Genomic DNA, 144,179 nt, shown 5'->3' with positions numbered 1-144,179 from the left:
AGTAGGGTTCCCAGAGATTGAGGCCTTGGGCTGGAGTGCAGGACCTTGGGAGGAGATAGTGACAGTCCACAGATCTTGAGATCAAGGGTTTAAGAGATTAAGGCTCAGGTGCAGGGGATTTGTCATCATGGAGATATGGTGAGCAATGCCCAGGGCATGAGGAGAGGTATTCAGGGATTGGGGCCTTGAGAAGATGCATGCCTGAATATTGAGATTTGGGTCCTGGATATCCAGGCCTTGGAGGGGGTGGCAGGATTATGAACTGGGAGTGTTGAGGGGGAGCTTGAGAATATAACATAAGAACATAAATAGGAGGAGTAGACTATCTGGCCTGTCAAGCCTGCTCCACCATTCAATGAGATCATGGCTGATCTGGCCATGGATTCAGATCCACCTACCTTCCTTTTCTCCATAACCCTCAATTCCTCTACTATGCAAAAATCTAACTGTCTTAAATATATTTAATGAGGTAGCCTCCACTGCTTCCCTGGGCTGAGAATTCCACAGATTTACTACTCTCTGGGAAAAGCAGTTTCTCCTCAGCTCTATCCTAAATCTATTCTCCAAATCTTGAGGCTATGTCCCCTAGTTCTTGTCTTACCTACCAGTGGAAACAACCTCCCTGCCAATCTGATCTATCCCTTTCAGAATTATGTTTCTATAAGATCCCCTCTTATTCTTCTGAATTCCAGCAAGTATAGTCCCAGGTGACTCAATCTCTCATAGGCTAACCTCTTCATCTCTGGAATCAACCTGGTGAACCTCCACTGCACTGCCTCTAAAGCCAGTACATCTTTCCTCAAGTAAGGAGACCAGAACTGCATGCAGTACTCTAGGTGCAGCCTCACCAGTACCTTGTACAGTTGCAGCATAACCTCCCTGCTCTCAAGTTCAATCCCTCTAGCAGTGAAGGCCAGCATTCCATTTGCCTCCTGATAACCTGTTGCACCTTTCTCTATTGATGCACATGCACTCCCAAGCCCCTCCACACAACAGCATGCTGCAATCTTTCACCATTTAAATAATAATCTGATCTTCTATTTTTCCTTCCAAAGTGGATGACCTTGCATTTACCAACACTGTACTCCATCTTCCAGACCCTTGCCCACTCACTCAAATTATCCACATCTCCTTGCAGACTCTCCACATCCTCTAGACGATTTGCTTTTCCACTCAATTTAGTATCAGCAAACTTAGATATGCTTGGTCCCCTCTTCCAAATCATTAATGTATATCATGAACAGTTGCAGGCCCAGCACCGACCCTGACAGCACCCCACTCACCACTGATTGCCAACTGGAGAAACATTTATCCCAACTCTGCCTTCTATTGGTTAACCAATCCTCTATCCATGCTAATACATAACCCCCAACTCCATGCATCCTATCTTATGGATGTCTTTTATGCAGAACCTTTTCAAGTGCCTTCTGGAAATCCAAGTATACAACTGCACTCATTATGTCCTTAAAGAACTCCAATAAGTTTGTCAAACAGGACCTGCACTTCTGAATCCATGCTGCATCTGCCTGATGGAACCATTTCTATCCAAATGTCTCACTATTTCTTCCTTAATGATGCTCCAAGCATTTTCCCATCTACAGATGTTAAGCTAACTGGCCTATAGTTATCCACCTTTTGCCTGCATCCTTTTTTTTTTAAAAAAGGACTGGTGTGACATTCACTGTCTTCCAATCCACTGGGACCTGCCCAGACAATTTTGGTAAATTATCACAAGTGCATCTATAACTTCCACCATTTCTTTCCGTACCCTGGGATGCATCATTTCAGGACTACTGGACTTGTCTACCTTTAGGCCCACTAGTTTGCTCATCACTACATCTTTAGTGACAGCGATTGTATTGAGGTCCTCACCTCCCATCGCATCCATAACATCTCTATTTGGCATGTTAGACATGTCCTCCATCATGAAGACTGACCAAATGGTCATTAAAGGCTTTGGCCATTCCCACATTACCCAATATTAATTCCCCCTTCTCATCTTCCAAGGGATCTACATTCACTTTAGCTACCCTTTTCTGCTTTATATAATCAAAAACTTTTACCATCTTTCCTTATATTTTGTGCTAGTTTACTTTCATAATCTTTCCTTGCAAATTAAAGTTTTCCCAATTTTCCAGTTTCTCCACTACACTTGGTGACTTTGTATGCATGAGTTTTTAATCCTGATGCCTTTTTATTTCCTTAGTTACCCAAGGCTGGCTCTCTCCACCCTTCCTGTCCTTGCTTTTAACTGGACTATACTTTTGTTGAGCACCATGAATAATCTCTTTGAAAGTCTTCCACTGTTCCTCAGCTGCCCCACCATATAGCCTGTGTTCCCAGCCTACGCTAGCCAACTCCTCCCTTATCCCATTGTAGTCTCCCTTGTTTGGACATAATACACTGGCTTTAGATCAAACTAATGCACCTTCCATTTGTATGAGAAATTCAATCATACTAGTTGCTCTTTCCAAGAGGATCCCTAGCTACAAGATCATTAATTTTACCTCTCATTGCACGGATCTTATATTGTGTCTCACTATCACCCTGATCTCATTCTTAATTAAGAGTACTACCCCATCTCCCTTACCTTCCTGCCTATCCTTTTGTATTACCTGATACCATTGAATATTTAATTCCCACTCATCTATACCCTGCAACCACATTTCTGTAATAGCCACTAAATCATTCCTTTGTACTGATTCATGCCACAAGATCCCTGGCCTTGTTTCAAATACTATGGGCATTCAGATAAAGTGCCCTTACATTCATTGTCCTTTTAGAATCTAGTAACCTTTGTCTCCTTTGCATTTGACTTCTGTACTCCACTCTTACTTCTCTTTTCTAACTTTTGCTCTGGTCTCTGCTTTGCTTCTGTCTTTCTGCATGGATTCCCATCCCCCTGCCATATTAGTTTAAACCCTCCCAACAGCACTCGCAAACAATCCCCCTAGGACATTGATCCCAGTCCTGCCCAGGTGTAGACTATCCTGTTTGTACTGGTCCCACCTCCCCCAATAATCAGAAACACTCCCTCCTGCACCTCTGCTCAAGCCACATATTCATCTTAACTATGCTGCTATTCCTACTCTGACTAGCACATAGCACAGCTAGTAATCCTAAAATTATCTTACTTTTTAATCTATCCCCTAGCTCCCTAAATTCAGCTTGTAGGACCTCATCCTGTTTTTTTCCTATATTGTTGGCACCTACATGCATCATGATAACTGGCTGTTCATGCTCCCCTTCCAGAATGCCCTGCAGCCACTGAGACATCCCTGACCCTTGCACCCAAGAGGCAACACACCAGTCAGGAGTCCTGTTTGCAGCCAGAGCCTCCTGTCTATTCCCCTTACCATGGGGTCCCCTACCACTATAGCTCTGCTACTCTTTTTTCCTGCCCTCCTGTACAGGAGAGCCACTCACAGTTCCATAATCCTGGCTACTGCTGCCTTCCCCTGATGAGCCATCTCCCCCAACAGTATCAAAAGCAGTATATCTGTTTTGAAGGGAGATGACCACAGAGGACTCCTAAACTAACTTCCTGCTACTGATCTGCCTGTTGGTCACCCGTCCCCTATCTTTCCCTAGGCCCTTAAACTGCAGTGTGACCAACTTACTAAGCATGCTATCCACAACATTCTCAGCATCACAGATGTTCCAAAGTGAATCCATGCACAGTTCCAGTGCCATCATACAGTCTGTCAGGAACTGCAGCTGGACACTTCCTGATAGTCATCAGGGACACTGACTTCCCATATTGCACAGGAGGAGCATGACACAAGTCTGAGCACACCTGCCATGACAAAAAAAAGCTTTGAGTGAAGTTAAAGAGACAAAAGAAGAATAAGAACCTACCCTCACCTTAGTGTTGCTCACCCTCCTCACTGAAGCCCAGTATTCACCAAAGCCCACACTTAGACTGCCAGCCACAATTTGACTAAACAGCAGCCCCTCTCAAAATGGCACTCCAAAATGGATATTCCACTTAACCCCAACTTCTTTTTATTAGCTGCTGATAATTATCTAATTAACCAATCACCTATTAACTAACAATTAGCTGACTTACCTCTTAAATTCTTGCAAGTGAAACTCACAAGCAAGCAACAGGATTCACCTCTTTGTCAATTCTCCCCCTCTTGCTCTGAGTCCCGAACTCCTGCAAGTGAAACAAACAAAAAAAAAGCAGATGTGTTGCAAAAATATTAAAGTTGAATGACCTGGAACAGCTTCCTAGCACTGGCTGGGACCTGCTCTGGAGGCCTTCCATAAATGGTATTGCTGCAGTGGCAGTTGTGCTGTGAGAACTTGGTTGTTCTGGAGTGCTTAGCAATGAACACAACTTGGAACAATATGGAGACATAAGAGACTGCAGATGCTGGAATCTGGAGCAACAATCACTGAGTTCCTCCAGCAAATTTTTTTTGGAACAATATGGCCTAATTTCCTTGGCAAAGCTTTGAAAGTCTTGGCATGGGGATTCATGTCATCCATGCACAAATGAGGTAAAAATAATGCCAGATGAAGGATGATTTATGATCAGAAGGGTCCATTTGAAGTTCTGATATGGCCAGAAAGTTACAATCACTTTCCACTCCAAATGATTCTCAGATGTTTTTGAATTTTTATTTTAATTACATTTATGGACACTTGTATTCCTCTTCAAATAGGGGTTAATGATTTATATATTCAACCTAGGTACCAGCTTAATGTCTATTGAAAATACAGCACCTCGAACTGAGCAGTACTGATGTGTCCACCCAGATCATTGAAGAGGACTTAAATCTGTAACCGACATTTTATCACTGGAGCAAGAGAGCAATTCACTGAGTCAAGACTGATACCCTTTATTTGAATTTTTTGTGGGCTTGTAAAATGACGTTTTGCTGTGCAGAGTTAAAAGTGTCAACAAAACTACTTTGCTAAACCTTATAGGAAGCGTCCAATCTCTGGGCAACCCACTTCCCTCTCTATATACTGTCCTCCATGCACTCCATCACTTCCAAGGCCCCAGTTTCTGGACACTGCTTCACTCCTCAGTCTCTGGACAACTTATCCCACTAGCCTTCACACACATAATGATGTACTGTTTCTTTCATATCTAGTAATGAGTAGGATTAAAGGTTATAATGATAGGGATGCTGGATACCAGCAAGAGGACGTGGCTTATTACATCTTAAATCTCTTTATTGTAGTCTTACATATAAGAACTTTAAGACAGAGAACGTGAAATCATTTTGCCAGATTTAGTGATTGACGTATGACTATGGCTGTCCCTAAATTGCATGATGATCTTCAAAAACATGTGCACAATACATACAAAATTGCAGAAAAGTGATTTTTATTTTCATTAATTTTGATAATTCATATTCATCTTTGGAGGGTGAAACAGTTTAAGTTACATGAAAACCTTATATACATTTAAATAACACCCTTACATCATGTCTGGGGTACCTTTTGTTTTATTTTCAATAAACCTCTTTTGGTGCACTGCAGTTCATGGCTCCAGTCTAGGTACCAGATTGTTAGTGGGTCTTATGGGGCAAACCTAAGAAGTGCGAAACCCTGGGAGTGATTAAGATGGAGGCCAACAATATCAGAAGTGGCTGAGAGGGAAGTCAGAAACCATGGGTGAAGTCAAGATCACATATTCTGTAATTTCCTTCCAGTTCCTATGTGTGTCTAATTTGTTAAAGTGTTGGGATGCCTGGACATAGGCAGTGATGTAAAAAGGTGAGTAACATACTCCACTTGCATAATATAAACTCATATATGCATAAATTGTGGATGGTACCATATGTTCTTCCCAAGACATATGGTCATTTTTTGCAAATATTTAAGGACCCAGCTGGCTTTAGACAGATTCACTTTAATTCAAAAACCTAGTTTTCATGGCTACTTTCCCTTTCGGAGCCCTCCTTACTACCTCCACTACCCCACTTAGTCACAGCCTCCAGCCTAATCATGAACTTGACAGCGATTTTAATCCCATTAATTTCTCCAATACTAATGTTCTATTGTATTTGTGTTCCTCATTCATATGATCTGTAGTTCCCCACTATTTTTGGGAAATTTTCTGTGCTTTTTTTTTGTGAAGACAAACATGAAATATTTGTTTTATTTGAATGCCATTTCCTTAAACAAAATTTTCTCCACATGTATGTAAAATTATTTTACATTCAATACATTTCTTCACAGGCTGAGAAAGGCTTGAATCAGCTTTATTCATACAATCCTGACATCCAGAAATCACTGTATTATATCAAGCCCTTGGAGCCATCTTATAACAACAGTAAGTTAACATTTTTGAAAGATTCATAAGTGCATAACCTTACTAGTGAGACTGTGTAATGGATGAAATACCATAAGATAATCACAGTTTACATTCTTGTAGGCAAGGAGGATCAGAAAGTCAAAATAAATAAAATACTACTGGATGCTCAAGAGTGCAGCTTTGCAAAATTTAGTTTATCCCTAATCAAGATAAATCAAACATTTTTTTGTTATCCATGGGAAGTCAATGCTCCTATCCCTTGCAAGTAATAAGACAGGGTGTATTTCAGCACAAAGCTGAAACAGTTTAGACATCACCTACAAGGGATGCATAGAGAATTGTTCTGTTTTTGTTTTTACTAACCTTGGGCATTAATGTTATTACACCTGTAAAATCTAAACAAGAATAATTGTACAGTAAAATGGCTTAACTTTGATTAGAGAAAACTAGTGAAATGATGGAATCTTAATGTTTTTCCCATTTCAAACAGTTTTAAAAAGTGAATGCTCAAGGAGACCCGTAAGTAACATTTGATCAATACTGTAAATAGCTGTTGTGACATACAGGTAGTTTTGCTATAATGTGTGTTTCCATAACACAAATTGGATATAACGCGATTGATGAATTAGGGAACACTTTGTATGACGTGGGCCGAATTGGTTATAATGCAGTTTTCGATCATGAACCAGACAACCACCTAAGAGTTAATTTGGAAATTGACAAACAGGAAAAGAAGCTGTCTTGGAGAAAAAAGCAGATTTGGAAAATATCTGTTTACATGTAACCTTCCTGCAGTAATCAGCCACCATTGTCTCTTAAGAACCCAGGCTGCTAGTTTCATTATGGGAGGCCAGTAGAAATTGAGAAGCAATCGCTTCTATTGATACTTGTGCAACGATACCCTATTAAACAATGCAACATACAGCCCTTAGTACTTTTAGCTTGCAGTAACAAAATAAACATAGCTATTAAAAACGTATTTGTTTATAACTTTGTTATTCTTCCTTAGCTTCATCTGTAGCTTCCAGGGTTGGGGTTTATGTGCTGATGATCATGGAATGTTAGAGTGAGCCAGATGGACATTAGACATTTGTTTATCCCATAGAGGGAGTCACTGAGATGCCAGGCTGGCTTGTTCTTGAGGGCAAACCAATCTCATGAATAAATAGTTTTCTGGTTTGACCTTTCAGGAGAAGATATACCCACCACCTTCTGAAGCTCCTAATATTTTGAGACATCAGGTTATCTGTGAAGTGCTGACTGAGAATAGTATTTTTATGGGCTCTGGAGAGTTTCAGCACCGTTCTGTTGTCACTATTGCTTTGCAGCCTGGCTGACAGAAATAACAGTATGGATTTGGTAGTGATTGGCTCAGCAGTCATTGGCACATTGTAGTGTGAGTGGGCACTGTTCTGGTATATTGCTTGTATGTTGGTTTTGTTTAATGTATATCAGTGCTTGGATCAAGGGTGTTGCTATGATGATTTACAGTTTAGGAGTATATCTCTCTTCCACTGGGGATCAGACCAGGGTTGTCTTAAGGTCACAGTAGAATTCTTCCTTGGCTTCATCTGTAGCTCAAGGACTGCACTCCAGTACTTCCAGACAAGGTTAATACAGAGAGAGAAAGAGAGGTTATTAAATAGAGACAGAGTCCATGAAGAAGATGAGGTAAAACCGAGAGGGAAAGGGAAGAGAGAACACAGCAGTCAAAGTGAAGAGGCCTGAGAGCAGGAATAGGACAATCAGTGAGGAGAGACCCATTAACAGTTGCACAATAGTCAGTGTCAAGGGAGAACGGCTTCACGAAGAGTTTGAGATAGTAGCATGGACCCCTGTACATCCCTGTATGATCAGCCAATATTCATCTTTCTGGGCAGCCTCCCCTCTGGTCCCTGGCTCTGTTTGCACTACTTTCAATGCACTTCCAGCTCAAAAATCACATCCAGCGGAACCACCACGAAAGCACCCACATTGTTTTGCATGCGATCCATACAGATCATTTCAAAATTTAAGTACACCAAGATAGTAAAAAGGGTAACAGAATGCAGAACATAGTATTACAGTTACAGAGGAAGTGCAGTGCAGGTAGACAATAGGTGCAAAAGCCATGATGAGGTAGATTGTGAGATCAAGAGTTCATCTTTTTTGTACAAGAGGTCTGTTCAAGGGTCTCATAACAATGGGATAGAAGTTGTCCTTGAGCCTGGTGGTGCGCCTTTTGAAGCTTTTGTATCTTCTGCCCAATAGAAGGGGGGAGAGAAGAGAAGGACTGGGGTGGGAGGGGTCTTTGATTATATTGGCTACTTTCCCAAAACAGCAGGTGGTGTAGACATAGTCCATGGAGAGGAGGCTGGTTTTCGTGGTGGGCTGAGCTATATCCACAGCTCTTTGCAATTTTTGCTGTCTTGGGCAAAGCAGTTGCCATACCAAGCTGTGATGCATCGGATAGGATGCTTTCAATAGTGCATCTATAAAAATTGGTGAGGGTCAATGGGAACATGCTGAATTTCCTTAACTTTCTGAGGAAGTAGAAGTGCTGGTGTGCTTTCTTGGCCATAGGGTCTACATGGTTGGATCAGGGCAAGCTATTGGTGATATTTACACCTGGAAACTTGAAGCTCTCAATTGGAATAGGTTTGTTATTGTAAATTCTGAAAATCAATGCTTCATTGCTTTTTCACGTATTGAAATAAACTTCTTTGATTTAACTAGATGCAGTTCATTGTTTGGTATAAATTGAACAACTTAGTGAGGCATCCTGTCATTAAGAAATTTGTGGATGTCAAATGGAAAATTTATGGACAGTAAGTTTTTTTATTTGTTGTTTTGGCAGTTTCTTTGAGTTTAATACTGAACCAATTTTTACCCTGAATTTATGATGTTTTTTGTAATCCATTGTCATAGAGAAAACTTAATTTGTACTTGTAATAGTATGAACTTGCATCCAAGGATATAAAGAAAACTTTATTCAGATATTTCCCTTACTATTAATTCCCCCCTTGATTTGGGAAAATTGGTATTACAGAATTGGTGGGGGGGGGGAGTGGGGGTTGTTTTATCAGAGAAGACAAATGTTTAGAACTCTTGGTGGGCCTAGAGAAATACCCATACACTTCGAGGAAACCTTCCACTTCTCCAAACCCAATCACTTCCCTTTCTCCTGCCTCCTTATCGTGGCCTCTCTTTCTCCGTCATCCCAAATGAGGACTCTCTACTACCTTCCTTGTGAATTCTTTCCCAATCATTGCTAATCTTCTTGCCTCCCAATCACAACCTCTCTCCCCACTTTTTGGATTGTAGTTTCTTTACCCCCAGCACTGCATTATTATGGCATTTCTTTCTGCTGCTATTTGCTGAGTCTCTCCCTGTTCCTAAATGTAACCTCTCTTCCTTCTCACTGAACAACCCCCACTCCCTCAACCACCCTTCAAATGGTTGTGGCCTCACTTCCCACCCACTCACTGCCTTGCTCATCCCTAGCTCAGATAGAAATCACTTTCTCTCCCCAGAGACCCTTCCTCCCCCTGTTTTATGACAATTTGTCTTTCCTACCCAGGATTATGGGCTCTTAATCTCGTTATTACAGTTTTTCTTCCCACCCCTCCCACCCCACTATCCCAATTGCAGCCTCTTTCATTGCCCCTTTCCTAATTAAGGCATTTCTTTATCCTCGCTCTCTCTCTCATGATGACTTGTCTTCTCCTTCTTTTCTAATTATGACCTTTCTTTTCAGTCTTCTGATTGTGTCTTTCCCTTTTCCTTCTTCCCTTCAAAGCATCTTTTTCTTCCCACTTAGAGCTTTTTCCCAATTGGATATTGCCTGAGTCAAAACTGGTAAATGAGTAATATCAAACAAAATTTGACACCAGACCACAGAAAGGGATATTGAATATTGTTGGTCAGAGGTTTGGTTTAAAGGATGAATCAAAGGAGGAGAGAGAACTAGAGAAATAGAAAGGTCAAGAGGAGTTATTCCATAGATCAGCAGCCAGGTGGCTGAAGGCTGGCTGTCATTAGCAAGGCTATAAAAACTGGTGATGAACAGTATGTCTGAATTAGAGGAGCACAGAGAACACAGAGGGTCATAGGACTGGATTGTCTTAGAGAGACGCCACCATTTTAAAAATTGTGAGTCTGTAGCACAGAATTATCTCTTTTGTTAGTGAAGAGGTTGAGGTCATTATGTCAGCTGAAATCTGATGCCCACTATATGTATAACAAAGCACTAATGTCATGACAGTGATTTTTATGAAGGAACATATTTCCTTATTGACTACATTTTTGAACAGAATGTCACCATTTTCAATACCATTTTCCTTAAAAGTTTCCTGTGGAGCTCAGAAACAATTGTTCTCTGAAGGAAGTGGTCTTTTATTTATATTCATTAGATTGTTAAACTGTCATTGAACCAGAAAAGTAATGTTCTTGGGGTCTCATGCAAATAGCTCATGAATATTGTTTTTCTTAAAAAACAATGACTTTACAGTGTTGAAATATTTCACATTTATATTTTATAGTATGGAAGCTTTGACTCTTCTTGCGGCAGATACTGTATTCCTTGTATCCTGGTGTTCTTTTTTGTATTTGTTCGCCACGGAAAGAAGCAGATTTACTGATTTTAGAAAGGCAAGTAATACTAACATTTGGTATAATAACATTTTTAACATTTAAAAACCTTAAAGCGTTTAAACAGTTCATGTCAAGTCCATGCCTCATTTTCAGCATTTTGATTAAACTATCATGAATTGTCTGAACACTAGGGAATAAAATCCAAATTCATGCAACTTGCCTTCATAAATTAGTTATTTTAGTCTGAGTTTTAGATTTGTGAATCTGCACTGCGCCAAATCCATTTCAAGGCCATTACATCCTTCCTGTGATGTCTATGATTGAACACAGTACTCCAGATGGGGTCTGATCAAGGGTCTATATGAGTGAGATTTAAGATCTGTTCTTTAGTAATACATATAAATGGACTTGCTCTTCTTTGTCATCTTGTCTCCCATAATTCAAATATATTCTAATTTATCTTTTTTTAGATCCAAAATGGATGATGTTACATGTTCTGATTTGGTGCTTTAATTGTTGCAATTTGGCCAATTTATTTAATCTATATATCACCTGTGTCAATGGGACAACTTGTGATGCCCCCAAAATGAGTATCGCCCACAAATTTGAGTACAATTCTCTTTTCATTCATCCAGGTCATTAATAACTATGGTGAAAAGCTGAGTCCCATTACAGATTCCTAGGGTACACTTCTTATAACATTTGAGACTGTTTTCTTTCTTCCTACTCTTTTAACACTGTTCCTACTGACTATAGAGATGTTGGGTGAGGTGCATCGCCACAGGTGCATCTGTGGTGATCTTGCTGGATGTTCTGCATGAGCTAGAGCTAAATCTCATGTGTCAGTAGTTGTGCAGATATACTCATGGACCTGAGAAGGGGAAGCTGGAGGAGCTAGTGTTCGCAGCCTGAGTATACTCAAGGAACCACCTTCCTAGATCAACCTTCCTGAGAAATGTTGTCTCCAGAAGCAAAGTTTTCAAAGTCAATGGTGTTACAGATTTGCAAACTTTTGTGACTGCAGATCCAGCTACAAATCTGTGCCAGGACCACTCTCATCTTGAACTACCTAGCCCCCAGATCATTCTAGGCAGTATATCTCACAGTAAAAGAAAATCAAAAAGACTGCAGATACTGGAAGACTGAAATAAAAACAGAAAATGCTGGAAGCATTCAGCAGGTCAGGCGACATCTGTGGAATGAGTTAGCATTTCTAGTCCAAGACCCTTCATCAGAACTGGGAAGGAGAGAAAATGTTGGTTTAAGTTGCAGAGAGGGTGGGAGAAGGGTGGACAGGGCAAAGGGCATGCCTCTGATGGCATGCTCATCACAACATTAGGGAGGTTACTAATGCTTTCAAGTCAAGGAAGAGGAATCATGTCTACCTTTCCCTCAGTAGAGACCATCAAGTTGAATGGTTGGATTTGTAAGTGTGAAGTGTTACTTAAGACACAAGGCCATTTTTTAATAAGTCGTCGAAGTCTACGGTCATTGGTCATATCAGTGGAGTGACCCAGCAGCTATTGGTAGCAAAGTGTGAGGAAGAGTACTGATGCTTGTAAAAATATCAAAGTTAATTTGAGCTGATAACATTTTTAATTAAAATGAGGTCCTCTGAATAAAGAAATTCCCTCTATATTTTGTCACCTTGAAATATGAATTAAGAGAATAACATTTAAAACCTTTGACATGAAGTAGAACTCTGATAAGAAGTTACCTATTTATAGCAATATTTACACGTCTTGAAAGTTTGCAATTGAAGTCATCATTGCATCAAACCTGATGAGGTCTTCTTTTCTTTGCACAGGAAATATGGAAATTCTTGTTTGCTTTATTTTGCTTTGTTGAACTAATATACTTGATAATTCTTGACATTTATGAATATTTGAAATGAGGTACTTATTTCGCCTGTGGCAACAACAGCAGCAAGAATCTCTGGAAGATGACTTAAAGTTTTGCAGCCCAGCTTTGCCACAGGTACAGTCTTTTTGTAACAGTACTTCATGGCATACTTTCCCATTTGTTCAGCCACCAAATGGAAATCGCCTGGGTTACCATTCCTTTTAAAACTTCTGTCTGTGTAAGCGAGATGGTCCTCATTCCTTTCATCACTGTTAGCTATTAATTTATCCAAGCCCAATTAGGTACCCAGCTGAGATTTCTTTCCTATTTATGACCTTCACTAAAAAAACAACAGAATCAAAGAGATGAACAATACTTTCAGTGAATCACCATAGAACATTGTTTTTATTCATCCTTCTCAAACTCTCCATAGTCTTCAAAGCAACTGATCAATTGATCTCCAGTGTCTTATTTCGACTGCATAGTTTCATGGGGACTTCTATTTTCCCTCTCCCACCCTCACGACCTGCCTAGCTCTTTCCTTTTATTCCTCTGCCTACTGTCTCTCCTATAAGATTCCTTCTTCAGCCCTTTGCCTCTTACACCTGTCACCTCCCAGCTTCTCACATCATTCCCTTTCACCACCACCCCACCTACCTACCTTCCCCCCTCACCTGCAATCACCTATCACCTGCCAGCTCGTGCTCCTTCCTCTCCCCCTCCCCCTACCCTTTTCTTCCTTTCCAGTCCTGATGAAGGGTCTTGACCCAAAACATCGACTGTTCATTTACCTCCACAGATGCTGCCTGATCTGCTGAGTTCCTCCAGCATTTTGTGTTCATTGCTCCAGATTTCCAACATCTGCAGTCTCTCTTGTGCCTGAGTTCTTGGCTGTCCCTGCTTCTTCAAAAATATATTGCTCCTTGATGACACCATAGAACATAAGAAACAAAAGCAAGAGTAGAATGCAGAGTCCCTAAAGCCTGTTCTGCATTCAGTAAGATCATGTGGTACAACATGATATATTGTATCTTCAAATCTACGTTCCTTCCTAATCTCCATTTCTCTGCTAGCCATCAATAAACATGGCTTACAGGTGAGCAGAAATGGCAGCTCAACAGTAGTGGTTACGGGGATTTTAGATGAGTTTAATTGGTGGGGTGGGTAAGGGTAAACTAGGAAGAGGTGTTGCAATATTAGTTAATGAAAGAGTTATAAGTGTGTGGAGGGATGATTTGCAAGGAAGACCAACAAATAATATGGGCTGAAGCAAGGAACGAGTCAGAGGTTATCACATGGCTGGGAGTGTGGGCTAAGTCCCAAACATTTAGAGAGAAATAAGAACAAAAATACAAGCACATTTCTGAGAACTGCAAAAATAACAAGGCTGGAATAGGAGGAATTTGATTTCCTGGAAATGTAACAAAGCAAAGTGTGCAGAAGGTGCAAAATTCTTGAATGACATTCAAGAGAATATTGTTTTAATTAGTATGTAACAAGCCCATCAAGAATGGGGTGGGATTGAACTTAGTTTAGGGAATAAAGCTCAATAAGTGGAACAAGTGACAATGAGAGAATATTTTGGAGGCAGCAATCATAATTCAATTAGATTTAGCATAATTATGGAAACCAGTAAAGACAGATCATGAGTAGAAGTTCTAAACCTCTCAGATGATTTGGGTGATCCTTCCATACACTGTTCCAATTGTGATAATTTACTTAAAACAGATAAATCAAAAAAGTTTTCCTTAAGAATTTGGTTAATTAGTTCTGAAAAGATTTCATGATTTGAATCCTTTATTATGGATATCATTTCTCTCCCTTAGGAGGAAGCTTTCCTAAGGAAAAGGCTAGAGCAACTGATTAAAATGAAACCGTTTTATCGCCCAACTTACTGGTCAGTTTCTTACACTTGGAGCAATTAGTATCTGATTCATTATGAATGTTGTAAATCAGACCAAATTAGTATAATGATGTAATCTGGTGATATAGCATGTTTTTAAACAAGTTTGAAAATGTGCCCTCAGCAAGGGCTGTCAAGGATAGCAGAGATTAGCCATTCTTCATGAAAAGGATATTAGTTTATGCACCTTTTGCCATCCCCACCCAGTTGACCTCATATCCTCCCCATTATCAAGACTATCTGCTCCCACCATAGTATCATCTTTCATTTTTCTATCTTAACCAGTCTGTTTTCCTGGCTAGCCTACTGTCTTTCACTCTACATGAAATTAGGCATCCAGAATTCTGCTGCTTGCACCCTATCCTATAATCTCTTTCACCATTGTACTTGGTGAATTACATTTGTTCCTTGTTTAACATTTCAAATTTAGAATCCTCATCCTTGAGTTCAAGTTCCTTCATAACTCCCCCACCAATCCCCGTGTTATCTCTTCTGGCAATCCATCCTCAAGAGACTCCTAGTTCAATCAGTTGCATTACTCACCATTGCTAGCCTTGCCTTCAGGTGCCTATGTCTCATAATCTGTAATTGCCTCACACAACCTCTCCATCCAAAAAACTTCCATAACACTCATCTCTTTGACAACTCACTCCTTTTAATATCCTCTTCCTTGGCTTGAAGCCAATGTTTGGCTGATAATTATTTTTTCCTGTTATATAATTTACTATTGTTTGTCTTTCCTGGTGGTGTAATTTTGATTCAAAGATTCAGAAGATATTCCAGTCCGCCAGTGTTCAATGCTACTATCTTTTAAATAGATGGATAATTCTTATGAAGCTGAAGTCTCAATGGAGAACTTACATATTGTAAATGCAGGTTAGATAATTATGAATGGAAAGTATTGCCCAGTTAGGATGTTTCCAATCTTTCAGTTGTATTTTTGTGATTAAAGAATGTGGAAGGCTAAGAATCAGATACAGTGGCCTCCTGGCTCAGTTCTCACTATCATAATCAAACCAAATGAGGCCCTGTACCTGGAAGCTTGATTTACAATATCTGTACTTTATAGTCCACAAATTACTAAAGGCAGCATTAGTGGAAGCAAACTTAATGTTTTCATATGACATTCCCTATGTTTGCTATTGTACAAAGGTGTTATCACTTAAATGGTTTAATATGTCAGTCCTGTTTTAATAACTAGTGTTTTTAACCAGTGTTGGCAACAGTAATTTATAGGCTAGTATTAATTATTTTTACATTGCAATTGGTCTTATTAACGCCTTAATGTAAAATGCAATCTTTCATTTTTCAGGAGATTAATCAGCTGGATATTGTATGTTATGCTGTTGGTTATTTTCTTCATCCTGACTGGCAATGTGATGCTTAGAAAGAAGGTATTACGAAACATAGATCGACAACTTGTTGCTATTATCATTATTCCCCTCTGGCTACGTGGCTTGAAGTACTTTCAAGTACTTAGGTAATTATATATACATATATATGCTTTGAATTTCCACAGATGCTCTTGGGGAATACATCACATCCTTGAGTTCAAGTTCCTTCATAACTTTTCCACCAATCCTGCCATCATCTCCTCAATCCTTAAGAGACTCCTGGTTCAGTCACTTTCTTTACTCACCATTGAGAGTCATTGGCAGACTGGAATATCATCTGATTCTTTAAATGGTAGATGGAGTTTAACCCGGATAAATGTGAGTTGTTGCATATTGGTGGGACTAATATCAAGAGGCAATACACTCTAAAGGGCAAGATCCTTAGCAGTGTTGAAGAGCAGAGAGACCTTGGGGTGCAAATCCATGGCTCACTGAAAGTGGCTACACAGGTAAATAGGGTGATAAGTAAGGCTTATCAAATGCTTGCTCTCATTAATCGAGGTACTGCGTACAGGAGTCAAGAAGTTATGATGCATCTCTATAGAACTCTGGTTAGGCTGCATTTAGAGTATTGTGTACAATTCTGGTCACCTCACTACAGGAAGGTTGTTGAGGCTTTAGGGAGGGTGCAGAGGAGGTTTACTAGGATGCTGCCTGGATTAGAGGGCATGTGCTATCAGGAGAGGCTGGACAAACTTGGGCTCTTTTCTCCGGAGTGGCAGAGGCTGAGGGTTGATCTGTTGGAAGTGTATAAAATCATGAGGGGCATAGATAGGGTGGACAAGCAATATCTTTTTCCCATTATTGAGTGATCAAATACCAGAGGGCATGCATTTAAGGTGAGAGGGGGTAGGATCAGAACAGACGTGAGGGATAAGTTTTTTACTGAGAGAGTGGTGGATGCCTGGAATGCGTGGCTTGATAGGGTGGTGGAGGCAAATTCACTGGGGGCTTTTAAGAGGGGCTTGGATGGGCACCTGAATGAGAGGAAAATGGAGGGATATGGGCATTCTGTAGGTAGGAGGGAATAGCTATGTCTGAACAACATTGTGGGCCGAAGGGCCTGTTCTGTGCTGTACTGTTCTAAGATTCGTGGACGAATGATTAAAATATGGCTATCCTTGTCATTTATTGAAGAGTTCCTGCAAAAGCTATACGAGAGTTTTTTATTAGTGCTATTATCATCTACTTTAAATCAATTGTTTCCCCATAAGTTGGAAATTTGAAAATTAGAGGAAAGGTGAAAGAGAGGCTCTGGTAAACATCTTTTGAAGCACCATAGGTATCAGACAGGTGGCAGAGGGTTGGACTAAAGACTGCTATTCTGCTATTCAACAAATACTGTATATGAAGATCAGAACAGGAGCTAATGGCCATGGGGTACCATGCTGGAAGGCATTGTGGGTTGGATAGGGAGCAATGAATATTTGTAGCCCTGTTTCCAATTTAAAGTGTCTTTGAATATAATTTGCTCATACTAAAAAAATACATTTATGATGCACCTATCACCACTTTTGGAAATCCCTGAAGCACTTTAAAACTAACAAAGTATATTTGAAGGGTAACTGCTGTTGTAGTGAAGGAAACAAAATAACCAATTTACAGACAGCAAGGAGCACAAGATCAACGTGCAGTAAAACTCCGTTAATCCAACAGGTGGTGCTGAATTGGTAGATGTTCCAGACTACTGCAATGTTATTCCAATACACTTTTAAATCATTTATCTTAATATAATAGTAAAATGTAGTGGACTAAATAATAGTATAATAATACATTGTCCAGCAAACCCTGTAGGTTTCAGGAGAGACTGGAAACAGAATGAGTTTCAAGAAGGCACAGTGTTGCCAATTAAATGCAGCACAGGATAAAACACACGAGACAATGACTTTACCTAATAACTACTTTATTAATCCCGATTAGTTCAAACAACTCAAAGATTTATTACTTGATTCAAACAATTACTTAACTCCTTAGTTTCACAATCTTAAACTCATAAACTCTTTAGTTACACAACTCATTAATTGCTTTCACAACTTCCAAAATCTACTACTTGTATTTAGATATAACCCACTCTAGATGAATCTGGCCCCTATTCGATTTGACAAGTTCTTCTCCGAGTCCCTAACTTAGGATCTTCTTTATTGGTTGGTCTCTGGAGTCACTGATGTTGGTTATCTCATAAGGCATGTTTTTATACATTTCTTCACAAACCTTCCAGACATTGCTTAATTCCTTATAGTCAACCATATAGATATGTCCAATTCTTATCCATACGTTCATGTTTCTTTAACACCTTCAAATTCCTGCCAGCACCATTTCATAGTTATTTGAATATCAGATTGTCTGTTAATGCTTTTGCAATCTATCAGACTGACCCTTCCACAAGACATAAGTTCCCAAAACATTCTCATTTATTTGTTCTGTGCCCAGGGTCAGCTCTATGTTGGCACAACTCTGTTTTCTCACATTGATACTGACGAAGTGTTGACCACATGGCTTTCCTTCACTGTGCACTTTGTTCTGGGGTTCCCAACATTTCTCTCTCTCTCCCTCTCTCCAGACAGCAGAGTGTCTGCCCAGAGCCTGTTGCAATACTTAACATCTCTGGCTGCTACACTGGTAACTGGGAAATCAGTGAGTTTAGGGAGGATTGGAACCAGGACCCCAGTTGATAGAGGGAGCACAGAACTGGGGCCCCAGTGTGTTAAAGGGAGCGTGGGAATTGGCACCTCCGGTGACCTAGATGATGATCCATTGGGATCTCTGAACCATTGGAAAGTTAAGGGTGTGGAGATAATTGGTTAATTAGCATGCTAAATTAAAGACTATTTAATGGTGAGAAGGAAATGGTAATGATAAATGAAGTCAAGTCCTGCAGTGAACCTTTCCAGTTCCTGGCAGTTCTTCCTGTTGATAAAAGACTTGGAATAGAATAGTGTAAAATAAGCTAATGTTAGTAGTTTGTCATAAACTGTGTTTAAAAAGATCTGAACAAAGATGGAGAAGTAGAAGGATTTGTCTTGTATTAATCACCGTTAAAATTTCCAGTTAATATAGCAATTAAGAGCCAGCTTTTTCTGCACTAGGGGTGGCACATGTCAGATGATGTTTGAACAAGTAGACTAGCTGGCAACAATAAAAACATGACAAGGTGTCAGTTCTTCATTCAAAACTGGAGCCACTCGAGCAGACATTCCATGGAGTGAATTACTGAGTATAAATTTCTTATGGAATTAGTTATTGAAATGGAGATATTAAATAAATGTCTTACGTTTCTGGTTGCTGTTTTGATAATTAGGTCAGAATGAGTAAAATATATCTTTTTTATTGCTACAGTTTTATTGGACCATTTATTCTAATGCTTCGTAAAATCATCATCTCTGTGTTGAAATATCTGTTTATATATTGTGAAATGTTAATCGCATTTACCATTCCCTTCTGGATTATTTTCACAGGTAACTAGTTAAAGTGAATGGATTAGTTATTGTTTTTAATGAGTCTTTCAAAAACAGGAAGCATTGATTGTGCAGAATGATTTAAAGGCTATTAGTAAGTGTATCAGATTCTGGTAACTCTATCTCTTACTTACATTAACCTGGATTTTCACATTACTAGTTTATATAATACATTCATTTACAGCAACATGTTGCCTCAAACAATGACTGAATTTCAACATTACTGGCATCAGTTATCATTATCTGTAATTAAATATATGACTTTATTGGTAGTTAACATTTTTTCTGTCATTACCCTATGACTAAATTGGGCAGTGTCACAAACCAGCAACAAAAGAAACACACTGAGCATGATTCAGTGTTAAAAACTATTTTATTAATCACTACTTATGATAATACGTAAAATAAAAGTTAAAAAAAAATGTTAGTATGTTAGAATTCAAGAATGTTAAACCTCGAACGTTAACCCCAAAACTAAACTCTTCGTGTGTGTGTGTGACAAAGTCCAAAACTCCCAGTTCCTGAATGGTTCTTAAAGTTCAGTTCCGCAAGCCATAAGGTGAAACATGAGCAAGGGCTTCTTCAACAACCACCGTTGTCTGAAGATAAGATGTAGATGTAGAAAAACATAGAGAGAGTACATACGAAATCCAAATGTTCCACGATGGAACCCAAACGACACTTCAGTGTTTACTCGGTAGTGATTTCCTCACCCCGAAAAGCATCCGAACCGTGGTCGTCCACACACAAATACCTGTTTCCTTCTACAGGTCAGCAACAAAGTGAACTCCACCGGATTACTTCCAACTTCCATACATGGATTTCAGTGGCAAACACAGTTATTGTTTCTCATCCATCGATAGAGAAAACAAGCAGGCTGGTGTCTCTCTCCCTTCTCTCTCTCTCTCCTCCTTCTTCTTCTTACTTCTTCAACAACGTCATTACGTCCTTTATCTTCTATTGACGTAAGCACGCCCCACACACACATACACACACACTCTCTATCTTAAAGGGACTTTCACTGAGTCCGTAACAGCAGAATCAACCTGGGTTTGACTTGCTTTTTGCCCACGCTTGCCTGTGCCAAATGCAGAGTGTCACGAACCAGCAACAAAAGAAACACACTGAGCATGATTCAGTGTTAAAAACTATTTTATTAATCACTACTTATGATAATACATAAAATAAAAGTAAAAATGTTAGTATGTTAGACTTCAAAAATGTTAAACCTTGAACGTTAACCCCAAAACTAAACTCTTCGTGTGTGTGGCAAAGTCCAAAACTCCCAGTTCCGGAATGGTTCTTAAAGTTCAGTTCCGCAAGCCATAAGGTGAAACATGAGCAAGGGCTTCTTCAACAACCACCGTTGTCAGAAGATAAGACGTAGATGTAGAAAAACATAGAGAGAGTACATACGAAATCCAAATGTTCCACGATGGAACCCAAACGACACTTCAGTGTTTACTCGGTAGTGACTTCCTCACCCCGAAGAGCATCCGAATCGTGGTCGTCCACACACACAAATACCTGTTTCCTTCTACAGGTCAGCAACAAAGTGAACTCCACCGGATTACTTCCAATTTCCATACATGGATTTCAGTGGCAAACACAGTTATCGTTTCTCATCCATCGATAGAGAAAACAAGCAGGCTGGTGTCTCTCTCCCTTCTCTCTCTCTCTCTCTCTCTCCTTCTTCTTCTAACTTCTTCAACAACGTCATTACGTCCTTTATCTTCTATTGACGTAAGCACACCCCACACACACATACACACACACTCTCTATCTTAAAGGGACTTTCACTGAGTCCGTAACAAGAGGACCAATCAAGCTGACCTTTTAAATGTAGGAAGCATCTGGGGATGTGTACATGGGCCATAGCACTGAATAGGCTTCAGGCAATGCATTGCTGAGGGCACACCTAGAACTCCCAAAAGCCTTTGATAGGAGCTGAAGCTGGGAAGGAGCTTTGTTTCCTGTCGAAACCAGCTGGATTGCAAAATTCTTTGCAGTCACTAAGGAAAATAATTGTCTAATGGAATATTGTGATACAGAATGATGGAAGGAATGTTGCAATCCTAGCTGAGTTCCTGAATTATACCTGCAGATCACTGCTTCTACCAGAATGTTTGGGATCATTGGGAAATCATCAGTGGGTTGGTTAATGCTGCATTACAAAAGGTATTTGCACATTCTACGTGGGAGGTTATAAAATGTGATGTTAAGAATCTAGGTTGAAGACCCACCACCTCCCCTCAGAAGACTACTTCCAAGGTTAAGAACTGATTTTCTAATCTTTTCGGAACTTCAGCCCATGAACTTCCCCTAGATGCTCAATTTCACAATTTCTTAGATTGGTATTTTGGTGCATTAGTTGACAATTAGTTGAGATGGACTACCTTGTTGTGACCTTGCACCTTATTGCACTGAACTTTCTCTGTAGCTGTGATACTTTGCTCTGTACTGTTATTGTTTTTACCTGTACTACATCAATGCACTCTGTACTCACTCAATGTAACTGCACTGTGTAATGAATTGACCTATACGATCGGTTTGTAAGACAAGCTTTTCACTGTACCTCGGTACAAGTGACAATAATAAACCAATACCAATACCAATCTCTCAGTCACATTTCCCCTGCTTGGATTAGAACCATAGAACAATATAGCACAGAAAACAGGCCATTCGACCCTTCTAGTCTGTGCCGAAACGTTATTCCGCTAGTCCCACTTCCCTGCACCCAGTCCATAACCCTCCAGACCTCTCCCGCCAATATATATATCCAATTTATTCTTAAAGCTTAAGAGTGAGCCCGCATTTACTACATCAGATGGCAGCCCGTTCCACACTCCCACCACTCTCTGAGTGAAGAAGTTCCCCCTAATGTTCCCCCTAAACCTTTCCCCTTTCACCCTAAAGCCATGTCCTCTCGTACTTATCTCTCCTAATCTAGGTGGAAAGACCCTACTCGCATTAACTCTGTCTATGCCCCTCATAATTTTGTAAACCTCTATGAAATCTCCCCTCATTCTTCTACGCTCCAAGGAATAAAGTCCTAACCTGTTCAATCCTTCCCTGTAACTCAACTCCTGAAGACCTGGCAACATCCTAGTAAATCTCCTCTGCACTCTTTCAATCTTACTGATATCCTTCCTATAGTTAGGTGACCAGAACTGCACACAATATTATGGGATCTCCTAACTGGAATCCTGCAGCCCTCTTCCTCCGTCTGTTCTGTGTTAGTGACTGGGGGTGAGGAAGGGAGGGGGATTGACACAAAGGATCAGCTGTTAAGCAAAGATCCTGGAAAATCCCAGAGAAGCTTGGGATTTGGTCTATCCAGGCCTAATTTCTGACCCTTCAACTGCATAGTACAAGATAGGTCATGAAGCTTTGGGCCCAATATATTTGTCATGTAATTATCAGGCAGAATCTGTCCCTGTTTGCTTGGCTCCTTCTCTTACAAGATATATAATGGTGATAATCATGGCTAACCTCAATATTGACATGAAATGATTTTGGAAAATGGTGTTTGCAATGTCAGGTCTTAAATATTTCTATTTCCTCAGGAATTTGTATGGTGTCTGGTACTTAATTTAGTGAAGCATTTATGTTTCAGCAGCATCTAATGCAAAACTGGCATGCAAAGCAAGCATTTTATTAGAAGTGCATAGCATAGGTTGACTTATAGCCCATGGGGAATGAAAGCTGAGAAATAAAGGACAAAATGAAAGTATATGCTGTCTTGGTCCTAAAGTGAAAATTTGAGGGTGTTAAGAGTATTGGTTGGTATTGGTTTATTATTGTCACATGTACCAAGATACAGTGAAAAGCTTTTGTCTGCGCGCCATCCAGACAGACCATGCAATATATAAGACAAACAAGGTGGTAAAAAGAAAAACAAAATGCAGAATATAGTGTTGCAGTTACAGGGAAAGTGCAGTTCAGGTAGACACATAAAGTGCAAGGGTCACGATGAGTAGATTGGGAGATCAAGGGTTCATCTTATAGCATATGAAAGGTCTGTTCAAAAGTCTGATAACCTCAGGTTAGAAAATCTCGTTGAGCCTGATGGAACGTGCTCTCAAGCTTGTGTATCTTCTGACTGATGGGAGAAGAGAGAATGACCACTTTGTGAGGGATCCTTGATTATCTTGGCTGCTTTCCCGAGGCAACAGGAAGTGTAGATGGAGTCAATGGAGGTTTGTATGATGGACTGGTCTACATTAATAATTTCTTGTGATCTTGGGAAGAGCAGTTGCCATACCAAGCTGTGATGCTTCCCGATAGGATGCTTTCTATGGTGCATCCGTGAAAACTGGTAAGGGTCATCGGGGAATTTCCTTAGCTTTCTGAGGAAGTAGAGGCCTTATTGTGCCTTCTTGGCCATAGCATCCAGGGAAAATTGTTGGTGACATTTACATCTCGGAACTTTCTCAACCAGCTCCACCTCAGCACCATTGATACAGACAGGGGCATGTACTCCACCCCACTTCCCGAAGTCAATGACCAGCTCTTTCATTTTGCTGACATTGAGGGAAACGTTGTTGTCTTGACGCCATGTCAGTAGGCTCTCTACCTCCTTCCTTTACTCCATCTCATCACCATTTGGGATCCGGCCTAATTTGGTGGTGTCATCTGCCAACTTGTAATGGAGTTAGATCAGAATTTGGCCAGCTAGTCATGAATGTATAGGGAGTATAATAAAAGGCTGAGGACACAGCCTTGCGGGGCAACTGTATTGAGGGTTATTGTGGAAGAGGTGTTGTTGCCAATCTTTAATGATTGCGGTCTGTAGGTCAGGAAGTCAAGGATCCAGAAGCAGAGGGGACACAGAATTCTGGGTCTAAGAGTTTGGAGATAAGTTTGTTTGGAATAGCAGTGAACTATTCTGTGAAAAATGCACAGGGATTGTGAGTTCTAAGTGAACAATCAAGACCTTAGAGATATAAAATTATAACAGTAACTTTATTAAGAAAAGGACTTAAATTATTGGTTCTTCTTTTGCAGAGATTTCACAGCATTTGAAGACAACTCACTCACTAATCTTTACCGTTTTGCAAGTTACTCTTGTTCATCATTATGGATATGCAGAACTTCATGATACTGATCCGCTTATGACTTACGTTCTGGTTTGCCTGTTAATATTAGGAAGTATTATTTGTAAAAACTTACTTATTGCCATGCTGACTAAAACATATTCTGGGTAAGAAATTCAGATTTCTAATATGAACTTAAATGCAAAAATTTACTTTTATTTGTAAAGTAATAATAAGTTTTTTGGGATTATACAGTGGATTATAAAATTATTACTTTATTATGAACACTATCTTTAATCAAATATTTGAATATTTTCATAAGAGAAAAATGGAAAGTGATTAAGGAATATAACATGTTAGTGATGAAAACTAAACTAAAAATATTGAACTGATGATAAAGCTATTAACTGAGATATCAAGTTGGTGATCTAAGCTATCTATAGTTCTGAATTAACTTTTTGATTCTGCTCAGTGATAATTAGGGTAGTACAATGCACTTTGTGTGCTCTGAGATACTGAAAAGAAAATGAACTAGAAATACCACTTCAGTGCAGGTAAAATTTGGACATCCACTAAAAAGTGATGGGAACATAAGCTGAGACCAGTTAAATTTAATAGAATTGATGTTACTTAACGAAAGGTTTCTTCTGATGAGGTCCATAAAAACTACACAGATTTGTTCAGCTGTGTTCATTCCAAATTCAGCCATTGACTTACTTTTTCAAAATATGCATTGTGTGCCCTGGAAGCCTATGAACTAAGTGGCTTTCTGTTTGAGATGTCAAGGATCAGGACCCGCTTGCTAGAAACATGAGCTCTTAATATTTCCCACATTGGAAACAACGTGATACAAAAGCATTGCTGCACTCTCAGATCAGACATTGGAGTGCTCTCAGATCAGACATTGGAGTGCTCACTTAGATATTGTACGATTGTTAAGATAACTTCTCAGAAGATACTTGTAGCTCCTAAGTTTCCTGTATCACTAGTCATAAATTTCCTCGATTTAATGGGGGAAACAATAATCCAGACTGTAATTCATTTAGAAAGATGAAGTCTGGTACTTGGCCACTAATGGACTGTATTGCTGCATGCAGTACTATCCAATAGAACCAGCTTAGCTCAAGGACCACTGTTATTCAGGTCAACTGAGCAGGATGTGACATCCCAACAATAGCACAATTTTTGAAAGTGGACAATCAAGGACGGACTTGTTCAAGTTTAGTCAAATGCATATCCTGGGTCTTGAAAACCTGCCCCAATATGTGGTCAGTTTTGTTATGATGACATCAATCCCTTCTCCTTTGCCTGTCATACCTACTCTTCCAAGCCCATTCTGGGGATGCAATCCTATTATTGAACTGGCGAGGGTTAGTGTCACCTGAGGGTCAATGGGCCTATTATTTTAATATGTCCAACTTCTTTATAGAATAGCAGTCAAAATTCACCATTTACTTCAAAATAAGGAGACATCAGAGGAAAGGTGTTTAATATGTTATTTAATGAAAGGTTTCTTCTGATGTTTCATCATGGAGCCGGTTGCTGAATAAGTACACATCTCATTTATCAGCCATGGCACAAGTGACTAATACAATGTATCTGATATTTTTTGGCAATTTTTAGTGTTCTTTGATCAGAGGTTGAGAGGTGCATTTTCATTTTATAGATATTTCTTCAAATCACATTTCTTTGAAATTCCAACTATACAGGCATCTGATCTAAGAACATTTAAATCTGTCAAAGATCAGTTGTATGGTGCATTAGGTGAATAATTAAGATGAAAACCTGTAAAGTGAGGGGGGAGATGAAAAGGAAGGTAAAATGAACAAACAAAACATGAAAATAGAATGACATTTAATATAAAAGGAAACCCAAAAGCCTTCTATTGGCGTGTAATTAGTAAGTAGGTAGGAAGAGGAGGGGTGGGGTTGAAAGATAATCAATGTATGAAGGCTGAGGTCAAGAATGGAGTATGGTCTTTAACCATGGAAGAGAATGTTGCCAAAACCTCCATAGAATTCGAGGTAAAATTGATGAGGATAAGGCAATTTGTGCTTAAAGTAAATAAGTCAACTGTTCCGTATGGGATGCATCCCAATGGATGAAGATCACAGAAATTGATGAATAAAATGCAGGAGAAGTCATCTGTATGGATTTTTAGATGGTATTTGTAAACTTCCATATGAAAGGCCAGTTAGACTGAGACCCATGGAATAAAGGGGTCAGAGGCAACAAGGTAAAAGAAAAAGGCTAAAGGGCAGAAAGCAAAGAGTCATGATAATTAGTTTTTAAATTGGATACACCTTGGCGGGAAGAATTGGTATGTTTGCACAGTTGTTAGGTTACTGGACAGATATCCACAGACAAGCTATTGGTCTGGGGATATGAGTTTGCAAATCACCATGGGAGATGGGGAATATAAATTCAGGTAATACAATAATACTGGAATAAAAAGCTAATGCCATAATGGTGACAATGAAACAACTGTATTGTCTTAAAATTACATCTGATTCACTAAAGTCCTCCAGAAACAAAAATCTGCCATCCTTACAATGTCTGGATGAGTCCAGACCCATTAACATGGTGTCACATATAAATATCAGCAGTAGTGATTTATAAATTACCATGGTAATATGTGTGTGCCAAAAGTAAAACACTTTCCCTCGAAAGCAGATTTTTGGCGCTTAATCTGTGACATTTATCTTGAATACCCCCAATAACCTGAGACAGTGAATGAAAAAAATCATTAAAAACATCATCTATACACATTCATCTATTTCAGTAATTGCCAGATTAATAGCAAATCCATTTTAAAATAGATTAAGTTCATGTCCTTGTACCCAGCTGCCCTGCTTCTCCCTGAGGTAATACAGGGATTTCACCCTCTCATTATTTACTACTTTGGAACATAGAACATTACAGCACAGTATAGGCCCTTCAGTCCACAATGTTGTGCTGACATGTTATCCTGCTCTAAAGTCTATCTAACCATTCCCTCCCACATAGCCCCCCATTTCTCTATCATTCATGTGTCTATCTAAGAGTCTCTTAAATATCCCTAATGTATCTGCCCCCAAAACCTCTGCACCACTCTCTGGGTAACAAAATTACCTCTAACATCCCCCTTATACCTTCCTCCAATCACCTTAAAATTATGTCCCCTCGTGTTAGCCATTGTCACCCTGGGAAAAAGTCTCTGACTGTCCACTCGATCTATGCCTCTTATCATCTTGTACACCTCTATCAAGTCAAGTTCTTCAAACTTGTTGCTATATTTTGGTGGTGGTCTTAATGTCCAGGTTTTGGAGCCAGATTGTGGCATCTGGTGTGACTGAGCATCTGTTGGCCATTTAGCCTGGAGAAAATAGGGGCAGTTTGTTACCAGTGTCTTCCATTGCTGCAGTTGTCATAAGGACTTTGGTGTCCATTGGTGTAAGAGGAGGCCACATTTTCCTTGTACTATTTGTATCTGATTCCAGATTGTCCAAGTATTGCATGGAAGGTCAAGTTAGATATGGTTGCTGAGTAGGTCTTTGTTCACTTATTGAAAATCAATAAAAACTGCAGATGCTGAAATCTGAAATAAAAATAGAAAATGCTAGAAACATTCAGTATGTTAGTCAGCATCTCTGGAAAGAGAAATAGAGTTAACGAATCAAAGTGCAGACCTGTCGTCCTATAAGGACTCCATTCCATTCTCTCCATCTCATCACATTTTCTCCAATGATAAGACTTTCCACATGAGTACCTCTGAAATGTCTTCCTTTTTCCTGAACCGTAGCTTCCCCTCTATCACAGTGGACAGAACCCTTGACTGCATCTCTTTTTTTTTCCATGTCTCTGCTCTCACTCCTTCACCTCCTGGACAGATCAAAGACAGAGTTGTCCTGATCCTTGCCTTAACCCCACCAGCCTCTGCATTCAATGAATCACCCTTTGCAATTTCTGCAAGGTTCAACAATATTCTACCAGCAGACACATATATCCTCCACCCCTTTCAGAATTTTGAAGGGACTTTTCCATTAGTGACTCCCTGGAGTGGTCTTCCCCATCAATCACTCCATACCTTATGGCATTTCCTATGTAATTGCAGGAGGCGTAACACCTGCCTATCATGTCTTCCCTTTCCACCATCCAGGGACCCAACCAATGTTTCTAGGTGAAGCAGCATTCCACAAGTACTTCTTCCAATCTATTGTATTGCATTTGGTTTTCACAACATGGCCTCCTCTACATTAGAGAAAACAAACACAGATTGGATGAACGTTTTGTGGAGCACCTGCAGTCAATCCACAGAGCTGAGCTTCCATTTGCCCGCCACTGTAATTCTCCATCCACTCCCACTCTGTCCTATTTGTCTGTGGCCTTCTGTCACAACGAGGCCTAATGCAAGCTTGAAGAACAACACTTCATCTTACGTCAGGGCATGTTGCAGTCTTCTGGACTTGAGCTCAAGTTCTTCATTTTTGAGTAACTCACTTTTTCTGTCTGTACCAGAAACTGGCCATTTCTGCTGTAAGTCATCCATCTGTGATTTTGGCTAAGATTTTCTCTCTTCATTAGTGCCTCCTGACCTGCTGGCATGCCCCACTGCTCTAGCAATGCCTAATCCAGATAAGGAAACATAATCACTCTCTAACTGTCCACTAACCCATTTGGCCTCATCTCACCTTATCTTTCCCAGCTCCTGTTCTGCCTTAAAATTATCTTCTTTTTATCTCTCTTTCCTAGTTCTGACAAAGACATTTGATCTAATATGTTAACTTTTTTTTTCTTTCCACATTTGCTGCCTGATCTGCTATGTGCTTCCATCATTTGCTGTTTTTGTTCAGGTATTGTTCCATTTAGCATTGTTGGAGTCTTTCTCAACATAGTGTTCCTGATTTGAGCCATAACCTTTGCTTGCCTTCCATTTTCCAATTAGTTCAGTGTGATGGATTTACAAAATTTCAATCTGCAAACCATGTGATAAAGGCCTCCTTTCTAAAGTCTGCAAATGTTGGAAACCAGTTGGCAGGTAGTCAGTGCTCAGGTAAGGGGTGCGCATGGCTATTTTTCTGGTTGCAATGATATTCCCCTCAAATTTATCAAGTCTTAAACTTTTTTTCCAGGTTTCTTCTGAGCTTGGATCAGCATAAGATATATTTGGGGCCTTATTTTCTGAGGGAATCTCGGCCATTTTCAGGCCTGACGGTTTCAAGAATATTTCCTAAAATTCCGAAGGGGTTTATTTTCACTGAGCTTGCAATTTGAAATTTCGCAATCATGCTTCAGAGAAATAAATAAATGCTGAACTACATGTCTAGTCAGGCTGCATCTCTCTCCATAACTGACTATTTTCCAGCATTTTTATTTTGAATTTTCAGCATCTACAGTTTTGTGCTTTACAATGAGGTGAAGATGTTTTTTTTCATCAAATGTTGCATATTAGATAAAGCTTCTAAACAGGCTGCAAAGAATTTTTGTCCAATCAATTCAGATCCACTTGATTTCCACTAAGGTTTCAGTCAGGACCGAGATGCAATTAATTGTAGATAGAAGTTTGGTAAAAAGGCAAATCAGCTGTTGATGCCTTCGGCACTGAAGCTGCAGCCACTACCCATACTTTTGTTCCTGTTGCTTTGTTTAAGTGAAGACCCAGGTCTTTGATCTGAATTGTAAATGTTCTGGCGAGAAGTGCTAAATAACTTAAAGCTCTATTTATTAAACAGATGCAAAGAATGTTTTAAAATTTGCAACAAGCAGCTCATTTTTGAACCCTGCCAAGCAATAGCCTTATTTTTGGATCATTTATCACAAGCCGCAAATATTTCTAGGAAAGTTAGGGAGAAATAGCTTGGCTTCAGCCACAACAGAATATCCATCACCTGTTCAATCTCTTGTATGCTGACTGAAATAACCTTAACTGCACTAAGGAGTTATTTATCAGGACCTGATGAAGGATCACGACGTGAAACGTCGACTGTTTATTTCCCTTCATAGTTGCTGCCTGACCTGCTGAGTTCCTCCAGCATTTTGTGTGGGTTGCTAAGGAATTATTTAGTCAAGATTTCACAATATAATTTTTCTTCTCCAATATTTGTCCTAATTTTATCTTTTAAAATTTTTTTCAGAGTACAAGATGAAATCTCAACCCAAATAACTATGGAACGACTGGCTGTTCTGGTGCAGAGGGACAACAGTTGGCTCTTTTATTTTGATCATCAGGCAGCACACTACTTTATCTATAAACTATGTATGCCTCTAACAGTTCTTGATAAGGACTATACTGCAGTTTCGTTCCTTAAAGGAGCATTCATGATAATTACAGTAAGTATTTGAATATAATACTGCAAAAAGAGTTTTTTTTACACTTTTATGAATGAAACTGCCATTGATTTTTGAGATTATTGACTCCATCCTAAAACCTGAGTCTCAACCAAGACAGGTGCTTCAGCTGCTTGGTAAGAAACTAGAGCAACACTCTGTCACTCAAATGAGGCCATGTGGGGTGGGCATCTTTTGGAAAACATGGACCCTCATAGGGTCAGAAGAGATTGCAAAGCTATGCAGAGTTCATGGCTATGCTCAGTTTGGCTTATGTTAAACAAAAATGATGACAGGATTTATTATGGTAGCCATAGAAAAGAATGTCACCAAAACCAGGGCTCATGAGTGAATGATAATCACCAATAAATCCAGGAGGGATTTCAGCAGAAACCTCATTATCCACTGGGAATGTAAAACATACTAACACCAGAATGGCTGAGCAAAACTCATTGACGCATTTAAGAAGAAGTTGTATGTTTACAAAATGGAGAAAGGGATAGATGGATATTTTGATGATGTTTGCAGAGGTAGAAGGAAACTGATATGTCTTCATGAACAAGTTGGGGCAAATATACATCCTATATAAATAGGAAATTGGGATGTAGCATTGAAGAGGTGGAAATGTCCATATCCAGGATCCATCCGAAATTCTGGGGTCCTGTGGACAATTCATGTAAATCTCATTCTAACCCAAGAAACTTCATTCTCTAAATCTACATAGAGCATAGAACAATAGATATCTTTATCTTTATTTGTCACATGTACATTGAAACACACAATGAAATGCATCTTTTTGTGTGGTATTCTGGGGGCAGCCCGCAAAGTGTCACCACGCTTCCAGCGCCAACATAGCATGCTCACAGCTTCCTAACCCGTATGTCTTTGGAATGTGGGAGGTAAATGGAGCACCCGGAGGAAACCCACGCAGACACGGGGAGAACGTACAAACTCCTTACAGAGAGTGGCCGGAATTGAACCCGGGTTGCTGGTGCTGTAAAGCGTTATGCTAACTGGTACAGTACAGCACAGTATGGGCCCTTTAGCCCACGATGTTGTGCCGAACTATATGAACATCTACTCCATGATCAAGTGAACCCTTCCCTCCTGCACAGCCCATAATCCTCCATTTTTCTTACTTCCATGTGCCTATCTAAGAGCCTTTTAAATGTCCCTATCGTATCAGCCTCTATGACCACCTGCGGCAGTCCGTTCCAGGCACCCATCACTCTCTGTGTAAAGAACCTACATCTCCCCTGAACATTCCTCCTCTGACCTTAAATGGATGTCCTCTAGTTTTGGCTATTGCCACCCTGGGGAAAAGGTGCTGGCTGTCCACTCTACCTATGCCCCTCATAATCTTATACACCTCTATAAAGTTGCCTCTCATTGTGCGTTGCTTCAAAGAGAAAAGCCCTAGCTCGCTCAACCTTTCCTCATAAGACATGTTCTTTAATCCAGACAGCATCCTGGTAAATGTCCTCTGCACCCTCTCTAAAGCTTCACATCCTTCCTATAATGAGGTGACCAGAACTGAACACAATACTCTTAAGTGTGGTCTAACCAGAGTTTTATAGAGCTGCAATATTACTTTCTGGGTCTTGAACTCAATCGCTCGACTAATGAAGGCCAGCATACAATATGTCTTCTTAACCACCCTATCAACTTGCACAGCAACTTTGAGGGATATATGGACTTGGACTCCAAGATCCCTCTGTTCCTGCACACTGCTCAGAATCCTGCCATTAACCTTGTTCTCCGCCTTCATATTCATTCTTCCAAAGTGTATTACTTCACACTTTTCCGGATTGAACTCCATCTGCAACTTCTCTGCCCAACTCTGCATCCTGTCTATATCCTGTTGTAACCTACAACAACCTTCTACACTATCCATAACCCCTCCAACCTTCATGTCATTCGCAAACTTATGAACCAATCCCCCCACTTCCTCATCAAAGTCATTTATAAAAATCACAAAGAGCAGTGGTCCCAGAACAGATCCCTGTGGAACACCACTAGGTCACTGACCTCCAGGCAGGATATTCTCCATCTACTACCACCCACTGCCTTGTGTGGGCAAACCAATTCTGAATCCATGCAGCCAAGTCTCCATGGATCCCATGCCTCATGACTTTCTGGATGAGAAACATCTAGGAACAGGGAAGCATTTTCCCCACAAAAGGGGGAATGGAATTTTGAAACTCCCCAAAAGATTTAATTTGAAAGAATTTTTAAAAACTTTAAGCATTGTCAACAATAGATTTTTTTTAAAAAAAGCACACTGAGTGTTATGGAGAAAAGATGGGCAATGAAATTGAGGTAAAGGAAAAAACCCAAAGAACTGTATCATCTATTATACTAATGCAGATAAAAAGCTGTTCAGTGGTGAGGGTTGATGCTTTTTGAAGGTTACATTTTAATTTAATTTAACTACTTCTATTTGGAGTCTATACTGCAATACTAGTGGTTTGCTCCTTAGTAATTTTAGGGATTATCTTTGCTCAAACAATTGTTGATTTGATTAAGTGGTAGTTTTATATAGCATTTGAAATAAAAATCCAAAACCTACTAATTTAAATGAACCTATAAATGTCAGAAATAATCGCCAATGAATTGTCAGATAGAGCTCCTTTGTCAGAATCTTTAATGATCTTAGCATTCCTGCTTTTTATTTACTGTATTAAGATTTCCTGACCTTCACTCATATTATTGATACTTAATAGAAGCAGCTCCATGATATTGAAGTATTTCTGAAGACAAGGGTGCTAGATTTTAAAGGAATCGGTGGTATACTTAAAAGGTGAGGCAGATGGATTATCAGTAGCTTGTTTTAATGATCCACCATTAACAGTATATACAGTATAAAAGTGCATCTGTTATTGGTAACGGCTATATATACATACATACATGATTTAGTTTGTCAATTATCTTTCAGCTCAAGATAGAAGGGTACAACTATAATATGAGCTTTATATTAATTCCTAAAGTTACATTGCCAGATATTGGATTGTAATGTCTTGGTGCACAATGAAACGTAGAAAATTCAGTCCTTCAACCCACTCTGCTATTTAATATAATTGTGGCTGATTTTCTTTCTCAATGCTGCTCTCTCTTCCTATATCCCTTGATGTCTGCTGGAAATTTTTTCTATCTCATATCAATGTATTCAGTAACTTGGCCTCCACAGACTTCTTTGCGAGAGAGTTCCACAGATCCACCACCCTGTGTGAAGAAATTTCTCCTCCTGAATGTCCTACCCATATCCCGAGACTGTTACTCCTGACAGGCTATTTGGCCCCTCGTGCCTGTTCCGCCATCCAGTAAGATCATGGCTGATCTTTTATCTCTGTACTACTTTCCTGAAAAAAATATCATTTGATTCCTTTGTTATTCAAAAAGCTATCAATCTGTCTTTACTATACTCAGTGACAGAACTTACACTGTGCTCCTGAGCAAAGATTTTGAAAGATTCACTCTCCTCTAGGTGAAGAAATTCCTTTTCATCTCTGTCTTGAATGACTGATCACTTATTTTAAGATTGTGACAATAGCAAGTAATTAAGAAAGCTAATAGAATGTGAGGGAAACTGAATACAAAAGTGGGGAGGTTATGCTTCCGTAATATAGGACATTAGTGAGATCACATTTGGAGTATTGTACATTGTATTGGTCGTCTTATTTAAGGAAGAATGTAAATTCATTGGAAGCAGCTCAGAGAAGATTTCAGCAAGGCGTTTGATAAGGTACCCCATGCGAGGCTTATGGAGAAGGTGAGGAGACATGGGATCCAAGGGGACATTGCAGAGTGGATCCAGAACTGGCTGGCCCACAGAAGGCAGAGTGGTTGTTGAGGGGTCGTATTCTGAGTGGAGGTCAGTGACCAGTGGTGTACCACAGGGATCTGTACTGGGACCCTTACTATTTGTGATTTTTATAACCTGGATGAGGAAGTGGAGGGGTGGGTTAGTAAGTTTGCGGATGACACGAAGGTTGGGGGTGTTGTGGATAGTTTGGAGGGCTGTCAGAGGTTACAGAGGGATATAGATAGGATGCAGAGATGCAGAGAAGTGGCAGATGCAGTTCAACCCAGATAAGTGTGAAGTGGTTCATTTTGGTAGGTCAAATATGTTGGCGGAATATAGTCTTAACGGTAGGACTTTTGGCAGTGTGGAGGATCAGAGGGATCTTGGGGTCCGAGTCCATAGGACGCTCAAAGTGGCGGCGCAGGTTGACTCTGTGGTTAAGGCAGCATATGGTGTATTGTCCTTCATCAATCGGGGAATTGAATTTAGGAGCCATGAGGTATTGTTGCAGCTATATAGGTCCCTGGTCAGACCCCACTTGGAGTACTGTGCTCAGTTCTGGTCACCTCACTACAGGAAAGATGTGGAAGCCATAGAGAGGGTGCAGAGGAGATTTACAAGGATGCTGCCTGGGATGCGGAGCATGCCTTACGAAAGCAGGTTGAGGGAACTCGGCCTTTTCTCCTTGGAGAGATGGAGGATGAGGGGGGACCTGATAGAGGTGTATAAGATGATGAGAGGTGTTGATAGGGTAGATAGTCAGAGGCTTTTCCCCAGGGCTGAATTGGTGGCCACAAGAGGACATAGGTTTAAGGTGCTGGGGAGTAGATATACAGGAGATGTCAGGGGTAAGTTTTTTACTCAGAGAGTGGTGAGTGTGTGGAATGCGCTACCGGAAATGGTGGTGGAGACTGATACGTTAGGGTCTTTCAAGAGACTGTTAGATCGGTATATGGAGCTGAGTAAAATAGAGGGCTATGGGTAAGCCTAGTGATTTCTAGGGTAGGGACATGTTCGGCACAGCTTTGTGGGCCGAAGGGCCTGAATTGTGCTGTAATTGTTCTATGTTCTAAGAGCTACTAGTCTGATAACTAGAATGAGCAGGTCCTCTTACGAAGAAAGATTGGACAGACTAGGGTTTAATCCGCGGGAGTTTAGATGTGCGTGAGGCGACTTGAGTGAAAGATTTAAGATCCTATTGGGCCTTAACAGGACAGATTTAGAGAGAATATTTTCTCTTGGGGAGAACCTAGAACTAGGACTTACTGATTATAAATAAGGATTATAATTCAGAGATGAGGGTAAATAAACCTCATAACCCTCAGAGATGAGGATAAATAAGGATTATAACTCTGAGTTAACTCATTTAACTCAAAGATGAGGCAATCTTTTCCTGACAGTCAATGGTATTTAAAAGTCCTTCTTAAGGGGCAATGGAAGTGCAGTCATTGAGTACATTTAGGCAGAGGTAGATAGATTCTTGATTAGCAATTATGGTAGAGAGGAAACCTCATTATTAGGATAAATGAAGTCATCTCAAAACCACTGTTTGGTGTGTTGGCCTTCATTAGTAAGGGTATTGATTTCAAGAGCCGCGAGGTAATGTTGCAGCTCTATAGAACTCTGGTTAGACCACACTTGAAGTATTGTGTTCAATTCTGGTCACCTCATTATAGGAAGGATGTGGAAGCTTTAGAGAGGGTGCAGAGGAGATCTACCAGGATGCTGCCTGGATTGGAGAGCATGTCTTATGAGGATAGGTTGAGTGAGCTAGGGCTTTTCTCTTTGGAGTGAAGGAGGATGAGAGGTGACTTGATAGAGGTGTACAAGATGATAAGCGGCATAGATCAAGTGGACAGTCAGAGACTTTTTCTCAGGGCGAAAATGGCTAATACGAGGGGGCATAATTTTAAGGTGATTGGAGGAAGATATATAGGGGATGTCAGAGGTAAGTTTTTTACAGAGAGTAGTGAGTGTGTGGAACGCACTGCCAGCTGTGGTTGTGGGGGCAGATACATTAAGAACACATTAGATAGACACATGAATGATAAAGAAATGGAGGGCTATGTGGGAGGGAAGGATTTGATAGGTATTAGAGCAGGATAAAATGTCAGCACAACATCGTGGGCCAAAGGGCCTGTACTGTGCTATAATGTTCTATGTTCTATGTTCACTAGTATAGAAAGCATTGTCAGAAAAAAATGATGGAGACAGAGAAACTGGAGCTCTTTTAGGAAGCATGGTGGGACGAAAAGATATAGTTCAAATTGCTGAGCAAGTCTGTGGGTTTGTAATGGATTTTGGTTGTTAACCTGTGCCCTGAGCTGGAGATAGAGAAGTCAAGGAGGTGAAGGGGAAAGATTGGTGTAGACCATCTAAAAATGAGAGCTGGGTTGAAATTGTCATCAAAGGTGTTGAGCTATGTGTCAATTGGGCTCTCCCCACTGAAATAATGGTATACAATGTTGGTGCTAATAATTGGAATGTGGGGAGGGTTTACTTTGAGAACTCTTCTTTTGCTTAGAGAGAAGCTTCTTCCATCAGAGAGTCCTATATTTCCCTTCTGCACAATGCCTGCCTCCTCTGCTCAGGTGCGAAAGATGGCAAGTGACATTGGACAAGCACTTTCTCCCAGTAGCCTTCATCGTCTTCCTGTCGCTCTTGTTCCTGGTGGTCTTCAGGTTCTGCTTCATGATGTTTATTGCAGGGCACTCCCCAGGCTGATTAAGCCAATGGATTCTCACCTTGAAAAGACCAACAGTGCTACTTGCTCCTATCCTGGCTCTTGCATTGCTGTTGTATCTCTGTTCATCTGGTGAGGTTAAAGTGTAAACAGGCATAAGAAGCCATGTTATTTATGGAGCTGAACATCATTGTGTTGATGGAAAGATCCATGTTCTTATTAGAGCCCCTGTAAGCACACACACACAGTGAATGGTTGCCTGTCATGGGAAACCAACAATGCTAGAAAACACCAATGACACTTTCTGCCCAATGAAATCAAAAAATATTAAATCTTTTCTTTACCAATAAAGAACCTTGGTGACCTCTCTGAAGCCACAGTAAGCAGCAAATTGCGGAATGTACCACATAACTGCTTGGAACAATGCAGTGGGCAGGAAATGGAGATTCACTATGGCCTTGACCTCCATGGAAAGAGACAGGCATGAGAGTGTAGCCAAAGGTTGTTCTGTAGACTAATCACATATCTCTGTGATTACAGACTTTGAAAACCTAAACTAACAAATACATTACTCACCAAACAGCTCCAGGTATGGTGCAGCATCTCTGAAGACTACCCATGAATTTTGCAGATGGACAATCTGCAATATTCCAGTCCCTCCTGAGTTCCCTTCTAATCCTAACCTGAAGACCCCTGTAATAGAGTACTATCAACGGCATCACTGCTAAGTAGTCAAGCAGCCATATGCTAAAAAGGCAATCACCATTAGTTTGAACATATTCTGTGGAACTTGGAGGCACTTAAACAGTCTGTCATCTGCTCTGAGGATGACTTGTTAGGTGTTCTGAGGTTGGCAGCATCTCCCTTTAAATCTTGAGTAAAGCAAGAATGTAGCACAATGTGCTCCTGGTTCTGTGACACTCATTGTGTAGAAATTTGATCTTCAATTTACGTCGGTGCATTAAATTAATGCCTAAGGAAAATATTAGGTGCACTAATGTGAATCAAGATCAAAAGTACCGTTCAGTTTTGAGATCAATGCAATTTCACCAATTTCACACTTTAAATTGAGATTAAATTGTGTAGTATTATAAGACAGCATTACATGATCCAATTTTTTGTTACAATTTGTACTTAGAAAACTAAATGAAATATTGAGATCCATTGACCCTATTCAGTGGATGACGTACTTGGGGCTTTCGTATGTTTCAAACTCATCCTGCAAGATTCCTGATGAATGCAGATTTCTGGATTATTTGTGCCAGATTACAAAAAAGCCTTTTAATTTCATTACTGCATCAGCACTGAATAAGTACAGGTGATTCAAAAACAATTTATAGTGTACTTGGACATAATGATTTAATGGGGTATTATTTTAGTGATCAATGAAATTTTAATTATCCCCAAGAAAATTTGTGCATTTTTGTTATTAATTTTGTTATAATTTAGTAAAATCACATATTTATACATGATAATATCAGAGATACATTAAAAAGGTAATGTGGAATAATACAGTATAAGAGGAGGGCATTCAGTCCACTGAGTCTCTGGTCTAGAAATTTGTTCACACATCAAAAATAGTGGTGCTGTGCCATTGAAAATTAGGTTATCCTGAAGTAGATCAATTTTGCACACATTTTCTGAAATTCTTTTGAAAAATTTACTTCATCATTTTTCATCAGGACTTTAATTCTCCCTTGTACGTTTTTGGGTGTAAAATTCCCTCAGATGATATTAATGCTCATGCAACCTCAATTTTCAACCTCACTAGACTGAAAACAACAGTTCTTAATAGTCAAAGACTAACCAGCAATTATTCAGCCTATTTCCCCCGAAATCATGCACCTTTCAGGGTTAACATTCATTCTACCTTTTCTGTCTCATTTGAGATCTGTGACATACTGCAACCTCAAGTCCTACCTCACATGGGCCTTGACCCATGGAAATGATGACCCCAGTCACTCTCATCCTCCTAGCATGACCGTTCCAGGGTTGCCGCTGCTAAGCTATGCCAGTTGGCACAATTTGCTGATTTTTGCATGAGGGAAGTCAACCAAAACTCCATATTCAAAGCAAGGGAGACTTTCATCTACATTTTCTTCAAGCCAGAGGAGCAAGAAGAGCATGCAAGGGCAATTTCCTGTTTTGCAGAGCTCCCCAAATCGTAGTCACGCAGAGACTGCACTCATAACTCTTACAGAGACCTACCTGGCAATTTCTTTCTAGGAACGCACATCTGTACCCCTGTGTCCCCTGTGCACAAAGATCATGCCTCCCGGAGGCACTGTTCTTCACTAGTCTGTTGAGTTGCCTCCAACTCCTTTGGAGCACCTGCACCCAATTACATCAGTGCAGCATCTATTCATTCATTGGCAACACTTCCCTGCAGCTGAAGAAACTTGCTCTTTATAAGAGCTACCTGCAAAGATCACACCTGCCGTGCTACATCCTGAAAACTATGAGAACTTACAACAGATCAATAGGGAATGCTGCGCTGAAACAAGTACTGAAGTGACTGCAATAACTACCATGCTCTCTCCTTACTGCAGATTACAGAAGCACTACCTGGTAGAATGGTACTGAAGATGATGGACTCTGGCTAAGCTATGTTATCCTGAGTACGTGTAGAAAGGTCAACAGTAGATATGATATTTTCCCTAAGACAGTTCCAGCAGAAATTATTAGAACAGGAAAACAAAACCATGCTTTTATCTTGCTAACAAAGACATATGAACTTCTACGTAGACGATTTCTCTTCACGATTTAAAAAAGTAAGTTGACCATCCACAGCAACACACAAGGGATGGCATAATGTAATGGATTAAAATCTTTCATGATCCAAAGAAGAGTCAAACGCATGGTTAGACAGGAGGCTACACAACTAACTCAACTAAAAGTGATCAAAATTCTATCATCTTCATCAGAGAAATATTTCATACAGATGATAAAATACTTGTAAAATTCACAAGAGACTGCAAAGCTTCCTTCTCAAAGGGATGCAACAAATGTGACCTTACAATAACTTTGAATGTAAAACTATGGGACTGAACAGTCACCTAAAATAAACTTTAGTAACTATACCAAAGTTAAAATACCTTGGCTCAGTCATCACTTCCACATAGGCTGCTTTCATTCTGTACTAAATATTACCAGATATAACTGGTACTGGTGTTCTGGAACATGTCCAGCCACACAGTGCATGTGCTATGTTGAGCCAGTGGCATCTGAGAGGTTGGACCATGTCCAAAGACATCTTCTGTGGGGAGTTGTCACCTGGCAGATCACAATTGTAATTCAAAGATGCTTACAAAGGAAACAAAAAAGTGTTCAGGATTGAATATAATACCTGGGAAGAAATAGTTGATGAAAAATACAGATCATACGAGACAGTTTGAAGGACACCAAATCAGTAAAGATAAAAATCTGCAGAAAGCACTCGAGCATGTTTTTAACAATTGTAAAAACGATCTGCATATCCCCCTTCAAACATTTTAGTTATAAATGACACTGCATGCAAAATCAACAACAGGAAAGCAAATTTCACTATCTGCTTAGATGGATGGAGATCAAAGAATCTGTCCATTACACATTTCTACAAGGCAATATCAGAGACACTTCATGAACAAACGTTTGTTCAGCACTGGAGATTATTTGGTCCATTGAGTATTAATCCCATTCCCTTATGTTATGCTTCTATCACTTATCAAGTAGTGCTTTGCAAATCCTAACCACTATTACTTATGATTTTCCTCATGTAATTTGTTTTGGACCAACTTCTTAAATCTACACCTAGTTATCAACTGCTTCGCCACTGGAACATTTGTGTTCTCTGCCTGGGATCCTTGATTCTTTATGAGAGCCCTCCCCTCCCCACCTGGTTCCATCTGCCCATCAGATCCTCCATCCCCTCATCTGGTTCCACCTAACAGCCTTTGTCTCATCACTCCCTCTCACTTCTATATACTGGCCATCTTCTCTCTACATTCTTAGTCCTGATGAAGGATCTAGAACTGAAATGTTGACCATCCCTTTATTTCCACGGATGCTGTCTGACCCACTAAGTTCTGTCAGTGGTCTGCTTCTTGCTGCAGATTCCATTATCTGCAGTCTCATGACTCCATACTACGACTCCACTGTTAATTCTTTCTGAACTTATCCCACCTTCAAAGACTTTTGCAGATACCTACAAGCTCTTGCACTCTTGGAACCTGTACCACTCTCATTCTTCCTACCAAATTGTGTGAGCTCACACTTTTCTGCATTGAATTCCATCTGCATTCTAGCAGCTTGTCCGTGTTCTCCTCCTATTTCTTAAAATGGAATGGAGAGTGAACCCGCGGAAAGCATCTGGCCGGAATGGTGTCCCCGGCCGTGTCCTCAGATGTTGTGCTGATCAGCTGGCAGGGGTATTTGCAGACATATTGAATCTCTCCCTGCATCAATCTGAGATTCCCACCTGTTTTAAGAAGACCGCTATCATCCTGGTACCTAAGAAAAACAAGGTAGCATGCCTTAACGATTACCAATCGGTGGCTCTAATATCCACCATCATGAAGTGCTTTGAGAGGCTGGTCATGGCATGTATTAACTTCAGCCTCCCAGAAAACCTTGACCCACTGCAATTCACCTACTGCTGAAACAGGTCTACAGTGGACACTACCTCCCTCACCCTACACTCATCTCTGGAGCATCTGGACAGTAAAGACACCTTCGTTAGACTATTGTTTATTGACTACAGCTCCGCCTTCAGTATTATAATTCCAAACAAACTCATCACCAAACTCCAAGACCTGGGGCTCAACACCTCTCTCTGCAACTGGATCCTTGACTTTCTGACCAACAGACCACAATCAGTGAGGATAGGCAGCAACACCTCCAGCACGATTATTCTCAACACTGGTGCCCCACAAGGCTGTGTCCTCAGCCCCCTACTCCCTATATACTCATGACTGTGTGGCCAGATTTTGCTCTAATTCCATCCACAACTTTGCAGATGATACCACCGTAGTGGGCCGTATCTCAAATAACGATGAGTTGGAGTACAGGAAAGGGATAGAGAGCTTAGTGACATGGTGTCATGACAACAACCTTTCCCTCAATGTCAGCAAAACAAAAGAGCTGGTCATTGACTTCAGGAAAGGGGATGGTGCACATGCACCTGTCTACATCAATGGTGCTGAGGTCGAGAGGGTTGAGAGCTTCAAGTTCCTAGGAGTGAACATCACCAATAGCCTATCCTGGTCCAATCTTGTAGACGCCATAGCCAAGAAAGCTCACCAGCACCTCTACTTCCTCAGGAGGCGAAAGAAATTTGGTATGTCCTCTTTGGCACTCACTAACTTTTGTTGATGCACCAATAGAAAGCATCATATCTGGATGCATCATGGCTTGGTATGGCAACTGCTCTGCCCGGGACTGCAAGAAACTGCAGAGAGTTGTGGACACAGCCCAGCAAATCACGGAAACCAGCCTCGCCTCCATGGACACTGTCTATACTTCTCACTGCCTCGGTGAAGCAGCCAGTGTAATCAAAGACCCCATCCACCTGGAACATTCTCTCTTCTCCCCTCTCCCATCAGGCAGAAGATACAGGAGCCTGAGGGCACATACCACCAGGCTCAGGAACAGCTTCTATCCTGCTGTTGTAAGACTATTGAATGGTTCCCTTATACGATGAGATGGACTCTTGACCTCACAATCTACCTTGTTATGACCTTGCACCTTATTGTCTACCTGCACTGCAGTTTCTCTGTAACTGTGACACTTTACTCTGTATTCTGTTGTTGTTTTACTGTGTAATGCACTGTGTAATGAATTGATCTGTATGTACTGTATGCAAGTCAAGTTTTTCACTGTACCTCGGTACAAGTGACAATAATAAACCAATACCAATTTTGACCTTTTCTTTTACTCCATATAGACATACCATACAGTTGTACATTGCTGTACTGAGAACTAGCAAACTAAACAAGTACATTTTACAATTTATTGCAAATTTATGGACTCCTTAGTCAGGATTTTAGTTTGGAAGTTTTAGATTTTTTATCACAGCAGCAATAACAGGGTGACAATACAGTCCCAAGTCAATGATTGATGTGGTGGAGAAATTGGAGGTGGTGCTGCTTACATGTGCTCATTGCTCTTATCCTTCCAAATATAATTTCAATTCAAACTGCCAGCCTGCTACCACCAAATTCTTCACCTCTACCTGCCAACTTTGTCATTGCTTCCAATAGCAACAGTTTGAAGGACTGTAGATAAGGTCCTGGAATTAAATCCCCAAGTCTCTTTTCAGTAGATTTTGTGTTCTGTGTTGTTAACACAGTCATTTCTGTGGTTGCAAATAAAGCACGGTCTTGTAACTCATTGATGCCTTTACAATTCCAAATTCTAAACCCAGTATAAATGCTCTTAATTCTTCCTTCATCCTCTATGTAAAACAGTCAAGGCTCACAACATATTCTCCAATTCTTTTCCAGTTCTATTTTCCATCAGTCGTTTATGGCATCACTTAATCAGTAAGGATTCACAGCAATATTAGGAGTGGACAAAGCAGCTATGTTTATAAATAAACAACTTCAAGGTTATAATAGCTAATGAGCCTTTGTTTTGTTTCAGATTATCCAAAAAACACAGTGAGACACTGAGAATCTCTGTGAAAAAGATTCTAACATTGTGCTTCCATTTTAGGAAGAAGGAGGAACAAAATTTGACAATAATTGAACATGATGTGAATGTGCTTCAGAAAAAGTTGATGAAGATGGCAAGTTTGAGAGAAAAGAAAAACCGGCTTCTCTTCCTTCAACTGCAACTTATATTCTGTTTACTGGAAAGAATGAAAACTAGCACTGAATCTGCAACTTCAAAGCAAAAAGATTAAATTCACTGCCTGTTAATTCAGTGCTATTGAGTATACTTAGCACTGGCGTAACCTTAGTGCTTCTGAGAAACTTGATGAAAACCAAGAGTTTTTGAACAAATATACATCATCACACATCTCTCGATTTGTTCCAGTATATTCTTAGTGTTGTGATATTCTACTCTTAATACCTTTATCTATGTAGCCACTTACAAAAGTTATAAACATCATAATTATACCCAATCATTAGATAGAAAAGTACAGAAAGTCACCTGGTACAACCACGCTTCATCCTTAGCACTGTCCTTGTTGCAAATGCTACAAACTGAATGTAGATTATGCACATGGGCAGAAATCTTTAATCTAATCAAACTGTATTTATTTTCAATCTGAGTAGTCTAGTTAAAAAACAAAGAGATTCATGAAAGAAACCCATTGTTGCAGTACAAGGTGAATCCTGCAAATTAATTAACCTGTGAACATAACATGGTTAACACATACACAATCTAGTGGTTGTCACAGTTTATTCTTTTTTACTGAGACTGGTGATGTGGAGTTTGCTGTGGCATTGGCCAGCAAAGTTCTCTAAATTGCAGTAGTTGTGGGAAATTAAATTTAGAATATAAATAAAAATGAATACAAGATGAAAATAAGTAACTAAAGACATTCATATCCTTTCAGTAAAGTTCCACCCTGTAGTTTCCATTTGTTCAGATTTTGCCAGTGTCACCACCAAGAGTGGGGTGAACTTGAGCTACAGTATCCCATCTGGAGTGGACCATTATTGAACAGCAGATGGCAGCCAAGACTAGAACGTTAAGCTAGTACAGAATCTGCTCTAGGCTCTGCCTTAAGAGCGATGATAACAGCCTCTCTGCCACATGTTTAAAAGAAACTCCAGCATCTGCCAGGGAGAAGGTGGTCCATCTTCTATCTTCTTACACACATGTAATGATGCAAAGCTTAGAGTGACTTAAAACTGGACATAGGGGAAAAAGACGCCCCTGCCCCACAACCCAATAAATTTAATAGCAGAACCATACAAGTGGAATGCAGAAGCCCTGGATTCCTGAACTAGAAATGCCTCAATCCCAGATTAACTTTCACCAGTCTTCCCTGGGGGGAGCCTGGTGTCAATAATCACTGCAAAAATACAATTTAAAATACAGCCGCTGTAAAAGGCCTATTACACCAAACTAGCTAAATGTGTTGAACTTATAGGAATGTTGGGATGGAAGTGGTATTGAGCAGGAGAGGGGGTTGATTCTATAGACCCCCCAATAGCAACAGACACTGAGGAACAGATCAGGAGGCAGATTTTGGAAAGGTGCAAAAGTAACAGGGCTGTTGTCATGGGTGATTTCAACTTCCCTAATATTGATCGGCACCTCCTTAGTGCAAAAGGTCTGGATGGGGCAGAACTTTTTGGGTGTGTCCAGGAAGGATTCCTGACATAATATGTAGACAGGCCAACTAGAGGAGAAGCCATTCTGGATATGGTATCAGGCAGGCGTCAGATCTCTTGGTGGCTGAGCATTTCAGAGACAGTGACCACAACTCCCTGACCTTTACCCTTGCCTTGGAGAGGGATAGGAGCAGACAGTATGGGAATGTATTTAATTGGGGGGAGGGGGATTATGATGCTACTAGGCAGGAACTTGGGAGCATAACTTGGGAGCAGATGTACTCAGGCAAACGCACAATGGAAATGTGGAGGTTGTTTAGAGATCACTTGCATGGAGTTCTGGTTAGGTTTTTGTCTGGATAGGAATGAGAGCTGATCTTACTGAAGCATGTTAAATTCTTAAGGGGTTTGACAGGGTAGATATGGAGTTGATGTTTCCTCTGTATAGGATGTCAAGAATCAGGGATAACAGCTCAACATGAAGGGTTGGCTTATCAGGATGGTGATGAGAAGATAGCTCATGAACCTTTGGAATCCTCTGCCTGTGAGAGCCATGGAGGCTCCATCGCTGAGTCTGTTCAAGACAGAGATCTATAGATTTTTAGATATTAAGGGAATCAAAGGATATGGGGTTCACTCAGGAAAGTGGTGCTGAGATAAAAGATTCGCTGTGATCTTACTGAATGGGAAAGGAGGCACATGGGGCTAATGGCCTAGCCAGCTTCTATTTTTTTATTCGTTCCAAGGATGTGGGCTACACAGGCTGAGCCAGCATTTCATTGCCCATCCTTAATTGCCCTTGAGAAGGTGGCGGTGAGCTGCCATCTTGAACCACTGCAGTCCTTGAGGTGTGGGTATACCCATGATGTGTGGGGAGGGAATTCCAGGATTTTGACCCAGCGACGGTGAAGGAACGGCGATATATTTCCAAGTCAGGATGGTGTGTGGCTTGGAGGGAAACTTGGTGTTCCAATGCTTTTGCTGCCCTTGTCCTTGGAGCTGGCAGAAGTTGTGGGTTTGGAAGTCGTCTAAGGAATCTTGGTGAGTTGCAGCATCCTGTAGATGGTATAAACTGCTGCTACTGAGCATAGGTGGTGGAGTGAGTGAATGGTTGTGGATGGGATGACTATCAAATGGGCTGCTATGTTATTTATGGTGTCGAGCTTCTTGAGTGTTGTTGAAGCTGCACTCATCCAGTAAGTGGAGAGGGTTCCATCACTCGCCTGACTTGAGCCTTGTAGATGGTGGACAGGCTTTAGTGAGTTAGCAGGTGAGTTATTCACCACAGGATACCGAGCCTCTTTCTTATAGTCACTCCATACGTTGAGATAATTAGGTTGTGAATTAATGGAGAGTTTAGCAAAACAGAAGGTTAAATCTTTCCCTCCTTTGCCACTGCTAATATTAAGCTTGTTTTCTCCTTAAATCTTTTTTCTTAACAGATGTATAATATTCTAGGAAATGCAAGGCGAAAAATTTCAATAACAAAGTTAATGTATTCATTAGTTACCTTTGAAGCAATTATTCATAGCTTCAATGAACATAAAATATTAAGTAATTAGGTGTTGATATCCATGGAATTATTAATATGCCTTGCATACATATAATGCTTTGAGAATACAGCAATCAAGGTACATCAGTGATGTTAGTGCTGGAGATTGGGCCAAGAGTCTACTTTGTGCCATGCATGGGTGGGAGCTGCTCTGCCTTCCTTCAACATAGACTATCTGGTAACCAAGTGGGTGTAAACTTAAACTACAAAAACTTACCAGTTGTCAATTTGCTCCCTCCCTTCATACCAACATCACTTTTTGAGTTCCGATATCACTGTTTCAAAGGTTTCTCATTGCCAAGTTGGTACTGCCTGATACTTCTCTGAAGTCCGTAGTTGCGTTGCTCCAGTGACCTTGCTGAGCATCACCCTATCTCATAATAGATCCTTGTTTACTAAAGCCTGCACTCTGTCCAAACTACACTGTGTTTCCTGACACTCACTTTTTTTAAACACCTCAGCCACAGTTGCATTTGATTGGCAGGTTTCCCTCAGTAATAGGCTTCCCAATTACAACAGTGGGGGTCCTCCCAAAGTTGCTTGTTCGCGCGACTTACCTGAAAGCTACAAGCTTAAGTGACACTAAAGCATCCCAAGGTGTTTTAAAAGTGAATCAACTCAAGAGGGCAGGACTTAGCAACATGGGCCTCCAGGAGATTTGGCTTGGTGCTCGTGAACCTCCCGCTCGAAAATTACAACATCCCAAGGTAAGGATGCTCTCCCTTTTTACCACTACCCTGTATCAGACAGCTCCAATGGAACAGCAAACACCGTCACCAATTGCCTTATTCAAGCACTGCCCAGTGATTTATTGCTGTGGCATATGCATCAATTAACAAAACCAAAGAATGTCAATTCTGTTTAGTCTTCAGGGCAGGCACAGTAGCAGTTAGCGTAACACTATCACAGCGCCAGCAACCTGGGTTCAATTCCAGCCGCTGTCTATAAAGAGTTTGTACGTTCTCCCTGTGTCTGCATGGGTTTCCTCTGGGTGCTCCGGTTTCCTCCCACATTCCAAAGACATATGGGTTAGGAAGTTGTGGGCGTGCTATGTTGGCGCCGGAAGCGTGGTGACACTTGCGGGCTGCCCCCAGAACACTCGACACAAAAAGATGTATTTCACTGTGTGTTTCGATGTACATGTGACTAATACAGAAATCTTATTTCATGTAAAAATCTTATCTTATTTCATGTAAAAATTTCATGTAAGGTGTGGGCAGTTTAAAAAAGCAGGTAGAGAAAAAAAAATGGCAGTTTCGTGGGTTTCACTTCGGCAGGCGTCGGGACTTAGGGACCGATAAGTTTTTCTTTTTTTTTATATAGGGTTTTTATTATAAGGTTTAGTTTTATAAAGTTCTTTTTTATAAGTTTTTATATAAGTTTTAATCGGGAGTAGTGGGGGCAGGACTGCGCAGGCACGTGATGTCAGCAGGTAAGGCGCGGGCAGTTTAAAAAGCAAACCGCCATATCCAGCGGGCAGCGTCGGAGTGGGCAGTGGAGTGAGAGGGAGCAGAGTGTTCTGGGCTTTGGCTCAAAGGGCTTTGGCGTAAGGGGGCGAGGAGAGGTAGGTGACTTGAGTTAAGGAAGGGGTATGAGTGCGGTTTCCTGTACTCAGTGTCAGATGTGGGAGTTTCCGGAGTCTTCCTGCCTCCGGGAAGGCTACGTCTGCACCCGGTGTGTCGAGCTGCAGCTCCTGAGGGACTGTATTAGGGAACTGGAGATGCAGCTTGATGACCTTTGTCTGGTCAGGGAGAGTGAGGAGGTGATAGAAAGGAGTTATAGGCAGCTGGTCACACCAGGACCACAGGAGTCAGGCAAGTGGGTCACAGTCAGGAGGGGGAAGGGGAAGAGTCAGGTACGAGAGAGTACCCCTGTGGCTGTACCCCTTGACAATCAGTACTCCTGCTTGAGTGCTGTTGGGGGAGACAGCCTACCTGGGGGAAGCAACAGTGGCAGTGTCTCTGGCACAGAGTCCAGCCCTGTGGCTCAGAAGGGTAGGGAAGGAGAGAGGAGGGCACTAGTGATAGGGGACTCTATAGTTAGGTGGGCAGACGGGCGATTCTGTGGACGCAGGAAAGAAACTCGGAAGGTAGTTTGCCTCCCAGGTGCCAGGGTCTGGGATGTTTCAGATTGCGTCCAAGATATCCTGAAGGGGGAGGGAGAACAGCCAGAGTACATATATATGGTACATATTGGTACCAACGACATAGGTAGGGAAAGGAATGAGGTCCTGTAAAAAGACTATAGAGAATTAGGAAGGAAGTTGAGAAGCAGGACCTCAAAGGTAGTAATTTCTGGATTATTGCCTGTGCTAAGTGACAGTGGGTATAGAAACAGAATGAAGAGGACGTTAAATGCATAGCTGAGGGATTGGAGTAAGGAGCAGGGATTCAGATTTCTGGATTATTGGGGTCACTTTTGGGGCAGGTATGACCTGTTCAAAGAGGATGGGTTGCACTTGAATCCCAGGGGGACCAATATCCTGGCAGGGAGGTTTGCTAAGGCTACTGGGGAGAGTTTAAACTAGAATTGTTGGGGGTGGGATCCGAACTGGAGAGACTGGGGAAGAGGTGTTTGGCTCTCAAATAGAGAAAGCTAGTAGTAGGTATGATAGGCAGGTGATAGAGAAGGGACGTGCTCAGACAGGTTTGAGATGTGTCTATTTTACCACAAGGAGTACTGTGGACAAGGCGGATGAGCTTAGAGCTTGGATCAATACTTGGAGCTATGCTGTGGTGGCCATTACGGAGACTTGGATGGCTCAGGGACTGGAATGGTTGCTGAACATATCCCTGGTCAGACCCCACTTGGAGTACTGTGCTCAGTTCTGGTCACCTCACTACAGGAAGGATATGGAAGCCATAGAAAGGGTGCAGAGGAGATTTACAAGGATGCTGCCTGGAATGCGGAGCATGCCTTATGAAAGCACGTTGAGGGAACTCGGCCTTTTCTCCTTGGAGCGACGGAGGATGAAGGGGGGAACCTGATAGAGGTATACAAGATGATGAGAGGTATTCATCAGGTAGTCAGAGGCTTTTCCCCAGGGCTGAAATGGTGGCCTCAAGAGGACATAGGTTTAAGGTGCTGGGGAGTAGGTATAGAGGAGATGTCAGGGGTAAGTTTTTTACTCAGACAGTGGTGAGTGCGTGGAATGGGCTGCCGGAAACGGTGGTGGAGGCGGATACGATAGGGTCTTTCAAGAGACCGTTGGATAGGTACATGGAGCTGAAGAAAAATAGAGGGCTATGGGTAAGCCTAGTAATTTCTAGGGTAGGGACATGTTCAGCACGGCTTTGTGGGCTGAAGGGCCTGAATTGTGCTGTAATTGTTCTATGTTCTAAGAGCTACTAGTCTGATAACTAGAATGAGCAGGTCCTCTTACGAAGAAAGATTGGACAGACTAGGGTTTCAGATCCAGACCTTCCATGATTGATTGCATCTCTCTCACAGACTGTGTAGGGGGATTAGCGCAGTCACTGGGTGGCTTACGGTAGATTTAGGCTGCCTTTGTCTCCATCCGTCACCACATCCTGTGGCTGCTGCTCACAATTGGAGGATCACAACAAAAGATTGTGAATCCAACCAATGACAAGATGCTTTGACATGGATCAGAAATCCTCAAAATGGTTAATTGATAATTGGTTTACTGTCATATGTGATACAGTGAAACGCTTTTGTGTGCCATCCACACAGATAATTCCATACACAAGTACATCGAGGCAGTAAAAAGAAAAAACAGTATGTAGAATAGTGTGACAGTTACAGAAAAAGTGCAATGTAGGCAGACAAACATAGGGCAAGGGCAGCAACGAGGTTGATTGAAAGATCAAGAATTCATCTTTAGTGTACAAGAGGTCCGTTCAAGAATCTGGTAATGGCAGGATAGAAACTGCCCTTCAGCCTGGTGGTGCACATTCTCAACCTTTTGTATCTTCAGCCCAATTTGGGGGGGGGGGGGCAGGGGGGCAGGGGTAGAAGAGAAAGTGACCAGGGTGGGAGGGTTCCTTGATCATCTTGACTACTTTCCAGAGGCAGCAGGAAGTGTAGACAGAGTCAATGGAGGGGAGACTGGTTTTTGTGATGGACAGTGCTGCATTGAAAACTCTTTGCAATTTATTGCAGCCTTGTGCAGAGCAGTTGCCATACCAAGCTGTGATGCATCTGGATAGGATGCTTTCTATGATGCATCTGTAAAAATTGATGAGAGCCATTGGGGACATGCCGAAAAACCGTGAGTGGCAAGGCAAGGTTGCACTATTGACCCAACTTGCTCAATGGACTGAACTGTATGCTGCAGGATTCAAAGTTCTGCTGGGAAGAACTGAGTTAAAAGTTACTCTGTGCACTGGAAACTGCAATACAAGACTGTCTGTCTGTTTGGCCTAGAAAAAAATTGGGCTAACACCAAAATACAGACAACAGATGGAAAGCCAAATGACTTGATTTAAGCACAAATATCAGGGAAGAACGTTGAAGGTTTCAGTACCTTCTGCAGTGAGGCAGAAATTTAAAGTAACAGTTGCATATAAATTGCAAATTACATTACGTGGCATTACTTATTGGCACCTGTTAAGTCTGACACAGAGGTTAACCAATTATACACTGATAACTTTAAAGCACCAGGTACCTGTGGTGACAGAAATTACCAGACTAGTAATCCAGATATTGTAGACCAGAGTTTAAATCTTACCATGGCAGCTGTGGAATTTAATCAATTTGCAATTAAAATAGAAACTAATAATGACTACAAAAATATTGGATTGTCATTAAAAATAAATCAGGCTGACTCATGTTTTTTTAATCCCCCTAGAAAAACAATCTGCCACCCTTACTCAGTCTGGCCTCTAGTGGACCCCTGACCACTAAATGTGATTGACTCTTAAAACACCTTTGAAATGGCCTGTAAAAGCACTCAGTTCAAAGCAAGTTAGAGATAGGCAACAAATGCTGCCCTTGCCCGTCACACCCAGATCCTGAAGGATGACTGACAGCAAGTATACAAGATTGAAAACTGATCCAAGAAAATAATGAACTTAAATAAAACCACAAACACAGGGAAAGCATTTCATTATTTTATTAAAAATCTACTGCTCTCTAAAAAAAAATCTAATTTACAACTACTGCACAACAGCTATACACTCAATTAAAGTGCTAAACCTGGGAGGGAAAGAATTTTGTTTTACCAAACTATACATCCAGCCACAATTCTATAATAAACAAACAGGCTCTTAATGGGGTGAGTGCAAGTTAATAATTTCTCTTTCCTTTGCCATTTTATTTTGAACAGCATCTCAGGTAATGCCCTTTTCAAGCACAGGATGCTTATGACAGATGAAATACCGTTCAACAACCCAACACAACCAGCACTAGCAACCCACACCTGGAATAGGCTTTCAGTTGCTGTCTCTGCTGGCAAGATGCTGGTGGCTGCACTTCATGTTGGCCCACCAGTGTCTAGATTGTTGCAGCCAGGTATGTAGGTTGTCACAACTGTTCCCAATGTGCAATGTGGAGGAAGATGTGCACACATTACAAACTTGATAAAATGTAGTTCCTCTCCATTGTTGATTCAACTTCACAGGATGATCAGGGCAGATGTAGCACAAATGCTCATTGGTTTCCAAGGGAGTGTTGAAGACTTAAGCATGGCACAATTAGTTAATCACAGCCATTGTTTTCACCCCAAATCAATATCTAATTAGTTCACCAAATGACACTGAGTAATACAGCACATTTCAGAGCTCAATATCAATCAATTCTAGTGTTGCCATTAAAGCTTGATCAGAAATTTAAATTATTACAAGAAAGAAACAATTTTTCTAATGAGTCAGAGTCACACAGCCTGGAAACAGGCCCTTCAGCCCAACTCATCCATGCTGACCAAGATGCTCATCTAAACTAGTACCATTTGCCTGTGTTTGGCCCATATCCATCTAAACCTTTCCTATCCATGTACCTGTTCAACTGTTTTTTTTTAAAAAGTTCTTTTGATTATTCCCTTTTGAAATCCTGAAATTGAGAAATATTGAATTTTTGTACTTTGTGTTTACAAGTCTTAATTTAAATATCAAGCCTTGATTTGTTAGGATCCCGTTTAAGCCTTACCTTCGGGGTTAAGAAAGGGTCAATAAAACAAAAGTTGGGATCGGAGACACTAGGTTGAAGAATGAAGGATTGCTGCATATTGTGTCTGTCTTGGATGAGAATGATCAGCAACACATTTAAATATATGGACAGCTTTATTGGTCATGAAAGCAAAGACCTCATTGCCTGAGTAAAGATTGTGACCACAGTGGTAATAAATGAGCAGTGCTAACTTGTGAAAGGAAGGAACTGTCCTTGTGAAGCAGTGAAAGAAACATTTACATTGAACTCAATGTTACTAAGGAAATAAAAATGTTGATATTCAGCCATGCCACCACAGGAGAAATCAGATCTCCACAGCGACCTTAAAGAGTCAGAGGCTTTTCCCCAGGGCTGAAATGGTGGCCACAAGAGGACACGGGTTTAAGGTGCTGGGGAGTAGATATGGAGGAGATGTCAGGGGTAAGTTTTTTTACTCAGAGAGTGGTGAGTGCGTGGAATGGGCTGCTGGAAACAGTGGTGGAGGCAGATATGATAGGGTCTTTCAAGAGACTGTTAGATATGTACATGGAGCTGAATAAAATAGAGGGCTATGGGTAAGCCTAATAATTTCTAGAGCAGGGAGATGTTCGACACAGCTTTGTGGGCCGAAGGGCCTGAATTGTGCTGTAGGTTTTCTATGTTTCTAAAATTGATGAATGTTGTTTTGAGTTCAGCTCAAAACAACAGTGTGCATACCCATACTCAGCAGGTCAGGCAGCTTGTGTAGAGGGAGAAAAACAAAGCTAATATTACAGGTTAAAAACCCTTTGACAGAACATACACAGGTGAAAGAAACAAGTGTATTTTAATTTGCAGAGAGGGGAAGGAGTGGTGACATTTAATTAAGAGATCAATGACTATTAGAGAAAGAAAAAAAACACAAAATAATGTGCTAGTACTGTGATATATTTGTTGCTGGAGATCAGAAATAAAAGAGTGCAGACCATGGAACATCTATGAAGAGAGAAAAACTGAATTAGTATTTCAGGTGGATGATTTTGCATCAGAATTGCCCAGTTCTGCCACAAACAGGGAAGGCTGGTTAACTGAAACTGCTGAATTCAATATCAAATCCAGAGGGCTGCATGTGCCACCTGGAAGATGGAAGAGCTGTTCCCTGAGCTTACATTGGAAAAGCATAGGAGGGCAAAGACAGGGCAGAGATGGATGGGATGTCAAATTAAAGCAACAGGTGACGAGAAGTTCATTCAGCTGGAATTTAATTGAGGTGTTCAGTCTCTCCAAAGTAGGTGAGACTGCTGTGAGCACTGATGGCAATACTCTCAAGTGGAAGTGCATGCAAATTGTTGCTTCTCCTAGGAAGACAGTTTGGATTCCTGGATGACAGTACAGGATGATGTAAAGGGCAGGTGCTGCATCTCCTGCAGTTTAATGGGAAAGTGCCATGAAGAGTGCTTGGTGTGGGAGGAAAAGCAAACTAGGGAGTCAGAGGGATAAGTTCCTTTGTAGTGCCAAACTGGAGGGGAAGATGAAGTTGAAGGTGGAGGTTACACAATATTATTCATTGAATATAGAGGCTGGTAGGGCAGAACCTCCACCCTTGCTTTGATTGGGAGGAGAAAGCACAGGAGTAGATGAAATGGAGAAGATTCTGTTGGGAAATCCATGAACTATGGAATTTGGATTTCAAATAAGCTGCAAAGAGGCAGTAATTCTAGAGATAAAGCAGAAGGGAAGAAGAATGAAGAATGCCAAAACTGTTAAGAGACCTCTTGTTTCAAATGAAGTGCTCTTTATTCTGCATCATTATCTGAAGATGCAATTTGTTCCATTTGAACTGGGTAAAGCTGACTATAACTGGGGCTCTCTTCTAAATGTGCTATGAACAAAGCCTCAAATCATCCAAGGTTAATTCACCCATCAGAAATATGGAGGAATTACAGATGCAAGAAATACCAGTATCTGGGCCAGATCACAAACAAGCGATAGTCTCACATCCTGGTGAAATACTTTTTGGTCATTACAATGCGGGTAGATTAACCACACTTTTGAAATTAAGACCATTAGTCTACCTGGAAAGAAACTTGCATATCTATGATGCCTTCCACAACCTCAGTGCCACAAAATATAATAAATATTCCCAAAATGGTAGTCACTGTTGCAATGTAGGAACTGCAACAACCAATTTGCACACAGCAATATGATAATTACTAGAAAATCAGTTTGAGGAGGCCAAGTATTGGCCAGAATTTTAAACGAGAGTATTTTTCTGCCCAGCTGAGAAAGCAAATACGGCTTTGGACTGGTGTCTCATGCAAAAGGTGCAACTGCTACCAAGGCAGCAGTCCTCAGTATCAGCAATGAAATTCCAGCTTTAACTGGGCTTAAACTTTCAGAGCTAGAAATAGGAGAGCTGTCACTGAGCTATCATGACACCTGGTCTGAATTGGTGCAGAATTTGATTTTATAGCTAACACCTTTGTGAAAATACTGGCAAATGTTTGAAAGCACCTATGTGGACTGTGGCTCAGTTAAACGGTCAACAGGAGAGAAGATTGCAAGGCTTTAAACAGTATTTACTTTTTAAAACCTTGTCTGAGTTCATTCCAGATGAACTGCAATAGAAAATTAAACTTTGTTTGAATAGACATTAATAAAATATCAACAAGGGAATTTTTTGGTTGTAAAATGAATGAACCCAAAGTTGCTGCTAACCAGTGGAAGTGAAGATCCCAGCAGGAGTGGAATCCACTCATCCAGATGTTCTTTTAAAGCCGAGCTTCGAGAATGGTGGTGGCCAACAGATCCATCAAGTCTCAAGTATTACTATGGATTACTGGAACCCCATTGTGCTTCACAAGTAACCAACCTGCACATCAATGTAATTATGATATTACAAGTCATCACCCCTTGTTGCACTAGCATCATGCTCCTAATCTAAATACGCACATCAGTTCACAAACCAACTTGCCCAACACCCATCAAGTGCATTGCATGATTTAATCAACAGAATAATGCAGTGACTAATAAATTAGCCCAAACAGCTGAATGACATCTTCTGTCCAAAAGATTTCAGTCAGGAAGCCATGAGGTAGCATTGCAATGTCCTGACAGGAATAGTGGCTACAGACCTTGCACTAGCTCCTTCCCTAAACCAACCTTATTTCAAGTAAACGCAACATATTTCTACACTTTATTACAAGATTTGATCTTTCAGACAAGTCCCGTTCTCAACAATAGGATTCAAACTGCTTGAGAAGTGTACCTTGAAAACTAACAGACATGCTATTGTCTTTTCAATTCTGCTATCAACAAAAAAATCCGAACATTTACCCTTTTTGCTCCCGTGATGGGATATTGGTCAATGTCTTTACAATCACCTTCTGCATATTTAAAGGCTATAAAAACAGAGCTTTCTTTGATTGTTATGGACCCGACAACAATGTTGAGAATAATAGCCAAGTCCAACAGCTTGTAATCTTCCCTTTTAAGTTTACAACAGTTGTGATGCTTCCAAACTAGTTTCTCCAAAGATGATTGTATTCTGTACTTGCTAGCAGCCATTTAAATCGCCTTGTGTTTAGTTGCCGATCTTTCAGGTTCCAGTTTTATCGATTTTTTAAAAACCGTAGAGGCCCCTTTGCTTTGCCTTTGATGCTGAGGTGAGGATTAGGCACTTGTGCAGTCTTCCTCAATGACCCGGTTCATACTGGTGCCATGGGTGATGTGCGTTGCTGGGTTAGTGAGATCTCTGATGCTGCTATGTCGGGACTGGTCATTCAGGCGATGCAGGCTGCTCTGCTGGGACTGATCATTGAGCCTTGGCAGACTACCATGAACCAACCGCTCATCCAGAGCTCTGAAGCTGCAGGGTGTGTATCTGGTGAAACAACATTAAGCAACACATATCAGCTGTTTCCTTTGTATCATATAGTCAGCTGGTCAGTTCACACGTTTGTAACCAGAATTGGATGGAGATAGAGCTCAGGTCAGCAGCACCCACCGGATCTTAAAAGTGCATTTGATGAATGTTACCCAATGCTAAACTATTTTTGGAGCACTGATGGTGGAAACTCAAAGCCGGCATGACTGATTAGAGGTACAGAAGACAGAAATAAAGCCAGTGTAAATGAAGACTAAACTTCCCAGCTCTGGCTGATACTGTCCTTAGGCTTCAGCAATTTATTCCTTTTCACAATCTTAAGAATGTTAGTGTACAAACTAGGTATCAATAATTATTTACAAAGTAATCCTACAAAGGTTTAGGCTCTTGCCTCTTTGGCAGGGTCGTGGCCTTGGGCTCTGCATCGATACATCATGATGTAAAAGTTGATTTTTTTTAAATGATTAAATAAATTTGAATTAATATTGTCCTTCAATATTTCTTCAGCTTCCTCTCCCAAACACATCTAATCTCTACTGCTAGACAAAAGAGACTGCAGATGCTGGAATCTGGAACAAAAAACCTGGACCCACACCCCAGTGGTCTCCTTCCACAACACTCACCCACCTACCTTGTTGTCTTCTCCCTTTGTTCACCTTTCCCATCTCCCCCTCTCCCCACCTGCCCACCATCCCCTCCCCTTCAGGTTCCACCCAGCCTCTATCCCATCCCCCTCTGTACTGCTACATACTGGCAATCTTTCCTCTTCCCTCCCGGTCCTGGTGCAGAGTTCTGACCTGAAAAGTTGACCTACACCTTTTGCATCCACAGATGCTGCTTGACCTGCTGAGTTCTTCCAACATTGTTTCTAATCTCTACTGCTGGTCAACAAGCATCAAGCCAAGTTCTATGGGCAATTCCTCTAGATGGGAAGTTATGAACCAGCCTTGTGTAGCCCATGCACAACATATTTTGTGGCCCATTCAAGCAGGGGCAGCTGGATAAACTGAATAAGCATTGAGATGGGGAGGGTGGATGGTTGAGCACAAGGGACATGTACCTGCAGAACTCAGCTGACATGAGGAACAGGCTTCCTGATCTGATGAACTGCTCCCTGGGGGAGAGAAGCACCTCAGCCAACAGGCAGGTTAAGTACGGGCAAGGTTGAGAAGACTCCAAGTATGATGTTTCACTATTTCAAATGCAGTCTGTATCATGGGAGGACCCTTTTACCTTACTGTAGTCTGTCTCCTGCTCACTGTTTAGGTCTTACTAACAATGCTGCCTTATTGGCTAGTCTACCAATCAATTCTGGAATCTCTCTCTCAACCATTATTTCTAATAGATGCAGCAAGTATAGCAACTTTAGAAACAGGTTACACTATTAAAAACAAATGCGATTAACAATCCCATCTGAACATTACGCAATGTTCTGCCTTGCTGAACTTGGACTTAAGTGGAATGAGTAACCACATTTGCTTAGTTATTACTGTCCAGAAACAGGACATTTTGTCCTTCCACCCTTCAGCTAACCCCAGAACATGTTGTACTATTATTCTCTCCCTTGTGTTTATCTAGCCTCTTCACTAATCACCTGAACTCTTCTTGTTATCAGTTCATCGGTTTCACTTCTCATTTGCATTTATTAGTAACTATCATATTTATAGCTCCTTGTGGTGAAAGTGGAAATACCTTGTGTCTATCCTACCACCTCAAAACTTAATGACCTTATCAAATAACCCTTCATTTTCATGTCTCAAAAGGACAGAATCTCAATCTTTCACAATGGGTATAAATTTAGTTCTGGTATCTTGCAATGTGCATTAAGATTAAATGGCATACTTATCACGATTCTGCACACTTTTACCCTCACATCTATGATCCCTTTAACAGTAAATTGACTACAGCTCTGCCTTTACAATAATACCAAGCAAGCTTGTCACTAAACTCCGAGACCTAGGACTCAACATCTCCCTCTGTAACTGGACCCCTGACTTTCTAACAAACAGACCGCAATCAGTGAGGATAGGCAGCAATTCCTCTGGCACGATTATTCTCAACACTGGTGCCCCATAAGGCTGCGTCCTCAGCCCTCTACTCTACTCCCTATACACTCATGACTGCGGCCAGATTCTGCTCTAACTCCATCTACAAGTTTGCAGATGATACCACCGTTGTAGGCCGTATCTCAGTGATGAGTCGGAGTACAGGAAGGAGATAGAGAGCTTAGTGGAATGGTGTCATGACAACAACCTTTCCCTCAATGTCAACAAAAGAGCTGGTCATTGACTTCAGGAAAGGGGGTGGTGTATATGCACCTGTCTACATCAATGGTGCTGAGGTCGAGAGGGTTGACAGCTTCAAGTTCCTGGGAGTGAACATCACCAGCAACCTGTCCTGGACAAACCACATGGATGCAATGGCCAAGAAAGCTCACCAGCGCCTCTACTTCCTCAGGAGGCTAAAGAAATTTGGTTTGGCCCCTTTGACTCTCACCGACTTTTACCGATGCACCATAGAAAGCATCCTATCAGGATGTATCACAGCTTGGTATGGCAACTGCCCTGCCCAAGACCGCAAGAAGCTGCAGAGAGTTGTAGACACAGCCCAGCGCATTACGGACACCAGTCTCCCCTCCTTGGGCTCTGTCTTTACCTCTCATTGTCTTGGTGTAGCAGCCAGCACAATCAAAGACCCCACCCACCAGGGACATTCTCTCTTCTATCGGGTAGAAGATACAGGAGCCTGAGGGCACATACCACCAGACTTAAGGACAGCTTCTACCCCACAGTGATAAGACTATTGATTTATACAATGAGGTGGAGTATGACCTCGACCTCACGATCTACCTTGTTGTGACCTTGCACCTTATTGCACTGCACTTTCTCTGTAGCTGTGACACTTTACTCTGTACTGTTATTGTTTTTACCTGTACTACATCAATGCATTCTGTACTAACTCAATGTAACTGCACTGTGTAATGAATTGACCTGTACGATCGGTTTGTAAGACAAGTTTTTCACTGTACCTCGGTACAAGTGACAATAATAAACCAATACCAAATACCTGTACTTATCTGTGGAAAAAATTTAAAGCTAAGCATTAAAAAAACTTTTTTGTTGAAATTCACAGCTTTGTTCCTTCTGTAATTGAGAAGCTTCCTTAAAAAACATGTATATCTGAGTTCTTTGTGTAAGAAATTAACCCATTCACAACACAGCCTGCCCTTCTGACCCCTCCCCTAGCAAACTTTATATCTGAATACGAAATATTAAACAGTACTACTGAATAGTTCCAACAATGTGAAACCCAACATCATTTATACAACAGGATAATCCAGCCTTAAAATTCCAAATGGTAATCTGATTCTCTAGTCAGCTATGGAGTTTCTGCAGATCAACTCACCTGCCTTCCCTTGACCTGTGAAGGCTGCCGTGGTAACTGCTGAGCTTACTGTGGACACTGCCAGCTTTGCTCCTCTGATCATCCATGGCCAGCTGCTGGGAGGAGGCATGAGTGGATGTTCCTTGGGTGGAAGTGCCTCGAGATTTGCGGATGATAGGGGTGTTTGGATCTCTTAGCAGAGACTGCGCGAACTCCGGTTCCTGCAAAACTTGGCGGCTCTCATTCACAGAACTGAAAATGAAAAAGACTAGAACTTGGAATCCAGTTAAAGAAGAACAGCATTCCAACTCCTGATATGCCCAAAAGAACTTCAATGAACATTTCCCACTCCCCCTCCTGATTTTGACCTCTACAGGCTTTCAAAGTCCAGGTAACTTTCATAGATTTAACAACAAGGAGCTTTACTATTAGACATACTAGTCTTGGAAAGGGTAGTGCAGATTCCCCAGGAAAATTGATCACAATGCTAATTAGAACCAAGTCATCCTGGAGAGAACTCTTCTTTACACAAGGGGTCTGGAAAACTGGAACAATTTGCTGATGCTAAAGGTAGTTGATAGAAATGTTCAAAATCAGTAAGATTGTTGTTATCTGTGGGGAACTTGGTATATGCAAAGTTATTTAAATTGCAGCCTGGATCAGACTGAATGATGAAATCTGTGAGGCTCAGAACAGGGTCCTCCTGGTCACATTTTCAAAACTTCTCCTGCAGAGTGAACTTGCTTCTTGGTGCAGGCTAAGAATGCTGGAACATTTTGAACAAGTTAACATTAACTCATGTTGAGCCATACCTATTCACCTATTCTCCTTACACTCTGCCTTGTCCTCTACCCCACCCCAAACTGAATCTCTACCCACTCTGTCTTAATTTCTTGCGATCTGGTAACCCAAGGCTGTGAATCTTTGGAACTCCTACTTTCCATCTCTGAACAGCTTGCTGGTTAAATTCAGGGCTAGCACGTCTTTGTTTGGGAGTGACCAAGGACTAATGGCAATTTGGAGGAAGTTGCTTCATTGGAGCTCTTATAAAATGTGTTGAAAGGTATAAAATTTCACTGTACGTTAGTTCATCAGTACCTTACTGCAAAATGGGGTCAAGAACAGAAGAGACTGGAAGTTTTTGAGCTCACCTCACCTGGTTCTTGACTTGGTTAACAGGCAGCTGGAGTTGTTTCAGCCCTGCTCCAGTTGCCCAATCGATGTGAGTAAATGTCAAATCTAAGACCTCGTTAAGTAACTCAAGTGACTGAGTGTGGCTCCATTTCCATTATTAGCTGCTTCAGTGATAGTGGAGGATTCATAAATTGACTTCCATAGTGTTAATGGACAACATTTTATTGTGTGTGTTACATTCCTGATCAGGGATAACCCAAGTGTGCAAGCAGTACAGTGATGTAGCTTGTTGGGCTGCTGCCTTACAGCTCCAGCAACCCAGGTTCAATCCTGACTGATGGTGCCATGTGGAGTTTGCACATTATCCCCGTGATCCGTGGATTTCCTCTGAGTTCTCCAGTTTCTTCCACATCCCAAAGATGTGGTTGGTAGGTTAACTGGACGCTCTGCAAATTGCCTTTTGTGTAGGTGGGTGGTAGAACTGATGGAAATGTGGGAATAGGGTACAGAGGAAATTAGTAAATGGGATTGGTCTCTGAACTGACCAACTCAATGGGCCAAATGGTCTCATTCATTGTCATAAGGAACATGGCAAAGCGCATTAAAAAAAAAGTGGGTATTACCAGCACCTTAATTAGTTCTATCATCTGTGTCAGGAGTTTGTGGATTCAAGTCCCACTGAACAGAAACCTAGGCCAACATTGTTCTGCACAGTGGAAGATCTGCACGGACAATGGTGATTTTTTTTTGGAGCCACTAAGGGGCTGCAATAGACACGGCACTCACAAGCACACATGGTGCTCCCACAAAGTGCAATTGGAGCAAGGCTGAGACTTGGCCAACCATGAACAGGAGCTGGCTTTCTGCCAAGTAAAGAATAAAATATCAACCTACCTAGCACCCTCCCCAGTTTTCCCATTTGACACACAAAGACATGCTTGCAGCTCGTCTCTGATGCTGCATTTCCTTAGATGATAAAAAGGATGACTTATGACAGGAGCAAACTCACTCTTTCTTCTTGCGCCCATGGAAGAAGCTGGCCCATTCAAAACAGGTCTTCTTGCTGCCAACCCAGAACACAGATGGGATCCCGACCACCAGCGCCATCAGGTACTTCATCAGGAAGAGTATAAGATCAGGGCGGCTCACTTGTGTCACCTTGAGAGAGAGAACAATTCAGCAGGATGTTTTCCTTTTTAGCCACAACATACAATAAAAAACCAGGAAGTGATGCTAGAACTGTACAGGGCACTGGGTGCTGCATAAAGTTTTGATCATATTACTGGTGAGGCTGCAACTCTGTTCTGGGGCTGAGGGGAGGCTCAGCTGAGGTGTATAAAATTATAAGGGGCCCAGGTGGATAAACAGTAGGGGCTATTTCCCTTAACAGAGGTTCAAAAACCAGGGGGTATAGATTCGAAGTAAATGGTAGGATTAGAGGGGAGATGAGAACTTTTTACCCCAACCAGAGATGGGTAGGAGTCTGGGACTGATTGTATGAAAAAGTGGTAGAGGTAGAAATCTTCCTCACATTTAAGTAGAACCACAGAATACTACAGCACAGAAAACAGGCCATTCGGCCCTTCTAGTCTGTGCCAAAACGTTATTCCGCTGGTCCCATTTACCTGCACCCAGTCAATAACCCTCCAGACCTCTCCCGTCCATGTAGCTATCCAATTTATTCTTAAAACTCAAGAGTGAGCCTGCATTTACTACAACAGATGGCAGCCTGTTCCATACTCCAACCACTGAGTGAAGTTCCCCCTAAACCTTTCCCCTTTCACCCTAAAGCCATGTCCTCTTGCACTTATCTCTCCTAATCTAGGTGGAAAGAGCCTGCTCGCATTTACTTTGTCTATACCCCTCATAATTTTGTAAACCTCTATCAAATCTCCCCTCATTCTTCTACGCTCCAAGGAATAAAGTCCTAACCTGTTCAATCTTTCCCTGTAACTCAACTCCTGAAGACCCGGCAACATTCTAGTAAATCTGCTCTGCACTCTTTCAATCTTACTGATATCCTTCCTATAGTTAGGTGACCAGAACTGCACACAATTCTCCAAATTTGGCCTCACCAGTGACTTATACAACCTTACTATAACATCTCAACTCCTATACTCAATACTTTGATTTATGAATGCCAGGATGCCAAAAGCCTTCTTTACAACCCTGTCTACATGTGACGCCACTTTCAGGGAATTATGTATCTGAACTCCCAGATCCCTTTGTTCCTCCGCACTCCTCAGTGCCCTACCTTGATTTGTCCTTCCAAAATGCAACACCTCACACAAGTACTTGGATGTTTACTTGGAGACCTGTAGTCTGCAAGACTTTGGACCTGGTACTGAGTGGGGATAGATCAGGTGGCTTTATTTTAGCAAGGACATGGGCTGAATGGCCTCCTCCTGTGTCATAAATTTTCTGACTCCATGCCAAAGAACAGCAAAAATACTGAAAGCAGTTGTGTTGTTGCATTATTGAGTTGTACAATCAATGAAAAGTGCTGTTAACTGCAGAGAATTACATTTTTAGGCTTTTCCTCATTGCCAGAGGCAATTACTGCTCTGACAGTGGAATTACTGTAGTCTGCTATCAAATCAGTGCTGTTTTATGAAGACTTACTCAACTTGGACCTACCATTGTAAAACATTTCACTACAGAATTGTTTGATCATTTCAACTGTTCAGGCCTCACAGTACGCTGCACTGGAGTCAGCTGCTCCTGAAACTTAAGTAGACGAATCCTTTGAAACTACAACATATCCTGAAGTGTCTGCATAACTTTGAGCTTAAGTAATCCAACTGCCATCTATCTTAGGAAATGCAAGACAGTCTACAAGAAGATGGAAGAAATCAAGATTTCAAGGGGGGAAAAAAAGAGGGTGGAGAGAAGAGGGAATATCTTGACAACTTGGGTCTGCACCTTATCTTAGACATCCCCTCTGCTCCCTCCAGCCCTGGCAACATCTTCACAAGTCTTCTTTGTAGTGTGGTAACCTAAGCAGTAACTGCACTCTAGCTATGGCCTTTTGTTCTATGCTGTTCCAGCATGACCTTCCTGCTCTAGTACATTGTGCCTCATTCAATGAAGGTAATTATTCCTTATGCCTCTTTAATCACTTCTACCGATCTCTTCTGCTCTCTTCCGGGAGGTGTGGACATACACTCCAGGAGTCAGCTGTTCCTCTGCACTTCTTATTATCCTGTCATACATCATGTATTCCCTTACCTTTTTTGTCCTCCCCAAATGCATTAGCCCTCAGTTTGATGGACTGAATTCTATTTACATCTTTTTTTGCCCACATAACTAGTTCATTGATAACTATGTGTAGCTTAGAATTTTCCTCCTCACCATCAAGCATGCTACTTGTATTGGTATCATCAGCAAATCTCTTAACTATGGTTTTTAAGTTTAAATCATTTATATATTCCACAAAAAGCAACACTCAAGAATGAGTCCTGTGGAACTCCACTGCATACAATTTGTCACTAACATTCCTGCTGACTGTTAATCTTTGCTTTCTGTCACTGAGCCAATTTTTAATCCAACCTGACACTTTCCCTTTGATCCTTCAGGCTTTAACTTTCTTGATCAATCTGCCTTTGGGAGGGGGGGGGGGTTGGAAAAACAGGACTTTGTTAAATGCCTTAAGTGCCTACCTGGTAAGGGCAGGGAATGTGGTATTCACGACACCGTTCCTGAATCCACGTCGTCTCCCAAACAGTACGGAATGCTTGCTCGTAGAAATAGCATCCAATTACGATAAGGAGTGGGACGAGGTAGAGAACGCTGAACACACCAATACGGATCATGAACTTCACCAACTTGTCCTGGTTCTCTTTCTCCAATGGAATTTCAATCCGCACCCGGTTCAATGATATTATACCTGCCAGTAACAAGGAAACCCCCACCACCACGTAGAGGCACAATGGAGCCAGAACAAAATATCGCAGTGCATCAACATTGTACAGTCCAACAAAGCAAACACCACTGATGTTGTCCCCTTCGATTTTGTTCATAGCAAGGAGGACGATGGTGAGTGTTCCTGGGATCCCCCAGGCACTCGCATGAAACAGGAGGGCTTTCTTCTCTATTGCCTCACTGCCCCATTTGGGAACGGCAGCTAAAAACCACGTTATAGTAAGGATGACCCACCACACGGACCCAGCCATTGTGAAGAAGTACAGTACCATAAACAGCATAGTGCATGCCTTATTGTGGGAGCCTTGTGTTACTGTGGATGCTTTGTAAACCGAAGGATCATTTCTGTTGCAGGCAACTGTGTCCTCAAGGAGGAAGCCGATAAAAAACACCAAGGAAACCATCATGTAACAGACTGCATAAAAGATGATGGGGCGCTCCGGATAGCGGAATCGTTTTACATCGATGAGGAATGTGAGGAAAGTGAAGAGTGTGGCAGACAGGCAGACAATGGATATCACCCCAATGAAGTACCTGGCAAAGGAAAGCTCTTCACGTCTAAAATACATATTAGGGCAAGGGGGTGAACAATCGGTGACCCCCAGGAAGGAATAGCCAAGCTCTGGATTGATTTTCAATTCCCTTGGGCACCAGAAGCCATAGTCTCTCTGTACAGCCATTGGTGCGTCCTCTGTGGGGTCACCATCTGAAACAGAGTCAGCCTGGCGTGGATAGCCTTCATCACAATCTGGGAATCTGTGGAGCATAAAAAAAGACAACATTCAATTTGTATATAACATCTAATTCCCACCAAATGCATTGATTTCTGCTTTTAAAAAATTCCATTTGGAGGTATATTGGCTAAAATTAACAAAATTATGTGCATTTAGGAATGGTAATAAGCTGGGAGAACCCAAGGGTTACAAGAGGTCTGAACAGTCATGTATATATTGAATCAGAGGCAACTTCCATCTCCATCGCTGTCAATCTACTTCGTAGTACAAGCATGACCTCCCTAACTGGTGGCTTCATCATTAACTGATTGGTCTGTGTTCTACAGGACACATTTGGCCCACTACTTAACTTGCAAGTTGAATCTCTTAGTAAATGCAAGACACCTTCCCCATTTCTTCCCCTCACCCTGCCTCCTCCACACTGTTAGGCTAGATTCTCTCCTCATTGCATCAGCAGCCTGTTTGGGAGTGAAGGCCCACTTCCCTGCTCTGCCAATTTTCAAATTGCAGGAAATGGTCTTTGGTTCAAACTTTGAGAATTAGCAGAGGGCAGGCAAGACAGGCAGAAGGCATGCTAGGCAGGCTTTGGACCCATGCCTCCCAAAATAATTTGGCACTGGAACTTTGCTGACTTCATGTCTTTTGTAGCTTAATGGTTGAGACAGATTGTTGCAATTAGTCCAAAATACCATGATCACATAACAACCAGAAGAATGGTAATTCTGTGTTTCTATCCAGCTTACCAGAAAGATGTGTAGTCATTTCTTTCCCTCTTCACTGTGACTCAGTTAAAAGACAATTTTTTTTCAATCCCTATTTCAATGTTATTTGAGCTGTTACAGTGGAGAGAAAAGTGATTCTGCCCTTTTTGGTTATTCTTAACACGTGAGTGCGTGGAATGGGCTGCCGGCAACGGTGGAGGAGGTGGATACGATAAGGTCTTTTAAGAGACTTTTGGATAGGTATATTGAGCTTAGAAAAAGAGGGCTATGGGTAAGCCTAGTCATTTCTAAGGTAGGGACATGTTCAGCACAGCTTTGTGGGCCAAAGGGCCTGAATTGTGCTGTAGGTTTTCTATGTTCTAACTGCCCGGTCTTAACCTTTAGGGCACAGTACAGATCAGCCCATGTATTAGACTTGCAATGTGAAATATCAGATAACTATTTCTGCCTGCATCAGAACTGACCATCCATCTGTTATATTGGCTTAGCTTTCCCTCTTACCATTAGCATAGCCTGTCCAACAGTCCTGCAGTTCAATCTTTCATGTAGATGACCTCTACAACTTGTCCCCACAGCAATGTTGGCTTCACCCATTCTGTGTATCCTATCCATCCCCTCCCCCACCTTCTCTGCTACTTAAAACTAACCTCTCTCTCCTCCAATACTGAGAGAGGGTTTTCAGCCTGAAGTGTGAACTGTGTCTTTCCACAGATGCTGCCTGACCTGCTGAGTTAAGGTTTCCAGCAACTGCATTTTGCTTGTCAACTGTTTAGACTATATCCACATTTAAGATAAATGAATTAGCAGTTGAGGGATTAACCGGATGATTGGCATCTGGAATGGATGAGATGGAGATAGGCTGAATAGGCTTGTATCTGCCAGAGTTCAGAAGAGCAAGAAGGGACTTGATTAATAAAAATTGATCTTAAAGAGTATGACAGGGTGAACTCAAAGGATATTTCCTCTTGTGGGATAATCTAGAACGAGGAGGTCACTATTGAGCAAAAAAAAGGGTTTACTCATTTGAGAGAGAAGAGGTTAAATGTTTTGCTCTCAGAGCAGCGAGTCTTTGGAACTCCTTCCTCAATAGTGGTAGAAAGTCTTTGCATGGGCAGAGATGCATTGATTCTTGATAAGCACAGGGTGTAGAAAGTTAGCTGGGGTTAGATGAGAACATAGATTTCAGGTTACAATCAAATCAGCCATGATCTTTTGAATGCCCAACTGTTGTCTTGAGGGGCAATGTGGACTACTCCTGCTCCTAATTCATATGGTTGCACAACATTTATAGCAAGGATCTAATTTAATGGTAGTTATAAAAAGGTGCTTTTTTCCCCTTAAACAAATGTCAAGCTAACAGGGTCAGTGGATCTGACAGCATCTGAAATGAAAAGTGGAAATCTCAAGAGACCTTGATAATTGCCAAGCAAACTAAAACAATGAAAACCTGAAGTAAACAGAAACCTCCGTAAAAACCCGTAGGTCAGAAAAAGGGCAAATGTTTTGGGGCAAGATCCTTTACATTTCCTCCTTCCATCTCAGAAGTTGACTGACCCACTGGGCATCTCCAACATTTTCTGTCACATTTCCAATGTTGCGATTCTTTTTTTTATTTTGGTTCAGGAGGATTAAAACTTTTCTTACTTTACACACTCCATCTCTTCTGGCCACGTAACTCCAAACATTTCCATTAGCTTATGACACTCCACATAAGCACGCTGACACAGCTTACGGCATGGCAAAGTAATACGCCCATATTCAGTGCAAATTGGGGCATACATTGCGCAAAGGAATGGCTGAAGGTCTTGGGAACATTCCAAGTTTACAAGAGGGTGGAATGGCTGAAAGAGAAAAAGAACGATAGGATGTATAAAATTACAGTATTTTGTTTGGAGAACATAATACAGCAGAATTCAGTAGCACACCACACCAGGTTCAAAGACAACCAAATTTATATCAGTTTTACTGTCATATGATTTATCCAATAGATTCACATGATGATATAATCCAATTCAAGATCTTTGACTGGAAAAAAAATTTCCCAAGTCATTTAAGATCAATTCCTTCTCACATTCTCCAATTATATTTCTTCCAATTTATTGCAAATTGAAAATGTTTTATATTGAACAAGCATGGTCATTGTGCCAATGGTGAAATCATTTTTCTGCAGGCTATATTTCAAATTGAGATTGCTAGCTTTGACACCTGAAGCATGCAAACCAATAACAATGTTAAATTTGTCAAAATTAGTAAAAACATTTTCTTTTAAACCAAGAACATTCAAGATACAAGCAGAATAAGTCATTAAGCCTGTTCTGCCATTCTTTGACAGTGCTGATTCACCACTCAACACATTTATCAACTGAGTATTCTTTAGCCCTTTAGGGTAGAGAACTCCTAAGATTTTCAATCTTTAAGCAAAGAAATTTCAAGCCATTCAGTCCCAAGTAGATGACTCATTTTGCTGAGATTCTCCAACCTCCACATCTATCCACTCAATCCCGCAAAGAATTATGTACACTTCAATGAGATCACCATCCATCTTCTAAACTCCAGAGAACACATAATACAATTTCTGTTCACAACACAAACCTCTCATTCCGGGCATTAATCTAGCAAGTCTATATTGTGGTACAGTGACCAATACAAAGTATTTCACTTTGCCCTCCTGATTCCCCTCCCACATCCTTTTTGCTCCGAGGGATTTGCTTGATCCCACCTGCCTATACTCGACATATGCTTCCTTTTTCCTGATGAAAACCTCAATATCCTTTGTGAACCAGGTTTCCCTAATCCTGCCTGCCTTGCCCTTTGCTCTAACAGGAACATGCTGGCCTTGAACTCCCCCAATCTCACTTTTAAAAGCCTCCCACTTGCTAGATGTCCCTACCAGCAAACAGCCTCTTCCAATCAACCTTTGCTGTTCTTGTCTAAGGCCATCAAAATTTGCCCCAATTTAGGACTTTAATTTCTCAACCTATCTTACCTTTTTCCATAACCATTTAAAAGCTAATAGACTGCTTCCCTATTCCTCCAGCAGTTTGTTTTTTGTGGGAGATAAGAGATTCGGTTTGGCAAGAGGAGAATATTTCTTAAAGTGGAAAATTAGAGGGAAAATAGACATTAGCAGGGGTTTTCTTGTACATGAGACATGGAAAGTTAGCATAAAAAAGGTACAGCAAGCATTGGGAAGGTGAACAGTGTATTGGCCTTTGTGCACAGACATCTAAATACAACAGTTTGGGGCTTTGATGCAACCACTATCATATCAAGTTTTAGTGTCCTTAAATGAGGGATAGACATGGCAGTTCAAGAATTCACTCGATTGATTCCTTGGACAAGAGTAAGTACTGCACAAGAAAATGAGTCTAATGGATTGATATATTCTGGAATTTAGAATGAGAGATGATTTCTTCAATTGACTTGGAGAGATACAAGGCTTTAAAATAGGGAAGCACAGTTTCAAGAACTTGTCATTTACTTCCAAGGCAAGGAGAAATTACTTCATTCAGAAGACTGTGCATCTCCAACACGGCTATAGATGTTCAGCTGTTGTGTTTATTCAACATGAAGATCAATCTTTGGAGTACAAGTTTGTCAAGCAAACAGGGATAGGTGAGAAAAAGCCAAGGTAGAGGATTCAACCACGTTCTTAAGGAACGGTAGAATAAGTTCGAATTAATCACCTTTTTTCAAGCTGAAAAGCTTGCACTAAAATAATACTGCAAGTAGAGTGCGATGTCAGCTATGGTGCAAAATACCAAGGGAATAAGCCTAGATAAAAATGGAGGCAATTGACTCATGCTTACAATTCCTCAACCCTTTGCACAAATGCCATTAAATCTCTGGAACATGTTACTAAACATTAAACAAGTAGGAATCAAGGGAATGGCAACAGTGAAGGTAGTTGGGGGATAGGTGCATTATCAAGGCAAAAATAGTGTTTCTGGGGATTGGGAGCACCCATGGAGGCTGTGTGAGGGAAGATGTGCCAATAAAAAAGTGAAAGACCGTCAGAAGAATCAGCCTAACCTATACTCAAGATATGATCATTACTTTTGTCCGAAGCTGCTGCCAGTTCAACATGCCCATTGCACAAAACCGTCAAACCTATTTTAAATCTAGTCAGCAAGCTGCACTTTTTGATTTGACTATATATTTCTAAACTAATCTCTCCATGAAGATCGATGATATAGTGAATTAAATATCAAGTTTGCTTTTCCGGATCATTTACATCTCTTGGGCATAAACAGATTACAAAGAATATGTACTTCAGCCAGTCAAGAGGAAGCAATTTAAATAGAAATAAACAATTGGATCATAGGACTACCGAGCCAAAATAGATACACCTAATTAGTGTTTCAGAATATTTAGTAGGCAGGATATCCAGGGACTGGCAGCAGCAGAGGCTGCGCTGTTTCACAATACATATTACACCATGGAAAACACTAAGCATTTTGATGCTACTGAATGAGAGTGAGCAAGAAATTTCAAAGTGGCTTCTTGATAAAATATCAAGAAAGCAATGATAAAGCAATGAAAGAAAGATTGGGAGACTCAAGACTTAATTCTAGTTGACATAACCCAGGTCACTGTTCACTGTTAATTGGCTATAGAAACAGATCACAAATTCTGTCCATATTATATCTGGTCAGGGCTGCCTCAGCCAAGAGTGGCTGGCAGCTAGAGATGGAGGAAGGAAAGGGGTGAGTGGAGGGGAAGGAGCTGAGAGGGATAAGGATCAAGGGAGTAGGGGAAATAGAAGCAAATCAGTGGAGAGTGGAGACAGAGATGGGGAGATACCGAGGGAGAGGGCTAAAGACAAGAAAGGATCAGGGAGGGGCAGGGGGAAAATGAGGAAGAGGGTGTAGCCAAGTGCACATGGGTTAAATCCATGCAGTAGAGCCTAGTCCAGAATTGCCTTGGTCACCTCAGATTAAAATATTTCTCACAACCACTTTCCACTCCTCAAAACCAGACTGAATCTTTGATTCTATCCTCTGTACAAAGAAAATTAAGTTATGTTTACCACACAAGAGGGTATTTTGACCGATCAAGTCTATGCCTGCTCATAGAGCAGGCCTATCAACTTTCCTTGCAAGTTATTCTCCCCCACATTCCCATCAATGACTCCCTGACCCAATCCACCTGCACACCGGGGGCAATTTACAATGGTCAATTAACCTAGCAACCTACACATTTTTGGTGTTTGGGAGGAAGCCAGACAACCCAAGGGAAACCCAGGCAATCACAGGGAAAACGTGCAGAGTCCACACAGACAGCAAAGGTCAGGATTGAACTGGGGTCACTAGAGCTATGAGGCACCAGCTTTATTAGTGTGCCACTCAACTCCAGTACCCAATTATCTGCAATTAATCCAATAAAAACGAAACAACCCAAAACATTAAAAGGTAACGATAGTGAAGATTTTCCTCAGAGTTGGGAGAGTGATGCTGTATGCCACAGGTAAAAGGGCATCAGACAGTTATGGAACTTATGCTGCATTTAAACAGAATGCCTTCTTTACACAGAAGTGAACAGAATTGATTTCCAAGAGGCCCCACTGAAGGTGTAATTCTCAAAACATTCTAGTAATGAAGACGTGAATACTGAAATGTTAACACAACTACACAAGATGTACTCAAGCACAATACACATGCCATAACAGGCTACAAGACGAAGTCGGGCTGCATAGCTAACAGCAGCACATCCCTTCCTGATGAACTTAATGCATTCTATGTGCGTTTTGAACAAAAGGGAAGTGGATTGTCACCATCCACCCTGACAGCCACCAACACAGCTGAACCCGTGATCACAGTGGAGGATGTAAGATCAGTCTTCCACAGAGTGAACACGAGGAAAGCACCTGGCCCAGATGGTGTCCCGGGCCATGTGCTCAGACCTTGTGCTGATCAGCCGGCAGAAGTATTTGCGGACATATTCAACCTCTCCCTGCTTCAATCTCAGGTTCCCTCCTGTTTTAAGGAGACCACTATCATCCCAGTACCAAAGAAAAGCAAGGTAACATGCCTCAATGACTACCAACCAGTGGCTCTGACATCCACCATCATGAAGTGCTTTGAGAGGTTGGTCATGGCACACATCAACTCCAGCCTACCAGACAATCTGGACCCATTGCAATTTGCCTATCGGCGAAACAGGTCTACAGTGGATGCCATCTCCCTGGCCCTACACTCAGCTCTGGAGCATCTGGACAGTCAAGGCACATACATTAGACTATTGTTTATTGACTACAGCTCTGCGTTCAATACAATAATTCCAAGCAAGCTTGTCACCAAACTCCGAGACCTAGGACTCAACACCTCCGGCACAATTATTCTCAACACTGGTGCCCCACAAGGCTGCGTCCTCAACCCTCTACTCTACTCCCTATGCACTCATGATTGTATGGCCAGATTCTGCTCTAACTCCATCTACGAGGTTGCAGATGATACCACTGTTGTAGGTCGTATCTCAAACAGCGATGAGTCGGAGTACAGGAAGGAGATAGAGAGCTTAGTGGAATGGTGTCATGACAACAACCTTTCCCTCAATGTCAACAAAACTAAAGAGCTGGTCATTGACTTCAGGAAAGGGGGCGGTGTACATGCACCTGTCTACATCAATGGTGCTGAGGTTGAGAGGGTTGAGAGCTTCAAGTTCCTGGGAGTGAACATTGCCAACAGCCTGTCCTGGTCAAATCACATAGATGTCACAGCCAAGAAAGCTCACCAGCGCCTCTACTTCCTCAGGAGGCTAAAGAAATTTGGTTTGTCCCCTTTGACTCTCACCAACTTTTACCGATGCACCATAGAAAGCATCCTATCTGGACGTACAAAGCTTGGTATGGCAACTGCTCTGCCCAGGACTGCAAGAAGCTGCAGAGAGTTGTGGGCACAGCCCAGTGCATCACGGACACCAGCCTCCCCTCCTTGGACTCTGTCTTTACCTCTCACTGTCTTGGTGAAGCAGCCAGCATAATCAAAGACCCCACCCAACCAGGACATTCTCTCTTCCCTCCTCTTCCATCAGGTAGAAGATACAGGAGGCTGAGGGCACGTACCACCAGACTTAGGGACAGCTTCTACCCCACTGTGATAAGACTATTGAACAGTTCCCTTATACAATGAGATGGGCTATGACCTCACAATCTACCTTGTTGTGACCTTGCACCTCATTGCATTGCACTCTCTCTGTAGCTGTGACACTTTACTGTGTACTGTTATTGTTTTCACCTGTACTACATCAATGCCCTCTGTACTAACTCAATGTAACTGCACTGTGTAATGAATTGACCTGGACGATCGGTTTGTAAGACAAGCTTTTCACTGTACTTCAGTACAAGTGACAATAATAAACCAATACCACTCAGTAGAATTAACCAAATTATTAATCGTTTTTGACAACTGCAATCCTGAACAAAAGATAAATTACACTCTTAATATCAGCTATTTTAACCCATGACATCCTCCAACCCTATGGCAGTAAATAATTGGCAAACCACAAGCAGTGAACCTACTGATTGCAGTGCAGCTGTGCTGCAAACTGAATGCAAATCCCAGAACAAAGGGTTAGTTTCAGCACTGAAACACCTACGCGCAGACCCAGTTCAACCCCAGTTGAGCTACTTTGAGATTCAGGAATACACTCTATTGTGTACTAAGCCTGTTCATGCTGGGTCCTATCCTCCCTCATTGGAATTAAACACAATGCAGCTTGCTGCAGAAGCCAGAACAATCCTTGCTGCTGCATAGAGGATACACAGGGAAACAAAAAGGAAACAATGTACAAAATTTGAGCTTTATGACCTTGTAGTCCGAAGAGAATTCTTTATCCCCTAACTGCAATGAAAAAGGACACACTTGCAGATTCATCAAGCAAAGTTGTCTGATTGGTTAGGAGGCTTGCAAATGTATTGTGCTGTGGAAAATAACTATCAATCAGGATACTTAAAATTGTAGGTGAAGGAAATGGGAAAATAACGTTTGTTATCTTGGAGCAGCATCTGCCAAATATTCTACTTTGAGCATCATTCTTGCAATGAAGACATTTGATTCTTCATTTCAAATCTGCAAACACATAGTAATATTTTCACTACAGCCAGTAGTGCACCATGGATACGAACAGCGTGCTTTGGAAACAAACTACTGCATAGCATAGCTTTATTTTTAAGCACAGCACAGTCAATCGGTTTATCTGGATTAATTTGCATCAATCATTTCCAAGTGAAATTGTCCTCATACCCTTGAGGAGAGGCAAGGCAGACTGGGTTTGTACTTGGAGTTCAGATGATCTCAGAATATACAGAATTCTTAATGGGCTTGATGACAGTTCCCTGAGTAGGGTATCCAGAACCAACATTCAAGAGGAAGAAACTTTTTCACTTAGAAGGTAGTGTCTCTTGGGCAATGAATTCCAAAGAGGTTGTGAAGGCTCAATTACAGATTATATTCAAAATTAAGAGTGAGTTTTGGATATTAAGGGAATCAAGGAATACGGAATTGGTACAACCAAGTTGCACTGCATGCTGACAATCTGGCAATGATTTAATTGAATGGTAATGCAGGTAAAAGAGGCTGTATAGCCTACCCCTTATGTTCTTATGCAAATAATAGTCACGAGTCAAACAGTACACAAAAATCAAAGAATCTGACACCTTTGAAAGTATTACTTCAGAAAATTACAAATGCAGCCACATAACTCTTAATGCAAATTAATTACATCAGCAGCCCTAATTATCTCCTGCCATCTAACCCCACTTTACCCTAATACTTTCTAGAGCCATCACATCTTGTCTGCAATTCAACGGAAAAAAAAAATCAACCAATCTACAAACAAGATTGACTATAACCAATAAATTTGTACAATACAAATGGAATGCCTGAATGGCCAATAGTTAAAATCATGGAATCTGTAATCCTTCAGCCTATGCAGTTGCTACAAAATTTGAATCAGTGAGAATCCAACATATAACACCGAAAATAGCTTAGAGACAAAGCAAAATCATCAAGAGCATAATAGAAGAAGTGAGGCCTAATTGCATCTTTATCAATTGGATCTACAGTTAAAGGCCTGACTTGTTACTCAGTCCTAAGTAACAATCCAGGTTCTAAATATATTAATTTTTTGCAACCACCATGGTTTGATATATTCAGGGGACAATTTATAAAGAAATGCATAGAGCTGAACAGTTCCACTAAAACACAGGAGGGCAATTCAATGCAAACACATTAAGGCACCGACTTATTCTCTCAAGTAATCATATGGCAAAATGTAATCATCAAGTACACAAATACTTTTGTTTGCATGCTTCAATGGAAAAGGCAAGTCGGAAGGATGCAGTTTGCTTTTGTTCAGACACCACAGACAAGATCTTCCAACAACTACTGTTTGGCTGTCATGGAAACCAGTGTCTTCCTGATGAGCCATTGGAAGAGTTTCACTGAAAGCCGCAACTAGCCAGCCGAGACCAAATTTCATTCACTGGGACTAACAAAGAGTCACCCAACCTGCATTAATGTTTCCAAAACAAAAAAAAACAAGATGGACTTGATTCATGCTTCCAGAAATAAACTTTTGATGTAAACAATTGGAAGTTACTGTAACATCTGGGTACACAATTTCATAAGCTACATGTGCTAATGTATACTGTCACGAACCAGCAACAAAAGAAACACACTGAGCATGATTTAGTGTTAAAAACTATTTTATTAATCACTACTTATGATAATACGTAAAATAAAAGTTAAAATGTTAGTATGTTAGAATTCAAAAATGTTAAACCTCGAACGTTAACCCCAAAACTAAACTCGTCGTGTGTGTGTGTGTGACAAAGTCCAAAACTCCCAGTTCCTGAATGGTTCTTAAAGTTCAGTTCCGCAAGCCATAAGGTGAAACATGAGCAAGGGCTTCTTCAACAAACACCGTTGTCTGAAGATAAGATGTAGATGTAGAAAAACATAGAGAGAGTACATACGAAATCCAAATGTTCCACGATGGGACCCAAACGACACTTCAGTGTTTACTCGGTAGTGACTTCCTCACCCCGAAAAGCATCCGAACCGTGGTCGTCCACATACAAATACCTGTTTCCTTCTACAGGTCAGCAACAAAGTGAACTCCACCGGATTACTTCCAACTTCCATACATGGATTTCAGTGGCAAACACAGTTATTGTTTCTCATCCATCGATAGAGAAAACAAGCAGGCTGGTGTCTCTCTCCCTTCTCTCTCTCTCTTCTTCTTCTTCTTCTGACTTCTTCAACAACGTCATTACGTCCTTTATCTTCTATTGACGTAAGCACGCCCCACACACACATACACACACACTCTCTATCTTAAAGGGACTTTCACTGAGTCCGTAACACCTCCCACCTAAAAAAAAATTTTCCCAAGAAAATTTTAACCGCGCATAGAGTTAGTAATGTTAATAATTATCATGCTACACAACTACAGACTATCAGATTAGTACAGATACATGTTTCCCATTTAACATCGGGAAAGACAATCAGCAATCACATTATCTTTGCCTTTAATGTGAGTTATCATGAGATCAAACTCTTGCAAAATTAAACTCCAGTTTAACAGCCTTCTGTTCTTGTTTTTGACTCGGCTCAGAAACACCAATGGGTTATGATCTGTATACACAGTCAATGGTTTCTGAGCGGTGCAAACATATACACTGAAATGTTGCAAGGCTAAAACAAGCGACAGTAATTCTTTCTCTATGGTGGAATAATTCTTTTGATGCTCATTAAATTTCTTTGAAAAGTAAGCTACAGGATGGTCAATATCATCAAGGTCACCCTTCTGCAACAACACAGCTCCTGCAGCTTCATCACTGGCATCTACTGCTAATGAAAATGGCTTTTCAAAGTCAGGTGTTCTGAGCACAGGATGGTAGCATAAAATGGCTTTCAGCTTCTTAAATGCTTCTTGACAAGAATCTGTCCAAACAAACTTTACTCCCTTCTTCAGAAGATTAGTTAGGGGAAGAGCAATATCAGCAAAATTTTTACAAAATTTTCGATAATATCCAACCATTCCCAAAAATCTTCTAACAGTCCTCGTACCTGTGGGAATAGGGAACTCAGATATTGCTTGAACTTTTGCCTGAACAGGAGCTTGCTTGCCTTGACCTACAACATAACCAAGATACGTCACAGTGGCATGGCCAAATTCACTTTTAGCCAAGTTAACTGTAAGGTTAGCCTTGGAAAGTCTTTCAAACAACCTTTCTAACGCAGAGATGTGATCTTCCCAAGTATCATTCCCAGTCACTAAGTCGTCAATGTAGGCATCTGTATGTTTTAACCCATGAATCACTGAATTAATCATTCTTTGAAATGTTGCCGGAGCATTTTTCATTCCAAATGGCAAAACATTGTATTCATACAATCCAGAAGGGGTTACAAAGGCTGAAATCTCCCTTCCTCTATCTGTTAATGGAACACACCAGTACCCTTTTAATAGGTCAATCTTTGTAAGAAATTTTGCCTTTCCCACTCTGTCTATGCAATCATCCACTCTAGGAATAGGGTAAGCATCTGACTTTGTTACAGCATTCACTTTCCTGTAATCTGTGCAAAATCTAACAGTTCCATCAGGTTTAGGTACAATAACACAAGGCGAACTCCAATTTGAAGTAGAATGTCTAATAATATCATTTTCCAACATGTATTTTATTTCCTGATCAACAAGTTTACTTTTTTCCACATTCATTCGATATGGGTGTTGTTTGATTGGTTTTGCATCCCCAACATCAACATCATGGGTAATTATCGATGTTCTGTTTGGAACATCTGGGAACAGATTTTTAAATTTTAAAATTAATTCTCCCATCTGTTGTTTTTGTGAAACTTGTAAATGGTCCAACTTCGTTTCAAGGTTCTCCATGATATTTTGGTTTTTCAGTTTCGATGGAACAATATTTGGTCTAAATTGGCCTTCCTCAACATCAACATCAGGCATTCTAGAAACAACCTTTTCACCATCCACCAAGGCCACAACTGAATCCCTCTCATAATAAGGTTTTAGCATGTTTACGTGACAGAGTTGTGTTTTCTTGCGTCTATCTGGTGTTTTGATTATATATGTTAGATCAGTCACTCGAGATTCAATAACATAGGGTCCAGAAAAACGAGCTTGCAAGGGATTATTTTGGCTAGGGAAAAATACCAACACCTTTTGCCCCACTGCGAATGTCCTAGGCCGAGCACGTCTATCAAAATATGTCTTCATTCTTATCTGGCTTGTTTTCAGATTCTCTCTCGCTAGCTGGCAGACTCTCTCCAACCGAGTTTTAAATTTTTGGACATAGTCCAACAGACTCAAGTGAACTTCCTCATTAACCCATTGCTCTCTTAACAACTCCAAAGGTCCTCTCACCCGATGTCCAAACACAAGCTCAAACGGGCTAAATCCTATTGACTCCTGGATCGATTCTCTAACGGCAAACAAAAGTAAATGGATACCTTCGTCCCAATCCTTGGTGTTTTCAAAGCAATAAGTCTTCAGCATATTTTTGAGAGTAGAATGAAATCTCTCCAGAGCTCCTTGAGATTCTGGGTGATATGCAGATGATACAATCTGCTTTGCTCCCAGCTCATAGACTATTTGTTGAAAAATTTTTGACATAAAATTACTACCTTGATCAGATTGTATTTCTTTTGGCAAACCAAACAAGGTAAAAAATTTTACAAGAGCCTTTGACACCGTCTTGGCCTTAATATTTCTAAGGGGTATTGCCTCTGGAAATCTAGAAGTGGCACACATGATGGTTAACAAATACTGATTTCCAGTCTTAGACTTTGGTAAGGGGCCAACACAGTCCACAATCACCTTCGAAAAGGGTTCACCAAAAGCAGGAATTGGTTTCAAAGGAGCCACAGGGGGATTTTGATTTGGTTTACCTACCATCTGACATGTGTGGCAGGTTCGACAAAACATCACCACATCTTTTCTCAAACCAGGCCAATAGAATTGTTTCAAGATCTTCCCTACAGTTTTATTCACACCAAAATGACCACCCAAAGGCATACTATGGGCCAGGTTTAAAATCTCATCCCTATAAACTTTTGGAACAACAACCTGATGAATAACTTCCCATTCCTCAGTAACAGGAACATGAGGAGGTCTCCATTTCCTCATTAACACTCCATTTTTGACATAGCATCCAGTTGGCACCTTTTCAATCTCCTCACATGAGAGAGCTTTTTCTTTCAATTCTGTCAACTCAGGGTCCTTTGTCTGTTCCACCATAAAATCCTTCCTTGACAAAGACAAATCTTTAAATTCAGGCTCACTATAAGGATGTTGATCCTCCAGTGAAGACAGAAAAGTCTCAGATAAGGCATCAAAATTTTCTTCCTGTTTAGGACTGTCACAAGGAACCACATCAGACTGCATCGGACTGTCTGTCTTGGCTAATTCTCTAGCTCTAGCTCGAGTCACCGCACATGATGGGTAAACATCTGGATCATCCTCAGACTCATCAATCCTTGGTTTGGTTGTTAACCGTACCACAGGATCACTTTCTCCATTTGCAAGGTCATTTCCCAATAACAAAGAAACTCCTTCCACTGGCAAACTAGGTCTTATCCCTATCTCGACTGGTCCTTCTACGAACTTTGACTTTAAAATCACCCTGTGAAAAGGGACAGACATGGTCTCACCTGTAACGCCTCGTACTAGATTTACTTCACCAGTGTCACTTTCTTCACCAAAATTTAAAACACTGTCCAGCAAGAGAGATTGACTAGCCCCAGTATCTCTAAGAATTTTCACTGGCACCTGGGGTGACTCATCATTCAGTGAAACAAAACCCTCTGATACATACGAACGGAATTCCTTTCTCACCTCCTCCAACTTTTCCGCTTCTCCCTCTTGCAAGGACTGATCTTTAACAGCATCTCCTAAACCTTTTTTATTTTTAATTGCCTGAAAGCAAGCATTGGGCCCAGCTTCCTTCTTTTTCTTCAAAAGGGCACAATTAGATATCACGTGGCCAGGTTTCCTACAGTAATAACAAGTACGCTCAACAGGTTTCTCCAGCCCTGGCTTCTTTTCATCTTTTCCTTTTTGATTACCTCCTAATTTAATCTCTGGTTTACCTGGATTGTCTTTGTAACTCTTTTGAAAGGTTTTAGGTTGTCCCCATTTGGATTTATGGGTTAAAGCATAATCATCTGCCAACCTAGCAGTTTCTTGTAAAGTTTCCACTGCCTTTTCATTTAAATATGTTGTTAATTCAGCTGGAACACATCTTTTAAAGTCTTCCACCAGTATCAATTCTGTCAATTTATCGTAATCCCCATCTACATTTTTAGCCAGGCACCATCGTTCAAAACATATTCTCTTTCCATTGGCAAATTCCATATAAGTCTGATCTGCAGATTTCCTCAAGTCTCTGAATTTTTGTCTATAAGCCTCAGGGACCAATTCATAGGCCTTCAATATAGCTTGTTTTACCTTGGTATAATCAGCTGCATCCTCAACAGACAAAGCAGAATAAGCTTTTTGAGCTTTACCTTTAATCACACTCTGTACCATAAGAGCCCATCCTTTCCTTGGCCAGTTTGAACTCACAGCAACCTTTTCAAAATGTTGGAAATACTGATCAACCTGATCTTCTTCAAAAGGAGGGACTAATCGAACCTCCCTGCTGGCTGAAAAACCATCATCAGAATCAGATTCCGAACTCCTACGCTTCATTTGTAACTCATGCTGCCTCTTTTTCTCCTCGTTATCCAGCTCCATCTTCTTCAATTCCATCTGCTTCATTGCTAGATCAGCCTCTATCTTCATCTGAGTTAGCTTTTGTTCGGCCTCTATCTTTAACTGGGTTTGCTCTCGTTCGGCCTCTAATCTCTTTTGTTCTCGTTCAGCTTCTATCTTTAACTGGGTTTGTTCTCGTTCAGCTTCTATCTTTAACTGGGTTTGTTCTCGTTCAGCTTCTATCTTTGCCAACTGCACCTGTGCCTCAGAAATTGCTATTTCACTGCCAGGAAACTGTTTTAACACTTCCTTCTCAAACACCTTCTTTTCCACATAATGGCCAGCTATCAGTCTCTGAATATCTGCCTTTCTCATAGACTGCTTTACTTCTGTAAGGTTTAACCTTGTAGCAATCTTTATCAAATCATCCTTTTTCGCCACCTCCAATCCCTTTTGGGTTGGTGACTCCAAAAATGCCTTAATATCCATTGCTGCTGGTTTCCACACACACAAGCCAATTCAAAAGAATTTATCAGACCTCCCTCAAAAATCTTTGGATTGAATCCCGAACAAATCTCGTCAATCTGGGGTACAATCCCAGACGACACTCGTTAACCTTGGGAACTATCCCGGACGAGCCCCCAATTTTGTCACGAACCAGCAACAAAAGAAACACACTGAGCATGATTTAGTGTTAAAAACTATTTTATTAATCACTACTTATGATAATACGTAAAATAAAAGTTAAAATGTTAGTATGTTAGAATTCAAAAATGTTAAACCTCGAACGTTAACCCCAAAACTAAACTCGTCGTGTGTGTGTGTGTGACAAAGTCCAAAACTCCCAGTTCCTGAATGGTTCTTAAAGTTCAGTTCCGCAAGCCATAAGGTGAAACATGAGCAAGGGCTTCTTCAACAAACACCGTTGTCTGAAGATAAGATGTAGATGTAGAAAAACATAGAGAGAGTACATACGAAATCCAAATGTTCCACGATGGGACCCAAACGACACTTCAGTGTTTACTCGGTAGTGACTTCCTCACCCCGAAAAGCATCCGAACCGTGGTCGTCCACATACAAATACCTGTTTCCTTCTACAGGTCAGCAACAAAGTGAACTCCACCGGATTACTTCCAACTTCCATACATGGATTTCAGTGGCAAACACAGTTATTGTTTCTCATCCATCGATAGAGAAAACAAGCAGGCTGGTGTCTCTCTCCCTTCTCTCTCTCTCTTCTTCTTCTTCTTCTGACTTCTTCAACAACGTCATTACGTCCTTTATCTTCTATTGACGTAAGCACGCCCCACACACACATACACACACACTCTCTATCTTAAAGGGACTTTCACTGAGTCCGTAACAATACACAAACATAAAACAGTTTCATCTTTCATGTTTTCCTAAATAAATAGTCAAGCCAATTTTCACACAGACTGGTTGCTAACTTAACCCCAGCAATTTGCACATCAGGCATGAACCTCTGGCCAGCTGTAGCATAAAAGTACAAAATCATTCTGCTGCCGTGTCAATTGGATCTGAATTCACCCTTCTGAAAAATTCTTTAATCAGAAAAGATTAAACAAGAAAATCAGGTGAGAATGCACCCATCGAGTTACACTGATAGTTACACTGCACACATATCACCCATGATAATCAATCCACTTTGTGGCTTGTAAATATTATGATTTATTCAACTACTGCTTGGACTTCATACAGGAACTATGATTTGGGAGGTTCAGCAAGCTTCATTAATCAATACTTCATCTAGTTTATCAGTAGAACTACATGTCAAATATACTGAAAAATGATTACATTCTGTTCAACAGGCTTCTTTTAGGAAGCTGTTTTTACAGTGAGAATGAAATAATTGTGAGCAAGCCCAGTGACATGGCTCTTTTAAACTTCAAATCCTTTTAAGCTTTGTAAATGGACAGCAAAAGCTTCACTGGATCCAGTTTGTCTGGACTTTGTTAAAGTTCCTATACACTTCTAATTAAATTAGAATTGTTGGATTTCCGGGAAGTGGATAAGCTGAAAAATAGACAAGTGTACAATTAGACTTCAGGCAGCAACTTGTCTTCAAGAATAGATAAGACTGTTCAGAATGTTAATCTGAATAATGACATGTGACCAGCACCTCTACTTCCTCAGAAGGCTAAAGAAGTTCGGTTTGTCCCCTTTGACTCTCACCAACTTTTATCGATGCACCATAGAAAGCACCCTATCTGGATGTATCATGGCTTTGTACGGTAACTGCTCTGCCCACGACTGCTAGAAACTGCAGAGAGTTGTGGACACAGCCCAGCGCATCACGGACACCAGCCTCCCCTCCTTGGACTCTGTCTTTATCTCTCGCTGTCTTGGTGAAGCAGCCAGCATAATCAAAGACCCCACCCACCCGGGCCACTCTCACTTCTCTCCTCTTCCATCGGGTAGAAGATACAGGAGCCTGAGGGCACGTACCTCCAGACTTAAGGACAGCTTCTACCCCACTGTGATAAGACTATTGAATGGTTCCCTTATATGATGAGATAGACTATGACCTCACGAGCTACCTTGTTGTGACCTTGCACCTTATTGCACTGCACTTTCTCTGCAGCTGTGACATTTTACTCTGTACTGTTATTGTTTTTACCTGTACTACATCAATGCACTCTGTACTAACCCAATGTAACTGCACTGTGTAATGAATTCATCTGTACGATCAGTATGCAAGATAGTTTTTCACTGTACCTCGGTACAAGTGACAATAATAAACTAATACCATTATCTGAAGTTTAACTTGTGTTGAGTCCTTTAGAATAGCTCATGGATTCACTAGAGATGACAGCTTCCTACATCACGCCTAACATTACTAATACACATTACATATGTAATATACATATTGATATTACAACATCAGTGTGACATTGACAAGAAGGAAACCCAGCTACAAATCTACACAATCTAACACACAACCAATGGAAGAATTTTAGGGTGGTTGATATAGATATTTAAGGAATGTACTGCAAAAAGGAAAAGAGGAACAGGACAAAAAGACTACAAATGACAGGAATAAAGGGTTTCATGCAATTTTAATTGCTAAGGGAAGAGGACATAGTTGGGCACTGATTTGGGAAACAATAAGATTTCAAAGTTAATCCAAAGGGCGATAGGGAACAGAAAAACAAAACAGATTTTAAAACTCAGAATGAGGGGATAGAAATTTCCTGGCCTGAGTACACACCATAGAAATTTGAAGGTGGCTGCAAAGGTATTGGATGCATAGGTTTTAATCTTCTGAGGATTCAAAGGTAATAAAGACAACTTTGCAACTGAAGGGGAAAGAAAATAGGTAATTATAGACCAATTAACCCTATATCAATAAATAAGAAAATACTATTTTTTTTTAAGAGATGGGGTAGGAGAACACAACTACACTCAAATGGGGCAGATATTCAGACCCAAAGCTTGTGTCAATGTCAAGGTGTTGGGTACGCGATTCCCAGTGAAATGCTGGAAGAAACAGCATGTCTTAGTTGCAGGTGGCCAGTAACCTCAGCAATACAAGATCAACACGTGGTAATGCAAGGGAAATATTGCTTGACAAATTTGTGAAGGCGGCTTTGATATTCAGTAAAGAAAGGTTAGATAAAGGACCAGTGGATGTAATAGGTTTCAATTTTGATAGTGCCAAATGAAATTATTGCATAAAATTGATGCTTAAAAGAGTATCAATATTGGAGGATTCAGAATTGATTAACCTACAGAAAACAGTTGGCATAAGCAGGTCACTTTCAAGTCGGCATGCTGTAAAATTTGGGTGCTGTAAGGATCAGTACTTGAACCTCAACTATTCACATTTTATATTATTGACCTAAATGAAGAGACAATGCAACATATTTCTAAAGATACAAAGCTAGGTGGAAAAGCAAACTGTGAGCAGAATGCCAAAGTGCTTCAAATGGATATAGGCAGTTTAAGAAAACTGGTGAAAACATGGTTGTGAAGTAAAATGTGCACGAATGGTTACCTACCAAGGAAAACGGCATAATTTTGTTTATTTATGATAAGAGGCTCAGAAATGTTGAAATTCAGAGACACCCATGGGTCCTTGTACATGAATACAACAAGTTATTTCGTTCAGCAATTTAAAAGACCTGCATTGATTTAGCATGGTTCACATCTGCCTAGAAGGCACAGCATCAACCATTATACACGTTTTTTTGTTGACCTCAAAAGCCTTGACTGTTAAGGAGTGTGGAGCATCCTCCTCAAATTCGGTTGCCAGCAGAAATTTAGCCATCTTGCGTCTGGTGCATAATGTCAAATGAGCTGCGATTTTAACCCACAGTTGCACAAGAGACCCAATCTCAGGGCCGACTAGTGTTAAACAAGGCCATTTCATCATCCCAGCACTTTTCTAAACCTCTCTCTCCATAATATTGCAGTTTAGCCCCTGCTAAAATGGAGCTAATCTGCAGAACAAGTCGGAAATTCTTCAACCTACTTTGCCTCTACTCTAGAACGAAGGTCATCCTAACTTTAGAAACAGTGCTGCAGCATGTGACATTTGCATGTGGACACATTTGAAGGCTGAGCTCCAAGTTACAATCAACTTGTTCACTGAAGCAAATGACAGAATGGGCAATACAGTGAGCACCTGCAAATTAAAGGACCCCTACCAAACTGCTCTCACAGTACAACACTGCATGCAAATGATAAACGATCCATAAGATCCTGGAAAACAGAATTCAAGATGGTGCCAGAGCACAGCGATGCTTTGCAAACTGCTCCCAGTAGATCTATTCATTACATCTATTATAATCTTCCTACTCTTAAATACAAATTCTAAGACTAAGAATTACTAACATTCTTTTCACTTTCTACAAATGTAACACAATATTCTGCATTCTGTTATTGCTTTTCCCTTGAATTACTTCAAAGTACTTGTTTTGAAATGATCTGTATGAATGGCTTGCAAAACTAAGTGTTCCACTGTTTCTCAGTCCATGTGACAATAATAAACCAAATCCTCAGGAGCAATCTGATGACATTCGACATTGGCAAAGGCCAATTGCATGCAGAGGCAATTTGAAGAAATTAGATCAAGATCTCAAATTCTGAACAAAATTCATCATCTACCTGCAGTGATTCATACTTCTGAGACAGACTATTACTGTAGCCACAGAGTTCTGGAATATACCACAAAACTCTCCAAATCCTCTGGCAGGATAAGCAAACCATGTATTCTGTCTCAGGCCAATATCTCCATTGTGGCCCTAATTACAATCAGCTCTCATGGGAAGGCCACATCTTTCACATGTCTGACACCAGACTCCTGAAGCAGACACTCTAGTCTGAGCACTGTCACAGCAAGAGGCAAGAAGTTACCAAATGACAGAGAAAAGGATTCAAGGATGTTCTCAAAGCATTCTTGAAGTGCAGCATTCCTCCAACTCATGGGAATCCTTGGCCCATGCTGGTTCAAAAGGAATAAGGAGCTCTAGGATGTTAAGGAGAACCTCAAGTTTATTATTTTGAAATACACAAGTCCACTTCTAAATTAGAAAAAGAATGCACAAAAACATCCACTATATGGTCAAACACTTGCAGTCCCATCTGTGGTAGAGTTTGGGAGTCAAACGTCAACTTCATCAGTCATCTCAAAATCCACAGAACTAGATTGGAAGATGTCATCCTAGGGGCCAAAGATGATGATGGCAAAGCACTTTACAACAGATCAGTATGCTTGAGCTTCAGTCACCGATGAAATGTTGGGAATCCAGCATCCAATTTAAACACAGTAAGGTACTCTAAACGGTAATGTGACAATAATCAGATAATCTGGTTTTACTGATATGAGATACACCTACTTAAGATTGCAGACTGCAGAGAGTTGTGGACATAGCCCAGCGCATCACGGACACCAGCCTCCCCTCCTTGGACTCTGTCTTTACCTCTCGCTGTCTTGGTGAAGCAGCCAGCATAATCAAAGACCCCATCCACCCAGGACATTCTCTCTTCTCTCCTATTCCATCGGGTAGAAGACACAGGAGCCTGAGGACATGTACCACCAGACTTAAGGACAGCTTCTACCCCACTGTGATAAGACTATTGAATGGTTCCCTTATTCAATGAGATGGACTATGCCCTCACAATCTACCTTGTTGTGACCTTGCACCTTATTGTCCACCTGCACTGCAGTTTCTCTGTAACTGTGACACTTTACTCTGTGCTGTTATTGTTTTTATCTGTACTACATCAATGTACGGTGTACTAACCCAATGTAACTGCACTGTGTAATGAATTGACCTGTACGATCGGTTTGTAAGACAAGCTTTTCACTGTACCTCGGTACAAGTGACAATAATAAACCAATACCAAGACAGTTCAACTAAAAAGCATTTCCAACAGTGTAGCACCCCATCAGTACTGCAATGGTGTACCAATTTGGATGGTGTGAGTTAGAGTGGGATTTGAGTTCTCAATCTTGAATCAGTATTTTCTGTTGAGCCACAGCTGACACAATTGGGAAGACGAGTTATATGTTGACCTTTATTACAACAGGATTGTAATGTAGAACTACTTAATTCCGCCACTGATTGAGTAATGAGACTTCACCCAGAAGGTAGAGCTGGCTTAGAAGAATAGATGGTGGTTGCTGAATTGAAAAAGGACTAAAGCTGGAGTAGAATGAACCTATAGATTCTACAGATTAAAAGGTGAAAACCTTTAATTCTAACACAAAATTCTAAATACACTTGACAGGTTAGATGCTAGGAGGTGAATTCCCCAGACAAAGGAAAATAGAACTAGTGATCACCTACTTAAGACAGAAGAGAAATCTTCTTTATTCAGAAGTCTGAATCTTTGGAATTTTGTGTAGGAAGATGGATTTGAGATTGAAGATTAGTCATTAAATCATATTGAACGGAGAAACAGAATCAAACAGCTGAATGGTCTTTATCTGCTCTTATTTCTTGTATCCTTTGCATTAAAATATGTACAGCAAAATGAATTTAAATCAAGACTATTTAGACCTTGAACAGATGGTTACATAATACCACAAATTAAAGCAAATAAAATGCTAGAATAACTAGAAATTCACAGAGTATAGATTATGCTAAGCCTTTTATAGCTAATTAAGAGGCCACACTTCCATTCACCAACTTTAGCATTATGAAAGAATTACAAGATACAATTACCCAGTTTTAAATTTCTTAGCAACTAGCGACTGAAATTCAGATCAAACTACTTGAATGGAGAACAAAGCCAAGAAAAAGTTTTAATTTATATTTGAAAATAATCCTCCACATTGTTTCAAAGGTGTCAATATTTTAATACCTTTAAATATAAACAAACCCATATGTGCATGTGTGATGTCAACTTAAGTTTGTATTCTCTCTTACATAGGAAAGTTGAATAGTGAGGAAAGAGTACCAATTTGAAGATAAGGAGAGAAAATGGTGGAGAGATGAAGAGCTTAAAAGAAATATTCCCCAAGAGCTATGGGACCTATATTGCAATGGAATATTGCAACGGGAATGCAGAAAAGGACGAGTAAGAGAAACAGGTAAAAGGAGCTGGTGAAAGACTTTAGGCCTGGATGTAGTTGAGATGGTGGAGGTGAGGCCATTGGAGAGATTTTTTAAAAAAGTATAAAGCATTGGGGAACCACCAGTCAATAAAGTTAGTGAAGGGTGAACAAGTTGGTACATGACAATACAACTAAACGTGTTTTGGATCAGGTGGAGAGGGAGGTGGAGGATGGTCAGTGGAACATTGGAATATTAAAGTCTAGAATTGACATTTATGGATGAAGAAGATTTTTAACAAGGCAAAGGTCAAAGTCAAGACAAGCACAGCACAATACCTCCAAAAGCAAAATAGTTAGAAGTTGACTTTTGTTTCATTGAGCAAAAGATTTTAATTTTCTATTCTGTAATGAATCAAACAATATTATACTGAATGCCTTTGAAACCAAGAAAACTTGAAAAAAAAAGACTCACAGCAGGAAGAACAGGTGTTGAATCAAGAATTTCACACTTGAATGTGTGCACAGATTTCCTCAGAGATCTAGCTGGATGCATATTGTTTTTCCATTGGTGATTGAAAAATGGATGCTGCAATTTACCAAGTCTGATAGAAGTGGGCACATTAGCTATCGAAATTTCTCCACACTAAACAGAAGTTCTTATATTATGCAAATCCCATCTCAAATCATAATACACCCCTTGAATTTTCACAAGTTTTAAAAGTTAAGCAAACATTTTCAAAATGATGCACTTCCATAATTCTAAAGGAATTCAAGGAGTTTCACCTTGCAAGAGTCTAAATGAGGCACATTTGCAAATTCTTACTAGCTGATTGGCTAATTAACAACAGTGAATAAAAGGAAGTAGGTACAAGCAGAGTGGTCATTGTGAGAATGGACCACTTGAGGCTTTGGCAAATGGAGGTGAAGGCAAATCTCTGGTAAGTTTCTTTACCGAGGGGAGGGAAGAAGAGATGTCAGAGGCAAGTTTTTTTTAAACTGGTGAGTGCATGGAACACTGCTGGCAGAGATGGTGGGGGCAGATACATTTGGGACATTGAAGAAACTCTTGGATAGCCACATGAATGATAGAAAAATGGAGGGTGATGTGGGAGGGAAGGGTTAGATAGATCTTGGAGCACGATAAAATGTAAGCACACATTAGCCAAAGGGCCTGTACTGTAATGTTCTATGTATTCTGTAGACTTATTTTGGATTGAAAATGACAAGGGTCAGATTTCAATGATACTGAAATGCTTTGGCATTTAGTGACAAAACTTCCCACAGTTAGCAATTGTTCCTGTCTGAAATGCAATATTCTTAATTGTATTACAACCAGATTACATTTCACATGCATCCTAACATGGAGTCACGAAATGGGAGCGGCCTGTCAAGAAATAATCCCAGCAACAATTTCATGCTACCATTCAAACAGCATCTTGTGGAACCTGCTGAAAATATCTAGAACAGGATCACAGGTATTCATAAAAGGAAGCTGTTTCAAGGATACTTAATTGCTGGATTTGTTTAATCCTACTCAAAGGCAATACAAAATACACTTTACACTTATTTTTGCCAGAAGTCTGGCATAATAAATAGCATATTAAGCAGTTTTAAAGACTTTCTCAAATGAAAAAGAATGCAATAGATTAGGGAGAAGAGGACTGGAAACTTGATTTGGTACTGGATATTGAAGTACAATTGAGTTTAACAAGGCAGATTGACAGTTTGCTTCCCTCAAGGTGAAATATAGAACTAGGGTCATAAACAAATCACACTTAAGATGGAGATGAAACTTTGGAATTCTATTGCAGAGCTGCAGGCTGTATTGGTTTATTGTCACATGTACCGAGGTACATTGGAAAAAACTTGTCTTGTATACTGATCGTACAAGTCAATTCACTACACAGTGCAGTTACATTGGGTTAGTACAGAGTGCATTGATATAGTACAGGTAAAACAATAACAGTACAAAGTGTCACAGCTACAGAGTGCAGTGCAATAAGGTGTAAGGTCACGAGGTCATAGTCCATCCCATCATATAAGGGAACTGTTCAATAGTCTTATCACAGTGGGATAGAAGCTGTCCTTAAGTCTGGAGGTACGTGCCCTTAGGCTCCTGTATCTTCTACCTGATGGAAGAGGAGAGAAAAGAGAATGACCTGGGTGGGTGGGATCTTTGAATACGCTGGTCGCTTCATCAAGACCGCGAGAGATAAAGACAGAGTCCAAGGAGGGGAGGCTGGTGTCCAGTATGCGCTGGGCTGTGTCCACAACTCTGCAGTTTCTTGTGGTCCTGGGCAGAGCAGTTACCATACCAAGCCATGATGCATCCAGATAGGATGTTTTCTATGGTGCATCAATAAAGGTTGGTGAGTGTTAAAGGGGACAAACCGAATTTCTTTAGCCTCCTGAGGAAGTAGAGGCACTGGTGAGTGAGCTTGGCCATGGCATCTACATAATTTGACCAGGACAGGCTGTTGATGTTCACTCCCAGGAACTTTAAGCTCTCAACTTCAGCACCATTGATGTAGACAGGTGCATGTACACAACCCCTTTTCCTGAAGTCAGTGACCAGCTTTTTTATTTTGCTGACATGGAGGTAAAGGTTGTTGTCATGACATGTCACTAAGCTCTCTCTCCTTCCTGTACTCTGACTCACTGTTTGAGATGCAGCCTACAACAGTGGTATCATCTGCAACTTTGTAGATGGAGTTAGAGCAGAATCCGGCCACACAGTGATATGTATAGGGAGTAGAGGGCTGAGGATGTGGCCTTGTGGGGCACCGGTGTTGAGAATAATCATGCCAGAGGTATTGTTGCCTATCCTCACTGATTGCTGTCTGTTGGTTAAAGTCAAGGATCCAGTTATAGAGGGAAGTGTTGAGTCCTAGGTCTGAGTTTGGTGACAAGTTTGCTTGGGATTATTGTATTGAAGGCAGAGCGGTAGTCAATGAAGGCAGACAGATTTTTAATCTTTGGAGGAATCAATTGGTTATGGGGAATGGGTAGAAAAGTGGAACCAAGATTGGATCAGCCATGTTAAATAGTAGAGCTGGTTTCAGGTGGCCCTATGGCCTACTCCTTTGTTCTCACTGAAAACATTATTTTCAGAGGACAGCATGTTGAAAGGAAGATGGGCCAAGAAGGAAGAGAAAGGGGGAAGGAGAATTGCAAGGGACTTTCACCAACTTTATCATGCACTTCCCAGTAGCTTAAACTGCTGGAAACCAATGATCAAAGCAGCAGGAAAATGATTAAGAGCCAAATTTAGTTCATTGTAAATGAAGCACTGCCAACAATAGTAATTTTTCACGATTTGTTTAGCCAGATGTGCAAAAATGAGTTTGCATTCTCCCCACATGTTGACCATGAATCACAGTAAATGTGCAAAATTATAAGTTTGTAGAAAATGTTTTCTCACTTTAATTGAGAGACTGCCAGGTCAAAACTTTGCCTCAAACATTTTAATACCAACACCAGGTGTAAAATTGACAATACTTTAAGTCTTAATCCTCTTGCTCACCTGAGGCTACAAGATCCAAAGATTTGTACATTCTTGGCTTTTCACGTTTCATGCAATTATTCTCCAGCATAATGACTGCACAGAAATAGAACATTTCTAAAATCAAAGCATTTTTGTTAAAAAGATCAATAGTAGGATTAAAAGCATCTCAATGAGGGGAGTTTTCTGCATCAAGTTAAAATCTTGGGTTTTTAATTCTTTGATAAATTAGACAAACCTCCAGGGGAAAAAAAACACTGGACCATATACACAAGACTTAAAAAAAGTCTAAACTCAGACAACATTGAAGATCAAGACAAACAGGATCACTGGAGCTACAAGGTGGCAGTATTACCTACTGAGTCATTATGCTGCCCATTTTTGGGGGAAGACCCAAAAGATCTCTGGGATTTCTACAGATCTTGCACTCAAGTTATGACAGACACACACATTCTGCAGATGCTGTAATTGGGATAAACCTATGGAAATATTCTTGAGCATTATGGAGTAAATCAAAGTTATAAGCACACTGAAATAGCTTAACATTGCTGAATATTTCTCAACTTATTTCAGTTTGAACCTGTAAGGGGAAAAATGTGCAAAACTGAATACCTGAAGCACAAAAGTATTGATAACTATCTTAACATTGATGGGATCCACTTTATAAGCTATTCTTATTGAATCTCATTTGAAAGCATTTCAACGAAGATAAATTTTATACTGATATAGAAAATCTTGCAATGTGGCAACCTGTTTTAAATTAACTGAAACATCCAAGTGCAAATTCAGTCTTTGGCCTGGATCACCCTTACAAGTAATGACAATGCTATCAGAGTACATTTGTCACCTTGATTTCTGTACATTTGAGGGAACTAACCTCTTGTAGCCCATAAGCTTTAATGCAGTTGTCCAGGTACAAGTTGCTACTGATGGCATAGCTGAGGGAAATTTGACTTCAGTCACTATGGACAAAAAGTTGGATCTATATTTCAAAAGACAGTAATGCATATGCCCCCTTCCAGTGCTTGCAAGATAGACTCAAGCTTTGTATTTCTACTCTAATGCTTTCAAAGTTTACTCCCTCGACATTTAACTATATACCTGTGCATAAAATAGTGTTGCATCTGTGAACAAGAGAACCCTAAGATGGCAGTCAGTTGCAATCCTTTTGGTTGTGATTACCCCACCCCAACAAGTTACCTCCCCTTAGAACATAGAACACTACGGCACAGTACAGGCCCTTCAGCCCACAATGTTGTGCTGACATTTTATCCTGCTCTAAGATCTATCTAACCCTTCCCTCCCACATAGCTCCCCACCTCTCTATCATTCATGTCTATCTAAGAGTCCCTTAAATGTCCTTAATGTACCTTGAGGAATTAAAATACTTTGTACCGATGCTGCTATTTGTAGAATATTAGGTGGGTTTTCCTGGATACATATTCACCAATCCATTAACAAAGGGCACTGTGCTCTCCAAATTAAACACGTCACTTTCGGTTGTCTTTAGACACCAGGTGGTAATGCATTGGGCCAGTTGAGACTTGAAGACAAGCAATTGCTGGTTGTAATAGGGCCAGATGCAGCATATAATTGCTCTACATATTGCTGAAGTCGGTATTCTATACAGTACTCTTTGCCTGACCACCCCATTTCCACCTCAAACCCATCACCAATCCCCATAAGTGTAGCTTTTGTACAATGGACAGCTCTACCCTACTTGAAATATGCTATGGATATTTAGATCACTCCATAGCCTATTTCCATTAATGTTAAATGCACTGCCATTTCTTTGCTTTTGAAATTTTATTGCTTCAGTATGTGCACTTGCTGATATGGTTCAATAACATTCAATTTTTTCTTCTGCCTGGACATTGACACTTTCACTGGAAGTAATGTAAGTGTAAATCCTTCAATGCACATCTTAAGTGTCAAACAAGGAGTTGCACTAAGTTGCCTGGGATTTACTTTAAAGGATGCAGGTGATTGTCCATATCATAATTCTAGAAATATTAACCCATTTGAAATTGTCTGAACAAAGATGAAGAGGTTAAGGCACAAACTAAGGAAGGCAAAAGAGACTGCAGATACTTGGAACCTGGAGTAGGATCTTGACCTGAAGTGTCAACTATCCCTTTGCCTCAATACACAGTGCTGGAGGAACTCGGGTCAGGCAGCAGTTATGGAGGGAAATAAACAGTTGACGTTTTGGGCCGAGACCCTTTATCAGGACTGGAAAGGAAGAGGGAAGAAGCCAGGAGGAGGTGGGGGAGGAGTACACAGGCAGGAGATAGGTAAGGTCAGGCGAGTGGGAAGGTAGTGGGTGGGGGAGAAGATGTAGTGAGGTGATAGGTAGAAGAGGCCAAAAGCTGAAGAAGGTATCCAGTAGGAGAGGGCAGTGGACCATGGAATAAAGGATGGGTGGGTCATAAAAGGTAGGGGAAGTGAGCTATAAGAATAAGGGAAGACAGGTGTGGGGGTGGGGAAGAAAAAGGGGTGGGGTTACTGGAAGTTAGAGAAATCTGTTAAGGCCATCAGTTTAGACTCCCCAGGCAGAATGAGATGTTGTTCTTACAACTTGCACTTGGCCTCAATATGGCAGTAGAGGTGGCCAATGACAGACACGTTAGTATGGGAATGGGATATGGAATTGAAGTAGGTGGCCACCAGAAGGACCTGGCTGTTGTGGCAGATGGTGCTCGAAGTGATCACCCAATCTGCATTGGGTCTCACTGATGTACAGGAGGCCACACTGGATGCAATAAATAACACCCTCTGACTTGGGTGGGAGTGGTGAGGTGTCTGAGATGGACCAAGTGAATCTTAGGGTAGGGTGCAAGTTGGAGGCAAAGTTGATGAAATTGACAAGCTCAGTACAGGTGCAGGAAGCAGCCCCAATGCAGCAGAGAAGTTGAGGCATTACTGGTGTAGGCTTTGAACACGTAGCTGACAAGAGGCAGGCATAGCTGGGGCCCATGTGAGTACCCATGGCTACACCTTTAGTTTAGAGAAAGTGGGAGGAACTGAAGAGGGAGAGTTCAAGTTCTGCCAGATGGAGGGTGATTATGGTGAAGGGGAACTGGCTGGGTCTGTTATAGAGAAAGAAACAGTTTTAAGGCTTTCCTGATGGGGAAGTGTTACTCTAGGTATTATAAGCAAGCTGCTCTTTAATGTTACCACATGGAGCCAAAAGAATAACCTCCAAGCAATCTCAAAACTTTGCTTAAAATCATTACCGAATGGGCTCATTCTGAAAGCTGACACTTCCAATTGTCTAGAATATGACAGTTGTCCTTTGAATATCTATGTAACATCCATACTTGTCAAGTGTGCAAAGTAGCTAATTCTCCACATTTTAGTTGCTATTAAAATAGATTAATGCTATTAACATCTATTCTTGCAGTTCAAATGGATCCATGTTCTGCCAGACTATTTTGACATCTGCATTAAATGGTACTGAAGCAGGAACAAATCTAGAAGATGCAACCCCTCTGCCAGCTGGCCTCCCAACATTTGAACTTGTATGAATATACTGAAGACCTTTGTTCAATTTTCAGATTTTGAGGAGGAGCTATTTCATTATTGATAAATAGAAAGGAACCATAATTGGAGCAGAGGAAGTTAAGAATTTGGAAAGCATTTTGCCAAGTTAATTAGTTTCCAGATTTTTGAATCTAATGTAAACAAAAATACTCAACTCTTGAATTTCTCGAGACCTGGTTTGGAGGGATTAAATAGTATGAGAAGACTACTCAGACCAAGATAAGAGATCAGTCCATACCCAAAGCTGTCTTTTTAGAATGAAAATTCAGAATATTTCATCGCAGATAATTAACTGGATTTTCTAAATATCAGTTGCATTAAAGAGAAAGTTAAGACCTCCAAAGCTCAGTGATATCTTGCAGAATCTCATGTACTTTTTTAACCACCCAAGGTGAACCTTGGCAGATCAAGTTTTTGGCACAAGATCAATGAAATTAATTTTCAAACTTGAACCCAGCCTTAATATTAAATAGATTGCAAATCAAAATCCATTTCCTGGTAACAAGAGAACCTATACTTAAGTATCATTGCTTCTGAAATGCTTTGGAAAAACTTACAGTACCACACAACTGCAAGTTCCTTCTCATTTTTCTATTCAATAACAGATATAAATGGTTGGTCATGATCAATATGACCACCCAAATGTACTTCTGTTAATATGGGAATGAACTAAGACATTGCATCAAAGAATAAATTCATCAGACCAAAATAACTCTCTCTTGATCCTGTGGAAAACATGTCTTTTAGTGACAGTTCCTCAAAAGAAATTTAAAACAAAACAGAAGCCAAGGAGTCACAGGAACTAGCAACCTTCTGCATAAGACAGCAGAAATTTGAGGAAGTTCAGACAATCTTTAAGAGGAGATCTGGGGTGAAGAATTATAGTTGAGACAATTTGGACTTAAGCCATTTCCTTTGTAACAAAGATTTAATTCACATGTATAAAAGTATGAGGCCAAAAGGTTGCAACTTCCTTTAAGAACATGTTGCAGAAATGCAGGGGTTTAATCATAGATCTTAAATCTCAAAGGTCAAAATTAATTCACTTAGAATAATAATCAATTTTCCTATTGATTCTTGCAGTTCACTTCACAGCTAGCAGGAGGATGTCATCAATTCTCTGGTTATGAGGGGTGTTAATAAGGAGTGTTCAAAACCCAAGTCCAAAAACTTGCACCTACAGCTATAGAATCACTTTTGAGTTAAAATAATTAAATGAGTCTGTACAAAATTAGACACACATACATGAAATCTCTGCTTTTCCAAATGCCTATGCTGATGACTTGTGTTCTGAAAGCTTTCAGGAAGTCTTTCTTGTATCTGCACTGCACAATTAGATATAGGGTTTACTGGTTCTTCTTAAATAAAAGCTGTAGTGAAAGGAGCCCATTAGAGTTTGCTCTTAAATACATCAGAAGTCACTGCTTGCTGGAACATGAACTAATAACATTACAGTCAAGGTCAAGACACTGAGTACAATTTTGACACTCCTGGTTCTCCTTCATGAAACAGCATTAAAAACATTTATAGTCATTTAAAGTGTTCTTTGATCACTCTGCCAAGTTAACTAAAAGGAGGCGGCTGTGGGGGATACAGATTGCTTTGAAGATATTAAACAAGAGCTCTAAATGCCTTATCTAAAGCCAAAGATAAACAGAAAATGTTTTCTTGCTAAAAGTTTGGGCTTGAAAATTTAATTTTCCTGTAAAGACATACAGGACTGCAGTGGGGTGATTCAGCTGTATCAGTCTGCTCTGCCATTCAGTTCAAATCACATCTGCTCTGTACCTGTGAACTCAACATTTCAATTGCATTCTACTGATTTGTGGCGAGTGAATTCCAGATATCCATCATTCCATGTGAACATGCTTCCTGGTTTTCCTCAATGGCTTAGCTCTAGTTTTAAAATTCTCCTTTGTTATACTTCCAAGCTTACAACAGTTCAAGGACTTTGCTTTTCTCCAATTCTAACCTCTCTATTTCTATTTTAGTTGTTCCACCACTCACACTTAAAATCTCAATTTCACACCTAAATCTGCCTGCTTCTAACTCCCTTCTCTTTCAAATGTTCCTTAAAGCTTTTTTTTGACCAAGTTTTTACATGAAATAGGAAACAGAAGCAGACCCAGTCCCTTGAGCTTGTTCGATCATTCATGGAGATCATGGCTGATCAGATTTTGGCTTCAATACCAATTTTGTTATTGAAAAATCCCTCAACTTCCCTGTACCTGAAATGGCTTTCAAACTGCCAGATTAGATTTTCAACGACTGCATCTTGTTACAAACAAGCAACAAAAGAAACACACTGAGTCATAATTCAGTGTTAAAAACTACTTTATTAATAACTACTTATGATAATAAGAAAAATAAAAGTAAAAGTGTTAAACTTTGAACATTAACCCCAAAAACTAAACTTGTGGTGTGTGTGTGTCAAAGTCCCAAACTCCAAGTCCAGGAATGGTTCTTAAAGTTCAGTTCAGCAAGCTGTCACGAACCAGCAACAAAAGAATCACACTGAGCATGATTCAGTGTTAAAAACTATTTTATTAATCACTACTTATAATACGTAAAATAAAAGTAAAAATGTTAGTATGTTAGAATTCAAAAATGTTAAACCTTGAATGTTAACCCCAAAACTAAACTCTTCGTGTGTGTGTGTGGCAAAGTCCAAAACTCCCAGTTCCGGAATGGTTCTTAAAGTTCAGTTCCGCAAGCCATAAGGTGAAACATGAGCAAGGGCTTCTTCAACAACCACCGTTGTCTGAAGATTAGACGTAGAGAAACAGAGAGAGTAAATACAAAACCTAAATGTTCCATGATGGAACCCAAGCGACACTTCAGTGTTTACTTGGTAGTGACTTCCTCACCCCGAAAAGCATCCGAATCGTGGTCGTCCACACACAAATACCTGTTTCCTTCTACAGGTCAGCAACAAAGTGAACTCCACCGGATTACTTCCAATTTCCATACATGGATTTCTGTGGCAAACGCAGTTATTGTTTCTTATCCAACAATAGAGAAAACAAGCAGGCTGGTGTCTCTCTCCTCTCCCTCTCCTTCTTCTTCTGACTTCTTCAACAACATCATTACGTCCTTTATCTTCTATTGACGTAAGCACGCCCCACACACACTCTCTATCTTAAAGGGACTTTCACTGAGTCCGTAACAAAGCCATAAGGTGAAACACGAGCAAAGGCTTCTTCAACAACCACCGTAGTCTGAAAATAAGACGTAGATGTAGAGAACATAGAGACAGTAATTACGAAATCCAAATGTTCCACGATGGAACCCAAACGACACCTCAGTGTTTACTCAGTAGTGGCTTCCTCACCCTGAAACGCATCCAAATCATGGCCGTCCACACAAATACCTGTTTCCTTCTACAGGTCAGCAACAAAGTGAACTCCACCGGATTACTTCCAAGTTCCATGTGGATTGCAGTGACAGACACAGTTATTGTTTCTCATCCATGCATAGAGAAACTAGCAGGCTGGTGTCTCTCTCCCTTTCTCTCTCTGACTTCGACTAACTGATTTCTTCAACAATGTCATTACATCCTTTATCTTCTGTTGATGTAAGCACGCCGCACACACACACACACCACTATGTTCTATCTTAAAGGGACATTCACCTAGTCCCTAGTAGCCTCCATTGCTCAGAGGTAGGGAATTCCAAAGATTCACAACTGCAAAATTTCTCCACTTCATCTGAAATGGTAGCCAATCATTTTGAAACTATGTTCTAGACATGCACACTAAGCAAACATTTCTGCATCCATCCAGTTAATTCCCCTGAAAGTTCTCGTGTATCTGATCACCCCTCATTCTTCAATACTCCAATGGATACAGGCCCAACCTTTCTTCATACATCAACCTCTTCATCTAAAGAATCAACCAAGGTAACCACAGGATCATTGCCTTAAATATGGAGAACTAGACACTATTCCAGGTGCAGTCTCACAAGCACTCTGCGGAAACTTCTCTTATACTCCATACCCCCTGCAATAAACACTCCCATTAACACTCTTAATTACATTTGAACTTTTTGTTTCGTGTACAAGGATCCCAAATCCCTCACTACTGCTTAGTTTTGTTTTTTCACTCTTCCAAAGTGGATAAAATCATTTTCCCCACATACTCCATCTAGAAGTTTGCACGATACCACCGTTGTAGGCCTTATCTCAAACAGCGATGAGTCAGAGTACAGGAAGGAGATAGAGAGCTGAGTGGAATGGTGTCATGACAACCTTTCCCTCAATGCCAACAAAACAAAAAGAGCTGGTCATTGACTTCAGGAAAGGGGGCAGTGTACATGCACCTGTCTACATCAATGGTGCTGAGGTCGAGAGAGTTGAGAGCTTCAAGTTCCTGGGGGTGAACATCACCAACAGCCTGTCCTGGTCAAATCACGTAGATGCCACAGCCAAGAAAGCTCACCAGTGACTCAACTTCCTCAGGAGGCTAAAGAAATTTGGTTTGTCCCCTTTGACTCTCACCAACTTTTACCGATGCACCATAGAAAGCATCCTATCTGAATGTATCATGGCTTGGTACAGCAACTGCTCTGCCCAGGAGTGCAAGAAACTGCAGAGAGTTCTGGACACAGCCCAGCACATCACAGACACCAGCCTCCCCCCCCTTGGACTCTGTCTTTACCTCTCGTTGTCTTGGTGTAGCAGCCAGCAAAATCAAAGACCCCACCCACCCGGGACATTCTCTCTTCTCTCCTCTTCCATCAGGTAGAAGATACAGGAGCCTAAGGGCATGTACCACCAGACTTAAGGACAGCTTCTACCCCATTGTGGTAAGACTATTGAACGGTTCCTTTATACAATGAGATGGACTATGACCTCACGATCTACTTTGTTGTGACCTTGCACCTTATTGCACTGCACTTTCTCCGTAGCTGTGATAACTTTACTCTGTACTATTGTTTTTACCTGTACTACACATCAATGCACTCTGTACTAACTCAATGTAACTGCACTGTGTAATGAATTGACCTGTACAATTGGTTTGTAAGACAAGTTTTTCCACTGTACCTCAATACAAGTGACAATAATAAACCAATATTGCAGTTGACAAATTCTTGCCCACTCACTTACCTTTAACCCTTTTCAGGCTCTGTGTTCTTCTCAACTTACCAACCATCTTTGTATCACGAGCAAACCTGATATGTCATGGACTTCAGCCAAGTCATTAATACAGATTATAAATAGTTAAGGTCTCACCAATGGTCCACATGGCACCCCATCAGTTCCTGATTGTTAAAAAACCCATATAATCCAACTATGCTCTGTTGGTTAACCACTAGCTTTTATCCATGCCAATATATTAAAACAAATCTCATGTGCTCTCATTTTAGGCAGTAACCTCTTATGGCACCTTATCAAATCCCTTCTGGAAATTGAGAGAATACATCTATTCATTCACCTTTATCCACAATGTTTGCTCTATCCTCGAAGAACTCTAGCAGATTTGCAGCTTTCATTTCTCCTTACATGAATAAAATTTGTTTGAGAACATTATGATGCACCTCGAGGCATTTATTTGTAAAATCTAGTTAAATACTCAATGTTGAATAATAAGCAGTATTTATCTACATGTTTACTAATACAGAGCATGCAGTATATATAAACCAAGATATTGTCCTGTCATGCTACTTGCATATTCTTGATTTAATAGGGAACAGGTTTGAAAGCACTATACTGAGACATGGCACAACCAGAAAAGTTTATTCTGAGAAATGTGAAGGACAATAATTTAAATCAACCCAAAGATGTTGCATCTCCTTCCCTCAGCTTTGTGCCTAACCATCTTCTAATTAACTGACTGACCGACCATCTCCTCTGATCTTCTCTCAGGCACTCCTGTTCCCCTGCAATTCCGCACACACTTCCACTACAACTGTGGATCCACAGTTCAGCAGATCTGTCATTGTACATTTTCTCACGTATGCCTTGCAGACGCATCTTGTGTATCCTCAGGTACACATACAGGATTTTGGGAAAGCGCAGGTTAGATACAGAGGGATGGGCAGGATCTTGAGCAGACTATAAATGCTAACATAAACTATCTGCCCCAAATGGTCTTTAAATTATATTCAAAATTTCTTACTCAGTCTCCCCATATTTGTAGTTACAGTAATTATAACAGGGAGTAGCCCAGAAGCCAGCCAAATGGCATTTCATGAGCTGATGTGTTTTTTATGACTGATAAAGCTGTACTTCTACTTTATTCTTGATGTTTTTGATCTTAAGTTTTACATTTCAAAATATGTACATTTTCCATTGCCACATCCATTTCTTTGCTCTATTCTAATTTTGTTCTGAGCCATTTTAACCCACTCTCCCTACTGGTCATGCATTTTTTTTCAAAACATTACTTTTGTAACTCATTTCTCCACTGATGACAATTTTCAATCCTCATTTATTCTAAAAAATTAATTTGCCTACCAGAAATATATTGCTTCACAAATTTGTCTCAACTAGATTTTTTAAAAAAATATAACAATGTTGAGACACTTGAGCCACAATAAAACAAGCATTATTCCCTAAAGAGCTCTTGACATCGACCACTTTTCTATGGTCTATTAAGTGGAATCAAGCAAATTTTTAAATGGACACAAAGTGTGCTAGACACAAAGTGTGCTGCCCACACTTTGCCGAAACCAATCTACACAGTAAAGCACATTTACATCAGGCATGGGCAAATAGTTCACGGGCAAATAGTCAGACGGCCCAAAAAACTTTGCATATTACCTAATAAATTTGTTCCTCAGGAACCAATGGGGGCCAGTCCACAAGTCTGCAGTTACCCCACATGAAAACAAATCAAATTACCCTTGATTGGAGACTGTATGGGGAAATTCAATAAATACAAGTTAGACCGGCCAGCTCATTCCCATGTACTGCCTAACAGCCAGCTAGAGGGCATTACTACTAGTCTGCGTCAAGTCTATTCAGTTAGGCTATAAAAGAGTTATGAAGAGTAAGAAGTACCAGAAAGATGAAAATGTCAAAGTTCAATTTGCTAACTGATCAAAGGATCAGCAGAATTCATGCTTCATGCTTCCAGCAACAATTACCTAATCTGAATTGAGCTTGTTGGAAGACAAGTAATGGTTATTTGGTTAATCTACACTCTCTAGTGGCATTACTAGAATCCTTGCATCATTTAGACATTACACTCCAATGCCAAATTATAAAGTAGCATCACTAATCCATTACCAGGTCCCAATCAGCAGCAAACAATGTAAAAGGGGAGAAGGAACAGCATTTGAGATTAAGTTGAGTAAAATGGAATCCGATAATCAAAATTCATTTTTTCCCTTAACCTTTTCAAATTTTCCTTTTGGAGATCATACTCTTGGCTTTCCCTACTCAACCATTCCTCTGATGTATCAATACACAAGATTTGTTCTCTCCTTTTTTTGAACTAATTACATTTAATTCTGTCATGGAATAAAGGAGCAGCTGTTACATTTCTGCTACCATCAGTACCCATTAACTGACAAATTGTCTCCAAGGCAACACCGATCTCAAGTGGTGAAAGACTATTTTTAAATGCACCTCTAAAGAATCTTAACAGCGAACCATGGTTTGATGATAATCATTTGAAATTGCCAGTATTAAATGCAGACCACTAGGTAGAGTAACACTCAAACCTTTTAAACAGTCATGAAAATAAAACAAAAAACAGCAGCTGCCAGAAATTTGAAGTAAATGCTGGAAACACTCTGGTCAGGCTGCAGCTGTGGAAAGAGAAACAAGTTTTCAACCAATACAAGGCACGCCGGGTGAAAAGATCTTTTTATGCTGCACCCTTATTCGTATCTGCTCTGAAAAAAATTAGAAATCTAAAATAAGTCAGGCAAGAACAGCTCATATACTGTGTTTTTCACATTCTTAGGATACCTTAATTTCAGACTCAATATTACTTCTGAAGGGCACTTGAATGGCAAGAGTAATAAAACTTCCAGAAGCCATTGAGCTTTCATTGCAATTTCAGTCAAGGTTAGCTGTGAACTTTGACTATCCATTGATGTTCATACCCTAATCACTAGTTAACTCCTCCCAGGAGCACTCATCTCAAGTCTCATTGGTTTCTTTACCTCTATAGAAGAATGAAAGAGTAAAGATATGGGGTTTCAATGTACTATATACTCTATTACTTAATGCAGATAAAAAGGCCCCGATAAACAATCATTTGATGTTGTACAACAGCCTCCTGTGACTAGCGTTTTCCCTGATTACATCCACTCCACACTTTGCACAATTCCCAGGGGGACTGGGAAGCAAGTCACATCATATCCTGTCACTTAGAACAAGGGGCTGGATTTAACCAGGCACAGTTTCAGCTAACAGCCACAACAGTATACTTTTAAAGCACAATGTTTCATTCAGCCAGGCAGATTAAATAAATCCTACAAAGTATTATGGAATTACTGAAATAAAGACCCAAAGATCAAGTAGACAGAACAAAGATGCTGTTCCAATCCACGGTAATAAAGGTTCAGACAGGATAATTCATTGATTTTTGTCATGGGGAGCAATATAGAAGAGGTCAGGTACAAGGCCAGGTAATATGTCCAACTGGGGCCAAGAATAGCCAGGTCATTTACTAGAGAAGCCTCATTCACAGAAACTGCACAATAGGGATGCTGAAAAGACAAGACTGAATATAGGTTAAATACAGAATACTAAAACTAGCAAGCTTACCCCAACAAGCAGAACAAGAGCAAAAAGTTGCTGGAAGATCTCAGCAGGCTTGTGTGTGTGTGTGTGTGTGTGTGTGTGTGTGTGGTGGGGAGGGGAGAAAGAGGAGGAGGAATTGTTGACATTTTAGATCAAGACAGTATCCAGGAACAAGAGGTTTTTCTTCCAGACATTTGTTATGAAGATTAAGTTTGGCCAGATTTCTCAAAAGGGAAATTCAAGATGAAAATTCAAGCTTCATCTGCCTTCAAAAGTGGAAAGACTCCTGCAAAAGTGCTGCAGGGCTCAGAACAGCCCAAAATCAGCATTGAGAATTTGAAACTCAATTACACAGGTGCAAGGAAGAAAAAAGCTTGAAGAACTTGCCTCACAGGAGACTGAATAGGAAGCAAAAACACCTGTCAACAGAAGACAGCCTAGGGCTAACCAACATTTGATAGTATAAATTATAAATCATACAAAAGGATTTACACCACCAGGTGGCAACAGGACAGTAAATAGATTGGTTGGTCTGATTAATTTAAAATCATCAAGTGAGACAAATATCATTTTTGAAACCAAAAATGGTTGTAACAGATGGGTCAGTGAACAGCTGAACAAGGGTGACCATCCTACTTTGGACCTCTCGTAAGATGAGAGACCTGAGCAATTTCCCAATAAGGAACATTGACCCATTGTTCTTTTCCCAAATGGTAATGATGTGCATTTCTGACATTGATTAAAAATTTAAATCATAAGCATTTATAAATTTTTTCTTACTAATTTGCCCAAAATGTTAAAATCTTAATTTAGGAATTATGTTTCTCTTGGAACTGACCAAACCCTTAATAACACTCTAACTGCCATATGCAAAGTGCAAATCAAATGTCGACTTCCTCTCTATTTCTAGCTCTTTCGGTCAGTTCAACAACTATAAAAGATTTGGGCCAAAAAAGTAAACTTCCCAGGAAAAATTGCATTGTTCCAACATCCAGCACTCCATTGCAGACAAACACATGGCAGTAAAGCACAGAAGATCTCAAAAGTCACCATTAAAGGAAACATGAGTTTCAGAAAAATGCAAAATTTTAATCAGCAATGAGGTTACAACTTTACTGTTCCAAGGTGAAAGAAATGAAATAAATCATGACATTTTACTTCAGGAACTGTACCCATCAGTAACTCTATCCCCTCCTGTCACTGCCCCAAACGGCCAAAATCTATGCACAATGTTTAATCCCACATCTTTACCCCAACCCCACAACTCCATATCCGAATCAAACACCAAAATTCTGTCTTCATTATTCATACAAGGAATCACAAAGACCACATTTAACTCTAGAAAAAAGTTACAAGATATCTATCTTGCAATACTGGAATATCTACCTATTTAAGTATTTCATTCAACAGCACCCATATATGCTCATATGGCAAATTCTAAACCTTCAAATCACATCAGCACAAGAAAGTGAACAGCTAACGTCAATCCACAGGAAGGGACACGAGGGGTTAAAAATCCAAACCTCATTATGGCAACTCAGCACCTTGTATCCAGTGGTGCAAATCATGGTCATGAACAATCCAAGTATGGTGGTGAAGGGAAGGATTTAAAAAGAGTACATTACTAACAAAGAAAAAGCTTGCTGTACTACAATAGCAAGAACAGGAAGTCAGCTTACCTCCATTGCCAGGGCTGCAGTCTGCTGGTCATAATGATTTAGAAGATTTGGCATAAAAGTCATATTGTAAGGCAGGTCATGACACATTCTGAGAGAAATGGGCTCACAGGCAAACATACTGTGGCCATCAGCTTGTTCCAAGAGTGTGAATACTGTATAAAATGTCCATAGCATCACCCTGACGTTCACAGCCATTTCTTCAACGTTCAATGCTTTTCAAGCTAGCGGAAGAGGAGAAACAGGTTTGCTAATTGAACATTTGGTTTCTAATCACTTTTGTTTGCTCGATCAAGCTGTTCCATGCTTGAACTCTGAAATTTGTTCCCACTTCCGTTTCTGCCTTGGGTTTCTGGAATTCATCTGGTACAGTAATTAGTATTTTTTTCTTCCTCATGGAAGAATGATTCTTCAGTAGGCCATTAAAATCCAGATTGGTAGTCAACAGTTCACTTTTGTTGTCAGGCAAAATCTCCATATGGCACTCTCACAGCATTAAACACATTCCCAAACCATAGCACTCATCCCAGACCAAAAGATTCTCTTCTCAAATTAAGGGTATTCCTAATACCTGTAAAATAAACAAACAAGATCTGCCAGAGGTGATCATTGCCCATATGATTAACATTCTGCCCCAAGAGATTGACTCTTAACATGTGTCAGCAACCCCTTAGATATCCAATGCAACTTAAGTATTTATCAGTTTGAAATAAGGATGGCTATGTGAAACCCTGTCTGCATCCATTCCAAAAAACATTTTCAACAGGAATCACTGGGATTCATAGCAGAAAACCATGCCAACACAGGACAATGAGCCAGTCGTTCTGAAGTCTATTGTCATACCAAGAATCCCACTAACTAGGTCAGATAACAGATGCAGATCATTCTTGAAATGAAACTTCAATGTTTTTTTTTGCTCTGCCCATCCCAGAGTAGCATTTGGTCTGCAAAAACCCCTAAAAGTCGTCACTTATTATTAATCATTGCTCTGCAAGGAAAACATATGGTTTTATAGCTGGATAAATGACTTACTGAGGAGTGTGGGGATCCCACTGCTGTTATTGTTGAAACTCCCAATGTTTGCCTTGCCTCAATCTGTAGGCATAACTACAAACTTATTTTTGTGAAGTTTACTGGCTCTCTAAACATGGAGCTAAGAAATAGGATGACACCTAATGTTGACTTCATTCCTGTAAAACAAGCTGTACTGTACCCCTGCCAAGGGCCTCATCAAATAACTTATCTACAACTTGTGTACAAACCCAACATTATGCTGAAGCATAGGTGTTTCAAGATTGTCATAAGTATCCAGGGAAGATTTGGTTTCAGATGGCACAGTAAAGGCCTTGTCAGTAATAAAGGCCACAGTACATTGTGGGTCTATTTATTAAATAATCATGTCATATAATATAAAGGCATTGATAACATTTTTGGAGAGGAGATTGGCAACAGGGCATACCTGCAACATTCTGCAAATTGTCTTACAGCATCAGCAAAGGTAAAACGCAGTACATTCAGAACCGTATGCCAACTTTTTAATGAAAAGCAAATTCCACTAACCCTGACTTGCTGCAAAGCCATGCACATCTTTAGGGAGCCACATGCTGCATATGAAGTGCACTTCCAACTTAAAATGACTTGTGTACTAACTAATATGCAATTAATTTTAAAAAGTACTTTCTCACAGAATATTCTAATATTGGGAAAACAAAAATCTTACCTCCTCAGGTACCACATCTTTTTGAGAGCTGGAAACTCTGGTTCCTCCATGACAACATCAAGTCCTGTTTGAAAATAGCAGTGTTTAAAATTGATCTCTGGGATCAGATTTGTTAATTCTCTTGTGTACACAAGGTGCCAATGCAACCAAAAGACAGCACTCCCCATGCCCAACCCCTCACCAAGCTAATTTTTTTTAAACAAGTCTTTGATACTGGATTGATGATATCAGGTGACATTGAGCACTGGATGAGACTTCAACTAAGTGACATAGCTTCAAGCAAGTGCTTTAATTGAAATGCTATGCACTGATCATTGTGGTTGTATTTTCCTCATGCAGCACTTCAAAAATGAACATGGGAAAAATTAAATTATAAATAATCATGAATTTTTTTAAAAAATCAAGAGTTCACACATGATTTTGGATTAAGTTTCAAATGGTTACACCCTTCTATGCAGGAATGGATGAACCTTCTTTGCAGTCCTAGTTATGTTTACACTGTATGCAGGTACTTGTCCAGGTCTTTTTCTTTTTCACTCAAGTCAGTGCATCTTCCCAACTCTGCAAAGTTCAAGTTCCATTAACCTATCAAATACCTATCAACAGCAAAGTTACTGATACTCAACAATAATTGATAAATAATTTAAGAGAGCAGAGAGAACTCCCAAGTGCAGGACTGCAAAAACACAGTGGGTAATTCTTTGCAATATGCAACCGATCAAGACATTAGTTCAAAAGTTTCCACTTCTGGCAATTAAATAATAGTTTACACCAATCATCATTTGTCAAAAGGGAGAATTATTTGATACCCTTGTTTTAAAAAAAACAAGATGGGTTTAAACATAATTAACAGATGTTAAGGAACAACTGCCAGTCTACAAAATTACATATTGAAGGAGTCTGATGTTTTCAGCTGTGCAGCAGCACCAGTTGCTTTTGACTGGAATAAATAGATAACAATTTTAATATCTGATTTTTTTTTTTAAAAAAGGATTCACAATAAAGTGCTGAGGGTGTTTATTGAGCTCTGCTGAAGGAACAGCTCAAATGCCATCTTATAAATTTGCCGATGACACCACTGTTGTTGGCAAAAATCTCAGATGGCAATGAGGCAGCATACAGGAATGAGATAGATTGGTTGGTTGAGTGGCATTGCAACAACAACCTCGCACTTCAACATCAGCAAGACCAATGAATTGACTGTGGACTTCAGGAAGGGGAAGTTGGAACAACACACAACAGTCTTCATTGAGGGGTCAGCGGTGGAAAGGGTGAGCAGCTTCAAGTTCCTGGGCGTCAACATCTCAGAGGATCTATCTTGGGCCCAACACATTGATGCAATCATGAAGGTACGCCAGCGGCTCTACTTCATTAGGAGTTTGAGGAGATTTGGCATGTCAAAGACTCTTGCAAATTTCTACAGATGTATGGTGGAGAGCATTCTGACTGGTTGCATCATCACCTGGTATGGAGGCTCCGAAGTGCAGGACTGAAAGAGGCTGCAGAGCTCCATCAAGGGCACAACCCTCCCAGCCATCAAGGACATCCTCAAGAGGTGGTGCCTCAAGGCAGTAGCATCCATCATTAAGGACAGTCACCACCTGGGACATGCCCTCTTCACGTCACTACCATCAGGGAGGAGGTACAGGAGACTCCCAATGTTTCGTGAACAGCTTCTTCCCCTCCACTGTCCGATTCCTGAACACTACCTCATTATTTGTCTTTTGCACCATTTATTTTTGTAACTTAGTAATCTTTGTCTTGCTGCCACAAAACAACAGATTTCACGACATACGTCAGTGATAATAAACCTGATTCTATTGCTGCAAATCAGACCAAGCTAGGCACTTTAACTTCCAATAGTAAACTTAAAAGCAAAAATAACAAAGCCACTAAATGAGTTCTTATGATATTTTTAATTTGTGGACAGAAAGAGAATACCAAAATGCTTCTTCAGTGACAAGCTATCAATATAGAATCAGTTAGGTAAAGTGTCCCTTCCCAAACATCTCTGCTGCTACAAACAGGCAACTTCAAAACTAATCATGTTGAGCCATTTACAAAAGTCTTAAGCTTCCTTTTTAAAGGAATTTCAGCTTTATGATTACAATTTTCTTTAAAAGGACTCAAGTAAAATGAATAACATTAAGCCTGTACATTTGTAAATTTCTGCACATCAAGTATTCTCTGATAGCAAGCTTCAGCAATCTTTGCAATGCTCTGTAAAATATAATCTAATCAGGTTCTTGAACAGGATGCAAAAGGAGAATTTGAAAGAATGAGACATACTTAAATGGGTAGAGGTAGGAAAAGATGTAACTGCAGGGAAGCAGAAATGCACCATGGATTAAAATTGTTGCTGCATTTGAGTTGCTGTTAAGTGACAACCAAATAGTGGTAGTGGAGCTGCACGCAAATCAGAATGGCTATGAAAGCCACTAGTGCCTCACCTGGCCTGATCACAGGTTTTTTTTTTAAATTCAGCTTCACAACTTGCCATGGTAAGAATTTAGCTCACTATTCCTGGATTATCAGTACCATAACCAGTAGGCTACCAATTCCAAGTACACATAAAGACTGCACTTGCACTAAGAGATATCATTGCCAAAAGACAGCAAACAGATGACAAACAGTAATAATATCCAAATATATTTTCACTAGGAATCAAGTAGCCTTCTAAACTTTCAGTTCCAGATCTCAAATTTAAATTGAGTTCAAACTGCAGGGTGGAGAAAATGTTATTGCATGCCTTAGAGCAGGAGTCATTGTGGGCATGAAACTTGTAAAGCAAAACAGTCTGCAAATCAGCATTGATTGGCAATCCTGCATCTGTACGAATGGTATGCAAGACAAGTTTTTCACTGTACCTCAGTACAAGTGAAAATAATAAACCAATAACTGTTGATATAGTAATAAAAACTCATCACATTAGCGAACTTCATATCAGTCCTGAGATTAGGAATGTAGGTACATTAATGAACAGTTTGGAGTTTTACTCTATGGCTAGTTGTGCTCTGCTGGTGTCAGAGAAGCCCAATAGGCACTGAAAGGTAAAACAATAATTCATTTCTCCACCTCTGTACCAAAACTTTTATATCCACATTGAATGGTAACCAATTTATAGAAAAAAGGTTGATCCTACATTTTGTAAACTGGCAGCTAGTTGTAATCTCAAGATCTTCCCTGCTCAGCTCTGTTATAGGCAAGAGAAATATAAACAAGGGAATTTGGTACCCAACATTCATAGATTACGTATTCTTTTTATGGTTTTCATATTAGCTCAGATAGAAAAGGACAATTTCAAGGTAAGTGGTCTGTCAGAAGTGAGGTCAGAAAGCACTTTGATATGCAGAGTGGTGGAAGCTCAGAATACTCTTCTGCAAATGATAGCTGGTGCAACTTGAATTATTTAAATTCAAGGTTGACAGTCTCGTTAACCAAAACATTACGAGAAACTGAACTCATGGGAATGCATCCCTTCATATTCTTGATCTTTCATTATAGCATTAAGTCACATTTAAATTCAATATTCATATCTTTCCTATGTAACTCTGAACATTTAAAAGATTGTAGAAAAAAACTGCACACAATTGATTTTTCTGCACAAGTGGTGTGGTATTACAGAATTCCAGAATCACAGAAATAGTTTGAATCAAAGGTTTACTCTCTGCAATAAAGATTTTATCCCCAAATTCTGTTCTAAAGTTAATTCTTGTTAGTTTTTAGCTGATCCTACATTGCAGGTATAATCTATTTTAACTTAATAAAATGTAAATTTTATTTCATATGCACTGCCAGATCCCATTTAAGACTTTTTTTCAAACATGCAAACATAACCTTCACCAATATTTTTCCTTTCAGGCATGGAAGAGATTTGTAGAGATTATGCACATCAAAATCCTTATGTCACACCCTACAAGATCTCACACCCTCCTTTGTGATAACACACATCAGAGGACATGCTTGCACCTTATCCCCTTTGTACCTGGGATAGGTCCTTTAAAAGACTTTTGTAAACCTTTTAAATGCATCTACTTTTACTTTTGACTAAAAACAAACCAGATTATTCCACACAGAGGCAGACAGCCTCAGCACAAACTCAAGTCTTGCATTCTACTCTTTTGAGTACAGGGCAAAGCACTGCACCAATTATTTCCAAGACTGCTTTATCTTATTCTACAAGTGCCAAGTTACCAGTATTTTCAGCCAGCGTTGATTCAATTTTGTTTTCATGTTTATATTACCTTCCCTTCTCCCTCAATCATTCGCCCCATCAAATAGTACACACGTAAACTGAAGTGTTTTGAAGGGATTCACCAATGACAAGCTACAGATATGGTAGCATCCACCAAATTTGGGCCATTTAAAAGAGAAAAAGAAATAGATTTTTTGAGGTGGAGAAATAGATTGGAAAACAGATCACCCCGCAAAATAAAAACACAATGCAGATAACATTCTTATCTTGGGGGATGGGGGGGGGGGGGGGAAAGGGGGACGCGTTGGCGAGGGCACACTCTTTGAACGATACCCAAACTCCGACTGAAGCGCCGCCCGCACCATTATCAGCAATCAAGTAAAGGAATAGAACAAACTCAAGCAGGTAAATTGGCCGGGATTATTGTAGTCGGCAGCCCCGACTGTTTCAGCTCACTGACGCCAAGCCGCGGGCTTCCCCGTTCCCGCTGCCCCCCACCCCCCGGCTGACATACCACCCACCTGCAGCCCCCCGCCAAGCTCCCCAGCCATCACTCGCCTCCTCATCCCCCCGGTTAGACCCAAGGCTGCACTACTCCCGGCCGCCCGCTTCCACCCGGAGCGCCGCCGACACCACCGCTTCGCCCCCCGCCCCCTCACCGTCCACAAAACACCGGCCGCTCACCAACCGCCGACTGACCCAGCACTACGCCTCCCACACGAGGCCCGATTGGCTGCGAAAATGCGGCGAATGGTGAGCGGTAATACTCGTCGCCCGGGAAACGTGTTCCAGCGCCTCTGATCCCGTGACGACAAGCCGGAGGCCCCATTGGCCCGTGGGGCGGCGGCGGAGGCTGTTGCCGTAGAAACCGAGCGAGGCTGACTCCTGAGGCAGCGATGGCTCCTGTTGTTGTGGGACAGGATGGAGGTGAGACAGTGACGGGCGCATCGTTGCGCCCTGGCAGCCGCAGGGACAGAGGCATAGAGACATACGGCACGGAAACGGGCTCTTCGGTCCGCGCCGACTGAGATTCCCATCTAAGCCAGTCCCATTTGCCCGCGTTTGGCCCCTATCCCTCTAAACCTTTCCTATCCACGTACCTGTCCAGGTGCCTTTTAAATATTGTTAATGTACCTGCTTCAACCACTTCCTCTGGCAGCTCATTCCAAATACTGACCACCCTCTGGGTGAAAAAGATTTGCTTTGGGTTTTTGGTATTGGTATTGGTTTACTATAGTCACTTGTACCGAGGTGCAGTGAAAAACTTCTTGCAAACCGATGGTACAGGTCAATTCATTACGCAGTGCAGTTACATTGAGTTAGTACAGAGTGCATTGATGTAGTACAGGTAAAAACAATAACAGTACAGAGTAAAGTGTCACAGCTACAGAGAAAGTGCAGTGCAATAAGGTGCAAGGTCACAAAAGTGGGGTAGAAGCTGTCCTTAAGTCTGGTGGTACGTGCCCTCAGGCTCCTGTATCTTCTACCCAATGGAAGAGGACAGAAGAGAGAATGTCCCGGGTGGCTGGGGTCTTTGATTATGCTGGCTGCTTCACCAAGACAACAAGAGGTAAAGACAGAGTCCAAGGGGGGGGGGGGGGGGGGGGGGGGGAGGCTGGTGTCCGTGATGCGCTGGGCTGTGTTCACAACTCTCTGCAGTTTCTAGCAGTCCTGGGCGGAGCAGTTGCCGTACCAAGCCGTGATACATCCAGATAGGATGTTTTCTATGGTGCATCGGTAAAAGTTGGTGAGAGTCAAAGGGGACAAACCAAATTTCTTTAGCCTCCTGAGGAAGTAGAGGCACTGGTGAGCTTTCTTGGCCGTGGCATCTATGTGATTTGACCAGGACGGGCTGTTGGTGATGTTCACTCCCATGAACCTGAAGCTCTAGACCTCAGCACCATTGATGTAGACAGGTGCATGTACTCTCTAGGCAGCAGTAAGGGAGGAGGGGGAGGTGGTATTCTACTGAATATCTGCTTCTCTGTGCCCCATCACTAAGTAGCCCCAGAGACTCAGGCCGTTCTGTGGCTGCCTTGAGGGCCCTGACTGGCTGTTTCATGGTATGTTGCCCTGCGCACCTGGCTAGATTTTGATGCCAGTCACCTCCCAGTGACATGTTTGTTGCTTCTTCGTCCCTTCTCTGCACAAGATTTTGCTGAAGCATTCCCAAGCATTTTCTTCCTATAGTATCTTTAAGTTTTTAGGCACATGCCTCTGTCAATTCCCTGCAGTTGTGAAATTTGCAGGTGATAGGAAAATAATAGAATTGAAAAAGATACAGACATTGTGGATGAAATTCAACACAGATAAATGTTAAGTAATATGTTTGGTATGAAGAATGAGGATAGACAATAAATACTAAATAATTCAAAAGGAGGTGCAAGAAGAGAGAGATCTCAAATGTTGTGCACCAATCTTTGAAGGTGAGAACACAGGTCAACAAAGCAGTTTGTTGACATATGGAAACAGGGACATAGTAGAGCCATGCATAAAACTGAAGTATTGCATCCAATTCAGACAACACTCTGGGAAGGACATGAAGCTGGAGACAGTCCAGGAATAAGGGATTACAGTTACGGTCGCAAGACTGGAGAAGATGGCATTGTTTACTTTAGAGCAGATGGCTGAGAGTATTAGATGGAGGTTTCTAAAGTCATTAAAGGTTTCGATAAAGTGATTGGTAAAAGAACTGGAGGCAATAAGAGGATTTTGTTATACAATGAGGAACTAGCATTTGGAAGATGCTGCGAGATGGGCTGATGGATACAGATACAAACTAGCAGTTTTCAAAGGGAGTAGAATAAATAATTGAAGGAGAAAATATGCAAGAATGTGGGAGAAAACCAGAAGAGAGCAACTAACTGGATTGCTCTTTGAAAGTTTATATAGATGTAAAGATCCAAATAGCAAGTTTGAAGGTAATGCATATCTGACCCTTCAGAATCTTTACAGTTACGGAAGTCAGCCTAGTTTATTGCTAACACTCTCACTTCTGAGTCATCAGGTAAGCCATACTCATAGTGACTCCAGCTCATTAAACTGGCTGGCACATCAGTGCATCATTGAGGGACACAGCATTTTTTGAACTGTCATCTTTCAGACATTAAAACACTATCTACATTGGCACTTGCAAATTTCTGTCGAATTCATCCCTGAGCTCTCGTTCTCTTACAATATGGATGGTCAACCTGGCAGCTTAGTGTGTTTGAGCTGAGAATCAGTAGAAGATAATAAATTGAAAAAGCCAATACTAAATTGCCAAAATTGCTGAGAAAATTGATGAGTAAAGTCCACAGACCAAACACAAAACAATAGAAAATCAAACCAAAAAGCCAAAGTGTTATTGAATCTGTATCAACTCAGCACATTGTACTTCCAAGCCAGGTCTTATCCTGTCCCATGTTCTGTCTTGGATTACCATTGTTATTTGTCCTTAAAAAGTAGAATTTGAAGTAGGACGTTGTCAAAGGCCTTATAAAAGTTGAATTGAACTGGGATGTAGAAGGTTTCACTATCAATATTTTGAGTGACATCCAAAATAGGAGATATTTTCTAATTCAATGCTGCTGACAGACAGCATAGGACATGCATAGCAAAAGACAGGCTGTGGCTTCCTGGTTTGCATTATGATATTTGTCAGGTGTGATCATACCCTACTGAAAACTATATCATTTAGATGGGTTCCATCATTCAATTTGGTATAGAAGTCAGGCTAATGGGCATGTTACCTTGATTAGATCCTTCATCTTTGATTTTTAGTAGAGAAGCAGCCCATTTGTCTCATCTGGTCCGTACCAGTATTTATGTTCCATGAAAATCACCTTTCATCTCTCTAGATTTAACCCTATTAGCATAACCTTCTGTTCCCATCTCTCTCATATTTATCCAGTTTCATTTTAAATGCATCTTTGCTCTTCAGCTTAACTATATTTCATAGTAGTAAGATCTGCCATCTTTCAAATACCTACAGAAAGCCTAGAAAATCTGTGGAGCTGAGAAGTTTTCATATATATGAAATATTTATTGTACAAATTATCTTTTGAAGGCTTTTAAGGTTTTCTACAGAACATGGTTCCCATCCAGTGATATCAGCAGCCCTCCTGTACTATACTTCAATGAAAACTCATATTTGAACTTAGATAACAAGGAAAATGGTATTTTATACAGTGTCTTTCATGACCTCAGGACATCCCAAATTACAGCCATTTAAGCACTATTTGGGAATTGTGGTCACCGTTGCAATCTCAGAAACACAGCACTTATTTTATGCACAGCGTACTCCCACAAATAGGAAATATTCTATTTTAATAATGATGATTGAGTACAAGTTTGGACAAGGACACAGAAGTACCTCCCTTCAGGTTCTTTTACATCCATCTGTCTCCTCATCTCCCTTCTTGTTCTTTTGCTACAAGACATTGTTTTTAATAGCTGAACTGTGCTTATTAAATAGAAAAAACTTTTCTTCTCTTTCTATTATACCTTGCATTTTCTTCTCTTCCTTAAGAATAGTCAAAGGTCTAGAAATGTAGGGAATTCAATTTATGTTCATCAAAATTGGCATAGAGAAATTTCCCTCAAAGTTCTGAATGCCACTCAGCAAGAATTTGCATTGTAGCTGTAATTCAAGTTATCACCCCAACCATTAATTTTTTGTGGGTCTCACCTTTTCCAAACAGCTCCCTTTACATTTGAAGGTGGGGACTACTCTTTGGTTATGTTTCTATAATTTATGTATTGACATTCTATCTTTCAGATTCAATTTGAATGGAATGATTTAATACAGGAAGGAAAAACACTTACAGTTTGAATATTTCAAAATGACATTTGCACCATTGAAGATCATGAATGGGCCTAAAATGCAGACTAAGATGAGCTCCTGGACACCCCTGAATCATCAGCCTACCAATGACAAGGCAAGCGGGTGGGATTTCAAATTACCAAGAGGATATACTGTTTAATTATTCATGGTATACAGCCAGTGCCTAAGTAGAATTTGGATCCCTTTCTTTAGTGCGTGTTTTGTAAAGTGGGTTATCATGACAAATGATAAATGTTTATCTTCATGATGTGATCAACCAACTTTATTTATTTTACAGGTATCATAGAATTATTGTGTCAGAGAGACTTTCATAATGATGTAAGGTTACCATATAACTGTTACATATAACAGTGGAGTCTTGCTTGTCTTGCTGATATGAATGTCCTGGTGTGAGACCTCTGAGTCATTTCCAGTTGAAGCTATGCTTGTGACTTGATTACCAAAAAACATGATTTTATCAAATATTTTAATTAAAATATGTTTGTTTTTTTATCACATACCATTTGAACAACTATGCACAACTATTGCAAAATTGCTGTCTGTCATGCATGCAGATTTTTATGGTTGAAAGAAAAGACTCTTGACGTCTTCAGCATGAAATTTTTGTAGTATATGATGTGGTTATAGACAGAATCTTGGAGGCTTTCAGTGGCTCTGCTTTGGATATCTCTCATGTTAAGAAACAGAGATTCACTAATGTATTTTTATTCCCCCCCCCCCCCCCCCCCCCAACAGGTTTTTGGAGAAAGAGGAGAATTACTTGGGAAATGGGTAAGAGGGCCATGCATTTGTTTTGTAGATACTTAAAAACTCATCTGGGCCCTGTTTCATGCTGAATTATTGGAGTTTTATTGTATGTGATTGGAAAACAATACATTACAACTCCCCTCATTTGCATCATCTCCTTGGAGAAGGATCTCCTTGGTAATATCATTGCCTCTTCTGATTCTCTTCTTGGAGAAGGACAAAGAAGTTGGACAGGAGCAACAATTTATGCAGTGACATGGCAAGCTTCTTGCTTGCAGGGGCAAGAATGAGCTTTAGGATGTAAGAGATGGGGATATTGTAGAAAATGTGGAACATGAGTAGCTGTATTGGAACAAGTGATAATAAATGTGAATCAGAAAAGGGAGGCACTTTGGGAGTATCATAGTGTAAGGAGAATGCACCTGATGGGAAGTTATTAGGATATTAAAATCAGAATCAGGTTTATGATCACGGATATACACCCTGAAATTTGTTGTTTTGTAGCAGCAGTACAGTGCAAGACATAAAAATTACTATAAGCCTCAAAATAAATAAATAAATAGATGGGTGCAAAAGAGGAATAACGAGGTAGAGTTCATGGACCGTTCAGAAATCTGATGGTGGAGGGGAAGAAACTGTTGAGTGTGGGTCTTCAGGCTCCTGTACCTCCTCCCTAATGGTAGTAATGAGAAGACGGCATGTCCCAGATGATGAGGGTCCTTAATTATGGATGCTGCCTTCTTGAGGCACCACCTCTTGAAGATGTCCTCGATGGCGGGGAGGGTTGTGCCTGTGATGGAGCTGGCTGAGTCTACAACCCTCTGCAGCCTCTTGCAATCCTGCACATTGGATACTCCATACCAGGTGGTGATGCAACCTGTCAAAATGCTCTCCACTGTACATCTATAGAAATTTGGAAGAGTCTTTGGTGACATACCAAATCTCTTCAAACTCCTAACGAAGTAGAACCACTAGCGTGCCTTCTTCATGATTGCATCAATGTGTTGGGTCCAAGATAGATCTTCCGAGATGTTGATGCCCAGGAACTTGAAGCTGCTCACCCTTTCCACTGCTGACCCCTCAATGAGGACTGGTATTTGTTCTCCCGACTTCCCCTTCCTGAAGTCCACAATCAATTTCTTGGTCTTGCTGATATTGTTGTTGTTGTGACCGATCTATCTCACTCCTGTACACCTCCTCGTCGCCATCTGAGATCCTGCCAACAACAGTGGTGTTTTTGTTAAAGATTTCTTTATTAGTCACGTGTACATCGAAACACACAGTGAAATGGATCTTTTGCGTAGAATGTGCTGGGGGCAGCCCACAAATGTTGCCACGCTTCTAGCGCCAACATAGCATGCCCACAGCTCCTAAATTTCACCAGGGCTGTTTTTTGCAGTAAGCATTGCAGAAGTAGAAAAAGAATTTGAACATGGAGCAATGGAGTGAGGTGGACGCAGAACTGTGATTCAATAATTTTTGTCTTTATCTTAGAAAGGAAGGGTTAGAGTTGAGGTGGTAGTTGGAGAAGATGGAGTTGTAGAGAGTCGTCTAATAGCAAGATGGTTGATAATGATCAGCCTTTCCCCAAAGGTTCTACATTATCAATAACTTTTCATAACTGCCATCATAAAATGTTTTTTCTAAACAAAAACACTCCCCTTAATAAATTCCCCCCTCCTATCTTTGTGTTATATCCTGAGATTTCTTAACTCCACGTTAATCAAGAATTGAGCATGGTTTTTGATTTGCTCAGTATTAGCTGCATGTGGAGCTGAATTTGACATGTATTTAGGACCTTCCTCTTGCCATTGGTGATATCATTAGAGCAAGTCAATTGATTATAACTAATTGTTCAGGCTGGGTGGCAGATCCTGAAATCTATTCCAAATGCATGGTGCAGCAATGGAAAATTACTTGCATGGATATAGACTAAAACCCTACCCAACAAATTCTTTATTTTCAGACAATGTAAAATATAAGAGGTTTGGTTTTCACAAGAGGCATTCCTATGTAAGAATGTTGTATAACACATTCCTCAGAATGTCCTATCTCATTATCTCTGTGTGATATGGAATTGTGGTTCACCTTCACCTCGTTCTTTTTTGCTGGCCTGTGGTTCCAAAAGGCACATTCCTTTCATATTTCTCCCAAGTGGGTGTGATGTTGTGAAGTGAGTCTATTAGGTAGTGAAGCTTACTCAGTACGTTTACTGCATCCTAAGACTCCGAAACCAATCGCAGCCACACACAGAAAGCCCCAACAGAATTTGGCTAACTTGTTTAGATCAATGAGTAAATGAACTTTCTTGATCACCATGACTTAGAACTACAGCACGTAATTCCTGTTGAGTCAGCTCGTAAGACTGATGTGCTTTACTTTCATTAATCTTCCCATGAGTGTTTATATTGTTAATTGTCATTGGAATAAGGAATGCCACCTGAATATATTTGTCAATGCACACTCCTCTGAATGATCTCTTTCAGGCTATCCTGTCCTCATAGCTGTAGTTTATGCATGACATGACTGGAGAAGAAAGAGTAGGGGATATAAAAGGTTTATCTTAGAAATAGAAAGTAAACAAAGGAAAGCCCAAGTTCCTTTCCTGAGTGAGTTTCAGAACTATATGAAATTATGATAACATTTTTATCTTTCTTGTAGTTACTTTATCTTCGGCAAGTCACAAGCTAACCTCCAGTTGCTTTGCTCATGAGAGGTGGAGGCTAATAGCTGTGTGCAGAGAGAGGATTATAGAAAAAGGGGAGGGAAAGGAGAGAAGAATGGGGAGGCTGAAGAAGGAAAATGAGAGGAAAAGAGGAAGAAGAGAAAAGCAGATGGGAGATGTGAGGGGAGACAAGGAAGAAATAACGTGTCGAGGCAGAGATGGAAGGGTGAGTGAGAAATGGAGAAAGAGAAGTGGTGGGTTTGAAGGAATGGTTGAAGTCTGGAGGAGAGGGGAGAAAGGGAGCAGAGGGTAAGGTAGTGGATAAAGGAGGTGGAAGGAAACAGTGAGGAGCGGGTAAGGGAGGAATAAGTAAAGGAAAGAATAAGAAAAAGTTTAGAGCAAAAAAGGAAGAGAAGAAATGAAAAGGGAGGTGAAAAGTGACAGCTTAATGGTTTTAATGTCTAATTGGTCACAACAGCTTGTATGGCATTTAATATTACTGCATTGATGATGAGTGCTTTTACATTCCCTCACATCCTCATTTAGTTTGATAAGTGGACTGACACACAGCGTCGCAAGATTCTTCTTGACCTGTTTGAAAGATGCTCTGTCTCTCAGTTGAAATTTTGTGAGCAACATTTGCGCAGTAGAGTTCCAATGGAAGCTTTGGACTTCACTTGTTTCCTTCCCAGAGTGCTGGCTTTGTACATCTTCTCCTTCTTGGATCCAAGGAGCCTTTGCCGGTGTGCCCAGGTAACACATATGCAGAAAGGTTTCTTTTTTATATATACATTTTCAAAATCTGGATGTTGCTGCCAAGGCCAGTATTTATTGCACATCTCTAATTGCCCCTGAGAACGTGATGGTAAATTGTCTTCTTGAAACAGTACTGGTACAACCAATTGGCTTCTAGGCCTAGTTCAGAGTCAACCGCATAGGGTGGGTCTGGAATTGCATGTAGGCCAGATGGGTAGGCACGCCTTACTTCCTCCTCTGAAAGACAGTCATGAAGCAGGTGGACTTTTACGACAATCCAGTAGTTTTTATGGTCATTGTTGAGATCAGTTGGTGTATTGGTTCCAATTTCCAGTTTATTAACTGAACTTATATTCCACAGGTGCTGTGGTAGGATTTGAATTTGGGTCTCTGAATTGTTAGTGCAGGTCTCTGGATTACTAGCCTGGTCATTTAACTGCTGCTTATTTATTATTGTCACAAATAAAGCAAATGTCTGTTGTTTGCTCCTATTAACAATAAAACTAAACAAACTGATAATTTGTGGAATCAGCAGATGCATGTAGAGAATGAGAAAATATTCTAGTCTGTAAAGATTCTGCATTGTAGATAGCTTGATCAAGTATACAGACCCCAAGTGGTGGGGATTCCTGCAGTGTAGAGCTGCTTTTGCTCCACACCTTCAAGGCCTAACATTTGATAATAATTTGAATATACTTTGAAATTATCATGGTTATTTCTGAAATCCGAATTAACTCTGACCTTATGTGCTAACTATGGACTTGACCACACGTTAAAGAAAGAAAAAAAAAACTGGATGGATTTTTCAAAGAGATGGCTTAGGCATAATGTTTGGATGGTGTATTGAGCTACTTCCTTCTGCCAAGAAAACATGCTGAATATCTACCGAAGAGTAACTGTAAATTCAGAACTCAGACAATTTGTTCTCAAGTGATATCCTTACTGGCAAATCATGCATTTATTACACTATAGAGTTTCACCACTCAGGAGGTCTCGAAGTTCTTTACACCCAACAAAATACTTTTAAAGTTTGGTCACCTGAGATTTAGGGATGATGTTGAACAAAGTTTGAACAAATAAGACCTACAAGCTTCATTGAGACAATAATAAATCTGTTTTAAGGTCATGATTGAGGAAATAATATTGCCCAGGACAAGAGGAAAAGCTCCCCTGCCATCCTTGAATGGTGCCCTGCAATCTTTAACACTGAGAGAGCAGATGAAAAATGTTTAGTGGCTCATCAGAAAGACAGCCCCTCTGATTGTCTAGCACTCCCTACTTTTGAACAAAAACCTGATTGCGCAGGTTTATAAGATGGGATAAATTCACAACATTATGGCTCTGAGTTGGGAGTGCTTTTGACTGACCAAACCTGGCGCCTACAGTACTACAGTGGCAATGCTGATTGGATCAGATCAGACAAGGAGTGAAATAATTGGGCAATCCAGTCCCAGCAGTTTCCCAGCAGATGGTTAGATTAAAAATTCCCTTCTGTCAGGTATACAATGCAAACTTAATAAGTGAAATTGGAGAGGAAAGCATACTGCCTGACAAAGCAGAAAATCACAAAAAGCAGGAAGACCATTAAACATACTCTAAACAGTGAGTCAGAGCAGAGTTGACCCAGATCTATTGATACTTGAGTATTTCGTATGGAATTATTTTGTGTAAAGACAGCTTGTGGCTGCTTAGATACAATGTAAATACTGTATGATGGGGTTGCTCATATTTGTTAGAACATGGAACGATGTAACATAGGAACAGGCCCTTTGGCCTACAATGTCTGTGTTGACCATTATGCCAACCTAAAATAGTCCTATCTGCCTGCACATGGTCCATATTTCCATTTGGTCTATATCTGTCTGAATCCTTTGACAACCTTCCTCACTATCCACAACTCAACCAATTTTTGTGTCATCTGCAAACTAAGTAATCAACCCACTTACATTTTCATCCAAATCATTTATATATACCACAAACAACAGAGATCCAAGCACTGATCCCTGTGGAACATCACTGGTCACAGACCACTACCTTCTGTCTTCGATGGCCAAGCCAATTTTGAATCCAATCTACCAAGTCCCCATGGATTCCATGTGCCTTAATCTTCTGGATCAGCCTAACATGAGCTAACATCAACTTCTACCCTACTGTGATAAGACTATTGAACGGCTCCCTTATAGGACGAGATGGACTATGACCTCACGATCTACCTTGTTGTGACCTTGCACCTTATTGAACTGCACTTTCTCTGTAGCTGTGACACTTTACTCTGTGCTGTTATTGTTTTTACCTGTACTACATCAATGCACTCTGTACTAACCCAATGTAACCGCACCTTGTAATGAATTGACCTGTACGATCGGTATGCAAGACAAGTTTTTCACTGTACCTCGGTATAAATGACAATAATAAACCAATACCAATACCAATGAGGGATCCTGTCAAAAGCTTTACTGAAGTCCATGTATCCAACATCAATCATGCCCTACCCTCGTCAATCATCTTTGTCACCTCCTCAAAAAACTCAAACAAGTTTGTAAGACATGACCTTCCCCAAACAAAGCCATGCTGACTACCCCTAACAAATCTATGGTTTTCCAGATGGAAGTAGATCCTGTCCCTAAGAATCTTCTCCAATAATTTCAGAATCAGATTTATTATCACTAGCAATGTCTCTAATATCATTGATGACTGTGTCTAATGTCACTAATAATAACTATTATCGATAATAATAGCTATAATTCCTTGGTTTGTCCCTGTTGCCTTCCTTAAACAGAGGAACAACATTGTCTATTCTTCAGTCCTCTGAGACCTCATCTGTGGTTAACGAGAATACAAAGATCTCTGTCAAGGCCCCAGCAATCTCCTCCCTTTCTCCTCTCAATAACCTAGGATAGATCCCACCAGGCCCTGGGGTCTTATCCACATAAATGTTCTTCGAGTCCCAACACCTCCTCCTTCTTGATATCAACATGCCCTAAAATATCAGCATGCCCATCCCTGATCTCGCTACCCTCCATGTCCTTCTTCTTGGTGAATAACAATACGAATTACTTGTTTAGTACCTCGCCCACTTTGTTAGTTTTATAGCTCCTGTGATCTCACTGATTGTAGCTGTGTCCTCATAGGTGAACTGGCATTGGAAAGATCTGGCTGAATTGGACCAACTCTGGATGCCCAAATGCGTGAGACTAGGTTGGTACATCAGCTTCTCACCTACTCCCTATGAACAAAGAATCTGGAAGAGGCACTACATTGAGATGGTGAAGGAGCTGAATGTTACCAAGCCAAAGGTTAGTAACATATCCCAGGGTACATCAGCGGTTTGCTGCATTCATTAATTTGATACCTGTAACTATTCTTACATTACCAGTATTGAAATGGGTAATACACACTGCTTCTATACCTAGGAAAAAACATAGATATATCTCTAAAGAAGGAATTAATAGGTGTCATATTATTTCATGCAGAATTTATGCAGGTCTAAAACCTGTTATAGGAATATTCATTCTTTTCAAGGGCAAAGTACAAGGTATAAACAGAAATGAACTTCAAAATTTGTTAATGATTTTGTGAATATTGACAGCCCTCTAGTTTTTTTCATTTTTGCTCAGATAGCAAGATTATTCAAGAAATTGATGGAAAGAATCAAAGCTAAACCTAAATCCATAAGTTTAGGACAGAATAATTTGCACAAGGACCTTTAAGGTGCGGCAAACAAGGGGCCTGTTTTCCAATCACTTAAAACCCACACAATTCTTTCTTGGTTTGCTGCTACTTTTATCATTGCCGTTTATTTATTTAAAAAATACTATTTTTCATGCCAAGTTTGGGGGAAGAAATTTTACTAAGTTTGCAAATTGACAATTTGATCAGGTTCAAATTAGACACTTCTTCAATAATTTTTCATCCTTATTTGGTGGGTTGGCAAAGCCAGATATTTGTATGGGTTTGATGGTGGTTAGTGAATAGGTTGATGTTAGACTTTTAGGCTCAGAGATGGCAATGCAAACCATTCTACATTCAACAATGCAAGCAAATGGGACTAGCTCATGGGCAGATGGGACTAGCTCAGGTAGGTACCTTGGACTGCATGGACGAGCTGGGCCAAAGGGCCTGTTTCCGTGCTGTATGACTCTATGTAGTCCTTGTATGTTATAGGAATTATAAGAATTAATGCATAATTAGTTACTTTCATAAAGTCATGCTGCATGGAAACAGACCCTTTGGCCCACCAAGTCTGTGCCAACCATCAAACATCTTTTTACACCAGAACTACCTTAATCCCATTTTATTCTCCCCACATTGCTATCAACTTTCCCCAGATTCTACCACTCCCCAAGATGCTAAGGGTAATTTACCATAGCCAATTAAACCTTGTAGAACAGTAAATTGGCATTTTTATATTTGCCTTCATGGCAGGTCCCAAAATAAGTCCTTGTTTTTGTTAAATCGTGTCTCATTCTGTGCACTGGAGTGTTTAAAATGGAAAATGTCTTAGAGCTGCTGTTTCTCATTTAAGCTCAAGAACCAATTGACAAACCATGTTACATTCTCCAGGTAGTACTGTATATTAATTACAATTTAAGATTGATTCAGTTCATTATATTGTTTAAAAAATGGCTGCATTCTCAGACATAAGGACAAGCTCATGAACACATTTTATTTAATATGATTCCAAGTCAACCATAACTTGTCTGGTCAGATTTACTCCTGGTTCCAAGTTGCTTATATCAGTTGATTCATTATGACTCAGCTATGATGCTGCAAGTTGGATTTCAAAGGTAGACAGTTTAGATTAAAATTTTAATTTTTTTAAGACTAAGGAACTTATTTTGGAACAGATGGCATAAACAATGATGTTTGTAACATTTATAACATTTATCTATAGTATTATGCCTGCTTTAGCATTATACAAGAAATTGAATGAGTAATTTTACTCAAAATGTTTTGAGTAAAAAAGTTTTTTGAGTCACATATTTCCACACGCTGTACCCTGACAGATAAATGTGAAGCAATGGAAGGATTCATGGGCTGATTGACAGCATGATGAACAATCTTTCAATGGCTGAAACCATAACTATACCAGCTGATAGTGTAGTGGAGGGGTGGGGGTTGGATTGGTGGTTAGTCCTATTCAATGTGACTGCCTGGAACAGATATTAAATTCTGTAGTTTCAGAGAATGCTACCATCGAGCCAAGGCTCACTCCTACCATGGTATTTTCTACAGATCTGGAGAGATCTAGAAGCCACTGTGATTAGGCTATACTCTCCAATACATTACCTCATAGGGCAAATGTTTCAGTGTTTTCCCTCTGGGACACTACATTGTCTGCTTCAACATTACATGCAGGTACGTACATTAACAACATTTAAAAGACACTTGGACTGGTACATGGATAGGAAAGGATATGGGCCAAACGCAGGCAAATGGGACCAGCTTAGATGAGTGTCTTGGTCGGCATGGCCCAATTGGGCTGAAGGACCTGTTTCCATGCTGTATGATTCTAAGACTCCAATAAGGTCAGGTTAACATAAAAGTTTACATCATAAATAGAAGCACTTATATAGAGCAGTCCAAGATTAATTGCGCTGCTCCTTTCTCTCACATGACACTTCTGTGTTAATTCCAAATAAATCTTGCTGTCCCACTATCTTCTCACAGATTACAAAATCACCAAGCACACTCTCACCTTACTCCTTTATCAATCCCAAACCAGTCATACTGATTTACTCTCTAACTATTGCATTGTTTTAATTTGAACCAATATAATCACCCATTCTCTTCCCACGCCCCGTATCAATTTCAAACTAATTTCACTGTTCTGTCCTCTCTCAATAGTTCTTTATCAATTTGAATTGATTTCACTGCCCCAGTTTCTTACCACTATAAATCCAATACTAATCCCATGCTTCACACACTCTCTCCTTTATCATTCCTAAACAAGCAGAAGTCTTTCTAGGTTGCCCACTCCAGACAACCGACAACTACTGATCAAGTAGCCTTGTGGAGATAGAGCAGCAGGTCTATACATTTTGGAGATAGGGAATGTGTCAATAAAAGAAATAATGTGGGGATATTTTGGAAAAAAATGTAAATCCATTCATTCAACTTGTTAATGATTTGAAATAAACTAACAAAGTAATTTATTTTGTGGATTCCCAATAAGCAGAATTTAGAATAATTCTTAATCTCTAAGGTGCCAAGATCCCAAACACTGCAGCAATACTGAAATACAACTCCTACTATCACAGTGTGCAGCACACTGTCTCATTGACTCACTTACAGCCAGTTGTTTCACTCAGTGAACATGAACATTGAGCCTTTTGACTTATTTATTTAAAACCTACTATTTGAACAAAATGATTTTGAATGCAAAATAACAAGGATGTTATGTTAAAGATTTATGAATCAATGGCAAAGCCTCAGGTGTAGTATTGGATCCAATTCTGGAGACCACACTTTAGAAAGGACATCAAGGCTTTGCAGGGGATAGGGAGTATGTTTACCAAAATGGTATCCGGGTGAGCCATTTCAGGAGAAGCTGGGCTTGATCTCAGAGCAATGTTTAATAGGTACTTGAAATCTTGAATGGTTTTAAATGAGGAGAAGTGGTATCCAGGGGTAGATGGTCAGCAAAGGGCAGAGATTTATGGTAATTATCAAAAAGGGGAACTTTTTAATGCTGTGAGTTGTTGTAAATGCATGTCTGAAACAGTGGTAGAAGCAGACTTAAATAGAATTGGATAACTAATTAAAAAGGAAAAAAAATTCAGGGCCATGGGGAGATAGATAGATGGCTCTTTCAAAGAGCCAGCGCAGTCACATTGGGCTTAATGCTTTCCTTTGCTTTGCTATAATTCCACGATAATGTATTTTAAACTACATACTTGAAAAATGGATAGAACGCAACAATGCCTTTGTGCATGATAATGAGTGTGAGAGGCAGATTGTGGATAAGTATTTTCTTTGTCAATCTCCTTCAAAACTTGTGGGACCGACTCTGCAGCCCTTCTTAATTCAGGGTTCTTCCTGTCCCCAGACTCCACCCAAAGAAGAGTTTATTGTGGCGCAAGTCCATCCATTATCAAAGGATCCAGCAGACCAGAAGCAGCCCACAGCTCGCTCCCCACCTGGGAAAGCTCGGCTTGAGCTCCCACCCTGGCGTGGTTCAGACCGACACCCAACAGATACCATACGCTTCAACTACCTGGACAACAGTGATCCTATTGAGCTAACTGGGTAAGTGAAAGGAAACTTACTAGAAGGCAGGTGCCCCAGACTGGCAACACTTCAAGGCTCTCTGGCTTAATTACAGAGGCCAGTAGTCATTTTCCAGTGAACAAGGGGACGGATTCACTTACAAGTCTTAAAGTGGCAGAGACACTTGCTGATGATCTTCTGTTTTTCTTGTGCCGTCTTGGGATGCCCAGAATTTACTCCAGTGCAAAGTGCCAGGCATGCAAATGGAGCATTCTCAGCCATACTAGCTATATTCATTTCAGTTCACAGGAAGGATACTAAAAAATTAGGGGTTTTGAATGAGTTGCCATTCTCATCAGAAGGTCTGCATGGGTCAGATAGAAAAGTCAAGGGAAATGCAGGGCCTTTATCCCCCACAGTGTCTGCTTTTGAAAGCCCTCCATTGTCACCTTTTCGGCCCCTGATTCTGGGCATAATCTCTGGACAGCAAGGGCATCACCACACTGGGATCATGTCCACAATTATTAGTGATATCAGTTCAAGGGAGGGGTAGAACCTAAGTTCACTTTGGAGAGGAATACTGGGTCTCAGCTATTTTCGAAAGAATATGGTAATAATTTTTCTTGGACAGATAATGGAAAAACTTATATAAAAGTAAAGGTATAATGATCACATTCAGATTCTATTAAAGCCATAACTCACTTTCCCAGGGTCAAATTAAAGATGTTAAAATCACAAATGTTTTTTAAAATTGATATAATTAACAATTTTGTTTATTACATTTTATTAATATGTTTATTGAGCTTACTGTCAAAAGCCTAAATAGATTTTCAATTGGATAAAGTAGACTATTCCTTTTGATATTCAGTATGTGATTTAATTAATGGCATATATTAATTAGAATTGTGGTCATTTCCGTAACCTATCACATAAGGACATATTTGCATCGCAAAACTTCTCGCTACAGCACAGTGCAGGCCCTTCGGCGCACAATGTTGTGTCCACATTTTATCCTGTTCTAAGATCTATCTAACCCTTTCCTCCCACATAGCCCTCCATTTTTCTTCCATTCATGTGGCTATCTAAGAGTCTGTTAAATGTCCCTAATGTATTCCTGCAGATAATGTGTTGGGGCCTTGTTTAGCATGGCTCATTCCCTGCAAAGCTTTGTTCATTCTGCATAATGTGACTTAAATTAATAATATTATCATTTTTGAATGGTCTATTTTCCCAGGAGAAAGAAGGGAAGCCGAGCCTCCCCTGATCATATTCGACAGAGTCATGACAGAAAGAAGCATCCATCAGGAAACTATAAAATGTGGAAAGTAAAATCACTGGTAGGCCCACTGATACTTCCTTTCTTGGCTTTTTCAAATAAATTTGAAAATGATGAAATCAGCTTTTGGAAAAAGCAAAATGTGATTGATAGCAAATCAGTGATATGCTTATCTGCTTTATAGTGTGCACATTGACTTCAATGGAAAAAGTAAATCACTTCCTGACTTTGACAATGACCAAGTTCACCACCGAGGTGTTTTGTGATGATGTTTATTTCATAATCCCAAGTTCATGGCATTCTTAAGCAGGATCAGCATTTCACATTTTATGTTTTGATATTTTGTTGACTTACTTCTTTCCTTTGAATTTTCATTGCCAAATGATCAAGGCAGATTTCTTGTGGTTTGCACCTGGTGGTGGATCTAGCCATCAGAGGTGCATTGATCATCTTAGATCCTCGACTAACTCACTCATGATGCCCCCCAAAAACTGCTGTGCCAAGTGTCCTGCTTCAAGCTGAGTCAAGGGCCTTCATAGTTTGACTGTAGACAGTCTTTAAGGCAAGAATAAATTAATTGCTTCATTGTTCTAAAGAAGCCTCAATTTTTAGTTCCCAAGGTGTGATCAAAATAGCAGCACTATCCCTCTTCCTACTTCAGTTTGTTGATTTTTCAGGCTTTGTTAGATCTACTGATAATATCTGAGCAAAGAAAGAAATTTGAGATCACCATTGGTGGTGCAGAGCAGAGAGACCATTTGACCCTTTGAATTCATCCTTCTATGTAAACCTGCAACTCCACAATCACAGCTGCTTCTTGGTATTGGTATTGGTTTATTATTGTCACTTGTACTGAGGTACAGTGAAAAGCTTGTCTCACAAACCAATCGTACAGGTCAATTTATTACACAGTGCAGTTACATTGAGTTAGTACAAAGTGCGTTGATGTAGTACAGGTAAGAACAGTAACAGTACAGAGTAAAGTGTCACAGCTACAGAGAAAGTGCAGTGCAATAAGGTGCAAGGTCACAACAAGTGACGTGAGGTCATAGTCCATCTCATTGTATAAGGGAACCGTTCAATAGTCTTATCACAGTGGGGTCGAAGCTGTCCTTAAGTTTGGTGGTACGCGTCCTCAGGCTCTTGTATCTTCTACCCGATGGAAGAGGAGAGAAGAGAGAATGTCCCGGGTGGGTAGGGTCTTTGATTATGCTGGCTGCTACACCAAGACAACGAGAGGTAAAGACAGATTCCAAGGAGGGGAGGCTGGTGTCCAGTGTGCGCTGGCTGTGTCCACAACTCTCTGCAGCGTCTTGCGGACCTGGGCAGAGCAGTTGCTGTACCAAGCTGTGATACATCCAGATAGGATGCTTTCTATGGTGCATCGGTAAAAGTTGGTGAGTCAAATTGATACCAGTGTTTGTGTCCATGACTTCAACTGAAAGGCCATTCCCAGGATAAATTGTTAGTGCCGAATTTGGCCTTTATCTGTGTCTCTGACCTGGAATCACACTTTTATTTGATTCATCTACTTTAAAACAGCAGGAATTCAAATGCTCTCTAGCTTTCCCTCGTTACTCATTTCTCTGATGGTGTGGATGGTTCTTGAATCCTTCTCTGCATGTTTTCTAGTTCTTAGCCTTTCTATGCCATCTTGGTAACCAAAGTTGGCTACACCAGTGTCCCATATAGTTCCTGTGTTTCAGCCTTTACCTTGACAATCCAATTGATGATTCTGTTTCCTTTATTGATTGTAGATTCACAATGATCAGATATGAGAATATTGATTCTGCTGTAAGTTGTCTAATTTCCCCCTTGGCTAATTGAACAGCTCCTGCTGATTAAAAATAATTTTTTCTTTATCTTGCTCTCTTTTTAAAAATTGAATCTATTTTTCTGCTGTGCAGCAGAATTTCAAAGCATTGTGCTGTAATTTTTGATAAAATGGGCAAGGTATGGGTGGCAAAGTGAGTGATTTTGATATGGTGAATGTGGAGGAAAAGTGAACTCTCCAACTAGATATCCAAACCACATTGATGGCTAAACCCAGTAAAATGTTCACAGGGGCAATGCCCAGATTCCTTTGAATGTGGCAGACAGGTTGCTGGCTTCCTGAAGTCAATTGGAGTCATGGTTTTAAAACTGAGTGTTATAGACTATGGAGGATCAGATAACAGGAGGATCAATGCTTGAGGTAGGCCTGCCACCTGCCCCATGTTTGGAAAGACCATTTGCAGTCACCTAACATGCTATGTCTTGTACTGCTTTATGATGAGTGCCATTGGGATGCAGCAAGTGTGCCATCCTTTGAGACCTAAAAACTGAAGTGATTTGCACTTTAGAGTGAGGCTCCATCCTGTTTCTGAAGGATTCTTGGCTACCTCTCCAAGAGCCACAATTAAAATGGTAGTGGGGTTTGAGTTGTATTGCCTTGCAGTTCACATAAATTCAGGGAAGTTACAAGAGAAGAAGGAGTGGAGCCTGTTCCATCAATCAGTAATATCACAGCTGATTGATACCTCAATTTAATTTTTCTGTCTTTGGCCAAAATCTTTGACATTCTTACTCAATAAGTTTAAAATAGCCTTAGTCTTGAAAATATCAATGACCATATAGCATTCACAGACTTTTGATGAACAGTTTTAAAATTCCACCAACCATATGTGGAGAAGTGCTTCCTGATTTGTAAATAGTCCAACCCTATTATTAAGATCTGGATTATACTCCATTAGAAATAGTTTATCTGCCTTATCAAACTGAATGACTTTAAATACTTCATTTAGGTCACCCTTCACATTTCAAAATCCATGTGAATATAATGTGAGTTTATACAACGAGTCTTTATCTCTGATATCATTCAGCTAAATCTGCACTGTACCTTCTCCAACGTAACTATGTTCCTCCCAGGGTGCAGAGTCCATAACTGAACCAAATCTTTTTAGGAAGTCCCTCGGTATTGAGGATGACTTACTTCCACTCCAGTTTTGTGGGTTCTTAGGTAGCTAATGAGGGCTTTGTAGAACCCACAGACCCTACCATAGATGAGGCAGGAGGTAGCTGATAGGGAAAACATGGGTAGTTTGGGATGTTACGTACCAGCAACAATAGAAACACAACGAGCCATGTATAAGTGTTGGAAACTATTTTATTAATAACTACTTGTAATAATAAGAAAAGTAAAATAGTTAGATATTAAACATTAACCCCAAAACTAAACTCGAAGTGTGCGTGTGGCAAATTCCCAAACCCCAAGTCTAGGAATAGTTCTCAAAGTTCAGTTCAGCAAGTCATAAGGTGAAAAGTGAGCAAAGGCTTTTACAAAACCACTGTTGACTGAAGAGAAAATGTAGAGAGAATGTAGAAAGAATTTACGAAATCCATATGTTCCATGATGGAACCCATACGACACCTCAATCTGAAGATCTCTACTGCTTTGTTCTGAAGTATCTGCTACCCCGAAGGCAATCGCTATACGTGGCCGCCCACAGAAACACCTGCTTTTCAGTACAGGTTAATGACAAAGTGGACTCCACTTGTTTACTCCAAAAATCCGTACATGGATTGTAGTGACAGACACAGCTATTGTTCTTCATCCGTCGATACAGAGACCAGCAGTCAGTCTCAGTCTCTCTCTCTCTCTCTCTCTCTCTCTCTCTCTCGCTCTCTCTCACTCTCTCTGTCCTTGATTCTCTGTGCAAAACAGCCAGCACGCTGTTATAGTCTTGCCGTCTTGGAGATAATACACACACACACACACACACACACACACACACACACACACACACACACACACACACACACACACACACACACACACACACACACACTACTACTACTCCTCTACTGTCCAGGTGCCTTAAAGGGACATTCACCAAATAGCAACCTGGTTCATAACAGGGGGGTGGTCTGTTCCTTCCATCCTATGCAGGGTCTCAGTGTGCCCTTGATGCATGGTCTCAAGATTTTTAATACCATCCCAAATTCTCCTTCTCTCCCTTGAGCAATCATAGGCTAGAGATTCCCAGGAATCAGTGGGAATTTTGCATTTCTTCAATGAAGCTCTGAGCACATCCATGAATCTTTTCCTCTGGCATAACAGACCTTAGAATAGAGTATTCATTTCAGGAATCTGGTTTAAGATATTCAGGCAACATGGCCTGCCTAATATAGCTGACTGGTATAACTAGGGCTTCAGCACGGGAGACATTGGCCTGGGTTCATGGATTTACGGGTTAATTTATCCCTCCTTTGAATTGGAAGACTTTGCAGAGACAGTGTTTGGTTATTTTTAAATGCCTTGAGCTTCAATGACAGTGCATTGAAGGCGGTGGTAAATATCATTAACGATGTCTGCTTTCACAGATCGATGATTTCCAAGATATGGGAAGTGGTCCATGTTTTTTTCAGAGTCCTGTTGTGAACCTTTATCGTCAGGAACCAGTGTAATGCAGCAGAGGCAAGTTGATAGAGGACATTGCTCTTGTAGATGTTTAGTGTAAGGCAGTCTCATAAGCTTCATTGAAAGCATGGACGATGGTTTGGAGCTCGGCCTCTGAGTATGCTCAAGTGCAAGTGTCAAATGCATACTGTAGCTCCACTACTGAGGTTTGGATAACCTTGGTTCTGCAGTGTAGTTGCTATAGTTTGAACAGTTTTCCATTAGTTCTAAAGGTTAGTGCCACTGGTGTGGGAAACTTGTTGAAGGTAAGGTGCAACATTGTGGCCAGAAAGACTGAGAGATATGATGAGGCAAATGGCACAGCCTTGTTTGACACCAGTCTTCACAGAAGATGGTTCTGTTGTAGATCTATGCTCCATGAACCCATGAACACTACCTCATTATTCCTTTTTTTTTTGCACTTTATTTATTTTTGTAATTTATAGATTTTTATGTACTGCTGTTGCAAAACAATACATTTCATGTCAAATGTCAATGATAATAAATCTGATTCTGATTCTGATCTAAGTGGTACATAATTGAAGCATCAATTACACCTTGGTGCTTTCCATCTCCAACCACCCCCACCTCCTGCCCTAAAGAGGTAATCTGATGTTTCTGTTGGTAATCAAACAGGTTTCTCGGGTACTTCCTGTGACAAACCTTCTCTGTAGCCATGCAGTATCTTGCAGCTTACGTAGGAATGGCTTTGTCAGAAGGGCTGTCCACCATCACGGACACTGGCACATGTGGACATCACACCATTTATCCATGCCAATTGTCCACCCAATTCCTGAAATCGTTACAAGTGATTGAAATACTGGACAACACTCCAGACTATGAAGAGCATGGAGCAAGAAACAGCAGAAACAAAATAAAAGAAAATGGAGAAAGAAAGAGTGGTGTCTCAAAGCTGATCTATGTCACTTGTTAGAACACAGTGTTGTATTATTATCCAGCAGACCTACAGTTAAGTGTGGTGTAAAGGTACTTCCACTGATAGAGACCAATTGCAGTTCTGGGATGTGGTGAAGAAACTGTGCCGTCTTCAACTAGCCAGAATTGGTACTTCTGTGACACCTACTGACCACTCTTGTTTATTGCACTTCAGTATTACAGGGGAATGAAGCTTGGTTTTATTTTATTGATAATAATACTTCTCACTGCAGTTAAACTTTGAAATACCAGAAGGTACATTCAAACATTAGGTCAATGGTAAAAAGAAAATTCAGAATTCAGACAAAAGATAACAACATATTTGAGGAATAAATTGCCCACTTAGGTTTGTCATACCCTTTGAACTCTTGCCATTGCAGACAGATAATTTCATAATCTTTCGGGAAAGAAGAAGAATTTGAAATGGAGAGAGTAGTTTGTGCAATTGACATATTGAGATGGCAAGAGCAAGAAACTGGATTTCTGTAATGCCTTTCACGACCTGGAACAAATCAAAAGCTTTTGTAAGCCAGTGAATAATCTCGAAGTATAATAGCTATTGTACTGTTGAGAAATGTGACTGCTAGTACTTGCACAGCAAGATTCCACAACAATGAACCAATGATAAAAGAGTGTATTTTTAAAATGTTGATGGTTAATATTGGTGGGGCTACTGGGGAAAACTCACCTCATCTTCAAAATATTAAAAATATTACCATGGCATCTTTTATGTCTGACTCGATGCACAAATCTTCCAACCCTAACTTATAGTTCCATCACCCACAGAGATCAGCTAGATATTGTATCTCCTTTCTAGCAGTCGTATCATGTGCCGAATGAATCTACCGTCCCATCTCTCTGGAGCTGCATTATTTCCATTGGTCTTGCCTGATAGTAGTCTCATTTGTTGCATCTGTTCTACTATAAAACACTTATCATTGTTTCTTGTATTTGATTTGTGCTCAGATGTGCATGTCTCTTGACTTTAACTTAAGTCAAAAACGGCAACTTCGTCCAGTCTGGGCAAGTCATGGTGCTGTAGGAAGTTTTGTTTCCAAGGAAGAAGCCAAAGCATTAACCCAAAGATCTGACTGGAATGCTGGTATTCGACCAGCACCAGTTCGACCTGTTATCCCAGTAATGAATGAAAGGGGACAGAAAGCTTCCTTGCGGACCCAGAGGAGTTCCCCCTGTGAGTATCAATGGGTGTTATTTGTATCATTCCTGCTTTTAGTCCTCTCTGGCCAGCACTGATAATGTAATCCATAAACAGTTTGTTGTCAATAGGAAGAAAGATCTTGCAAGTCTCCAGCTCTAAAATGTGCCAGAGTGCTTCACAACCAATGAAGTTATAGTATCAAGGTTAGAATTATTTATATGCAAGAATTGCAGTAAATATGTGCACAATAAGAAAATGACTAGAAAATCTGTTTTTATAATGTTGGTTGAGGGATAAATATTGCTCATTCAGTGCTAGTGTCATTCTCATGGGAATGTGAATTCCCCTCCTTCCCCCCCAATAAATATTGGCTGAGAATTGGTAGAAGCCCCTAGTTGTTCTTCAAATAAATGTCAGGGGGTCTTTTATGTCCACCTGAGAGGTTAATGTAACCACAGTTTAATCATCATTCAAAAGATGGGACATCTGATAGTACAGTTGGCCTTCAATACTGCATTGGAAGTGTAAGAGTAGGTTATGTGCTAAAATCTCTGAAGTGGGACTCAAACACATGACCTTCTTATACCTGAGATGTTTCCTCTGCATTTTCAGCCATGCACGTTTCCTCAGCTTCTTGTATCAAGAAGACTGTAGCTAGTTCTGCATTGAAATAATTCACTATCCTTTTGATATCGATGAATGTTATGTGGAGGCTTAGTACACTGTAAGATTCTTAGTGTGCATAAGGCAGAACAAAATAGTTCATGGCTTTGTCAGCAGAATTTATAATAAGCATAATCTGGTGACATGGATGCTGCAGTATAGATTATTTGATTAATGATGCAGCACTGCTATGCACAGGATTAATGCAGACTATGGTTTAGCATGATGGGCAGAGTATTGTCGGTGTTGCCTTAGAGCCAAGTGGCATTCATGACTTTATCCGTAAACCTGTATAAATAAGCCCTTATTTATCCCACGTGCAATGTTATGCATGTGACAAATACATAAGTTTATATCTTTCACATTCTAGGCCACAAAGGTAAAGGTATTTAGGCATTGCCAGGACTACCCACATCCCACAAGAAACATAAAAGACTCAGGAAATTATGTCTGCTAACCTTAGCAGATCAATGCTCATTCAGTAGTTGTGTTATTCTCAAGGGAGGGTGAAGGCTCCTGCAATCACTTACTTAAGATTTGAAGAGGAGGAGAATAGCACTCTCCTGGGAAAAAACAACTAAACTTCTTGCCATGTTCTCTGCTGCTGCCTCCTTCCCAGCCTGCCCGCTCTTTGAGAGCCAGCCATGGCAAGTCCCTGAAACAGAGAGAAGCTGTGATGAAGAATGAAAGGATGAAACCACTTGGAACAGAGGCAGTGCCCCCATCAACTGGCCAAACTGGTTAGCAAAGAACGACAAAGAGTTGGTGGACTGGAGTTGGACTGTACTGAAGGAATCACTTGCTTGATTTGTGAATTAAACATAATAAATTGCAATGCCCTGAATGTTTGGGTTAAAGAATTAACTTCATGTTTCATTTTGACGGAAGGAAGAAAAGAAAATGTGAATTAAAGGCATTTTTAAATTTTGTCAAATCATTGAAGAAATATACTACGAACATGCAAGCAGTTTGAAGTATTACTACAACATTGCATAGTCTGCACAATATTGCATTTGATGTGGTAGGACAGAGTACAAAGCAAAAGAAGGTAAGGTAAATGTAGCTTTGTGCAGTGGGTTCCATGCAGTTTTGCCTGAGTCTGGGGAAATTTCAAGAAGAAAATGCTCACAAAGGTTTATTTTTTTTAAAATCTAAGTTCACCTTTCCGTTCTCCACCAATTCTGATTGTGCATTGATGCACTATCTAGGTAGTAGTGGATTTCCTTTTAAAAGCTGTGTTGACTTTGCCGAGAAGTGGCATTACGATTAATGGTTGCTATCAGGCTTCTTAGAGTACCTTCTCAAATAAATGATCTGAGTCACAATTATGGAAAGATTTATTGATTGTAAAAACAAACAATAAACCTTGCACATTTAAAGAACTAGAAAACCAGGAGTGCTTCGGTTTGTAATCCTGCAAGTTCTAAGCCAACTAGTCTTCGCTAGGACTTAATATTGGGTTCTGTAACCGTGGAATGGGAATGTTCAAGTAAAGTTCCCACTCTGGATCAATTGGATAATGCTCCTATTTACTAGAAAATGAGAACACATGGCCTCAGACCTGTATCCCCACGTGAGAATATAGCTTGCTGCTTTCCACTAGGAAAACTTACCAAAAGGGAACTCGTGCCCATAAAATCCAACATTAAACAGTTTTTTACAAGGATTAAAATTTATAACAGATCTCCCTGGTCCAGAAATATCAAAGAATTCTGCAATCTAAAAATTCATTCTTGGGATGTGAGTGTTTTTACTACTATTATTACTCAGCTATAGTTTTCACAATTGAGGCCACTTTAGTGGGCAAATATGTGCCAACCATATTGCTGAAGAAAAATATAGACCAGATTGGATCGAGTGGCAGCTTTTCTTCGATATACAATAGCTTCATAGTCACTTTTAATTTATCTTCTTTAAATTGAATTCAATATCTTGGAAAGCTTGGTGGAATTTGAATTTTTGTTCTTAGGATTGTAAATGCAGTGACTTTATTCAAGTTTGTTTTCTTTTGTCCCAGGTGAAGGCAGCCTGAGAAGAATTTTTCTGATGCAGGGTTTTGACCCGAAATATTGATAATTCTTTTCCCTCCACAGATGCTGCTCGACCTGCTGAGATCCTCCAGCAGTTTGCTTTTTGCTCTAGATTCCAGCATCTGCAGTCTCTTGTGTATAATTTTTTTTTGCTTATAATTATTTGGATAATACTGACTAATCAATGCTGTACCTGAGATTGATAGTTACCTGTGGTTCAATGAAGGTACTGGCAATTTGGAAGGGTGACACTAAACTAAGTTGGGATGTGAGTAGTGATGAGGATGTAAAGATGTTTCAAAAGGATATTTGGTATTGGTTTATTATTGTCACTTGTACCGAGGTACAGTGAAAAGCTTGTCTTGCATACCGATCGTACAGGTCAATTCATTGCACAGTGCAGTTACATTGAGTTAGTACAGAGTGCATTGATGTAGTACAGGTAAAAACAATAACAGTACAGAGTAAAGTGTCACAGCTACAGAGAAAGTGCAGTGCAATAAGATGCAAGGTCACAACAAAGTAGAGCGTGAGGTCATAGTCCATCTCATTGTATAAGGGAACCGTTCAATAGTCTTATCACAGTGGGGTAAAAGCTGTCCTTAAGTCTGGTGGTACGTGCCCTCAGGCTCTTGTATCTTCTACCTGATGGAAGAGGAGAGAAGAGAGAATGTCCCAGGCGGGTGGGGTCTTTGATTATGCTGGCTGCTTCACCAAGACAACAAGAGGTAAAGACAGAGTCCGAGGCTGGTGTCCGTGATGCGCTGGGCCGTGTCCACAACTCTCTGCAGTTTCTTGTGGTCCTGGGCAGAGCAGTTGTTGTACCAAGCTGTGATACATCCAGATAGGATGCTTTCTATGATGCATCGGTAAAAGTTGGTGAGAATCAAAGGGGACAAACCGAATTCCTTTAGCCTCCTGAGGAAGTAGAGGCGTTGGTGAGCTTTCTTGGCCATGGCATGTACGTGATAGACAAGCTAATTGAGAACATGTGAAACAGGAGCAGTGTAGACCAACTGCACACCCGCCCTCCCAGCCTGCTCCACTATTCAGTAAGATTCCTGATATCCAATCCATGGCAACAATGTACCAGATGTGGGGATATGTGGGTTTATCCAGATTGGCAGAAAACAAAACAAATATTAAGTATTTTCTAGATGCTGAGTGATTGGGAAATGTTGATGTTCAAAGGCACCTGGGTGTTCTTGTACACAAGCCACTGAAAGCTAACATGCAGGTTCAGCAGGCAGTTAGGAGGACAAGCAGTAGATTGGCCATTATTGCTGGATGATTTGAATACAATAGAAAAGGTGTCTTGCTACACTGATACACAGCCTTGGTGAGACCACACATGGAGCATAGTGCATTGTTTTGGTTTCCTTAATTAAAATAAAGGATATCATTGCTATCAAGAGAATGAAGCAAAGATTCACCAGACTGGTGTCTGGAATGGTGGATCCTTGGGACTGAAATTCAAATAGTGGTGAATGTTTGGAATCCTCTGTCCACTCATTGTGATTGGGTTCAAAACAGATTAATCGATTGATGGATATTAAGAGAATCAAGGAATATTGGGATAGTGCAGGAAAATGGTGTTTGAGGTGGAGGATCCATCTTAGTCCTAGTGAATTGTGAAGCAGACTTGAGGGTGCAAACGTCCAATTCCTGTTCCAATGTCCTGTGTTCTTCTGACTAAAGGTCTTCAGCCTTTGGTAACTGTAAGATTAATCTACAAATGTGATGCATTGTCTATGATAATAAATAAAAGGAAAAGAAGGGGATTTTCACCCCAAGGATCCCCATCTCTCCCCACTTCTACAGCTCAACAAAAACTCTGGAATTTCAAACTATACATGAGAAATGAGCAAATAAAGAATGCACATGTTATCAGACATTGTTTAAAAGAGAATCTAAAGAAAACCCTTTTAATAATTTGCAAATAATTTCAAAAATACTGCAGCACAAATGCCAAGGCCAGATTATGCTGTGCCAGTGTTAGTCTGCGGGCTGCATCTGGTTCACATGTTATGGGCAAAAAGAAAGAATGCATCCATATCATGCCTTTAAAACTTAAGGTTGTCCCAGAATGTCTTAGAGCAAATGAAGTTTTTCTTTCTAGTTTTATCACTGGGGTAATATAGGAAAACACAGTAGCCAGCTTGCATAAAGCAAAGTCTTACAAACAGCAGTGTGAAAATGATGTGAAAATATATACTTATACTGAAGTTCTTTCTGAGGATAATAATGCCGAGGAAATTGAGGTGGATCTTTGGTTAGTACCTTGAATCTTTTTGCAACCACCTGAGAGGATTAACAGGGCCTCGTGTTTGTTTCAGGCAAAAGGCAGCCTGATATTTCCTCAATCCTGTGCAGAAATTTTGGCATTGATAAGAGGAATAGAGGCACAGAAACAGGCCCTTCAGCGCACCAAGTCTGCACCAACCATCGATCACCCACCTACACTAATCCTACATTAATCTCATTTTTTTAAATTCTCCACACATTCTCATCAACATGCTCCAGATTATGTGCTCTGGTGTCTGAAGTGGAAGTTAAATTCCTGACCATCCAACCCAGAGGCAAGAATGTCACTGAACCACAGTTCACATTACGTTGGAATTTATCATATAATTATCATTATTAAGATTGATTTCTGATGCTTGAGTAAAGTATATAACCCTTTATGATTCCTTTTTGTACCATTGTGCATGTTTTAAGTAATTGGACACCTTTGTTTCTTTACACTTCTCAGTCTCTCACATAAGAAAATATTCAATTGTTTTTCTTGGATCCAGAATGAATGATTTCATACCCCCCCCCCCCCATATCAAATTTCATCAGGTTGTCTGTTAAATAGCAGCATCTGAAACTATCTTCACCACTGCAAGTAATAAGATCTGAGGAGCATCCCACTTTAACTGTTAAGCTATTAGTAGTAAGCTTGTTATTATAAATGCTGTATTTGAAGAAAATATTTAAAATATTCCCACTTTGACACTCTCCTTTTGAAGTATTCCCAACTCTTATTATTTTAAGCAATTCCTTATCTTTAATTTTTTTAGTTATAGAGCTGTCTTCAGCACTACGTGATGTAGTGGTCACAATAAATGTTATACGCATCACCTGTTTCATTTGGAACGACATCAGTCCTTGTGCACTGCTAAGAGTATAGATGGGAAAAATTGGGTCATGTTTGTAATGCTCTCACAAATGTATGAATACATCAAAAGAAGTAGTGATTTATTTGACAGGCACAGCATTTAATTTATATACCTATTGAGTCTTCAGCTCCTGCTACAGACTGAGTGTTCTGGTCAGTGTCATTGTTAGAAAGCAGGGACACTCCTGCCCAATGGAATCATAGTATAACAATGCATACAGATACACGGAGCAATTTATGTTCATGCATACAGATACTCTGCTGCCCCCTAGTTTTTAAAGAAAGGTTATTTTTCTCGATCTCCCTTTTACATGTTCAACAGTGTTCTATGTTACATCAATGTACGCATTTCACATCATAATAACTGTTTTTCTTTTTAAAATGAGTAATAACTATAAACTTAGTCGAGTAATTGGTTTTCAGGGTACTTCTTGATCTCTTTTATTGTTTTGAATTTGAATTAACTTTTGGACCTCTTGGTTCCAAATCTTAACCAAAAAAAGTTCTGTTTACTTGTCAGACCTGCTTGAATTTTAAGATAAGCTATCTTTATTAGTCACATGTACATCGAAACACACAGTGAAATGCATCTTTTGCATAGTGTTCTGGGGGCAGCCCGCAAGTGTCGCCACGCTTCCAGTGCCAACATAGTATGCCCACAATTTCCTAAACCATACGTCTTTTGGAATGTGGGAGGAAACTGGAGCACTTGGAGGAAACCCATGCAGACACAGGGAGAATGTACAAACTCCTTACAGACAGTGGCCGGAATTGAACCTGGGTCGCTGGTGCTGTAAAGCATTAGATACAATTTGAACAATTCACCATCAAGATTATTCTCAGAGACTATTTGATCTACATGAATACTTCAGATTTTGCCACTAGTTTCAATCAAATATCCTTTGGTCTGCATGCCTTAGTTACTATCTCCCACATGTGAGCTTGATTAGCTAGGGATGCTAAGAAAACTCAGACACGCAGAATATGCTTGTCTTGGTTGAAACTGCTTTCCTTTGGATTTGTCAGAGGCATAATTTTGACTGAACTGCTTCCAATCAACTCTGAAAGTCAAATTTGGCCAAACAAGACCCAAGTTTGCACTCAGTCTTCTCTTGGGTTCTCTGGGTGTACACCTTGTGATAAGGATGGGGTGTTGTTAAGTGCTTTGGGAAGAAATTGATGCAGCAATACTTCTTGCTGAGTTTTGAATATCCCCCACAATGCTTGCTTCTTGAAAGTGTCTTTAACTATTCTGACTGACCTCTTGGCTGTTCCATTTGAAGCTGAATGAAAGAGTAAAAGTAGGTCTGATACCATAGAACTGTAGAACAATACAGCATAATACAGGCTCTTCAGCCCACCATGTTGTGCCAACCTTCAAACCACTCCTAAGACTATCTAACCCCTTCCTCCCACATATCCCTCTAAATTAAATTCCTCCATATGCTTATCTAACTTGCCCAACATATCAGTCTCCGCTACCACCCCCAGCAGCGCATTCCATGCCCCAACCACTCTCTGGGTGAAAAACCTCCCTCTGACGTCTCCCTTGAACTTCCCACCTATTACCTTAAAGCCATGCCCTCTTGTATTGAGCATTGGTGCCCTGGAAAAGAGGCACTGGCTGTCCACTCTATCTATTCCTCTTAATATTTTGTATACCTCTATCATGTCTCCCCTCATCCTCCTTCTCTCCAATGAGTAAAGCCCCAGCTCCTTTAGTCTCTCCTCATAATCCATACTCTCTAATCCAGGCAGCATCCTGGTAAATCTCCTCTGCACCCTTTCCAATGCCTCCA

General features: G+C 40.5%; 2 protein-coding genes across 3 annotated transcripts; one reads left to right on the top strand and one right to left on the bottom strand.

Annotated features, from left to right (window-relative positions):
- Positions 1-52,188: 52,188 nt before the first annotated feature.
- Positions 52,189-113,216, bottom strand: fzd3a (frizzled class receptor 3a). Of its 2 annotated transcripts, none has more exons than XM_052024385.1 (8): positions 113,176-113,216; positions 108,322-108,385; positions 106,605-107,172; positions 68,593-68,789; positions 65,231-66,248; positions 62,581-62,729; positions 60,459-60,689; positions 52,189-57,050 (listed from the first exon to the last, which is right to left on the bottom strand). In XM_052024385.1, the coding sequence occupies exons 3-8, from the start codon at positions 106,797-106,799 to the stop codon at positions 56,840-56,842; spliced, it is 2,001 nt and encodes a 666-aa protein (XP_051880345.1). In that variant the 5' UTR covers positions 106,800-107,172; positions 108,322-108,385; positions 113,176-113,216; the 3' UTR covers positions 52,189-56,839. The 2 variants fall into 2 exon arrangements, with proteins under 2 accessions (XP_051880345.1, XP_051880346.1); XM_052024386.1 differs by lacking the exon at positions 113,176-113,216 and adding an exon at positions 113,038-113,135.
- Positions 113,217-113,369: 153 nt separating this feature from the next.
- Positions 113,370-138,034, top strand: fbxo16 (F-box protein 16). Its single transcript, XM_052024424.1, has 9 exons — positions 113,370-113,443; positions 117,276-117,435; positions 118,077-118,112; positions 121,300-121,506; positions 124,641-124,805; positions 128,558-128,757; positions 129,953-130,055; positions 136,335-136,560; positions 137,810-138,034. Exons 2-9 carry the CDS (start codon positions 117,340-117,342, stop codon positions 137,875-137,877), a joined length of 1,101 nt encoding a protein of 366 aa, XP_051880384.1. The 5' UTR covers positions 113,370-113,443; positions 117,276-117,339; the 3' UTR covers positions 137,878-138,034.
- The last annotated feature ends 6,145 nt before the right edge of the window (positions 138,035-144,179 follow it).

Source organism: Pristis pectinata, chromosome 10, assembly GCF_009764475.1.
Source record: "Pristis pectinata isolate sPriPec2 chromosome 10, sPriPec2.1.pri, whole genome shotgun sequence".
Classification (NCBI taxonomy): Eukaryota; Metazoa; Chordata; class Chondrichthyes; order Rhinopristiformes; family Pristidae; genus Pristis; species Pristis pectinata.
Note: the sequence above shows the minus strand (reverse complement) of the source record. Positions and strands in the feature narration are given on the sequence as shown.

Excerpts from the sequence above, each read along its gene's own strand:
- fzd3a (XM_052024385.1), bottom strand. The coding sequence starts at position 106,799 with ATGGCTGTGAACGTCAGGGTGATGCTATGGACATTTTATACAGTATTC. Across the intron at positions 66,249-68,592 it reads GAAGAGATGGAGTGTGTAAA|ATTCCCAGATTGTGATGAAG; the intron begins GTAAGAAAAGTT and ends TATGCTCCACAG. Across the intron at positions 57,051-60,458 it reads CACAGGTCAAGGGAAGGCAG|ATACACACCCTGCAGCTTCA; the intron begins GTGAGTTGATCT and ends TTGTTTCACCAG.
- fbxo16 (XM_052024424.1), top strand. The coding sequence starts at position 117,340 with ATGACATTTGCACCATTGAAGATCATGAATGGGCCTAAAATGCAGACT. Across the intron at positions 117,436-118,076 it reads ATCAGCCTACCAATGACAAG|GTTTTTGGAGAAAGAGGAGA; the intron begins GCAAGCGGGTGG and ends CCCCCCCAACAG. Across the intron at positions 124,806-128,557 it reads TGAATGTTACCAAGCCAAAG|ACTCCACCCAAAGAAGAGTT; the intron begins GTTAGTAACATA and ends TCCTGTCCCCAG.